Below are 144,179 nucleotides of genomic sequence, written 5' to 3'. Positions count from 1 at the left end.
TATCATTAGCTAAATGAATCACACTATCGTTACCTTATGTCCCAGGAAGATGGTTTGAAAAGTTTTCGTTATCATAAAATGATAATGTTGTTTCTAAAGTGAACCAGAGACATATATAAACCACAGATATGTGAATGGATTTTGTGCTCCCATTTAAATCTAGCCCCAATCTAAGAACTATGCGTTCTTAGGATGTGGCCCTCTTTAATGCTTAAAGAAGTCACTAAAGATATAGGTGCTATAGAAAAAACAAAACAAAAGAGAATGAAAAAACAACAAACAAAGCCCAAGTAATATACTCATAAAAATTATATCTGTTTGTAATTAATAGATAAAAATTTTACTAGTACATTGCTTAGAACACATGGTAGATAAATGGAATCACAGAATGGAATTTTCCCACTTTTTGCAGTCCATTGTATATTCAATATTTGTAAGTCTTAACATTTACAAAAAGTACAAAACAAGGTGATCTATATTAAACATAATGCCTGTGCTATAAATTGTCATCACAAGGTAATTATTTTACTATTGATTTGAACATTTTCTTCATTCAATACTTTTATTGAAGTTCAAAGTATACATTCTTAAGACAATAAATACCTGGCTGTTTTTTCTTAGTATCACAGAGGTACCATCATCAACTTCAAATTCTCCATAGTCTCTTAGACACCGTACCTGAAAAGAAAATCAGATATTTTATCCAAATTACCTTTTAAAATATGCAGTGATCATAACATGAAGTGGGATTATATAAATGCCCGAACAGTAAAAGTACTGTATTTTATGTGTCTGTTTCCTCCTCTGTGTACTTAGGACCCTTACTATTCCCAGATATTTACTGTGGTCCTAAACCTAAAGATCTCAATTTCCTACGTCACCGGGAAGGGAAAAATAAGCTTTGCAAATGTATACATGGATGGTATTACCAATAAGGAAACCAGGGATTTAGATAAAAGGAGACTACATAGTTGGACGTTTTCCTCTCAAACAATGCACTATATTAATCAGAAGGAATAAAAATGAGGGACATAACAGTGGCAAACAAGAAAGAAAAGAGCATTTTACCTCAACTAGATTGACCAGATCCTTCCCATAATCCATCAGGATAAAAGAACATACACCTAAAAACAAACTGTTTTTCTTTTTAAAAATTTATTGGGGCTCATACAATTCTTATCACAGTTCATACATATACATACATCAATTGTATAAAGCACATCTGTACAGTCTTTGCCCTAATCATATTTTTCTCTTTTCCTTTTTCACATTTTATTAGGGACTCATACAACTCTTATCACAATCCATACATATACATACATCAATTGTATAAAGCACATCCATACATTCCCTGCCCCAATCATTCTCAAGGCATTTGCTCTCCACTTAAGCCCCTTGCATCAGGTCCTCTTTTTTATTTTTTCACCCTCCCTCCCCTTTCGCCCTCCCTCGTGTGCACTTGGTAATTATACATCGTTATTTTGTCATATCTTGCCCTATCCGGAGTCTCCCTTACCCCCCTTCTCTGCTGTCCCTCTCCCAGGGAAGAGGTCACATGTGGATCCTTGTAATCAGTACCCCCTTTCCAACCCACTCACCCTCCACTCTCCCAGCATCGTCCCTCACACCCTTGGTCCTGAAGGTATCATCCACCTTGGATTCCCTGTACCTCCAGCCCTCATATGTACCAGTGTACAGTCTCTGCCCTATCCAGCCCTGCAAGGTAGAATTCGTATCATGGTAGTTGGGGGGAGGAAGCATCCAGGATCTGGAGGAAAGTTGTGTTCTTCATCGGTACTACCTCGCACCCTAATTAACCCATCTCCTCTCCTAAACCCCTCTATGAGGGGATCTCCATTGGCCGACACTTGGGCCTTGGGTCTCCACTCTGCACTTCCCCCTTCATTTAATGTGGTATATATATACATATATACATATACATATATACATATACACACATGTACACATACATACACACATATCTTTTTTTTTTTGCATGATGCCTTATACCTGGTCCCTTGGCACCACGCGATCGCACTGGCCGGTGTGCTTATTCCATGTGGGCTTTTTTGCTTCTGAGCTAGATGGCCGCTTTTTCACCTTCAAGCCTTTAAGACCCCAGACACTATCTCTTTTGATAGCCAGGCACCATCAGCTTTCTTCACCACATTTGCTTATGCACCCATTTGTCTTCAGCGATCCTATCATGGAGGTGTGCAGTCAATGATATGATTTTTTGTTCTTTGATGCCTGGTAACTGATCCCTTCGGGACCACTCGATCACACAGGCTGGTGTGTTCTTCCATGTGGACTTTGTTGCTTCTGAGCTAGATGGCCGCTTGTTTATCTTCAAGCCTTTAAGACCCCAGTCACTATCTCTTTTGATAACCGGGCACCATCAGCTTTCTTCACCACATTTACTTGTTCACCCACTTTGGCTCCATCCGTTGTGTCGGGAGAGTGAGCATCATAGAGTTCCAATTTAATAAAAGGAGATATTCATGCATTGAGGGAGTGAACAAACTGTTTTTCAAAGGAAATCAAGTCTTCCAATCTCTTGTTTCTCAGGAATACTTAAAAATACATTTAAAAGATTCAGTTTCATGCTCTTTCATTTTGCTTACACAGTAACTTAGCAATCAATTAATTTTCATTTAGTATTTTAAAAATAAAACAACATTTATGGAAGATGGAATGTTAGATTACATTAAGATGCTTGAAATTAAAGTGCCAACATCCAATCATTTTTGACCTATAAAAATGTAAGCTTAATATAGTTCAGCTCACACATCACTATTACCTTAAAACTGTGAATCAAAGTTTGTTGCAGAGAGGGCACTATAAGCATTTCCATACTCCTGTCCCTCTATAGCAGTGTTTCCCAAAGTGGGGATACTGCAATGATGCAGGAGGAGTACAAAGCAGATAGCTACACTTTATCCTGGAGTATAGGCTATTGTATAAAAGTTTTTAATTTTACACACACACACACACACACACATACACACACACACACACACACACCATAGTGAATGAAGGGGTAAGTGCAGCATGGAGACTCAAAGCCCATTTGTCGGCCACTGGAGATCCCCTCACAGAGGGGTTTAGGAGAGGAGATGGGTCAGTCAGGGTGCGATGCAGTACCGATGAAGAACACAGCTTTCTCCCAGATCCTGGATGCTTCCTCCCCCAACTACCATGATCCGAATTCTACCTTGCAGGACTGGATAGGGCAGAGGTTGTACACTGGTGCATATGGGAGCTGGAGGCACAGGGAATCCAGGGTGGATGATAACTTCAGGACCAATGGTATGAGGGGCAATGCTGGGAGAGTGGAGGGTGAGTGGGTTGGAAAGGGGGAACTGATTACAAGGATCCACATGTGACCTCCTCCCTGGGAGACAGACGGCAGAGAAGGGTGGGGGGGGGGGTAAGGGAGACTCCGGATAGGGCAAGATATGACAAAATAACAATTTATAAATTACCAAGGGCACATGAGGGAGGTGAGAAAAAAAAGAGGACCTGATGCAAAGGTAAAGTGAAGAGCAAATGCTTTGAGAGTGATTAGGGCAAAGAATGTAGGGATGTGCTTTATACAATTGATGTATGTATATGTGTTGATTGTGATAAGAGTTGTATGAGCCACTAATGAAATGTAAAAAAAGAAAGAAAAAAAAAAAGGACACAGCTTTCCCCCGGATGCTGGATGCTTCCTCCCCCCAACTACCATGATCCTAATTCTACACTGGTGCATATGGGAGCTGAAAGCACAGGGAATCCAGGGTGGATGATAACTTCAGGACCAATTGTATGAGGGGCAATGCTGGGAGAGTGGAGGGTGAGTGGGTTGGAAAGGGGGAACTGATTACAAGGATCCACATGTGACCTCCTCTCTGGGAGACGGACGGCAGAGAAGGGTGGGGGGGGCGCGGGGTAAGGGAGACTCCGGATAGCGAAAGATATGACAAAATAACAATCTATAAATTATCAAAGGCTCATGAGGGAGGGGGGGCAAAGGGAGGGAGGGGGGAAAAAAGAGGACCTAATGCAAAGGGCTTAAGTGGAGAGCAAATGCTTTCAAAATGACTAGGGCAAAGAATGTAGGAATGTGCTTTACACAATTGATGTATGTATATGTGTGGATTGTGATAATAATTGTATGAGCCCCTAATAAAATGTAAAAAAAATGATTAGGGCAAAGAATGTACAGATGTGCTTTATACAATTGATGTATGTATATATATGGATTGTGATAAGAGTTCTATGAGCCCCTAATAAAACAATTAGGAAAAAAACAGGCCCAAAGAACAAAAGAAAACTGGGTTAGCAATATATATATACTTAAATTAAAATATCTATAAAGAGATTCTATCACCGCCCTCTAGTTGATTCTAACTCACAATGACCCTATATTGTTTTTCCAAGGCTGTAAATCCTTACAGAAACTAAGAGTCTCATCTTTCTCCTGAGCAACAGTTGGTAAATTTGAACCTTAAGAACCTCAGAACCCTGGTGGTACAGCAGTTAATCACTGGGTTGCAATCTGCATGGTCGACAGTTCAAAACTACCAGTACCAGTAGGAGAAAGCCTGGGTTTTCTACTCAGAAACCCATAGGGGATCCCTAGGAATCAGCATTGACTCAATACCAGAGAGTTTGGTTCTGGAACCTTATGGTTAGCAGTCCAATCAATGCCTATCCTACAATGTCAGCAGGGATCCTAAGAAAGAGATGAAGAGATGTAGTCAATGAATAAGGCCCATCTAGCCATCATCTCTTATGCATTGTATTATCAATTCTAGCCTATATGGCTATGGTTAAAATCCCATTTTGGAGGGATGGTTATGTGGAAAAGCCATCTCAGAAGCAGGAACACAGAGAAATGCTGGACCATCAAGGTGTAAGAGGCCCTAGTGGGACATACTTGAGATCTTTGTCTGAAGTGGTAGAGACTGAGATGGAGGCATCAAAGGCTGCATCACAGAGACCATGGGACAGAACAGAGGGACTAGGCCAAGACCAGAGCTGAGGCAAGGCGTCCATGACATAAAACAGAGGAGCAATACTGAGACTATGATACTTTGAGGCAGAGCAGTGGGCTGCCTTTCTGGCCCAAAGAGGCAAAGGGACTATGTGACTGAGAGGCTAAGGACTAAAGACTGACATGACTGCTGGATGACAGGAGAGGTACACTTACTGTTTCCTGATGCTGACTTGTGGTAACTAGTTACCTTCCTTAATAAGCCCACTAAATTGTGAATATTGTCTGTGAGTTCTGTGAGGCCAACTGGGACCGATAATTGAACCCGACAGAAAGGCAGTGTGTGAGGGAGGAGTGGGTGGTGTCAGAATAGATATTGAAGGATGAAGGATGGAGGCATGTCTGAACTCTGCCTCATGGAAACAGTGAAGCCAGAGAAAGTCAAATACGGCCCTCTGATATGTCTTCCTACATTTAAAGCAGCCAATCCAATTACTAGCACTAACAAATAAGAGAAACAACGTTACTGGATAACTCAACAGGATATTTGAGTTGGCAGAAGAACAGAACAGCTTATTGAGTCTGAGGAACAAAAGTAAAGAAACATGATCCCAAGGAACACCATCAAGCAAATCAATGCAAATATTATGGAAGTCCCAGAAGAGGGCAAAGGGTAACTAAATAAAACTTAATAGACAACAGCAGAACATTACCAAAACTTGACAAAGGACAAGAATGTACATATCAATGACACTTAAGAATTTCCAAATCAGAAGAAAGCCTGAGAGATCCACACCAAAATATCTTATCATCAAACTCTTTAAAAAAAAGATAAAATCTTGACAATATCAAATAAAATGAAGTACCAATTTACATATATAGAAACCCTGGAAACCAGGAGGTAATAGAGTCACATATTTAAAATAATGAAAGAAATGAACAGCCATCCAAGATTCCTATAGCCAGCAAAACTTTCCTTTATAAATGAGGATAAAATTCAAGAAAACAAATAAAACTTGAGGGAATGTTGAGACATTCCTTTAGATTGAAATACAAGGAGAGTAGATTGCAAGATGAAGCAATATAGAGAAAAAGGTGTTAGGTTCCTGGATTCAGGTACCTGAAAGAATTCACACAGCAGAAGCAGGTTTGTAATCCAAGTGATTTTATGGGGAAAAGGGAAGTTTCAGGTATTACAGCCTCAAATAATACACATTGTTTTAAGAAAGCATACAAGGATCCGCAGAACTGCACATGGGTTCACTGCTGAATGGGGAAAAAACACATAGAAAGAACAGGAACACGTAACCCAGCACTTGGAACCAGGAAATCCCAGGGGCCAAAAGGGCTCCCACCCCCCTCTTGTGGAGAATGCTGGAATGGAAGGAAGTCAAGGCAGGGTCTTTATTCCCTCCTCTCCACAACGGCTGGGGGAAGCATGGTTGAAGGTATTGGTTGGTTCCACTGGCTTGAGTTTAGGCCCACCTGTGTGAGGTAATGTAACTGAGCCTAATCTGTGTGCCCTGGTGGACCTCCCCTCGGGGCGGAGGGAGCTCTTGTCTGAGCATGCTCAGTTTGATTGTTCTAAAATTTAACGGATGCCTGATTTCTTCCAATCCTTTTGCTTTAGCCTTATGCAGTTAGTGCGGAGACAACCCCCTTGTGGTGCTTATGTAATCTGATGTCAGTTTGGGACTTGGGAGGATTAAGAGTGAAGTGGTGGAGTCTAGTTGGTCAATCAGGATAGCCAGTGAGGCCTCTGTGTGGGCATTGCCTTCGCCTGAGAATTCTGGGAACTCCAGTATTTCCTCCTTAAACAGGAGACGCTTCTCTCTCTCAGCTCACTTCCTTGGAGATGCTCTACTGGCAAGACACATGGCACTACGTCCTGGTAGCTGGGAAAGCCACACGGACCTACCCTGATGCAACAGACCTCTGGAGCCAGAGAAGCTACATAGAGAAGAACCCTGCCAGCGCTGAGATGTTTACAATGCTACTGGATCCAAAAACTTTCTACTCGCTGGTTCAAGATCGTCCTGCAATCGGAGTCATTGCATGTTTCGTGAGTCTGACGAGGCCTTTACAGATTGGTATCAGACATATGGGCTAATATTGGGCTCACGGACTTGACCTGGACTGGGATGGGACGTTTTCGCAATATTCAGTTGTTCTTCTATATAAACCTCTTTCTTATAAACATGAGTTTCTATGAATTTGTTTCTCTTGTCTACCCAGACTAACACTCCCCCTTTATGGCCCCTATTCTGGCTACCTAACATATTTAGCCAACACCTAAGTTGAATGCAAACATTTTTCTTTGGTCTTCTTTATTCAATATTCAAAAGTATACAAAAGAGGATAATAAAGATGGTTCAAAATCCAAAAATTAACTAAGCGCCAAAGTACGTGGTACTACTGGAAGAAATGAGGAGCAAAGAGAGGATAACCCACTTAACAAGTAACAAAATGACAACTATATGACAGGGACTTCAAGTGTGTGCAAATATGGAATTTAAAAACTGAAAAAAGTCCCAGAAACATTTGAAGCTCCTTGGTAAGTACTTCCTTAGTGGTAGTAACTTTCAATATGAAAGTATTAAAATGTCCAGTGTAAAAGCAGAGACCTTGTGATATGCATATGATACAACTTTGCTTATGGAAAGCTAAGAGGATTCAACACATTAATGAAGAACTGAGACTAAAGCTTTCTGTAGGGATTATGGCTCGATGGAAAAAAAAAAGCCTCATGCTCGGGCCAATAAACACAATGATAAAAAGAGAAAAAAATAAATTGACACGGATTTCATTTATTTCAATGCATAATCAACATTCATGGAATTAGTGAAGAAATCAAGCCATGAGATAAATGCTGCAAAAGACTTCTTTAAAGTGTTAAAGAGCAGCAGAGTCAGCAAAATGACTGTCAGACAACAAACTCGGACAACTCTCAGCAATTATAGAGAAGGTCCACTAGGAGCGATATCCTAAACTTCATGGAAGAGAATCTCAATATGAAGTAGATCCAAGCTTCTTAAACTGAGAGAGCAGTAGCAACTACTAACAGATTCCCCTCTTTGTTATAGGCTGTCCACACGCTGGGGAAGCTTCCCTCCTGCCTGGCATAGCCAATTTTTTCTGGTCCCTGAGCTAACCCAGCTGACCAAGCCTCTTGGCTTGCTGTCCTCTGGTGAAGAACAGCTTTGCAGAGTCAGCTTGGTGCAGACAGTCACTAGCCAAGCTTAACTTTTGCTTTGTTCTACAGTTCCACCAGCCCTTGCTCAACATTCCTCACCTTGCCACCCCCAAGCAGGAAATGTGTTAGCAAAACAACACAATTAGGGGGCAAGGGGGAAAGAGAAGCCTAGCACTTCCCGCACCAATCTCAAAGTAGACTTGAGAGGTTTAATTTAACCCCCCCCCCATTGGGTGAGAAATCCACACACCTGGCCTCTAGACCTGGCAGGAACCCTATCTTATCCCTCAAGGGGTGGAGTCAAGGGACAGAGTTTTTGTGGGTTTTGAACTGCGGACCATGCTGATCGCAACCCAATGTGTAACCACTGTACCACCAGGGGTCCTTTTATCTCAGTAAAACTATGAAAACTAGTCCTCGGTTTATCTGACCCCAGCCATGCTATTTTTTAATCACCTAATATGTATATGAAAGGTGAACAATGAATAAGACAGAGGTGAATTGATAACTATGAATTATGATATCGCAGAAAAGCACTGACAAAACATCAACAGCCAGAAGAGCAAACAAAGCTATGCTGGAAGAGCTACAGCGGGAGTGCCCCTTAAAGAGGCCGACTCCGTGTATATGTCATCTGGATGGCAAGTCCCTGGATGGTCAAAAAGAGGAAGCCTCTCAGTGGTACACATTGACACCATGACTGCAATAATGGGCTCAAACAGCAATGTTTGAGAAGAGGGTGCGGGGCAAGGCAGTGTTTCATTCTGTTGTACATCTAGTTACTATGAATAGGACTTGGTGGCACCTAACAAAACTATATTCATATCTCCTTCTTACATAATAGGAGCATAATCCACACATTCAATAAAATCCATTCTCAAGAGGTAAAACTTACTTCAATATATAAGCTTTGGGGAGGCTTCATATCCTGTGTTATGTCCAAACCTTCATTTCCTCCCAATGACCTCATGTAAGTAGCAAGGGACTTCTTATAACAATTGAACCATTCTATCTGAAAACAGAAAAATGGTCTTTTTACCAAGTGACAAAGAAAACAAGCTTGCCAACATTGTGTAATCGTGACTTCAAACAGCACATACGCCCATGTAGATCATGAGTGTGGCATTCCTGTATTTATATAGGGAACATTAATGGTTGTCTTCTATGAGTCAGGAACTGTCTGTGCACTTAGGATGGAGCATTCAACCAAAACAGACAAAATTCTTGTTATCACATAGCTTACAAACCAGTAGACCTAAGCACAGATCTAAAAAAAACCATTCAACCAGAAACAACACTACGAAAAACACATGATTCAGTTATGGTCGCATTAAATACTGCACGGACTCTTTTTATAAGAATGGAACAACATGCTTGAGCAGACAATGCAAATGTCCCCAAAGAGAAGGAAGGACAAGCAAAATGAGGCTTACTTTGGAATTCAGTTCTAAGTTGTATCTGACAAGGGTAAACCTTTATCACATGTAAAGTGGCGCAAGAGGTCACATTATTTTACGACTGCATTTGTAGGAAAGTCAGTCATCGGAATTCTATAAATGTAAAAAAGTAGATTAAGAGTTGCCAAAGGGCTGGGGGAAGGAAATAATAATAAAAGGCATTTGTTATTTTTTAAAGTCTATTATGGTTAGGGTGAAAGTTTACAGAGAAAACTCATGTTTTATACAGTAATTTATATATATTTTGTTTTGTGACATTAGTTGCAATCTCCTCAGAATCTTATTTATGTATAATTACAGAAAGGTAGGCAAAACAAAGATGTACAGGTTAATGACATTATTAAGAAACAGCCTGGTCAAGGAGTAACACATCCTCAGCCCCAAAATGGAGACTTATCATTTTGTTCCATTCTGAAAATTTTACATTATCACCCAAGAATGCATCCCTAAAACACTAGTTTAGTGCTGTTCATTATTTGTACTTTAAATAGATCCACACAGTATTTATTATTTTGTTACAAATTTCTTTCACTAAACATATTTTGGATTTCTGAAATTCTACTTTAAAGTGATGAAGAGCAAGGATGTCACACTTTGAGGACTGAGCAATGCCATGGGATTTTCCATTGACCTTAGCCATGGGATTTTCCATTGCCTCATAAGCATATGAAAGTTGGACAACAATTAATAAAGACCAAAGAATAGATGCCTTTGAATTAGCATGTTGGCAAAGAACACCGAAAGTACCATGGACTGCTAACTGAACAAACAAATCTGTCTCGGAAGATCACAGCCAGACTGATCCTTAGAGATGAGTATGGCAAGACTTGTCTCACAAGTTTTGGGCATGTTTTCAGGAGACCAGTCCTTAGAAAACGACACAATACTTGGTACAGTGCAAAGTCAGTGGGAAAAACAAAAACAACTCAAGGAGATGAATTGATACGGTAACTCAACAATGGGTTCAAACATAACAATTGTGAGGATGCAGAGTCCAGTAGTACTTCATGCTGATCTAGACAGGGCCACTATGAGGCGGAACTGACGAGAAGGCACCCACCACTACTATGTTGGTTAGTATTGGGTTATGTGTTGGCTAAAGCCAAGGTCAACAGTTTGACTCAACCAGTTACACCTAGGGAGAAAGGGGATTTCTGCTCCTATAAAGAAATACAGCTTCAGAAACCTAAAGAGCCAGTTCTACTTTGCTCATCCTTAAGGATTGTTAAAAGTCAATGGCAGTGGGTGTTTTACACAATTAATGTATGTATGTATGGATTGTGATAATAGTTGTATGAGCCCCAATAAAATGATTTTTAAAAAAGAAATTATGACATAAGATTATCTCTCTCTAAAGTGTCTTGGAGTCTCTAACTTGTAAACTACTATTTGTCTACCTTCATGGAAAAAATAATACACTAATCTTTGTTAAAGATGGCATCACCTATCCCTTATCGGTGAGTTCAAAGTGAAATGTTCACATATAGAAACTGAATTTCGGTTTATGCTCTGAGAAGGAAAAGGCAGAGGCAGTGATTCTCTCCATAGACTAGACCTTGTAGAGACTCTATTAACACCGAATTTGGACCCCAGCTATAAGGGATTTCCATTGAACTCAAGGTCAAAATGAAGTCTAAAGTATGGAAATCTAATCTCAAGACTAACATTATAATTCTTAATTATAATTTTCTGGTTCGAAAATCAGCATCTTGAAGTCTTACTTGTGTGCCTTGTCATGACTACCTTGTACTAAACTAAAAAAGTTTATGCACGACAAGTTCATGTATTTATGTTTAAAATAAAATCCTCATCTATTGGTTACTTAAATTTTAAGATAAAATCCTACAAGAACTATTACTCTTAAACACTCTATGTTTTTAAAAAAATACTATAGCTATTGTTATTAGAGAAAGAACATGTTCTGTTCATTTCACCATAATAAAGAGGCACCCCTCAAGTCCACTTAATGTAAGATTCCGGCACAAAGACCATGGAAAAAGAACCTGAAAAATTAACTGGTAACGTAATTATTTAGTAGTTCCCTCAAGAAGCTGAGGTACTTTGTTTCTTTCTCCAGAACATGAACAGAATAAAAATAAAGCATGGAAATGTACTTAGCAATCCAAGATCAGAGGAGGCAATGGTATTAGAGATTAAAACCTGAGCAGACTGCGGATGACAGTGGAAGCCCAAAAACTCCATTTGCACAGTTCCCACACAGATTAAGCCTCCAGTGAATCTCCTTAGACCATGAACAAAGAATGGAAATAGTCTTGTTATACACTGAGTGCATTGGAAAGTAGGTTAACACAGATAATTTTTAACGTTATTGTTTTTCTCTCTTTTGGTCCCTTTTAAATTTGTTCTAGTTTTTATATTTTCTTTTGGATTGAGGGCTGTTTTTTTTTGCATATGATTTTCTTTCTTTTTTTTGGAGTTTTCAGTGGTTTATTGAGCATTCAATATTTTGCCATGATGACTTAGGATAGTTAGGTGTTTTTTTTTATTTTGTGTTTTACATTTTATTAGGGGCTCATACAACTCTTATCACAATCCATACGCATATGATTTTCTTTAAGTAAAATCTAGGATAGGACTTAGTTACTGTGAAGACTATAAATGGATTAAGTTTCTTTGGGTTAGGACAGGGCAGGCTGGGGCAAATGGTGAGTTTAAGACTGAAGAAAATGTTCTAAAATTGATGGAGATCATAACTGCACAGCTCTTTTTAATATATTTAAACCACTGGGTTGTGTGGTATATGAATTATGTCAATTAAACTCAAGTTAAATTTTTTAAATGCAGTTAGCAAGTAAATTGTTTATAAAACTCATGGCAAATTTACTGAATACATGCCGTGGCAATTACATTATATCCTGTCAGCCTGTCAATAAAATTGCAGCTTGATGACCTCATTTTGAGGCATGACAGAAATAAGTAGCTCAATGGAGATCAAACCCAGTCTCTCTGCCTTCCTTTTCTGCGCTGAGACAGTCAGAGAGCTGGAGGAGACCCGTGCCAACACTGAAATGCATACACTGCCACTGGATCCACAAGACCTTCTACCCACTGGCCTGCGATATTCCTGCATTTGGCATCATTACATATACTGTGAATCTAAAGAGGAATTTATCGACTAGTACCGAACATATAGGCTAATATCGGACTTAGGAACTTGATCTGAACTGGGCTGAGATGTTTTCTCAATATATAATTGCTCTTTTATATAAAGTTCTTATACACATGAGTGTATGACTGTTCCTCTAGTCAACCCAGACTAACACTTTCTTTCATAAGTGATATACTATACCAAACTCACACAATAACAGCATTGATCACATTCCGTTCTATGCTATGTTCCAAATGGGCAGCCTTAATCATCCTGTAACAACCCTGTTAATACAGCAGTTCTCAACCTGTGGGTTACGACCTCTTTTGGGGTCAAAGGACCCTTTCACAGGAGTCACTTAAGACCATTGGAAAACATGTATTTCCAATGGTCTTAGGAACCAAGTCACTGCTCCTCTATCCATCTCCAGGAGGGTCTGCCCACATACGAGTACGCAGCGTAATGACATAATCAGACAACCCCATCACATTCAACTTGTACAAATAAAGGTGGATGTGACAGGGTTGGCACCACAATGTGTTTATGTGGACAAGTCACACATGCGTAGAGAGCAGCTGCTGTGTTAAAAGCAGCTACTGTGTTAAAAGCAGCGACAGTGTTAAAAGCAGCAGTATTGGTGGTAAATGACACTTCATGAATTATTATTTCTGGGTAAAATCATAAACTACTGCAAAAAATCGATATCTGTACCATGGGAACTTTATCTGGATGCTGATTGGTCTTTTTATATTCAGCTGTGGTTGATGTGAATACTGCTCCTTGTGATAGTAACAGGTATGTAAAAACACAACATAGAGAATGTTAAATCACAGGAAATTTTAATAAACTGTATTGACTAAATTGTGCCATGTATCATCTTTAGTACTATTTTTTTTTTAAATAAGAAATTTAAACAAGACGCTTGACTTGAAGGGAAAACTATCTAGGCTTCATTGAGAGTAATTTATGCCTACTTAAAGACAGATTGCCCTACATGTAATAGCTACATACAAAAATGTTATAAAACTGTCCTTGGTTTTACAATGATAAATGAAAAACATAAAAATTCTTCAATCGAACAAGGCATGCAAGGATTTTTTTCATGTCATTTTTTTTGTTTTTGTTAAACAGTGAGAGCAAAATAACCTACTGAAATACAAAGAGAGAAGCTGAATGAGCAAGCCACTGATGGAGAAGGGGAGCTTTCACAGAACCAGTGTTTTCCCCATCCCATCTCCACCTGATGTTGATCAAAACATACCATTGGTGATTTAGTAAACGAATAAATAAACAAAGGGAAAAATTTAATATGCTTGTGTACATGCACCAGTTACTTTGTGTACAATAAAGGAATGAGGAAGGGGAAATGAAATAAAGAGAAAACTATACTGTAGTTGTCAGGAGGTGGTGGAATCAAACTGTGGTTTTCTAATCGAGAATGGATTCTTGGTCGGCTGGAAGAGAGTTCTGGAGGAAAGGAGCAGGCTCCCTTAGAAGATGCCTCCTGTCTGCTGCTGGAACACATCAATTGTATCTTCATCCTCCATTTCCAACTGTGCAGGTGTGTCTGTTTCATTGATTGGCTGTCTGTCGAATCAAATCAGATCTGACTCATTGACAAACCCTGTTCACAATAGGCTTCCATTAGCTTACTAAGTGGGTGTGCCTCTGAATCTTAAACTGCACCACAGAACCATCCTGCCCTACCACCTTCAAGTTAATCTGATCATTGTTCTCAGTCTTGACTCCTCCCTTGAGTTTTTTGTTGGCCAGGGTGAATGCTGAAGTCTTCTCAAAAGAGGTACCAGGTCCGCACCAAACGAGCACACAGGCAGCTGCAGGAACAGCAGGAGGAGGTGGCAGTGGTGGAGGAGGGAGAGCCATCTTTTGTATTATTAAAGCTATGGTTATATATTATTTTCATTAGCCAACCATCCCATGACAATGGATCATGTAGAAGAACGTTAAGAAAAGATAGTGAGGATTTTTTATGGTATGGTTTTACTTCAATGACAGCAGGAACTGAGAAACTACAATGTCTTACTTGTTGTGAAGTTCTATTAGTTGAATCTATGAAGCTGAACAAACTAATATGCCATTTTGATAGCAAATATCCGAGCTTTGCTGGCAAGGATACCAACTATTTTAAAAGCAAAGCTGATGATAAACTCAAGAAAGCCAGACTTGACACTGGTGGCAAGTACCACAAACAAAACGTAGTAGTCATTGAAGTTTCATATTTGGTGGCACTCAGAATCACCAGCGCTATGAAACCCTACACCATTGCTGAGGATTCACTGTTGCCAGGGGCCAGTAAATTGTTCGAGTTATGATCAGAGATGAATTTGTTACAAAATTGAGCGCAATTTTCTTATCAAATGACACTGCCTGCAGAAGAATAGCAGACAAGGCTGCTGATATTCTTGATCAGATAATCCAGGAAAGTAAATCTGCTCCACTTCCAATATTTAGCATCCAGCGTGATGAATCTACAGACGTTGCAAACTGTTCACAGTTACTGTTTACCTGAGGCATATTAATGATGGCGACTTTAAATATGAGTTTCTTTTTTTGCAAACCTCTTAAAATGGCAACTACTACACGTGATGTATTTGATAGTTGGTTCATTCTGAAAGAGCATAAGATCTCTTGGGAAAAGGTTTGTGGTGTTTGCAGATGATGCTCCACTATGCTAGGATGTCAATCTGAATTTCAACGTTTGGTACTGAGTCACCGAAAGTCACCGGAACTCACTGTATAACTCATCAGAAAATATTAGCAACAAATACACGGCCAAAAGAGTTACAAGAAGTAATGAGAAGCATCATAAATTCTGTCAATTTTGTAAAGGCGAGCACTTTAAACAGTCTACTGCTTTCGCAACTGAAGTGAGACGGTTGTCCAGAGGAAAAGTTTTAAAAGGTGTTTTTGAGCATGGTGATGAACTCAAAACGTTTTTTATCAGAAAACATGACCGCAGTTCAAAGCATTTTGCAGCGATAAAAGTGAGATACAGAAAATAGTTTGATTGCCATCTTTGCCATCTTGAATGAGTTACAATTTATTACTGCAAGGACAAAATGCAACATGCCTTGATTTATCTGAAAATATCTGATCATTCCAAAGGAAACATCAGCTTTGGGGGAAAAAATTGGATGAAAATAAAATTTACCAAAAAAATAATAAAAAGAAAATAAAATTTACATGCCTACCCTATCTGTTTTCTTTGAAGAACATGACACTGAACCAGACAAAAGGATTACAATTTCTGTGAAAGAACACTTGCATATGCTTGCAGATGAAATTTCATCGTACTTTCCAAATCTACCCGACACCTCATTTGCACTTGCCAGAAGCCCATTTGCAGTCAAAGTTGAAGATGTTCCTGAGATAGCACAAGAGACGTTTATTGAACTAACAGCGATGCAGCGAGAACTGATTTCTCTACAATGCCAGTTACAAAATTCTGGATCAAGTGTTTGCAGTCAGGTCCTGTTCTGTCGGAGACTGTGTTGCACCTTTTTCTTCCATTTCCAACAACTTATCTTTGTGAAACAGGGTTTTCCAGCTTGTTTGTTATCAAGTCTAAATAAAGAAGTAGATTTGTTGTGGAAGATGATCTTGTGCTCTTGCAAAGACTGTCTGGAGAATTTCTGATCTAGTGAGAAAGAAACTATCTCAACCTTCTGGCTTTTTACGCACACTGTCGCAAAATGTAGCAATGTAGTTCACTATTGTTATATTAAGACTGTTACTCATGCTACACCATGCTTCAAGACAAAATTTCATTTATTTATAATTAGAAATCAGTATTTCACAAGATATAATTACCTATTTTTGTGATTAATCACTATGCTTTAAATATGTTCAATTTGTAAACTAAAAATATATCCTACATATCAGATGTTTACATTATAATTCACAACAGTAGCAAAATTACAGTTATGAAGTAGCAACAAAAATGATTTTAAGATTGGGGATCACCACAACATGAGGAACTCTATTCAAGGGTCGTGGCATTAGGAAGGTTGAGAACCAAGGCTGTAGTAGGACACACTATGACCCCATTTTGTAAATAAAGGAGTGAACACAGAGCAATGAGGTTACTTGCCCAAGATTAGAAAGCAGTGTCAGGAGTTGAAACCAAGTGTTCTGACTCTAATGTTCTATCTTGAAATACTGGTCTAGCACCCTACCTTCAGTGACAAATACTCATCTTATTCTGAATATTTATTCATGCTGACTAGAAAACTATATATCTCCTAAGAATAATGTCGGCTTTTCAACTCCACTGATGAATCACTAATAAATAAAAGAAACTCCTTTTTTTATTGTTTGTCAGTTTTCCCTGTAGCACTAGAATTACTTACTACTACTCCCTTCCAGGAGGGTACCCCAGTGGCAGTTGCTACATTTGTCACTATTAATGGAAAGGTTGGCAATTTGAATCCACTTAGCTACTCTGTAAGAGAAAAATATGGCAGTTGGTTTCCATAAAGATTGATAGTGTATATGGATTATGTGCCAAATAAGACAGTTCAAAACAAAAATAATGTATAGCCTTATAAACCTCTGAGGCAGTTTTAGTCACAATCGACTTGAGAGTAATGAGTTTGGTTTTATACTTCCCATGCCTATCGCAGTAAGTACTAACTGCTTAAAAAACGCTGAAAACTTATTGCTGAAAAGGTGATCAAATCATGGATCAAATGATAGCAACTCAAAAGATTAGCTAGGAATCTTGGAGTAGTAAGCTTATGCTAGTGAGGAATAACTCAGAAAAGTATGGTAAGAATGGTTGCTTAATTCAAAAAGTATGTGTCAATAAATTATATATACAAACTGCTGAGTTAGTAGTTTATATTTACCTCTACACATTCTCACAAACAAAATATAGAAAATTTACAGAAAACAGAGAAATACCAGTAAACATCATTGTAGGAAAAAAAAGCCAGGATCTCAGTATTTTCCCAAAATCATTAACTTGAAAAAGTGCTAACTTACTTCTTCAGCAGACATGTGAAATCGTAAAGCATTAGGCAACACACTGCCATATTCCCACCTAAGTGCACGAATCCGCAGTAACCGGTCATACCTAGGACATTGAGAGTATTAGCATAGAAACAAGCAGGAAATCAGACACTGTTCTATCTGTAAGGACTCAAGGATCTTAACAACTAAACTGTCATTTGTGGATTTTTTTTTTTAAGATTCTGATGCAAATAGATCTACTCTAAGAAGACATCTTTGGGACTACCAGAAATCGGGAATAGGAACTGGGCTGATGCCCCTAGCACTGTTCATTGTCGTAACTGTGATGGTGACACAGCAGTAATGTGGAAAAAGATCAGAAAGGCCCTTATTTCTTAGAGATGTATCCTAAAGTATATAGTGGTAAAATGTTATCTGATGTTTAGTACTTAGTTTTAAGTAGCCTAACATACATATGTCATAAATTATGGAAAATGTATTGTTAAATTTATAAGACAACTCCAGGAGCTTCACTATATTATTCTCTCTGCTTTCAAGAATAGTGCAATCTTTTACAATACAAATTTTAAACTGGAAAAACGAAATTAAAATGCTTACATTAAATCAAACTTAAAAGAAATAACTCACTGCCACATGGAGTTGTTTGACTCATACTGACACTGTAAGGACAGGATAGAAGCGCACCAGTGAGTTTCCGAGATTGTAACTCTTTTTTAAGAGTAGAAAGCCTCATCTTTTCCCCGCAGAACAGCTGGTGGTTTTGAAATGCTGTTTCTGGTTAACAGTCCAGCGCATAAACACTGAAAACACTCTCACTTCCATCAAGCCAATGCTGACTCATAGCAAACCCCTGTGGGTTTCCAAGATTGTAATTATTTACAGGAATAGAAACACGGCCTTTTCCCCTCGGAACTACTAGTGGTTTTGAACTGTGGACCATGTAGATCACAGCCCAACAAGTAACCATGCTACCAGGGCTCCATGCATAACCACAGAGATAAATAAATCTGAGATCTGTTGCTATCAACCAGAAACTTAATTGAGAAACCCCATGGAAAACTCTTCTTTGTTTCCTGCTACTACAAGTAAAATCACAGCAGCTTACAAGTACGCAATAGTGCAGCGTCGATTTCTTAACAAAGAACAGTGCCGAAATTTGATGGTTGGTATCAAATTGCTTCTTCCGTCTGATTTTGCTTCATTACTAGGAAGAGAATTAAAGAGAAAATGGATAAATACACTGCAGAACAACAAAAATTTTTAAGTTTTATTGACATGTAACAATTCACATCAAACAATTCAATAGTTATTAAGAATTGTACAAAAAACTGTACAATTACCACTACAATCAATTTTAGAACATTTTCTTATTTCTTGTACTCATTGTTATTAGCTTCCTCTTTCCCACCAACCACCCCTACAATCCCCACAAGAAACCATTAAATCCAGTTCCTGGCACTACAGAACCAAAAAAATTAATTTTTCCATGATATTTTTCAAAGGACTGATACACGTACACATTTTTACCTATTTGTACGTAACAGTTTACCTAAGCAAATTGTGCTGCTTCTACTTCAGAACTTTTATTTACACATTACAAGATTAAAGTAAGAAAAAGCCAAGTTAACTAACTTGTCAATGCAATGATACTATAATAATTTAATCTCCTTTAACCAGTTGGTATTGTACAGTTTTGCACACTGATTGCTTTCTATTATTTCAAAAGACAAGTGTCCTATTTGTTCACTGAGGTAAGAGAAAACCTGACATCCTGGCCCGAAGAAGGTGGTCTTACATGATGTTTCTATTGTATGAGCACTCCGCTTCTAGGAGCACTTCTGAATCCTCACCACACTACTGTAGCTGGACATGGAGTCAGCAGTTTATTCATTCAACAAATATTTGCTATTTCCCCATCTATATTTTTTACTATACTTTAGGGTTTTTTCATATACAGAGGAAGTAGTTTCACCCTATAAAATGCACATCTTCTTAGACACTTGATATGGATCACATTTTAAAACCAGAAGAACAAAAGGAGTAAGTATCTACTTTAGCATTTTAAAGCAATTAGATGAATATAAAAAGGGTCCACCATGCTTTGTTCCACATAATGCACTAGGCCCTGAAAACAGGAAAAATGCACACCCTGTGCTGTTAGGTTTTTCTATCTGCTGTCACTCTATGGGTACCAGATTATGGTCTACATTGTACAAACTAAGCACAAATACACCTAATACCAAGTACTTAAAAACATACATCAAATGTCCTAAAAAAAATCACATTTATAGGTGGGTAAATAAAAAGATTTCTTTTGATATATAATTTAACCAGACATTGCTTACAGTGATTGTTTTCTCAGAAGGACATCAGGAAGATGGGGGACAAATTTTTAAAACAAGAATTTACAAGTGTTATGAATACAAGAAAGTAGTTCAAAGTGGAACACATCCTGGCCCACCAAGCCCTGAGGACGATATTTCCACTCAGAGAAGTCAAAGCACAGAGAGGACCATATGGCCAGTCCACTATGAGACACGATGTACCTCACTGACCCATAGTGCTACCAGGGGACAACACTGGAAACACAGTGTGGGAACTGTGCCCAATCTGACCCTATCACACTGAGGCAAAACACTAAGAGCCATGCAACAGAACAGCAAAGGAAGCAGAGCAAAGAAGTCTTGAGGGAGTAAAAAAATAGACTTTGGGGCCAGAGTGTGCCACCCCATCAGACTCAACTGGAAAACACTCCTAAAGGTCAACAAACAGACCTTGAACTATTTACAGGCTTTTCTTTTTTTTTGTCTTTTTTTGGTTTTCTTTTGTTGCTTCGTTTTGCTCTGTCTTGTTTTTTGTGCATATTATTATCTCTGCAATTCTATCTAGAAAAAATAGGCGGGATAAACAATCTGAAGGAGAAAACAACGGACTGCTGGTTCTGGGGAGATATGGGAGCAGGGGAGGCGGGGGTGGGGGGAAAGGAAGTGGGTGTTAACAAACCTAGGGACAAGGGAACAATAAGTGATTCAAAATCAATGGCCAGGAGGGTGCAGGAGGCCTGGTAGGGCTTGATCAAGAGCAGTATAACCTAGAGGAATTACTGAAATCCAAATGAAGACTGAGCATGATAGTGGGACAAGAAGAAAGCAAAAGGAAATAGAGGAAAGAATTAGGAGTCAAAGAGTATTTAAAGGTCTAAATACAGGTGTGTACATGCCAATATTTATATATGATGATGGAGAAGTAGATCTAATGTGCATGTATTTATAGGTTTAGTATTAAAGGACATTGGGACTCTACTCAAATACTCCCTCAATGCAAGAACACTTTGTTCTATTAAATTGGCATTCCATGATGCTCACCTTCCCTACATGATTGCTGAAGACAAAACAGGTGCATAAGCAAATGTGAAAAAGAAAGCTGATGGTACCAGCTATCAAAAGATATGGCCTCTGGGATCTTAAAGGCTTGAAGATAGAGACCCACATGGATGAAGCACACTAACCTGTGTGATCACGAGGTATCTATAGGAACAGGTACCAGTCATCAAAGAACAAAAAAAATCATCATTGTGAATGAGGGGGAGTGCGGAGTGGAAACTCAAAGTCCATCTGTAGGCAAGTAGACATCCCTTTACAGCAGGGTCACAGGGAGGAGACGAGCCAGTCAGTGTGCAGTATAACACTGATGAAACACGCAACTTTCCTCTAGTTCTTTAATGCTTCCTCCCCCAATTATCATGATCTCAATTCTACCTTACAAATCCGGGTAGACCAGAGGCTGTACACTGATACAGATAAGAGGCGGAAACACAGGGAATCCAGGGCAGATAAACCCTTCAGGATCAATGAGTGCAGCAATACCAGGAGGGTAAGGGGAAGGTGGGGGAGAAAAGAGGAACCAACGATCCACATATAACCCCCTCCCTGGGGGTGGAAAACAGAAAAGTGGGTGAAGGGAGATATTGGACAGTGTAAGACATGAAAAAAAATTTATAAATTATCAAAGTTTTGTGATGTAGGGAGGGAGGGAGAAGAAGGGTAAAAAATGAGCGGATACCAAAGACTCAAGAAGAAAGAAAATGTTTTGAGAATGATGATGGCAACAAATGTGCTTGACATAATGGATGGATTTATGGATTGTGCAAAGAGTTAGTTATACAAGCCCCCAATAAAAGGATTTAATAAAATAAATAAACCTAATCAAACTCACTACCAAAAAAAAAAAATTTCCTGTATCCATTGCTGGTAGGAATGTAAAATGGTATCGCTAATGTAGGTAGTAGTGTCGCAGCTCAACAAAAATCTGATCTACTACACCCAGATTTGAAAAGACATGCAAACAGACTTGTACACCAACATTCCTTGCTATACTATTTGCAATGGGTGAAGATAAGAACCACCTAATGCCCATGAATAGGAAAATGTGATATATATGTGTACACACTACTGCTGCTGCTGATGTTACTCAGCCAATCGGAGAAATGAAGAATTGGCACAATCTATAATATGGATGGGACTCGATGTCATTAAACTAGTGAAAGAAGTCAACCACAGCACGGGACTTGGTTTCAATCTCTTGCCACCAAGAACAGTGGCCCAGAACTACCAGTCTGTTGTAATGCTTCTTTGCTTTTTATGGCAGGTGTGGCTCTGCTGTTGTAAATATTATTGGAACGTTTGCCCTATCACCAACTCCTGTTGTTTCTGTAAATAGTGCTCAGTCACTTAAAGGTTTAATTTACACAAGTCAACAATTCATGTATTGCAGTTCATAGCTGGCCCATACTTGTATAATTTCCCTTTCTCGACAATGTTCTAAATTCTGTAACATTGGCTAAACTAATGACACCATCAAAGTGTACCGGCTACACATTAGACTCCTAAGTGAAACATCAGCAGTTTAAAGTCACCAGCCAAGTCTGTGGGGGAAGGATGAGGCTTTTTACTCCTGTGATGATGTGCAGGCTGGGAGACTCACAGGACAGTTCTACCCTGCCCTATAAAGTTGTCATGAGTCAGCAAGGGGATGATAATTGATAATGTTCTGTAACATAAAATGACAATGATGTCTCTTAGGTGAACCAGAGTCATTTATAAACCATGAGTGGATTTTAGGCTTGTACTTAATTCTAGTCCCAATCTAAGAACAGCTAGTTCTTATGACATGGTCCTGCTTAGTGGTTGCCCTCATGAAGAAATCACTGAAGATATGAGTCTACAGCAAAATGTGGTGAAGAACCTAGATGGTGCCCAGCTATTAGAAAAAATAGTGTTGGGGATTTTAAAGGTTTGTTTTCAAACAAGCAGCCATCTAAGTGGGGTGTCACATGGAAGGAGCACATCAGCCTGTGTGAACATAATCCAAATCTAAAGGCTGGAATGATATCAAAGCTTAAATTGTGAACAATTGGTTTGTAGAAGGCTATGGTTGTCAGTGGAAGCCCAAAATCCATTTAGAGGGTCCACAAAGAGATCAAGCCTCTTGTGAATTCCCTCTCGTTATAGCTGAGGGATGTGAAGAGCTCTATTATCAGACACTGTAAATCAATATGTCAGACATAGATCAAAATGCAGTATATCTCATTTGATTTTCCTTTGGACCCATTTTAAAGCTGTTTCAATTAAAAAAAAAAAGTGAAGGGAAAATACTCATGAAGCAAACCCTTGGAGCCTCACTGTGACCATGGACGAGGGGTGGAGGGCCTCGCTAGCATGCAGAGCGCAGTGGATTCCTGCGGATGCGGTTAGGTTCAAACTCAGCACCCCACCATTTCCTCTCCCTTATGAGCCATCTAAATGTGTTCTAGTTCTTAAGATACTTGTAGCTTTCTTTTGACTGAGGTTTTTGTTTACTTTCATAGTCTTGTTAGTGTTGTTTTTATTGTTTTCACTGTTTTTCTGTATATAAAATCCAAGATAGGTGAATCAGAGGCAGTAACTGGATTCATGGTTCCTTGGGGCAGGGCAGGGGAGGTGGGGAGGAAATGGGGAGCTAATAACAATGAGTCCAAGAATGAAGAAAATATCTAAACCTGATTATGGTGATGATTCTACAACGATATGTGAATTATATACCAATAAACTGTTAAAAAGTCCATCGCAAATTATATAATTAAATGGTTCAATCATATTAAGAAGAGTTGTACAATCATTACCACAATCGAATTTAGAACATTTTCTTCCTTCTTGTACTCACTGTTATTATTGTACTCACTTCCTTCAAACCGCCCCGGCCACAACTCAGGAACCATTAATCAAGATACTGTCTCAATAGATATACCTACCCTAGATTTCATATACACTAAAACATTTAAAAACAGCAAAAAACCTACTAAAAATAACAAAGTAAAACAAAAGTATCCCAACTGAAAAGATAGAAAATATTAAAAACTAAAATCAATTTAAAATGGGTCAAAAAGGAGATCAATGGCTATGGTGCTAAATTTTAAAGGAATTGCATCTGCAATAATCCACTTTCCAATGCACTCTGCATAACAGCAAGGCTAACCACAACACTTGTCTATGCTCAGAGAGGACTCAGAGCTTTATCCATACATATTTCCCCTGCACTTTGTTTTTACTGAAGTAAATAGGGTCAAAACAGAGGTCAAATGATATCATGCTTTATTGTAATCATCTCTATAACACTCTCTGTCTGATAGCAAGACTACTGACATCCTTCAACTGAGTCAGAGAGGATTCACTGGAATCTTAAACCACTTGTGTGGAACTTGCAAATGATTTTGGATTTCCACTGTCATCCATATCCTTCTGCAAATCAGGTGTTCACAATTTAAGCTCTAATACTATTCCCTCCTTCATATTTGAGTTTTAATTATTCACACTCCTCTGGTCACAAAGGCTGATGTGCTTCTTCCATGTGGACTTAGGTGACATTTCACTCAGAAGGCTGCTTGTTGAAAAATAAGACCCCCATGCGCCATTCTTTCTAAAAATCATACCATCTAAATTTCTTTACTACACTTTGCTATAGCATCCATATCTTCAGTGAGCATCAAAAAGGGCCAAGTCACAAGAACTAATTCTCATATTGGGCTAGAATTAAATGCAAGTCTAAATCCCATTCATGTTATCTATGGTTTACGTACATCTCTGGTTAATCTTAAGAGACATCATTGTAATTTTATATTAGAGAACATTATCAATCACCCCCAGGGGCACATGGCAATTCTATTGATAGTGTGAACTTTTTGATTAAAGAATCTATAAACGAATGCTGATCAAAAGGGAAAAATTCAAAATTGAATTTCAAATTACCAAGAACTCTAGACTTTCTAGAGCCACGTAAACTGGAAAAACCCAAGTCCTAAAATAATCCTTAAACCAAAAATATCCTCCAAAGTGGGTCACTCCACAAAGAGGTGGGATATGGGATAAGACCATCCACCTGAGGGTCTACACCAAGACAAGGCTGGGGCAAATCCCCACAGAAATGAAAGAACCTTGCCAGGAAATCAAGTTTAGGCCAGGGGAGAGGAACATCACTGATAGTTCTGTTGGCGAGCATGGTAGGTGATTGGGGAGAAATATCCTCACATTGGGAAGGGGTGCTAAACAATGATTGTAGGGAACCTATAGGGACAGATTTTATGTTCCTGGGTAAACACTACAAATATGTCTCTAGCCAAAGCTCAATAAAACATGCCATGGACTAAACACCAAGATGTCACTGGATGCTGACCTTGTGGTACGGTAAACCTTGTGGTCAGCATGGCATCACTCGGGCTACACAAGCGCTTAACACAGAGGCCCAGCAGAATGAACTGAGCCTGGCCTCAAAGGTGCCTGTACCCTTGGACTGAGGACTGGGGTGCTTAGATAGAAGAGGAAGCAGAGTGGCTGCCCTGGACCTGTGGAAGTGATGGTCATTGGACCTTGGGGGGAACCCCATTTGGTTGGAGTCCATCAAAAGGGACTCAGAATCACCATATATTTAGTACCTTGATGCTCCCCTCTCAGTGATATGACTGGCTTTGATCTGTTGGGCAGGGATTTAAACTTGGAAGAATTGATCCAGGATGTTTCCCCTGGCATCGATCCCCCCTGCTTAGGGTAAACAGAATTCAACTGAATATGAGATCTAACTGTGTGGAGCAACAACTCATGGGTTTCGGCTCAAGTTAGAACTGTACTTGCAGACTCCTCAAACCTACAGCAGAATGATGTGTCATCGGAAAACTTGATGGTGTTGCCAGTGCAATCATCTTATACTCCAGGGGGAATGATTGACAATGTGTTACTTTTCTGTTTCTATGGGTTTTTTCCCTGCCTTTCATTTGCTTGTTTTGTTTGTGTTTCTCTTTAGTTGTCTGCTAGTTGTTTTGCTGCTGTTGGTGGGGTAGTTGGTCTTACAGGGTATTAATTTGTCATAGTATGGCTGTCAAAGTAAACCCGAGCTATGCATATCCCAGGGACAAGCAGATGGATTCTGGCCCCAATTTAACTTTAGTCCCAATCCAAAGACAGTTAGTTTGGATAACATGGCCTTGCCCACCTCATGTAATGATCACTGAAGATAAGGGTGCTATAGCTAAGTGTGGTGAAGAAAACAAATGGTGCTCACTATCAATCGGAATAGTGTGTGGAGTCTTAAATTCAAACAAGTAGTCATCTAAACGAGGAGTGAACTATGTCCACAAAGAAGAAGCACACCAGCTTGCGTGACCCAAAGGCACGCAAAACAAAATTCAAAAATGACAAAGGGAAAAGTATCAGAACCCAAATTTCGAAGACCCAATTTATAGAATGCTATAGAAGATAGGGGGGCCCCAAACCCATCTGCAGAGTATCTAGTCAGATTAAGCCACCAGCAGATCCCCTCTAGTCACAGGAAAGTGTCTCGAACAGCTTTTCTATCAGATAGAGATCATTGTAAGTGTGATTATGCTGGAATGAACTGGATACATGGTCAGATGACCTCCCTTCTAACCTGAACTTGTTCTTGGTCAGTGGTTTTCAACCTTCCTAATATACATTTACTACAGTCCCTCATATTGTGGTGACCCCCCCAACCATAAAATTATTTTTGTTGCTACTTCATAACTGTAATTTTGCTACTGTTATGAATCGTCATGTAAAACCTGATAAGCAGGAAGTATTTTCATTGTTACAATTTGAACACAATTAAAGCAGAGTGATTAATCACAAAAACATTTTCTATTGAGAAAGACTAATTTCTAACTACAAATGAAATTAATTTTGTTGTAAAGCATAGTGTAGCATGGTTAACAGTTTTCACGCCAGTTACTCGTATGTGGGCATATCTGCATATGGGCAGCCCTGCCTAGAGACAGCTAGAGGAACAGTGTCTTGGTTCCTAAGACCATTGGAAATGTGTTTTCAGGTCTTAGGTGACTCCTGTGAAAGGGTTGTTTGACCGCCAACGGGTCGTAACCAACAGGTTGACAACTGCTGTTTAGGTGAGAGCATTTCTTGCTTGTTCTAAGACAAGGTGGTCTTTTCTTTCTTACTCATTATTTGTAATTTTATCTCTAAAGAATTGATTGTGTTAATGATTATGTAAGTCTTCTTGATATGACTGAACTATTGAATTGTGTGATATATGTGGATTAAGTACCAATAAAACTGTTTTAAAAAAGGCTCAGAAACCCACACAGGCAGTCTATCCTGTCCCATAGAGTCACTATGAGTCGGCATTGACTCAATGGCAGTGAGCTTGGTTTGTTTTTTGACCAAATCACAGGGCACTATTACTTTGTCTTACAGCTCAAATTCTTCACTGTGCCAAATCCCAGGCTGGACTTTTACTATCTGTAAATCTAGAAACCTTTTGAGCTTTCTGCAGCACTAGTTCTGTATAAACTCCACTCCAACTATGAATAATCTCTACTGCGCCGATACTCAAACCAAACTCTGCCAGTGAGTTGATTTCCACCCAAAGCAGTTCTGCCCATAGGACAGGGTAGAACTGCCCCTCTGGATTTTTAAGACTGTCACTTTATAGGAGTAGAAAGCTTCATCTTTCCTCCTCAGAGTAGCTGATGGTTCCAAACAGCTGATCTTGCAGTCAGCAGCCCAACATGTAGCTATCATGTTGTCTATTGTCTATACTGCCTACTATATATTGTCTATTCTCTTTACTCAATGCATTAAAACATCTATTAATTTTTTTAAAAAGTAAAATGTATGTATTCCACTTTGTTAGTGCTTTTATTCACTTGTATCTCAATTTGGGTCTATCCTAATTCCGTCATATCAATCAACCAACAAATATGCATTAAAGCACCCAAAATGCAGATATAACAATAAGCAATATTAAGTCCTTTAGAGCTGGGCTAAATTATATAGTTAGAATATAATCAGGTGCACAGAGATTAAAAAAAACCCAAATATGATGCAAAATCAACTAGCTAATATTATTTCTGATTAATTCTTAACTCTGATAACTTAAAAAAAATCTTATGAAAACTTACACATCGGATTGGTTTTGTTCATATAAAGCCTTCATCTCCTCCAGAATTTGTCTGAATCCATCCTCCTGGAATATATAAACTGCTTTTGATATATATCCATGGATTCCCCAATGCATTCAATTAATCCCCTAAGTCTATCTGTACTACATTTATCCTCAATTTATATATATAATTTATTTAAAATCCATAGCCATTGCATAAATTCTGGCTATTTATGTACCTATATCAAAAATAAAGGCTTAATCGAGCATGAAAGTACACATTTTCACTGCAAAAACAACAAATACAAGTTTTAAAATATTTCTCCCAATTTTTTCCCCCAAAGACACAGTTTTGGTTTGTACTGCAAGAAAAGAAAGGCCAAAGGAATTTTTCCTACCATCTACCTTAAGATAGAAATTTTTCACTTAGACAAATAAAATGTTTTAATTCTAAAATTCATAAATATTAATAAGATAGTTGACCATTTGAAAAGAAGTGACATCACATATTCTTTCAGCCAAAATACAGTCTTGGGTTCAACCAACCCTGTAGCCAATTATATGTTGAAAATATTTGATGATGATGAATAGCCTTGTTTACTCTTGATGTCATTTATTACCCATTTCATCTCCACAATTCTAAAAGTTACAAGTCCTGCTAGTCTTCAATCACTTAAAAAACTCATTTATCAATATCTGTAGAATTGAGTTTCAATCATCCACATTTCTCACCACTAGCTCATCTCTCTGCCTCCATTAGTTCTTCTCTTCTGATGCATTTTCCATATTGCCAATAACCAAAACCACTTCCATTAAGTACATTTTGATTAAATGACCCTATAGGACGGAGAAAATTGCTCCCTATGGTTTACACAGCTGTAAATCTTTACAGAAGCGGCTATCTTTCTCCCTTAGAATGGCTGGTGTGTTTGAATTGCTGACCATTAGGCTAGCAGCCCAATGCATAATTCCAGGCCTCATTTTACTGCCAATAAGTACTCCAAAATATAAAAACATCCCGCCACACCCCTACCTGAAAACCTCTACCTGATTCCAAATGCCTGTGGAATAATGCCGAAGTTTTTCTAATCCTAGAACCCACCATTGACATCTCCATACATAACCTTTCCAGTTGTGATCATGAGTCTTAAGCCATTGTTTATCACCTGCCTGTGTGAGGGCTAATACTTCATACAAGGCTCGAACACCCACTCCCAACCCCCCAGTAGCATTTCTCTTTATGCTCCCATCTACGCAACACCAGTTTCACTTACCACATTGCATTCTATTCACTTGTGTTTCTTGGTCCTCTCACTGACATCTATCTAGTTGCTGCCCTATGATTGTTTACTACGATGCTTAAACGTACAGGCTCTTGAGCCAGACTTCCAGGGTTCAAGCTCTAGCTCTGCTCTTTACTGGCTATATCACCACTGACAAATCTCCTAACTTCAATTCTCCACTCACATGTTTGAGGTGGGGGGAGACAGCTCAGATCTCACACAATGATGAGGAGAGACAATTGCAAGCTAAGTGCTGAACATCATTCCTACTTCCATGGTATTGTAGTGGACAAATAATCATAATAGTAACAATACGACTGTTAGCACTATTATTATTTCTTGTAGAAACAGCATACAGGGACTCAGCCCTGGGTGTGTCAGGTACAGTTCCTCACTACACCAAGAGCTCTGTACCATCATCATGCCCATTTTTGTTGGTGAGAACACTGGACGCACAGAAAGCCTGAGTCCACAGTGATGAACAGAGTATGAATCTCAGTCTGGCACCAGAGGCCTACTTCATCATCACATTTTGCTCACTGAGTGCGTGCGCGCACACTAACGCGCATAAAACGCTAGATCCAATAAAAACGACTGGTTCTGTGGGTTTCTGAGGCTGTCAATCTTTAAAAGAACAGAAAGCTTCCAGCTTTCTTCGGCAGAATGGAGGTGGATTCGTATTTACTTTAGTTCGTATTAGGCAACCTTTTACTTGGCTAAGCAAAGGAAAAGCAACAAAGCTAAAAATGAAGCAAAACGGAAGGAAGTAGACTTTGAGGAAGCGCAATTGCTGAGTTGTACAGTAACTTCCTTCTTTCTCCCACAGTAACCTTTTGTTATGCTGTTACTTTCCCTTCCGGAACTTGGCTCACACCCTCAGGGGAATCTGAAGCAAACCGCGAAAAGAGCAGCCCAGGGGAGATCCCGCTCACCCTCCAGCCCCTTTCAGCCAAGCTCCCCGGACCTCCATCCCGCCCTCTGCCGTCCAGCCCGTCATATTAAAGGCGGGCAGCTGCCCTTCTGGCGTGTGGTGCAGTTCGCGGACCACCTCCGTCGCCTTTTCACAGAACATGGCGGGTAGACCTGGTACCGGGACCTCCTTGTCGGCCGCCCACTTGACCGAAGAGTCTGCGGGCTCCCTGCAGCCTAGTTCGCGCCGCGCTTATTAGCGCAGGTCTAGGAAATCGCCTGCGCTTTGGCGGTAAAAATCCCCAACCAATGGGAAGGCAAGGACGCAGGTTGCGTGGCTACGGTGGTTGCAAAGGGACAATTCCATACGCGGTACAGAAATATGACCGGAAGTGGGGAGGCGGTGACCGGTGCCTTCTTCCGGTGGAACGCGGCCCTCCGGAAAGAGTCCTTGGGGTTCCATTTGACTTTATCCATGAGGTGAGACGAATTTTCCAATACTAATCTGAGCACATAGTTTAGGGAGCAGCATAGCTTGGAATAGATGTACCGCCCACACCCCCCGAAACTTCCTCTTTTCCCTTTTTAAAAAATAAAAATCATTCTATTGAGGGCTCATATAACTATCCATATGTACATACATTGTGTCACGCTCATTTGTACATTTTTGCCATCATTCTCAAAACATTTGCTTTCTCCTTACTCCCTTTATATCAGCTCCTCACTTTTTCCCCTGCTTCATGGAACCTTGATCATTTATCAATTATTTTGTCATGTCTTACAGTGCCCACATCTCCCTTCATCCACTTTTCTGTTGTGCAACTCCATGGAGGGGGTTATATGTAAATCCTTGTAATCAGTCCCCCCCTTTTTTTTAAATCATTTTATTGGGGGCTTGTACAACCCTTATCACAATCAATACATCATTCCATTGTGTTTAGGACATTTGTGCATTTGTTGACCTCATCATTCTCAACACATTTCCTTTCTAATTGAGCCCTTGGTATCAGCTCCTCGTTTTTCTATCTCCCTCCCTACCCCCTCCCTCCTAAAACCTTGTTAATATTGATAGGTTTAGAATTAAGGTAGCAGATGGACATTGGACCTCCACTTCTTTTCTCCCTCAATTGCAAGAACACTTTGTTCTATTGAACTGGCATGCCGTGATGCTCACCTTAAAAGCTTGAAAATAAACAATCCGCGATCTAGCTCAGAAACAGCAAAGCCCACATGGGAGAAGCACACCAGCATGTGTGATCACGAGGTGTTGAAGGGATCAGGCATTAAAGAACAAAAAAAATCACATCATTGTGAATGAGGAAGGGTATGGAGTAGGGACGAGGCCAAAACCCATCTGAAGGAAAGTGGACATCCCCTTACAGAACGGTTGTGGGAAGAGAAGAGGTGTTCAGGGTGCAGTGGAGCAACAATGAAACATACAGCTTTGCTCTAGTTATTTTCTATTTGTTTATGTATTTGTTTGTATCATTTTATCAGGAGCTTGCACATCTCTTATCACAACCCATACATACATTGTGTCGAGCACATTTCTACATTTGTTGCCATCATTATTCTCAAAACCTTTGCTTTCTACTTGAGCCCTTGGTATCAACTCCTCATTTTCTCCAACCCTCCCCGCTACCCCCTCCCTCATGAACCCTTGATAATTTATAAATTATTATTTTGTCATATCTTACACTGTCCGACATCTCCCTTCACCCACTTTTCTGTTGTCCTTCCCCCAGGGTGGAGGTTATGTAGGTCCTTGTAATCGGTCCCCCCTTAATACCCCACTTTCCCTCCACCCTCACGGTATAGCCATTCTTAGCACTGGTCCTAAAGAGAGCGTCTGACCTGGATTCCCTGTGTTTCAAGTTCCTATCTGTACCAGTGTACATCCTCTGGTCTAGCCAGATTTGTGCGGCAGAATTGGGATCATGATACAGGAGGGGGTTGGGAGAGGAAGCATTTAGGAATTAGAGGAAAGTTGTATGTTTCATCATTGCTACACTGCACCGACTGGATCATCTCCCGACAACCCTTCTGAAAGGGGATGACCACTTGCCTACACATGGTTCTTGGGTTCCCAATCTTCACTGCCCTCATTCACAATGATATAAATTTTTTGTTCTTTGATGCCTGATACCTGATCCCTTTGAAACATCATGATCACACAGGCTGGTGTGCTTCTTCCATGTTGCCTTTGTTGCTTCTGAGCTAGATGGCTGCTTGTTTACCTTCAAGTCTTTAAGAGCCCAGACGCTATCTCTTTTGACAGCCAGGATTTGTTTCACCACATTTGTTTATGCGCCCATTTGTCTTCAGCAATCATATCGGGAAGGTGAGCACACAATTATATGACTTTTTTTGTTCTTTGATGCCTGATAACTGATCCCTTTGGCACCTCATGATCACACAGGCTGGTGTGCTTCTTCCATGTGGGTTTTCTTGTTTCTGAGCTAGAGAGCTGCTTATTTACTTTGAAGTCTCTAAGACCCTATATCTTTTGATAGCCATTTGTCTTCAGTGATCAGATCATTACACAGCTCTTTTTAACAAGTTTAAACTATTGTATTATATGACATCTGAATTATATGTCAATAAAACTGAAAAAATTTTAAAGATTAAAGGAATATATGGAGTCGCTATACTAAAAAGAACTAGTCAATATTGCATCATGTTAAGAGGTATCATATAAGAACCAAAGGTACTGAAAGAAGAAGTCCAAGTTGCACTGAAAGCATTAGTCAAAAACAAGGCTCCAGGAATTGTTGGAAAACCCACTGTAGGCAGTTACATAATCTAATAACTTGAGAAAGGGTAAAGTCTAGCCTGTCAATAGGGTCACAGCGAATGAGGCCTCTGTGGGGCCTGGCTTTCTCCAGAGGATTTTGGGTATTCCTGTATTGCTATCTTGTGTTGGAACACACTGTCTCTTTTCTACACAATCCTGTTGACAAACCACATGGAGACACACTGAGAGAGCCAGAGCCCTGGAGCTGGAGGAGCCACATAGTGACCCCTGCCAGCACCAAGATCCTTCACCGCTACTGGATCTACATGACTTTCCACCCACTGGTCTGTGATATTCTTGCATTTGGCATTATTGCATGGCTACATGAGTCTAAAGAGGAATTTATTGACCAGTATTGGACATAGGGGATAATATTGGACTTACGGACTTGATCTGGGCTGGGTGGGATGTTTCTCAATATACAATTGCTCTTTTATACAAAGCTCTTTCTTATACACATGAGTGTCTGTGAATTTGTTTCTCTGGTCTACCTGGACTAACACATTATGCTACCTGGAGTGGTGTACTAGAGAAACAAATCACAAAGATGGAGAGTGGATGCTTGTTTGACGTCTGCTCATGGTAGTACTTTTTTGGCTAGCCAGAGGTTAGATCTGGCCATTCAGTTTGCTGGGTTGTTTTATGGAAAAAATACAGGAAGTTAAACTTTTTATGATTTCCTTTGATTGCTGTCTTTGGTGATTCCTGTACTAACTGGTAAAAATGAATGTGATTAATGTATATTTGGAGCTCAGGGGTAGAAATCCAGATTGGAGACTGGAAAGTCAACTCGGTGCTCCTCAAGGGGACAGGCACTCCCCTCTCTGGATCTCACTTTTAACATCGATACACAAAGGTCGATTCTGTGAGGGTCACAGACTGGGGACTCCCATGGCCAAATGAGGACCTGTGTGGACTCTGGTTGGCCTGCTTATTCACTGCCATCTAGAAGATTCCAACTCACAGTGACCCTGTAAGACCGAGCGGAACTGCCCCTGTGGGTTTCCGAGGCTGAAATTCTATATGGACTAGAAGGTCTCATCTCTGCACAGCCCCCCACCCTATCCCCCAACCCCCGCTCCCCCAGTGTGACTGGTGGTTTCAAACTACTGACCTTCTAGTTAGCTGCCCAACACATAACCCACTGTGCCATCAGGGCTCTTTGGCCTACTTGGCTTCTATCCAATGTTATTGAATCGCCTTTGAAAAAATCAGGAGGTTTTTAAGAAAACAGGAATTTTGACTTTCTCTAGAAAAATCGATCTGGCATCACTGGAACCTAAACTAGAGGATCCACAATTCCACGTGGCTCTGGGAATCTCAACATTTCTTCCTCCTGCTCAAAGTAAAATGGTTTAAGGGGACCTTTCACAGCTGGTGGGCTGGTCTCCTTTCTAGAAAGTTGCCTCTGTAAAGAAAATGCATCTTTCTTCCCTTTTACCTAGTTGGGGGTGGTGAGGGTAGCAGGAGCTATTGGGTTAAGAAAAAACAGTCCAGGTAGCTTCAGTCTGCCCTGCCAGGGCTTTAGAGGCCAAGCCTTTTTTGCTCCAGCTGACTGACCTGCTGTTTCCAGGGCAGCCCCACCATCTGTTCCCAGATGCAGGGAGGGAGCCGACTTTCCTCCATCACACCTGCCCCAAACTCAGGCCCAGAACTACTGTCTAAACACAGAACAACTTTTGTCTGTGGCCAAATGTGGGACCCCAAATTTCTTCCCTCTTTCCCGATACTCCTTCAGTGACTTGATGACCTGGGCCAGGCTGAGATGAATTAGCTTGCTCCTCACAGCTGGCTGCTGGGTTCCAGTCAACTCCCAGAGGCCACTGGCTGTGCCCATCAGTAGAAGTGGGAGTTGAGAACCCTCAGCTCTTGGCTGAGCAGCTCTGTCAGTCTGTAGCTGTTGACTGTAGCTGCTTCTGACAGCCAGTCTAGCTGGTGCTTTAAGTCATTTCAGTCGCTCCACCTCAGCTGTGATTAGTCTAGTCTCTGTAGCCTCAGAGGGAGGGGAAAACAAAACACCTCAATGACTTTGAATCAGAGTGGGTTATCCTCTTTTAAAAAGCAGAAAGTCTGAATTGGAGGATATTTTTGGGGGGTCTCTTTTATGCATTTCACATATATGAAATAAGAACTAACAGTATTTGTTCCAGTAAGTGGATCAGAACCACCTAAGGGCACACTCCTCCCACCAGGCCACGCCTCACTAAGAATAGAGGTCCATCACTTGTCTGGCATTTTGTGGTACTGTGGTGACTTTTGTTTTGTGAGATACTGGGAGCTATGTGATTGGCATTTCATATACCAGCAGGGTCACCCAAAGAGCTTCCAGACAAAGAACAGACAATGAAGAAGGAATTGGCTGCCTGCATGGGAAGAATGAGCCATTGAAAACCCTATGGATAGCAGCAACACTGTCAGTTACTAGACCCCCCATGAACAACAGAAGAACATTGTCAGAACGTGTGCCAGAAGATGAGCTCTTCAACTTGGAAAGTACTCAAAATACGGCTGAGGAAGAGGAAGAGCTGACTTTTCATAGGCAAGTCGACCATAATGATGCAAATCGAGTATAGCCATCAGGACCTTCATTTGCTGATGGGGCACAACTCAAAATGAGGAGAAACAGTTCAAATCGTCATTAATAATTGAAACTTGGGATGTATGAAATATGAATCTAGGGACATTGGAAGTCATTAAAAATGAAATGGAATACATAAAGATTGATATTGTAAGCATTAGTTAGCTGAAATGGACTGGTATTGACCATTTTGAAACAGAAAATCTTACGGTTTACTCTGCTGGAAATGACACAATCAAGAGAAACAACATTGCATTCATCATCAAAAGGACATTTTAAGATCTATTTTAATGTACAATGCTATCTTTGATAGGATGCTATCTATGCCCCTTCAAGGAGAACCAATCAATACAACTATTGTTCAAATTTATGCACCAACCACCCAAAGCTGGTGATGCAGAAATTGAATAATTCTACCACCATATTCAGTCCCAAATTTGTCAGACTTGCTATCAAAATGCTATTGGAATGCAAAAGTTGAAAACAAAGAGGAAGGATCAGTAGTTGAAAAATATGGTCTTGGTGATAGAAACCAAGCTGGAGATCGCATGACAGAGTTTGCAAGACCAATAAATTGCTGATAGCATATACTATATTTTCCAACTTCTGTTCTTTCCTCTTTGGTTCCAACATTTGCACTCCAATCACCAATAATTACCAATTTATCTTGATTGTATGTTAGAATTTTGCATGATTAATGATTTCTTCAAACATTTGATCAACAACAAAAAAGGTGACCATAAATGTGGACTTCTCCAGATGGAATACACGGAAATCAAATTGACTACACCTGTGGGAAGAGACAATAAAAGAAGCTCAATATCAGCAACTGAAACCAGTCCAGGGACTGATTGTGGAACAGATCAGCAATTGTTCATATGTGAGCTCAAGTTGAAGTTCAAGAAAATGCAAACAAGTACACGAGAGTCAATATACAACCTTGATAATAACCAACCAAATTTTGAGAACATCTCTGAATAAAGCACAGTGTCATTATAAAAAAAAGGAAATAAAGAAAAGATACAAGTGCATGTCCAAAGAGACTCTGAAACTTACTCTTAATCAGAGAGTAGCTAAAGCAAAAGGAAGAAATGATGAAGTAAAGAGCTAAATAGAAAATTTCAAAGGACAACTCGAGAATACAAAGTAAAATATTATCACAAAATGTGCGAAAGCCTAGAGTTAGAAAACCAAAACAGAACATATTCAGCATATCTTAAACTGAAAGAACTGAAGAAAAATGTCAAGTCTTGAGGTGCAATATTAAAAAATTCTATGGGCAAAATATTGAATGATGAAGGAAACATCTGAGGAAGATGGAAACAATATGGAGTCACTGTATCAAAAAGAATAGACCAACATTCAACCATTTCAGGAGGTAACATATGAGCAAGAACCAATGGTCAGGAAAGAAGAAATTCAAGATGCATAGAAAGCACTAGCCCAAAACAAGATGCCAGGAATTGCTGGAATATCTATTGAAATGTTTCCACAAGCTGATAAAGCACTGGCAGCACTCACTCATCTATGTCAGGAAATTTGGAATACAGCTACTTGGCTAACGGACTGGAAAAGATCCATATGTGTATACATACCAAAGAAGGGAGACCAACAGAATGGTCAAATTATGTAACACTATCATTGGCATCACATGTGAGTCAAATTGTACTGAAGCTAATACAACAACAGTTGCATTGATTCATTGACAGAAAGTTACCATATTCAGCATTCAAGAGCCATCGTGGCACAGTGGTTACAGGTTGGATTGCAAACCCCAAGGTCAGCAGTTCAAAACCACCAGTCACTCCGTGGGAGAAAGGCAAGGTTTTCTACTCCCATAATGAGTTACAGTCTCAGAAACTCACAGGGGCAGTTAGTTCTACCCTATACTATAGGGTCAGGATGAGTTGTCATCAACTACAAGGCAGTGAGTTTGGTTTCCCAGAGATTTAAGCCAGATTCAGAAGAGGATGTGGAACAAAGGATATCAGATATCAGATGGATCTTGCCTGAAAGCAGTGAATACCCTAAAGATGGTTACTTATGTTTTATTAACACCCAAGCTATCTGACTGTGTGGATCATAAGAAAACATGGATAGTTTTGAGAAGAGAATTCCAGAACACTTATAGAACAAGGGTAGATTGCATGGTTTAAGAACCAAGAAAGGTGTGCATCCTGGTTGCACCCACTTATTATACTTTTTCAATTGTATGGTGAGCAAATAATCAGAGAAGCCAAATTATATGAAGAAGAACACAGAATCAGATTTGGAGGAAATATTATTAACTACCTGCTATATGCAGACGACACAGTTTGGCTTGCTGACAAGGATGGGGGACTTGAAGCACTTGCTGGTGAAGATCAAGGATTGCAGCCTTCAATGTGGGATACAACTCAACACAAAGAAAACCAAAATCCTCACAACTGAACCAATAGGTAACATGATGATAAATCGAGAAAAACCTGAAGTTGTCAAGGATTTTGTCTTGTCTGGATCCACAAGCAATGCTCCTGGAAGCAGCAGTCAAGAGATGAAAAGATACATTGCACTGGGTAGATCTGCTGCATAAGAGCTCTTTAGAATGTTGAAAAGTTAGGATGTTACTTTAAGCAGGAAGTACACCTGATCCAAACCATAGTATTTTCATTTGCCTCATCTGCATGTGAAAAGCTTGCCATTGAGTGAAGAAGACCCAGGTAAACTGTATGAATTTGAACCATGGTACTGGCAAAGAATATTGACAGTACCATGGACTGCCAAAAGAACAAACAAAATCTGTCTTGGAAGTACGGCCAGAATTCCCATTAGAAGTAAGGATGGTGAGACTTTGGACATGTTGTCAGTGGAGACCAGTCCCTGGAGAGGCATCATGCTTAGAAAAATGGAAGGGCTGTGAAAAAAGGTTGAAGGCCCTTGAAGAGCTGGATTGACACAGTGACGACAACAAGAGGATTGAGCATAGGAACACTTGGGTGGATGGAGGAGGAGCTGTTATTGTTACATTCTGCTGTGAATAGGTTTGCCATGGACCAGAACCAACTGGATGGCAAACTAACAACAACAACAACAACAGGGAGAGACATTAAAAAGCCAAACTCACTGCCATTGAGTTGACCTTGATTCAGAGCAACCCTGGAGGACGTGAGTTTCCCGAGAGTGTAACTTTTCACAGGAGGGGAAAGCCCCTTTAACCTACTACTTAGCAGCCCAGCCCATCACCAGGGCTCCACAAGGATAGAGAGAAACACTGTTAGGGCTGGATAGGGCAGAGGCTGTACACTGGTACAAATGAGGGCTGGAGGTACAGGGAATCCTTGGTGGACGATACCTTCAGGACCAAGGGTGTGAGGGGCGATGCTGGGAGAGTGGAGGGTGAGTGGGTTGGAAAGGGGGAACTGATTACAGGATCCACATGTGACCTCTTCCCTGGGAGAGGGACAGCAGAGAACTGGGGAAGGGAGACTCCGGATAGGGCAAGATATGACAAAATAACGATGTATAAATTACCAAGGGCACATGAGGGAGGGGGGGAAGGGGAGGGAGGGGAAAAAAAGAGGACCTGATGCAAAGGGCTTAAGTGGAGAGCAAATGCTTTGAGAATGATTGGGGTAGGGAATGTATGGATGTGCTTTATACAATTGATGTATGAATATGTATGGATTGTGATAAGAGTTGTATGAGTCCCTAATAAAATGTAAAAAAGGAAAAGAGGAGAAAAAATTTATTAGGGCAAAGACTGTACAGATGTGCTTTACACAATTGATGTATGTATATGTATGAACTGTGATAAGAGTTGTATGAGCCCCTAATAAATTGTTAAAAAAAAATGATCCTCAATTCTATCTGAATCCTTGCCAGAGCTGCAAGTTGCCTTAATAAACACGTGCAAAAAAAGTACCTCTGGCAGCAGACCGCTCAGGTTCAAATCCAGGCTCTCTAACTTATTGACTATGTGACCTTGGGCAAACCTGGACCTCTCTGTGCTTCCAAAGACTCACTTTCCAAAAGGGAAGTCATAAGCCAACTTTTCTTATTCCTCACTGGGTTGCTTTGAAGATGAAATGAGACATCTGTCTAAAAATGCTTCTGACCATCCCTTGGTTCTCAGAGCTCCACAAATGCTATGGATTATTGTTATAAGATTATGAATGATTTTTTCCAAGGGTAGTGCAAAGATTAACATCAGTGCTACTTCTCTCTGACAAAATATCAATCCAAATTTCTAAATAGCAGGGTCTGAACGGATGCGCTGTTAACAGCATCTTGCTTTTCTCCCATCACTTCTCACAGTAAATCTGATAAGAAATGCTGCGCTAGGGCCTGCAGCCAAGCCCCTCACTGGCAGCGTGCAGGACCTCAGGTTGTTGCCAGGCCAAGGGACATCACAATGGCAAGAGGAGACTCCACAAAGGGCCCCTGCTTCCTCCCCCACGCCACCCTTCCCCACATTCAGGGTGAAACGTCAAAATACAATTTTTTTTGTCACCTGGTGAAATAATGAGCCCCCATTCCCGTTGCCTTGGTATCATCAGAGCGCAACAGCCACGTGGGGTAATCGCTGTCTCCATGTTAATGCTGCTCAGTTCAAACATTTTCACAGGCCCTGGCGAAATGAAACCCGTGCTTTCTACCTAGGTAGAGTTTGAGGCGATTCAGCCCATTTGCTTCTGCTGAAGAGGCTACCTCAGAAAAACAGGAAATAAAAACATAGAGGGTGCCAATTGACATTAGGTTTCTCGTTTTCTTCCTTTCTTCCCTACCTTCCTTTCTTCTTGCCCTTCTCTTTCTCTTTTCTTCCTTCCCTCCCTTTGCTCATGTCTTCCTGCCTGCCTTCACTTTCCATCTTCCCTCCCAAACTCCTCCATTTCTTCTTCGCTCCTCTCTCCCCACCGCCACCTTTCTCCTTTCCTTCCCTGCCTTTTCCCTTCAGCCTCCCAGTTTCCCTCCTTCACTCTCTCCTTTGCTCCTTCCTTTCCCCACCTTGTTTTGATCCAGTGATTTGTACTCCTTTCTTCCTCTCATCCCACCCCTCCCCATTGCTGGAGAAACATCAGTTCCTTGTGGTGCTGGTTTCTTGGCGCCAGACCCTGTTCTTTGGGTGTTCACAAGTCTGTGTCCTGTGTGCAAACATAAGACAGACATATGATCAGGATTGGACAGAAGATGGGATTTGACAGGTGTTCTGCATCCCAAATCTCCAGGAGGCAAAGGTAAAGTCAGGCTCCTGCCTTTAAGGTTATGTCTCCCATTGTAACTGCATCCCACAAAGGCTCCTGCCTCCTGGCCACCTGAGGCCTGCTGCCTGCCTTCCTCTAGCTCCTGGGGAATTGGGGCAGCAGTGGCAAGAACAACAAAAATCCCCAGGAGTTGACAAGAAGGGAAGCTGCCTTGCTCGAGAGACGGCCCCCTCACCCACCTGCATGATGTTGAGATACAGGTTCTCATCCCTGTGGCTGGGCAAGAAAGACCCCCTCCCCAAACGCAGTGGCTTCAAACAAGGACCATCATCGTGTGGTTGCTGGGAGGCCACTGGGTCGTGCTTCGAGTCTCCCATGAGTTGGCAGTCACATGGGAGCTGGGGCAGGGGCCTCTGGTGACTCCAGTGCCTACATGTGCACTCAGAGGGCTGGAAGCTGAAGCTGGGTGCTTAGCTGAGTTGTTGGTTGGAGTGCCTCCACGTGGCCTTTCCAGGCGGCTCAGGCTTCTTTCAGCATAGTGTCCGGGTGCTGAGAAGTGTCCTGAGAGGTAGCACGTGGAGGCTGGACATTCTAAGGGTGAGCACTCAAGAAGAAGTCTTTGAAGGGATTTTTCAGAAGCTGTGAAGCACTTTGTGGGAGGGAAGGGGGTTGCCCAAACTAGATGTCACAGTGTCATCTTCTCCATAATCTATTGGTCACAGAGGTCATGGAACATCCCAATTTAAGGGGAAAGGGCATAGACTCTACCTTCCTATAGGTAACCTGTCAAGGAATTTGGGGGTCACATACGAAGACTGGGAGACCCTGGGTGGCACAAATGGTTAAGGACTCAACGTATCAAGAGGTGGGCAGCTGCACCCCTCAGAAGAAATAACTAATGGCCTGCTTCTAGAAGCCCACAGGCTTGAGAATCCTGTGATGTGTAGTTTCTCCCTGGCACCCAGAGGGTCCTCGGGAACCAGAACCAACATAACAGCAATAGGTTGGGTTTTTGTTGGTTTTGTTTGGGCTAATATTAAAATGACTAGTATGAAATTATATATGTATTGTGTTTAACTCTCAGGACTCTGATTATGCTGAAGTTGAACAAAACCGTCTGCCTCTTCTATGAACGCCAGCCGATGGAGGCAAAGGGTGAGGGTCTAGAGGAAGAATGAATGTCCCATTCCCGTCCTTATGTTTCAGTTGTCCTTAAAGGGCACAGGGGACAAACCAGATGTCTTTGATATGATTTTAGCCTAATGATGTGCTAGTATGATGATGAGCAGCCTGAAAAGTGGTTTTAACTAATGTGATCCAATATTTGAAAAGTTGACGATTTCACATCGAATTTTATATTCTCAGCATCTCAGTTACAAACAGAAAATCAGGCCTTAAAATCCTTGCATTTCCCCAAGGCAACAACAGTCTGGAGCTAGAATTTGAATGTCCCCTGTGGATGAGCTGACACGTGCCTGTTAACCACAGTCCCCATCCATCCCTATTGCCCCCAAAACAGAGGTTGGCTACAAGTATCCTTTATCTATATGGCTAAATAGGTTAGTTAGTTTGGATTGGGTTGCTAGTTTTTCCTGTTTTGTTTTGCTTACTTTTGATTTTTTGGGGGGCTAGGAAATGGTGTGTATTTTGGTACCATGTCTTCCAAAGCGAGAAAACCAAACCCAGTAAGCCAAGAAGGTCAAACAGTCTAGATTAATGATGAAAGGAGGAGCCCTGTTGGTGTGGTAGATTATGAGTTGGACTTCTAACTGCAACATCAGAAGTTCGAAACTCCCCACACCCCCACTCCACAGGAGAAAGATGAGATTTTCTACTCCTGTAAAGATTTACAGCCTTGGAAACCCACAGGGGCAGTTCTATACTCTGTCCAAAGGGTTGCTATATGTCAGAATTGATTCCAGGGTAGTGAGGTTTTCTTGATTGATATAAATAATTTTTGGTGAGTATTGAAAAAACCAGTCAATATTATTTTTAATACACATCAAAGAAAGTCCACATTAATTGTTCACACAACCCTGCCACCTTCTTTCTTTATTCCCTTGCCTCCCACTCTCCTTTCTTCCTTCCTATGGTCTTTTATCTCATTCATTTTCTTTCAAGGGTTAGCCTAGGAGTGGGAAAGTCTGACTAATTCTTAACCAAAAGACTAAATTGGTTTTATTGTTGGTGTTATTACTTGGGTTAAATTTTTTTCTTTTCTCTTCTTCTATTGGTTTGTGTCATGTAACCCAGAAAATGGGGAAACATTTGGAACATCAAAACACTATCCTTTCTCAGTAGACTACAAGCATTAAAGGCAACAGAGATAAATACTCCAATAATAACAATAACATACAAGGATAGCTAGAGAGATAAATAGATAGATAGAAAAACCACAAAATCTGAGCAGTTGTGGGAAGGGGAATGGGAATAGCCCCATGAATAAATATAGGTTTGCCAGAGAATAGTTCTATATACATATTAGCATATACTACAAATATGACCATGAATATAATAGTGCATCCAGGAGGCATAGTTAGGAAATGTCTTAGCTAGAACAAAACCCCTTGAGGGAGCGTGTCCTAAATATCGGGGATCAGGAACATAGCTCTGAGAGACCTCAAGATCAATTGGTACAAACTAGCTCACAAAGACAATGTTCTGTATCCATCAGGGAAGTGACTGGGATCTTCAAAAGCTAGTGAGTAGCAAACTAAAAGTCGGTCCTTGGTCTCACCCTATGTGTTGGACAGGGTTCTCTAGAGAGACAAAACCATATTGCTAGTAATTATATATAAATATATTTATAAAGCTAGATATGCAATACAAGAAATGAACCACTAAATTATATACAGATAGATAACACAAGAAACTAACAGTTAAATTATAAAACAGTGAGACACTAGCAGTCCTTTAAGGCTTGAGAGCCGCCAGTTGCCAGTCCCTTTCTGTAGAGAGAGCTGGGCTATATATACCCAGGCAGCAAACAGCAAGGCAAGTCACCAACTGTCACCAACTGTCGGTCCCCAGCTCCAGAGACGAACATTCCAATCCTGTGGGATTAAATGGACCTCAACTTACAGCGACAGAGTCCACAAGCTAGGCATCCCACAGGTAGTGTACCCCTTTAAATTGAGGCATAGAACAAGCAAGGCGAGGCTCACGAAGCCATTTATCCCTCTGCCCTTCGATTAATCCTACTTGTGTTTATCGGCCAGGCTGGCACAATAAACTATTGCACCCTGTCTGGAGCGAATAACATTGAAGAAGCTCAAGATGCCTGGCAACAATTAGTCCAAATCAGTAATGGACTATGCGTACCTCAGCCTCTATGATGCTAAGGTCAGAAGAACTAAATGGTGCCTGCCTATGACAAACAGCTGCTCTGAAAGGGATCATGGTACATGGTCCTAGATAGAGTGGGGAGTAATGTGTAAGAAAACTGAAAGTCATACTACTACTACCAATAGTAATAATAATAATGGTAAAAGATGAGGTTTATTGGTTAGATAGACTAGTGAGATCCCCACTACTATGGTCCTTCATCACCCTTCAGGTCTGGAACTGAATTCAACCCCCTGAAAAATAGACAGGTTTATAAAGTGAACCTTATGAGAAAAGATTGCAGCCCTCAGTATGGTTTACAACTCAATGTCAAGAAGACACACATCCTCACAACTTGATCAATAGGTACCATGATAAATGGAGAAGTTTGTTGTTTTTTTTACTTGTTGTTATTTGTTGAAGTTGTCACGGATTTTTTGTCTTGATGAGGTCTATAATCAATGCTCTTGGAAGCTGCAATCATGAGATCAAATGACGCATTCCATATGGATACATTTGGTGCACAATACGTCTGTAGAGTGCTAAAAAGCAAGGATGTTACTTTGAGGACTAAGGTGCACCTTACCCAAGCCATAGTAATTTAAATTGCCTCATAAGTATGTGAAAGTCAGACATTGAATAAGGAAGGCTGAAGAAGAATTGATATGTCTGAATTGTGGTGCTGGTGAAGAATATTAAAAGTAACATGGACTGGCAAGGGAACAAACAGATCTGTCTTAGAAGAAGTATGGTCAGAGGGCTCCTTAAAGGCAAGGATGGTGAGACTTCCTCTCACATACTTTGGTCATGTTATTAAGAGAGACTAGTCCCTGGAGAAGGACATCATGCCAGGTGAAGTAGAGGGACAGTGAAAGAGAGGAAGCCCCTTAAGGAGATGGATTGACAGTGACTGAAACAAGGGGCTCAAGCTTGGGAACAATTAGGAGAATTATTCAGGGCTAGGTAGTGTTTCTGTCTGTTTGGCATAGGGTCAATGTGGGTTGCAACTGGCTCAATGGCACCTGATAAGAACAACTACACCAAAATGAATCATAGCACTGAGGAGCACACATTCCTCAGAACCATCAACCATTCAAAAGCAAATAGGCAGTATTTGCCCAAGGCCAAATTCAAAAGGCAGGCAAGGTTAGGGGAGAAGGATGAATGAAAACAGGAAGCAGAGTTTCAATGGCATGAGTGATATTACATTGCAGGAGATTGTCATCAATGTCACATAACAAAACGTGTATAAATTGTTACGTGCAAAGCTGATTTTCTCTGTAAACCTTAACCCACCTTACAATAAAAACTTTCTTTTTTTAAAACAAAGACACCATCGTTCATATTATAGACACAGCCAAAGAAAGATCTCCTGGACAATCCTAAAATGATCTCCCAAATGATTTGGGTAGTTAGCCCTCCCCAGGGAGTTCTACCCATTGAAAAGCTGGGCGGTTATGGCTGCAATTATATTTCAGGCCAGAAGAGGCAGCAGAGGCCTGGTTGTTCAAATGCTACAAAACTACCAGACAATGGGCAAACAGTTTCTTTCCACGGACGACTAGCGGCTCTGTCATATCCATGTCTGGTGTTCAACACTTGGCGACAGAATCCAGCCCGCTGGGTTTGGGTGGGGTCTGTTTCTCACCCATGCTTGGCTTGGGATTGTTCTATGGCATCCACAAAGTGGAGTCCTTTCCTTTCTGATGTCCCGAGAAAGTTGTTTTCTCCTTTTTCTCTCTCTGGCCCTCTTCCCAAGAACCCTGGGGTTCACTCTGCTTTCCTCTGGTTGATGTTTCTCAGGCAGTTACTTGACCTCGGTTCATCTACTGCAGGTGACCATTAGCAAGTAACTGTACCGTCCTTGGATGGTATTGTTCATGAGCTAGGCTGCGAACTACGGGTTAAAGGTTTGAGTTCACCCAGAGGTGCCTTCCAAGAAGGGCCTGGTGCTATGCCTCTGGAAAAAAACCCACTCCAGCCATGGAAAATTCTAGGGACCGGACTTCTCTAACACACTTGGGCTCTCCATGAGTCTGAGTTGACTCAATGGCAATTGGTTGCTGGTATTCCTGTAAGTAGAAGACAACAATCTTTAAGCAGTCCCTCTTGGATTCATGGGAGGAGGATGGCTTCCTCTGAGAGAACTTCTCAGGGCTCCAAGGGCTCAATGATCTTACAAAAAATGAGAGAAATGATGAGCCTGATGACAGATGATATTGCTATGCAGGCCTCGTTTCAGGATGCTCAAGTTTCCAGGTCTTTCCCTGACTCACAGTGTAGCCCTGTGAGGTTCCAAATAGAAGGGCACCCTTGCTCCCAGGACCTGGAGCCTTGTAGCTGAGCAGAGCAGTCATGATGAGAAAGAGGACCCAAGGGGGAAGTCAGGGGGCTGCTTCACTTGTCTCAGTGTCAAGCAAACAAATGTTTTGGCAGGAAATTTCTCTTCAAGAGTGTTCTGATTTCTTGAAGGAAATCTTTTTCTGAACCATTTCCTCAGGGGAAAACCACTCAACTACCTCGGGAAGGAAGATTTTTCTCCTTCCAAGCTTACCAGGCTGTGCTAACTCACAGAGGAGGTGTGACTAGCAGGCAATGAAACTGATTTCCAGACTCCTATGAAAATCAGCAAGTGCTCGGCTACTAAGTGAAAGGTCGGCAGTTGGAAAACCCCAGCTGCTCTGCAGGAGAAAGTGGTGGCTGACTGTGTCTGACAAGATGACAGCTTTGGAAACCCAATGGGGCAGTTCTCCTCTGTGTTCTACAGTTGCTTTGAGTTGGAGTGGACTTGACAGTGATAGATCTGATCTTTTTCCCCATGAAAATCAACTTTCACGAATACATGTGCATTCATGGATGTCTGTGTCTGCTTTGGCATGCATGTGCACATATGTGCCTATTTGCACGTGGATGAATACGTCTGTGAATGTGGGCATCTCTATTTACTTTGCCATGTGTGTGCACATGTCTGCCTTTTTCAGTATGCATGCGGGCTCAGGCAGCATAAAGAGATCACAGAGAAACTTGGAGAGAAAGAGAAAAGTAACCTATTTTCTCATGGGTCTCCCATACCTGACGGTCTACTGGCATCCACCGCCACGAAGACCAGAGGTCACTTCATGCCATGTGTCCAGCTGCACATTGCTGGTTGAGGTCAGTCACCAGGGAGGCAAGTGAGACTGGCCTCGCCAACCTACCACCCACCTGCAGGAGTGATTCCCACCATCTGTCCTGGAGCCCCTCCCACCTTACTCAGCCTCCCTAGACCTTGAGTGAAAGGCGTTTCCAACGTTTTTACATAAAGATTTCTGAGATTGACTGAAGAAATGATTTCATTTGACAAAACAAGAAGCTTTGAATTTAAAGATTTGAGGCAAGTGCCCTTCAGAGAGGGGCCACAGGACGGGGCCATGCTCCCTTCCGGTATGCACAGGGGTTGCTATGAGTTGGAACCAACTTGATGAGCACCTGCCAGCAACAACAACAACCAGAAGTTGTCCAAACTTCTGTGGCCTCAACTCGGAAATGAGAATATTATTATTGCCTCCTAGAAAGAACTCAAGGTATGTACAATTGGTTAATAGGCGTTTGGAAAGTGAGTACATTAAGTGGACTGATGACATTGATAAGGCAATAAGAAACTGAGAAGGCTTCACTAACAGGTGCTTTCACATCTGTAACCAGTAGATTCCTTCCTTCTTCATCTCTTGCCATCTTAATCAGCTCCCACACTTTCCAGGCAGCTTGAGGGATTAAATGTTCAGTCTGATCCTATTATAAGCCTCAGCCTCAGAATCAGAGGCTTTACCTGAGGTTTGAGGAGCTATACTGGGAATGAGGGAGAGTAACCTGTCTTTTCTATTGCTCTCCTATCGCTCCCTCTTCCCTAGCCCTTCCCTGTCTCTGGGCCTGCCTTTCCTCCCTAGAGCATTGGCTTCCGGGAGAAGGGGATGGAAACAATGAGCACAATGAGCACATTCCTGACCAGGCCTCTTACCATGCTATGTTCCAACCCTCTCTTGGAAGGGCCTCCACGAAGTCCTATTATGTCATCTCACAATAACTTGTTAGATACCATTGAGTGAGCTCCTGACTCATAGCAAAAGTACACACAAGAGATTGAAGCACCACCTGGTCCTGCACCGTCCTCACAATGGTCCTTGTGTGTGAGCCCATGGTTGCAGCAGTGTGGAGGAGATCCTGTCCAAGAAGGCTGCCAGTGGGTGGGAGGGGCTGCAGCTTTCAGAGACTTTGGAGGATGCCAAGGTGGATAGTTCACGGCGTATCATATGAGGTCAGCCAGCGGGCCTTGGGGGCCCTTCCCATTATCCATAGATATATGAAATAAATGGAGGCCCTCAGCAAGATGGGCTGCAGACACCTCCAGGACTCACTTGATCCTTGGCAAGCTCCCTTAGCCTTAGGACACCACCTGCTGGAACTGTGGCTTTGCTGCCTCTCCTGGCTCTCAACTTCCCTCCTAGAGGACTCCAGCCACCCTTCTCCTTCCAGATCCTTCCAGCAGGAGGCAGATATTGGTCTCTATGCTTTTGCATGTGGCCAGTTTTCTAGGGACAGATCAGCCTCTCCCAAGAATTTGGGTTCACCAGAGTGAGCGTGCCCACAAGTCTGCAGAGCGTACGGCCAGGCCTCTGAAGAGAGAACTGCTGGAAGATTTGCCCCTTTTCAAAAGCGCTAATACCACAGTTGAGAGCTCGTCTCCTGGGGACTCAGCTTGAGTCTCAAGGAGCACATCCCCTTTGACACTGCTGGCAACTCGAGGTGCTGTGGGTCATTTTCTTGCCTTTGAGGAGTGCAAGGGAAATGCTACAATATGTCCCTTCACATGAACCACCAATCCTTATCTGGAGAACTCTCTGAGATGACAGGGATGAGAGGGAGATGTTCCTGGGGCACGCTTTCACCTGCACATCTCTCAGGTGAGTCAAACATTTGACCCCCAAAAGTTGAGTATGATGGTGAGAGTTCAGGCTGGGAGATAGAGTGTCTGGGTTCAAATCAAGAGACTGCACATCTCAACTCCCATGGTTCTCCTGCATAAAACCCAAGCCAAGCAGTTTATCACTTCCCGGCTGAGTATCCTACTGAGGCCAGCTAAACTCATTCTTTGCTGATGACAACGTTGCTTGTACCAAATGGCTTTGCCATGTAGCCCTTAGCAATGGCCAGAAGGGCTGCTCATCAAACCGCAGAGCAGGGCTTCTGGCGCACACGTTAAGAAGGGGGCTATTCACAACAAGGTCAGTAGTTCAGAACCCACTAGCTGTTTCTCTGGAGAAAAACTGTGGCTGTGTGCTTCCATAAAGATGCCCAGCCATGGAACCCCCCTGGAGAGGGCCATGATGAGCTGGAGTGAGCTCTACAGGAGTGGGATTTTTTACTGTGGATGTAATCCCACCTGGGCAGAGATTTTCTTTGTGACTTAAAGAGGCTGTACCTTACACCAATGACTTGGCTGATACAAAAGGATTCAATTCAACACTGAAGCAAACCAACTCCAAGGGAAGAAGGCAGCTGCCATGCAGAGAGCTCCAAGGACCACCAACCATGGAGGTCATTGAAGCCAAAACAAGAATACCGCCCACCAGCCCTCAGCCCCCAGCGATGGACAAAGATAGCGTGCCCATCAAGCTGGTGCACTGGCATGATGCTGTCAGCCTCCGGTGCTGTGAGAACATTGACTTTGGTGTGTTAAAGGCACCCACTTGCGGTATGTTTGTGATGTCAGCGTGTGGAAACTATGGCAAGCCCCCCTCCCTGCCTCACAGCAGCAAAGCCTCGGCATTAAAACCCTGTGCCTTCTGTGGCGCTTGCCAGCTGTGAGAGGGCAGGAAATGCCCTTGGCTTTTCTGCTCCTTGTTGCGACCTCCCTCTGAGGCAGGGAGCAGAGGATTTGAGGTTGGAATCTGTTTTGTTTCATCACTACCCTTTGTCATCTCTCTGAACACTGTCATGTGCTCCTCACCAGTGCTTCGCCCTCTCTATCACCACGCCATGTGCTCCTTAAAACATGCACACACACACACACACACACACACACACACACACACACACACACCTAATGTTCACATTTTGAGGCACATTTGTCTTTAATTCACTAATAATAACAATAATTATTCAAAGCCACTTTACCATCTGAAAAGAAATCTCTATGCATACACTTAGATCATGGATGCCAACTGCCTTCTTAACAACATTTCCCAATGAAATATTCAGCAGCGATTATATTAAGCCTGAAGTTGTTCATCCAGTTTGTGTTAATCAAAACAAAAACAAGAGACGAAGGGATCCAAAAGGACATGTAAGATCATAGACTGAAAGTAGCCCCATCGAGCACCAAAGGCTTGTCCAGAAGGGCAGAGCCACAGGGTAAAGCTACATCTCTCTGGAGTTGCTGGCATTTAACTAGATGCAAAATGTCAGCGCAGGAAATGGCTTGCCCAATGCAAATACTAACAAGGGAGGCATGTGTTCCTGTGTAAATGGAGCTTTAGCCAATCCGGGCCTTCAGGATCCAGCTCCCATCGCAGCATCCACGGGAAGCACCAGGGGAATGTTCCATTTGCTTATTTTCCCTCTCTTTGCTAAGAAGAAAAAGAGCCTTTGTGGCCTAGTGGCTACAAGTTGGGCTGCTAATTGCTATATCAGCAGTTTGAAACTACCAGCTGCTTTGTGGGAGAAAGATAAGGCATTCTGCTCCCATAAAGAGTTCGAGTCTCAGACACTCACAGGGGCAGTTCTACGCTGCCCTATAAGTTGGCTGTGAGTCAGCATGGATTCGATGGCAGTGAGTTTTCTAAGAGTAAGAAGTATCTAGGGGTGTAAACAGTTAATGAGCTCTGCTATTAAGGGAAAAGTTGTCATTCCCAACCCACTTAGAGGAGCAGTGAAAGAGAAGCCTGGCAATCTTCTTCAGAATCCTCGGCCATTGAAAAGTTTATAGAATGTATTGACCTAGGTTGTTAAATAGATACAGGTATATGGTGGAGCATACAGGGACCAATGTCATAAAACGGGGTGGGGGTGGAAAAAATCTCTGAGACAGATGCAAAAACTGTGAGGGAATGAGTTTTTGAGGCTGGGGGATCAGGACCATCGTCTCTGGGATTTTCAAAGTTCCTGAGCAATCAGGAAAGGGGCAAGAGTTGGTCTCTCCCCATCCAGAGGACAGCAGAAGAGGAGAACTGATTGGGCACAATGAATCAATGACTAGTGACTCAAGCAATGATCACCCTCCAACACTGGAGACCAGAAGAACTAGATGGTGCCTAGCTCTCACTATCGACTGCTATGAAAGAGATCACATTAGAAGGGCTTGATTAGAGTAGAAGGGAAATGTGGGGCTAAACTCAAAATCATGATTGTCGCGCGCCAGGTCTCGCCAGCAAGAAAAGACGCACCACAACAGGATTCTTCCACAAGCATTTAATTTTTCATAATGCGGTAAAAGACCCCGAAACCCCAAACTACTGCTGCTTATATATGCTCTATGGGGACGTGCTGTGCCCTGATTGGTGCATTTGCCAAAACCTCATGCATTGATTGGTGAGTTCGCCAGAACCTTCGTTTGCATACTCCAGGGTGGAGTTATGACTACGTCATCTCAGCATCACGCATGCGCTAAGTGGTTGTTTATCACTTAGTTGGACCACCGCCCTGACTGCCCGGCGCCATCTAGTAATGGCAGCGAGAACTGCGGCTACCCACATCACGAGAGCTGTGGCTTCCCACATCTCGCGAGAGCTATGGCTTCCCACATCTCCTCCTTTCTTTTTTATTTTAAGCCTAATCTTTCGATCAATTCCAGAGCCTCCAGCAACTCCAAAAGATCAAGATGGATATAAAGTCCATCGATCCATCCCGGAGCCTCCAGCAGCCCCAGGAGATCAAGATTGATATAAAAACCCAAATCTGGTCACCCTAATGTGTGCAATGAGCAAAGCTCCACATGGTGCAAGGGCTGACCAAGATCCAATTTCTGTCACTCTTCCCAGTGCAATGGGACAATTCCCTTGGGGTGCAGGAGCTGACAACTTATGGGGGTTAATTTTCTCTTAACAAAGAAAGCCAAAGATCATGGGAACCACCGCGCTCAATCGCGAAGAGCGCCTGCGTGATGATGACTTTGTCACGTTTTTGCTGGGCTTTAAGCTTGCAGAGCAACCATAGCAACAACACTCCTCCACAGCACATTATTGCAGCAAATGTAAACACCCCCACCCACTCTTTAAAGTAGGAAAATGCAGTAGAAAGCCAAGAAGTAAAATCTCCAACAGTTATGGGTTTCATTCTTGTGCCATTAAGAGTCGTAATCTGCATCCAGAGTTGTTCTTGAAGTTCTTCCAGCTCAGCTGTCCATTGTCCTGTAAGATACTGGGATATATTCTTGCTGCTAAAAGAAGACTCATTCAAGAATTTTAAAGGTGTTATGCACAAATTAGGTGTTGAAGAAACACAACTTAATTGCACCATGCTCGTAAGAGTATCCACTTGGTGTTGTAATAAATCAACTCTCTGGTTCACTAACAGTAAACCAGACATTAATCGAGCATCCAACATATGGACTGTAGATAAAGCTTCTGATGTAGATTGCGTAATATTGCTAATGACATTTGCTGTCATTACTTGATTAGACATAGCCAATCCTGCTGTAACCGCTGCTGCAGCTGAGATAGTAATAGCTGTAATAATTGCTGCGGTAATGCCAAAATCTCTTTTATATCTATAAAGTGTAGCAATAGGAAAAGTATTGGGATCTGCTTCAACCGGTACAGGTATCATAGTGGGAATCTTTACTATCAAGGCAAATGCCTCAGAGCCAGTCCAACATTCAGCAAGCCAACACTGACTGCTAAATCTATTACATGAAGCTTCCCAAAATGTATCATTTGCATGACTAAAGTTGAATGTTAACAGAAAGAAAAATGGGGGCTGGACACAAACAGGTGATGGCTGAAATTGCACTCTTGATATATTAACCATAGTATTTACTTTCAGCCTCTTTGTAGTGGTATTGTATACACCAGTGACATTGTATAAAGTATCATTAATTCCAAACATTTTTGCAAAAGGAGTTACTATCGTAGATGCTCCACGTTGATTATATACCATCCATTCATACCATGGCCAGGTATTATCAGGACCAGTGGTATTAGTATTACTATTCCATTTTGCTTTACCTAAAGTCGGAGTCATATCAAAACCTGGTATAATAGGGTTGCTCCGATAATTTGGAGACTGACATTGAGTAAAAGTAGGCGGAAAACTTTTTTCAGGTGAGCAACTAGGTAATATGACACGTCTGGTCACATTAGGTGGCACTACTGATCCATTAATGGGCCCAGAGGGCCTGGATCCTTCACGAATCACCATAAGTGTTGTTGTATTTACACGTTTTCCTTTCTCAGAGGTGCCACTTCCACCTGTAGCACCTTGTACAACTTTCATAAGGGTGGATATAATATTATTAAATGTAGAGTCTCCAGAAGGATCCACCCAATTGACTAAAGATCCATTTCTTACAGATATACAAGGTGCACTAGTATTGATGGTGGTAAAACACAAACTATATGCCAATGTAAAATTGCTTGCATTATATACTTTAGGAGGCTCCCCTCTAGGCGTAATACATGGTATTCCCAAATCACATTGCGTTGATAAGAATAAGGGTAATATTGACGCATTCGAGTGTATGGGAATAGGTACAGGCCAAGTTTTAGCTATGGCCCATAAAAAAACTCCTTTAACTATTGGGGTCCATATTACCATCAGTATCAGCAACATTATTAGGTTGATCATCGTCTTCTTCATTCTTCCTGCTCGCACGATCTTCATCCTCCTTAATTAATCTCACCAGTCTCTCTGGCACCCAGATGGGGTTTTCTTCTTTCTGTGGAAAAACACAAATTGCTCCCCTGGACCTGATTAATATGGGGTCCGGGCCATACCATTTGTTGTCTAGGACATTTTTCCATCGGGCCATTTCCTTTGGTGGCTTTGGCCATTGTCCATGTCTGTCTGCAGCTGATTGGCCTTTCTCATCCAGATTTAAAAAAATTTCAGTTTCTCCCTATTGAGTAAGATGCTGGCAGTTGGTTTTTCATATATGTCCCTGATTTCATTGAGAATTTCCCTTCGATTCCTATTTTTTAGTATTTGTATCTAGAATGGCTGTTAGATATTATCAAATACCTTTTCTGAATCAATTGAAATGCTCATGTGGTTGTTTTTCTTTTTTATATGGTAGATCACATTCATTATTTTTCTCATTTCAAACCATCTTTGCATCCCTGGAACCAATCTCACCTGCTGTGGTTCTTTTGCTTAGCTTTTTGATAGATTGTTGGATTCTGTTGGCCAGGATTTTGAGATTTTGCCCCTATATTCATAAGGGATATTGGTTTACAGTTTTGTTTTGTTTGAAATATTTATTTCTGTTGACAAATAAATGAAATTTTGTCTTAAAGCATGGTGCAGCATGGGTAACAATGTTCACTCACGGTACTCACATGTGGGTGTATCTGCATGTGGGCGGACCCACCTAGAGACAGATAGAGGAGCGGTGTCTTGGTTCCTAAGAACATTGGTAACACAGAAAAATATGAGAAAAAAGACAAAAAGGATGGTAATAGAAATAAATTAATAAAAATATCTATTAAAGGCAACAAAAGAGAGACAATGGGAAGAAAACATAAAATTTAAATTTACAAGACATATTTTTGTTTTAAATTCTATACCATTGGCTAAATTAACTACACCATCAATAAAATTGCCTTATGCCCAAGGGGATGATTGATAATGTTCTCTAACAGAAAATAACAATTATATCTCTGAGGTGAACCAGAGCCAGATGAACCATAAATATGTGAATGGATTTTGCGCTTGCACTTAATTCTAGCCTCAATCTAAGTACAATTAGTTCTTATGAAATGGCCCTATTTGATGCTCGTCCTCATGAAGAAATCACTCAAGACATGAATGCTATAGGAAAGTGTAATGAAGAAACTAGATGGTGCCCACCTATCAGAAAAAAATAGCCTCTGGGGTCTTAAAAGCTGGTCTTAAACAGCCATCTAAGTGAGGGATCAACTAAGTCCATGTGGAAGAAGCACACCAGCCTGTAAGGTCCTAGGATTTTAACTCATGAAATTCAAATCTGAAGGAGGGAATGATATCAGCTTCAATTATGAACACCTGGTTTTAAGGTTGTGGATAACATTTGCAAGCTCTGGGGAATCCTCTCTGACCAGAGCCATGGGATGTGAACAGCCCTGTTATCAGACAGATAGCATTGTAAAATTGGTTATTGCAGATGTATTTAAGTTAAAATTTATACATCTCCCTTTTGACTCATTTTAAATATATTCCAGTTCTTTTAACCTCTGCTTTCTTTTCTAGAGCTTTTTTTAATCTGTTTTCTTTGTTATTGTTGTTAGGCTTTTAAAAATACATTTTTCTGTATATGAAATCCAGGATAACTAAATCTATATAGACAATGGTTTGGGGGCTATGGCAGGGGAGGTTGGGGGAAATAACATGAATACAATAAAGAAAAAATGTTCTAAAATTGATTGTGGTGATAATGATTATTACAATTTATCTTAATATAATTGAGCTATTGTATGGCATGTGAGTCATATGCCAATAAAAGTGTTTTTGTAAATGAATTAAAACAATTTTTCCAAGCTGTTCTCAGCCTGCTAATTGTTTCTGTCTTGGAAATTTCAACGACAATATGTTCCAGTGTTTTCTTTTGGGATCTGTGGTGTTTTGGGTTCTCTCTGCTTCCTGGAGAATTATTTTCTCCTCCTCTGTTCTGTTAAGGAAGTATTATTCCGGAATTTCTTATATGGATAGAATCCCACTTCATTCTTATGTTTTCTTCAGATTCTTTTGTTCTTTTAGCTGATTGTATCACTCATAAATTGGAGTTAAGAGATATGCCTTCAAACTCACCAATTCAGCTTTCCATTTCTTCAATTCTCTTACTCTGTTCTTCTAAATTGTTGCCTAATTCTCTTATCTTAATATTTTCTGCATTTCTTTTTAGAGGTTTTTGTTGAAGATATCTAGCTTTTCTATTCTGACCATTGTTCTCGCAAACTCTTTGTTGAAAGTACATGACAACATTTTTCTGAATTCAATTTATGATAGTTTCAGAGCCTGTTCTTTTTAAGAAAATTCCTTGAGATCTGAGTGTTGTTCATTTGTTAATCCTTCTTCTGATGAATCAGGAGTGACTGCTGCCACTGCAGCATCGTGGCCGGGTATTACGGTTGGGAGGGCTGCTAGATTTTGTGGGAGTCGATGACTTTGTTGAGTAGTGCCAGAAATGAATAATAGAAGAGGGACGGGGGAGGGAAAAAAGGCTTTGGGCAGTAAAAGGCTGTACTAAGAAAAGTTGGGAGGGGGAGGAACACTGTACTTGAGTGTATTCTTCCCTAAGGCCTAGAGCTTCTTAACATAGTCCGTCAAAGCACAGGCAATCTTCAGGAAAACCATCATGGTGCCAAGTTTGTCCTTGGGATAGCCTAGGCTGGTCCTTTGGGACCTATGCTCCGGGAACTGTGCAGGCCAGCTTGCTTGGAGAGCTGGAAGCCACATGGGACCTGCGTGCTTATTACACGTGAAGCTTTGGACCCTGCTCACAATGATAGTCTTTGAGGAGTGGAGCTGGGTTGCTGTAGCCAGCAGTGCAGAATGGAGCTACAGATGGGTAGCAGGAGACCACTGGGCGCCTCTTCAGTGGACCTGCTCTTTCCTTCCCTTCTCTGCTTGCTCCCACAGTCTCTGATATATGGAAGCCTCCTTTTACTTCACTTTCAAGCCATTGTCTGAGATCACAGGCCACCTGTCTTTTCTTAGGGCCTAGTCTATCCTGGTTGTTACATAAGGATCTACCTGTGTGTATGTGTTCAGTTGGACATGTTCTAGTCCCCTTTCTTTAATGTTTTTAAAAGTTTCTATAGAACTGGTGTCAGTACTTCTGAATTTTTTATGAAATATCCCAGTGAAGCCATCTTGCCATTGACTTTTCTTTTTATATATATTTTTGGTCTTTTTTGAAGGGGTGGAGCAGGGGGTTAATCACATTCTGAATTGCTTATTTCATAATTACTCTGCTTAAACCTATTTCTATTCATATTAGTTTAGGTATGTCGTATATTTTCAGGAATTTGTCCCATTCATCTGCACTTTCAAATCTGTTGCAGTTTTTTTCATAGTGTTATGATTCTTTATTCAATGAATATGTTGTGTTGTCTCCAGATTCATTTCTTTTGATTATTTGCCCTCCCCCCCCCCCAGTATATCCAGTAGTTTGTTTCAGTGATTCTTTTCAAAGAACCAACTTCTGGTTTGATTGATTTTTTTCTGTTGTTTAACTGTATTCTATTTCATTTCTTTCTCACTGGTATTTATTATTCATTTCAGCTAGTATCTTTGGCCTCTTGCTCTTCCTTTCCTTTTTGTTCAAGTTTTCATTTAAACAATTGATTTTCATCCATCTTTTTAAATATGGGCATGTATTGCTATGAATTTCCCTCTGAGAATGGTTTGCGCTGTGTCACAAAGGATTTGGTATGTTGTGCTTTCCTTTATATTTGATACCAAGTATATTTTTATTTCACTTTTAATTTCTTACATAGAGAAATTGTTTTCTAGTCGTACAATATTTAATTTTGGTATAATAATAATTATTCATTTTTATTCTTCCTGTGATTGATTTCTTACTTCATACCATTATGGTCAGAAAGTATGCTTTGTATGATTTTAATGTTTTAAAACTTGAGATTTGTGGCATAATCTGTAGTTGGTTCTGGAAAAATTATCCTGTGAAAATGTCTGCTGATGATGGATGGAGTGTTCTAAGTTAAATTGGCTTATGATTTTCTTTATGTTCTTAATGTCCTTATTGATTCACTTTTTAAATGTTCTGTCGAGAACTGAAATTGAAGGTTTCAAAACTACAAATATTAATAGCGGCACTGTAATTTTTTTCTTTGATATTAGTGTTTGTGTCATGTTTTTGGACAGGTTAGGTGAATATATGCTAATAATTGTTGTATCTTCTTGAAGTATTAGCCCTTTTATTATGTAATAGCCTTTATCAGTATGACCACACTCCTTTTTTTGGGTGCTGGTTGCACGGAACATTTTTTCCATCCTTTATTTTCAGTCAGTTTGTGTCCTAATGTGAATGTGTGTTTTGTGTAGGTAACAAAAGATGAATCATGTTTTTTATCCAGTCTATCACTCTGCCTTTTGTGTAAATATTTTGGCTATTTACATTTTCTTCATTCTTTTAGCTAATTGGGTTTTGAGTTTCTTTTATCTGGTTTCTCTTTTTATCAATTTTCCTGTTATTTTTTGTATTTAGCATCTTTTGTTATGAGCTTTAATTCCTCTTTACATATTCTCTTAGTGGTTACTACAAATATTATACTATACAACATGCAATTACAGTAACATTTAGCATGCAATCAACAATGAATGTGAAATATTAAGTATTCCTGGTTTACTGTTCCCTCTCCTTTTTCTGTTGGTGAACCTCCAGTGACAGTAATGTGCACCCTACATCCAGTAGTCGTAATATGTACTTATTTTCTGAGATCTCTGTCTGACTCCTTCCTCCCCCTTTGTGTACATTTGAGTGTTTGATTAATGTTCTTTCCTTTCCATTTAGAAAACTTCCTTAAGTACATGTAGGGCTGGTCTGGTATTGCCAAATTCCCAAGGCTTCTGGTTATTTGGGACTCTTCTTCCCTGTTTCAAAGAAATGCCTTGACTTAGTGCTTTTCTGTTGTTTCCTTTTTAATTAAAGTAGGGCGATGCCATCTATCGGTTGGCGTGTGTCACATATTGGTATAAGGAGCCCTGGTGGTGCAGATTGGTGTGATACTGCTAACCACAAGTCAGCAATTCACATCCATCTTTCTCTGTAGGGGAAAGATCAAGCTATTGCTCCCATAAACATGTACGCTCTCAGAACTCTAGGGTAAAAAAAGAAACCAAGAAACCATGGGGAGCAGTTTTACTCTTCCCATAGGGACACGAACAGTCAGAATCAACTTGAAGGCAGTGGGTTTTTACCTGTTGTTATGGAATTAAAGAATTTCCGATTTATTACCAAAGGTTTATAATTCATTACTGTGCTTAGATTTCTGGTGTTCAAATTGTGCCAGACAGGTCAACCTATCTGCTAAGTTTTTGCACTGCACCATCATTGTTTTGGTTGTTTTATTACGTGGTTCCTGAGATACTCCAGATTTACCTTGTACATTGCTGCCATTTACCCCAGAATCAGCCATTTCTCCAATGACTGCCGGTTCATTTGACAAGAGAATGATTCTTGAGGTCGATTAGGTTACCAGATGGGCTCATTGCTACAGGGATATCCTTGCTTGTTGGCTGAACTCAGTGTCTTACACTCATTCTACAGAAGGAGAAATAGCATGACCTTTCCCCCTGCGTAGCGCCCATTCTTTTCCAAATTTTAGCGTAAAGTTTCACTGTAATTTACAATGCATATTGCAAAGCACAACAACCATGCTTCTTCCCTTTGTCGCTGAATTTTCCTCCAATTTAGCTATCATTTTAACTTTCTTTCTCTTTCTCTCAGCTGGTAATCTTTGTTTTCTCGATGAGGCTGCCCTTGGCAAATATAAGATTTTAGTCAGATCGCTTTCAGTGGCAGTTTTTACTGCTATTGTGGACACTACAATGGATTTATCAAATGTTCTTTCTCTTTAAGCATCATTTCAGCTTTTTCTTTTTTTTCCCCAACTGTCCATCTTGATTTTCCTGGTGAGGCTGCCTTTGATAAAAGGAAATATAAGATGGTAACCCGCTATCTTTGGTTTGATACTTTTTTCTGCTGTGTATTTTGCTGGACACCATAATGGCTTTCTGTGGCCTCTGTAAGAAACCCAGAGTCCTTTGTTCTTAATGCTGTGATAGACCTGAGTGGACTTGCTACTTCACAAGACTTTCCCCAGATTCCTTATCACCTTCAACATCCACAGCCACCCACTTAAGCAAGTGATAACTTAAAAACAGTAGTCTGACTTCCATCCTTCCAGAGAGCCACCAAGCAGACGTGCTAAGGCCCTGCTGCTCCAGCTCAGGCTCCACACATCTCTACCAGTTGTAATGGACTATGCTCCTAGGTTTTGTGTTACTAAATCTCAAGACAGAGAGACTTCGACTCGTTGTATATCAGGCATCAGCTTTCTCACACTGCTGAGTGGTGTGGATGTGTCTAAAGGAGTCCTAGTGTTACTTAGTGGCTATGTTTGGGTGCTGTTAAAATCTAGGTCAGTCGTTCAAACCCATCAGCCAGTCTGTGGGAGCGAGATGAAGCCGTCTGTTCCTGTAAAGATTTTCCACCTCAAAAACCGAAAGAAGTAGTTCAATGCCCTATATGGTCGTTGTGAGTCAGAATCAACTTGTTATCAGCAGTGGACATTTTCAGAATACCTATTTGGAATATAAGAAGAACCACACAAGAAGCAGGCCACCAGATAAATATGACTGTGGATGTTGCTTCCAAGATCCGTGCTGCCCAGTGGAAAGGGAAATGAGCTGCAAGTGCACACAGTTGACGCATCCCACTGCCGACTGCGAGGCTGGCAGTTTGAGTCCACCCACATTGAAAGGGATATTGAAAGAAAGACCTGGTGATCTACTTCTGAAAAATCACCATCGAAAACCCTGTGAAGCACAGTTCTACCCTGACACCCATGGGATTGGCAGTACTACTCAACCGGGTGCCTAGCAAGACACCATTCTTTGTGGGATTTTTCCTATTTTAATTACCATCCATTGCTTTTTATTTTTTTAATCATTTTACTGAGGGCCCGTACAACATTTATCACAATCCATACGTACATCCATTGTGTCAAGCACATTTGTACATTTCTTGCCATCATCATTCTCAAAATATTTCTTTCTGCTTGAGCCCTTGGTATCAGCTCCTAATTTTTCCCCTCCCTCCTAACCCTTCTCCCTCATGAATCCTTGATAAATTTATAAATTATTATTATTTTGCCATGTCTTACACTGTCCAGCATCTTCCTTCACGCACATTTCTGTTGTCTGTCCCCCAGGGGGTGGTTATATGTAGATCCTTGTGATCAGTTCCTGCTTTCGACCCCTCCGTCCCTCCACCCTCCCTGTTTCGCCGCTCTCACCACTGGTCCTGAGAGGGTCATCTGTCCTGGATTGCCTCTGTTTCCAGTTCCTGTGTGTACCAGTATACATCCTTTGGTCTAGCTGGATTTGTAAGGTAGAATTGGGATGATGATAGTGGGGAGGAGGAAGCATTGAAACTAGAGTAAAGTTGTATGTTTCATCATTGCTACACAGCACCTTGACTTGCTCATCTCCTCCCTGCGACCCTTCTGTGAGGGGATCTCCACTTCCCTACAGATGGGCTTTGGATCCCCACTCTGCACTGCCCCTCATTCACAGTGATAATAATATTTTTGTTCTTTGATGCCTGATACCTGAACCCATCAACATCTCATGATCACACAGGGTAGTGTGCTTCTTCCATGTGGGATTTATTGCTTCTCAGCTAAATGGCCTCTTTATTTTTAAGCCATTAAGACACTAGGTGCTATATCTTTTGATAGCCAGGCACTACCAGCTTTCTTCACCACATTTGCTTACGCACCTGTGTTGTCTTCAGCGATCGTGTTGGGAAGGTGAGCCTTATGGAATGCCAGTTTAATTGAACAAGTGTTCTTGCATTGAGGGAGTACTTGAGTAGAGGCCCAATGTTCATCTGCTACGTTAATACTATAAATATATGCACATAGATCGATTATTTCCCCATTGTCATATATAAATATGTTTGCATATGTACATGCCTGTATTTAGACCTCTATAAATGTCCTTTGCCTTCTACTTCTTTCCTCTATTTCCTTTTACTTTTATCTTGTCCCACTATCATGCTCAGCCTTCATTTGGGTTTCAGTAATTCCTCTCAGTTACATTACCCTTGAACAAGCCCTACCAGGCCTTTTACACCCTCCTCATCACTGATTTTGGATCACTTGTTATTCCATTGTCCCTGGGATTTATTAACACCACTTCCTTTCCCCCACCTCTCCCTCTACCCATCCCCTGGAACCTTCGGTCCTGTTGTTTTCTCCTCCAGATTGTTTATCCAGACTCTTTTATCTAGACAGACCTGCAGAGATAATACTATGCACAAACCAAGACAGAGCAAAACAAAGCAACAAAAAAGAAAATAGCTCAAGGTCTATTGACATTTAGGAGTGTTTTCTGGTGGAGTCTGATGGAGTGCCACACCATGGCCCCAAAGTCTATTTTTGGTATTCCCTCGAGACGTCCTTGCTCTGCTCCCCTTGCTGTTCTGTTGCACGCCTTTAGTGTTTTGCCTCGGTGTGGTGGGGTCTGATCAGGCATAATTCCCTCACTGTGTATCCAGTGTTGTCCCCTATAGGGCTATGGGCCAGTGAGGGATGTCATGTCTCATAGTGGGGTTGACCATATGGCCCTCTCTAGCTATTGGCTGCTCTGAGCAGGGATATCATCTTCAAGTCTTGGTGGGCCAGGATGTGCTCCACTCTCTCTTCCTCCCCCCTCATTTGCTCCTGTGTGCTCTGATCAGACATGTCCCTCTCCCTGAGCTGTAGCTTCAGTGCTGCCCCTAAGGTAAATTCTTCAGGGGGCAGGGGTGGTTGTCCACATAGTTGGGATTGGGGCCTGTCTCTCAGACCCCTCTACTGGTTCCCTGCTTCATGCCAGTATGTTGCCTTCACATCTTAGAGCACCGCTTTGTAGTCTGGTCCCTCTTTCCCTGAGAAGATATGAATAATACACTCCCCTTGGGGGAGTTAGTGCCCTGTTCCCCAACTACTCATTTGTTTTTTCTCTCTTTCCCCTTCCTTTTTAGTTGTCTACCATATGTATTCCTGGATTTGGTCTGGTCCCTGCCATACTCCCTGAACCTGAACCCAGGAATGTTTATATACAATAGTTTTTTCCCTAAGCCCGTTTTGCACTTTTTTTTTTTAAGCTTTCCTCATCAGACTCATATAGTACTTCTCATTTTCTGCTTGGCTTACTTCGCTTAGTATAATTTCCTCCAATTCTTTCCAATGTGCTTCATGCATTCATCACTACTTTTTTTCTTATTTTTTAAATCATTTTATTGGGGGCTCATAGAATTCTTATCACAATATGTTCTTGATCCATTGTGTCAAGAACATATGTACATTTGTTGCCATCATCATCCTCAAAACATTTGCCTTCTATTTGAGCCCTTAATATCTGCTGCTTATTTTCCCCCTCCCTCCCCACTGTCCCCTACCTCATGAACCCTTCATCATTAATAAATTATGATTATTTTGTCATATACTACACTGTCCGATGTCTCCCACCGCCTTCTTCTCAACTGTCCCTCCCCCAGGGAGGAGACTATATGTAGATTCTTGTAATCAGTTCCCCCTATCCACCCCACATTCTCTCCACCCTCCAGGCATCGCCACTCTCACCACTGGTCCTGAATGAGTCATCTGTCCTGGATTCCCTGTGTTTCCAGTTGCTATCTGTACCAATGTACATCCTCTGGTCTAGCCAGATTTGTAAGGTAGAATTGGGATCATGATAGTGGAGGAGAGGAAGTATTTAAGAACTAGAGGAAAGTTATATGTTTCATCGCTGCTACCCTGCACTCTGACTGGTTCATCTCTTCCCCACAACCCTTCACTAAGGGGTGTCCGATTGGCTACCAATGGGCTTTGAGTCTCCACTCTGCACTCACACACATTTTCAATGATATGATCTTTTGTTCCTTGATGCTTGAAACCTGATCCCTTCGACAGCTCGTGGTCACACAGGCTGGTGTGTTTCTTCCATGTGGGCTTTATTGCTTTTGAGCTAGATGGCCACTTTTTATCTTAGAACCTTTAAGAACACAGACGCTATATCTTTTGATAGCTGGGCACCATCACTTTTCTTCACTACATTTGCTTACACACACGTTTGTCTTCATTGATCGTATCAGGGAGGTGGGCACCCATTGATATGATTTTTAGTTCTTTCATGTCTGATAACCAGTCCCTTCTGCACCTTGTGGTCAGACAGGCTGTGTGCTTCTTCCATGTTGGCTTTGATGCATCTCAGCTAGATGGCCGCTTGTTTATCTTCAACGCTTTAAGATCCCAGACGCTTTGATAGCCACGTACCATCAGCCTTCTTCACCACATTTGCTTATGCACACATTTTTCTTCAGCAATCATGTCGGGAATGTATGCATCCTGGAATGCCAATTTAATAGAACAAAGTGTTCTTGCATTGAGTAAGTGGAAGCCTAATTGTTTTATTAGGAGTTCACACAACTCTTATCACAATTCATACATACATCAGTTGTGTAGAGCACATTTGTACATTCATTGCCCTCATCATTCTCAAAACACTTCCTCTCCACTTAAGCCCTTGGCATCAGGTCCTCATTTTGTCCCCTCCATCCCTGCTTCCCCCTCCCTCATGAACCCTGGATAATTTATAAATTATTATTTTGTCATATCTTGCCTTGTCCGACATCTCCCTTCACCCACTTTTCTGTTGTCCACCCCCTAGTAACAAAGTCAAATGCAGATCCTTGAAATCGATTCCTCCTTTCCAACCTACTCTCCCTCTACGCTTCTAGTAGTGCCACTCTCACCACTGGACCTGAAGAGATCATCCACCCTGGATTCCCTATGTTTCTGGTTCCTATCTGCACCAGTGTACATCCTCTGGTCTAGCCAGACTTGCAAGGTAGAAATCAGATCATGATAGTGCAGGAGGATGAAGCATTTAGGAACTAGAGGAAAGTTGTATTTTTCATTGTTGCTACATCACACCTTGACTGGCTCGCCTCCTCCCCTACACCCCTCTGCAAGGGGATTCCGGTGACTGACAAATGGGCTTTGGATCTCCAATCTGCACCCCGCCCCCCTACCTCATTCACTATGGTAAGATTTTTTGTTCTGATGATGCCTGATACCTGATCCCTTCAACACCTTGTGATCTCACGGGATGGTGTGGTTCTTCCATGTGGGCTTTGTTGCTTCTGAGCTAAGTGGCTGCTTGTTTGCCTTTAAGACACCAGACGCTATACCTTTTGATATCCGGGCACCATCAGCTTTCTTTGCCACATTTGCTTATGCACCCATTTGTCTTCAGCGATCATATCATGGAGGCAAGCACAAAATGTTATGATTTTTTGTTCTTTGATGCCTGATAACTGATCCCTTTGGCACCTTGTGATCACACAAGCTGGTGTGCGTCTTCCATGTGGGCTTTGTTGCTTCAGAGCTAGATGACCACTTGTTTATCTTCAATCCTTTAAGACCCCAGACGTTATATCTTTTGATAGCCGGGCACCATCAGCTTTATTCACCACATTTGCTTATGCACCCGCTTTGTCTTCAGCAGTTGCGTTGAAAAGGTCAGCATCACAGAATGTCAATTTAATAGAAGAAAGTATTCTTGCATTAAGGGAGTACTTGAGTGGAGGCCCAATGTCCTTCTGCTACCTTAATACTAAACGTATAAATATATGCACATAGATCTATTTACCCATCCTCATATATAAATATATTTGCATATATACATGTCTTTATCTAAACCTCTATAAATGCCCTTTGTCTCCTAGCTCTTTCCTCTATTTCCCTTGACTTTCCTTCTGTCCCACTATCATGCTCAGTCCCGACCAGGGTTTCAGCAAATCCTCTTTGTTACATTACCCTTGATCATGCCCTACCAGGCCTCCCAGCCCCTCCTCACCACTGATTTAGATCACTTGTTCCCTTGTCCCTGGGTTTGTTAACACCACTACCTTTTCCCCCACCTCTCCTATGTCCCTCCTGAACTGTCGGTCCTGTTGTTTTATCCTCCAGATTGTTCATCCAGCCTATCTTATTTAGAAAGACCAGCGGAGATAATAACATGCACAAAAACAAGACATAAAAATACCAAGGAACAATATACAACCAACCAACAACAATAAATCAATGACAAAAAAAACACAAGAAAGAAAAGTTTGTAGTTAGTTCAAGGATTGTGTGTTGGCCTTTAGGAGTGTTTTCCAGTTCAATCAATTGGGGTACCACACCCTAGCCCCAAAGTCCACCTTCATCATTCCCTGAGGACCTCGCCGTTCCATTCCCTTGCTATTCTGTTGCACCCCCTTAGTGTTTTGCCTCGGTGTGGCGGGATCAGATCAGGCGTAGTTCCCACACTGTGTCTCCAGTGTTGTCCCCGGTAGAGCTATGGGTCAGTGAGGGGCGTCATGTCTCATAGTGGGGCTGGCCATGTGGTCCTCTCTGTGGACTGGCTGCTCTAATCGGGATAATCGTCCTCAAGACCTGGTGGGCCAGGATGTGCTCCACTTTCTCCTCCTCCCCCTTCATCATCACCCATGTGCTCCCATCAGATATGTCCCTCTCCTGGAGCTGCAGATTCAATGCCGTCTTTTGAAATAAGTTCTTCTGGTGGGAGGGCCAGGCGTCCTCTTAGTATTTGTCATCACTGCTTTTTAGTGATGTGTAGTACTCCATTGTATGTATATACCACTGTTTTTTAATCCAATCATTTGTTGGTGGAAATTTGGGTTGTTTCCAACTCCTTGCATTCGGATTTGTACCCTTGTGGAACTGCTGTTCAGGTCCTTTGCCCACCTCCTCGGTGGGCAATTAGTTTTTTTTTTCTCTTTGGAAACTAGCAGAGTATTGTAGATTTTAGTAATAAGGCCTTTGTCTGATGTGTCAGGCTAAAGATGTTTTCCCAGTCCGTGGGCTCTCTTATTACTCTCTTGGTGAATTATTTTGATGTACACAGATGTTTTATCTTCAGTGTATCCCACATGTCAATTTGTGACTCATGTGCATTTGTGTCCTTCCCTGTTTCTGCTATCCCATGTATTCCCAGTGCCAAAATTCTCAGATTGGTCCCAGTTCCCTTATTGATGGACCTAATAGTTTGGAGTTTTACCTCAAGGTCTGTGATTTACCTTGAGTTTATTCTTGTGCATGGAGTCAGATAAGGGTCATGCTTCATTTTTCTGCAGGTAGATATCCATTTTTTCCAACACCGCTTGTTAAAGAGGGTACCTGCTTTTGATATTTTGGGGGCTTTATCAAAAGTGAGTTGTCTGTATCCTGATGATTTTATTTCTGGGTTTTCAGTTCTTTTCCAGTAGTCTAAGTATCTGTCATTATACCAATACCTCCCAGTTTTGACCATGATGGCATTATAATATGTGCTAAAGTCAGGTAAAGCAAGCCCTCCCACTGTGTCCTTCTTAGGGAGTCTCTGCTAAATCTGGGCTTCTTCCCTCTCCATATGAATTTGGTAATCAGTTTTTCCATTTCTTTCAAGAAAGATGAGGGTAATTCTCTCAGGATTGCATTAAAGTTATATAGTGCCTAGGAGAGAACTGACATCTTTACTATATTGAGTCTTCTGATCGACAAAAATGGGATATTCTCCCATTTGTTGAATCACTCTTGGTTTCTTGTAATAGTGTTCCATAGTTTTCCTCATATAAATCTTTTGTTCTTTTAGTCTGCTATTTCCCTAGATATTTTAATTTGTGCTTGGCTATTGTGATGGGTACCACCTTTTTGACCTCCTCTTCTGTTATTTTAGCTGATATGTATAGCAGTCCAGTGGACTTCTGTTTGTTGATCTTGTATCCTGCCACTCTGCCCCTTTTGGATCTTTTGGGATTTTCCATTTATAAAATCATGTCATCTACATATAACGATAGTTTTACCTCTTCCTTCCCCAGACGAATACCTTTGATGTCTCTCCTTTGCCTTATGCTGCGAGCTAAAACCTCCAGTACGATGTTAAATAAGAGTGGGGACAAGGGGCATCCTTGTCTGGACCCTTTTTCTGTGGAATTGTGTTCCTCTTTTCTGCATTGACTACCATGTTGGCTGTTGGTTCTTCATATATAGCTTGTATTGTCTTGAGGAATTGTCCTTCCATTCCTATCTCCTGACGTGTCTTAAAAAGGAATTGGTGTTGGATGTTGTCGAATGCTTTTTCCACATCTATCAATATTATCATGTGGTTCTTAGAGTTTTTCATGTCAATGTGGCACATGATACTAATGGTCTTTCGTATGTTGAACTATCCCTGGTATGAATCTTGCTTGGTCATGGTGAATTACCATATATACTCGTGTATAAGCTGCATTTTTCAGCACAAAAAATGTGCTGAAAAACTGGGGTTTAACTTATACGAGGTGTAATATCTCACAGGTGATTGTCGTTCCTCCGCTGTTCATTCAAAGCCCCACTGATACTGCAGGGCTTTGAATGTTTGTTACTCACATCTAACCAATCAGAGCCATCCTATGACGTGGAAGGCTCCAATTTGCAGAAGCACCCATAGTGATTCACTTACGCTGGCAGCTGAACTGGTCAGGATGTGTCCGTGGCTGCGCTCCGTCTCTCCCCTCTGGTCTCTGTGTTAATTCACATCCTGCATTTCCCACCCTAGGCTTATACTCAAGTCATCAGTTTTTCTAGTTTCCCAGGTAATAACTAGGTACCTAGGCTTATACTCAGGTCGGCTTATATTCAAGTATATATGGTATTCGTTTTATATACATTTGTATTCTATTGGCAAGTATTTTGTTAACAATTTTTGCATCTGTGTTCATTAAGAATATTGGTCTGTAGTTCTCAATTCTTGTAGGATTCCTGCCCTGTTTGGGTATCATATTTATACTTGCTTCAAGAGGTTGCCGTCTTTTCTAGGTTCTGGAAGATTTTGTGTAGGATTGGTGTCATTTCTTCCCTAAATGCTTGGTAGAATTGTCCTGTGAAGCCATCTGGTCCAGGGAATTTGGGGTTGGTAATCCCTTGATATCCTTGTCTATTTCTTCTATTGCTATGGGTCTATTGACATTCTTGATGTTCCTCTGGGACATTCGAGGGAGGGATTGTTTTTCAAAATTTGACCATGTCTTCCAAGTTGTTGAATTCATTGGAGTACAGTCCTCCGTAATACTCTTTAATTATCATTTTGAATTCATTAGAGTCTGTTGTAATGTCCCCTCTTTCATCCCTCATTCTTGCTATTGAAATTTGTTCCCGTCTTTCTTTGGTTAGGTTTACCCACGATATGTTGATTCTGTTTATCTTTTCAAAGAACCAACTTTTAGCAGCATTAATTTTTTCCATAGTTTTCTTATTTTCCCTCTCCTAAATCTCAGCCCTGATTTTTATTATTTCTTTTCTTTTGCTATTAGCACGATGGTGCTGTTGACTCAGCCCTAGTTGCTGTAAATTTTGTGCCAGCATATCAATCATATGGCTTTCTTCCTTTCTCAGGTGTGCATGTATTGCTATGAAACTTCCTCTGATAACTGCCTTTGCTGTGTCCCATAAGTTTTGGTACGTCTTATTCTCATTCTCATTGGTTTCTAGAAATTTCCTAATTTCATCTATGATCTGAGCCAGTACACACTCCTTTTTCAGTAGAGAGTTATTCATCCTCCAATTGTTTGCCTTGTTTTATTCATCTTCATTTTGCTGATTTCCAGCCTTATGGCACAGTGGTCAGTGAGAGAAGTCTATATGATATCAATGTGCTTAAATTTATGCAGATTTGACTTATGCCCCAGCATGTGGTCTATCTTCGAATATGTGCTATGTGGGCTTGAAAAGAATGTGAAATATTTTGTATTTTCATGAAAAGCTCTGTAAATATATATCAGGTCAAATTGACTAATTGTAGTGTTTAGATCTCTGGCCTCCTTGTTGAGTTTCTTTCCCTGTGATATTTCTTTCTCAGAGAGTGGTGTATTGAAGTCACCTACTATAATTGTTGAGGCTGTGACTTCCTTTTTCATATTTTGAAGCATTTGTTTGATGTATTCAGCAGGTCTGTCATTTGGGGAATATGTTTACAATGCTTAGTGGTTCTTTGCCTACTGCTCCCTTGAGCATTATATAGTGTTCCTCATCTCTTTTTATGGTTTGCACTTTGAGGTCAGTTTTATCCAAGAGTACGATTGCAACCCTTGGTTTTTTTTTAATTGCTGTTTCTTTGGTATGTTTTTCTCCAGCATTTGATTCTCAGCCTAGTTTTGTTTGTAGTCTTGACATGTGTCTCCTGTTGGCAGCAGATTGATTAGTTGTATTTCTAAACTAGTCTAAACTAGTCTGCTAGCCTCAGTCTTTTAATGCCTGAGTTTAGTTCATAGATATTCAGGGGTATTATTTCCTTCCGTGGACTCTGTGATGTCATCTTACACCTTTTGTGTTGGGTGTTTTCCCACCTCCCTTTCTTTTTAATGTAGTGTGTGTGTGTGTGTGTGTGTTTCATTCTTGACTTCTTTTCACCCTTAATCCAATGCTATCTTGGGGGCTGTTTTCTCTTTGTTTCCCTCTGGGTGAGGTTGTTCTCTGTGGCAGTCTCTTACTTATGCTAGGTGAGTGCTGTTCTTCTGCCTATACTGGATCGACAAGGATCCAGGCTGGGTTTCTTCTAATGTATTCTTTGAGTTTTTCCTTCTCTAACAAGACAATTACTTCTTCATCTATCTTGATCAGTAATTTGGCTGTGTAGAGTATTCTTGGGTTTGCATTATTTTCCTTCAATTTTTGCAATGTTACTCAACAACTCTCTCCTCTTCTTCATAGTGTTCTCTGATACCCTGTTTCCCCGAAAATAAGACAGTGTCTTATATTAATTTTTGCTCCCAAAGATGCACTAGGTCTTATTTTCAGGGGATATCTTATTTTTCCATGGAGAAGAATGTGGTACACGTTTATTGTTTATTGTTTTATTAAAAGTGACCTCGTACTACCTGTCTGCTCTGACTGCGCTGCAGCCAATAGTGAGCTGCGTGGTGGTGCCCACCACTATGATCCAGAGTCCAGAGTTACGGTAGCTTCGGGGGTGCTGATTTTTGGGGAGGTCTTATTTTTGGGAGATGCCTTATATTTCAGCCCGATGCAAAACTGTAAGTAGGTCTTATTTTGGGGGCATGTCTGACTTTTGGGGAAACATGATAGGTCTGAGCATATTCTTATTTGGGAAACTATGTGATTGCTTGTTTTTCCCTAGCTCTTCTCATGATTTTCTCCTTTTCCTCAAAGTTGGATAGTAAGTATGATGTGCCTTGATTTCTTCTTGGGTTTCAATCTGACTGGTGTTCTTTCAGCTTCCTGAATGGTTGCCAGGTTTCCATTCATTAAGCTCGGGAAGTTTTCCTCCAAGAATTTCCTCTCTGTTGCAGTTGACTTCTTTGTGGTGTCTTCCTCTGGTAATCCAATAATTCTAATGTTGTTCCACTTCATAGCATCAGACCTAGCTTTTAGGTTCTCTTCATCTTCACTAATGATCTTATTAGATTTTTGTTCGCATTTAAAGTCTCCTTGGCTGTCCTCTAGGTCACTGGTGCAATTATCTGCCTCCTCCAGTCGATTCTCGTGGTCTGCGTGTCTGCTACTAGTTTTTGTTATCTCTTCCCTGATCTCTTGTATTTCCCTTTGGTGTATGGACTTAATCTCCTCTTTCATTTCATCTTTTTTCTGTATTGTTTTTCTCATATCCTGTATTACAGCAAGAAGTATTCTGAAAAATTCTTTATGTGGCAGATAAATATCTGCTTCTTCTATGCATGTCGTTCGGTTCAGGACATCTCTGCCATTGAAGTTTGTTTCTCATGTTTTTTTGTTGAGGTCATTGGGCCTGATTGCTGTTTGTTTTAGAGGAGCCAGGTGCCATTTTTCAGGGAGTCAAAGAGCACTGGCTCTCTCTGGGAGACTCGTAGGAAAGCTTCTTCGAACTGCTACAGCTAATTTCACTATGGAATTAGCCAACCACTTTATCCTCCTGTGGCTTCACTCTTTCCCTAGTCAACAAGTTGGATGGGCCTCTCCGGAGATGCTGGTTGGGTTGTTGTGGATCCACGAGGATGGTACTTTACTGGGTGATCTCACAAGAATCCATGATGGTGTGGCCCATGACGGCTTGGGTTGCCACAGGTGGCATGCAAAGGTGCCCGCTGCAACAGGAGTGTCACAGAAATCTGGTTGGTTGCCTGCTTTGGTATAGAGCACCGTGAATGTTGGGCGGAATTTCCCTGATCAGGTAGATCACTGCATAGGTTAGGCAGAGGTTCCCACTGCTCCGTGGAAAGCTGGTGAGTGTTTGATAAGCTTTCTTAGTCTGTGAGGCACTACAGCAGGCGGGAGGAAGCTCCCTCAGTAACGTGGGACCACAGAGGATGGATAGGAGCTCCTCAAGGCACACAGGCATGATTTCCCCCAAAGAAGGGGTGCCGAATTTCTCCAGCCATGTCTTAAGCACTACAGAGGACCGGCAGGTGGGCTTTTCCAGGGAAGAAGTTGGGCAGGATATGCCCTGTTGGAGTGTGGGTGGGCTTTCCCAGCTTCCGGTTATGCTGCAGAGGGAGGAGCTCGCCCAGCAGGGTTGAGTGCAGGCATTAATGCCCTAGGCTAAGGGTAGTGGTCAGGATGTTGGCAGTGCTGTGTGAGAGAAAGGGGAAGAGAAAAAGAGATGGAAAAAAACAGCCCACTGAGACAGGGGGATAGGGGGGAATAGAGAGAAGAGAGGGAAACTGAAGCATCAATATAAATGAACCTGATCCTTGACCATGGGGCTGCAGGGGTTTAATCCCTGCCCTGAGATGGTGTCAAACTGTGGCTGTGTTGAGATAAAGCCCCTGTGTTGGCTACAAATGATCCTGGCTCCAGCCAAGACAGTGGCCGGGCCAAGGTAAGGTGACCAGATTTTAACATTGGTATAGCGGGACACCATTGATAAAACTCATATCCTGGTGAAATTGCCACATGGCAGCCGAAAACCGTACATACCCTCACTTGTTGTCCATTCTTTCCAAAAATTGGGACTTTTTAAAAACACCATAGACACGAGAAAAAATGTTTAAAAAGCGGTCCGTCTGGTCACCTTAGGCTAAGGTCAAACCCTAGCTGGCCTCCATTGTGGTAAGCCAAAAGACCCAGCTCCTTAAAACCTATTGGATCTCTGCCTACTTATCTTTCTGATGCTCCTTCTGCGACCTGGCGGTGTGGAATTTCCCTCTTAGTGACTCTCCTGCACAGATTTCTGTGGAGTTCCTCTGCTATATGTTACTCAGTCGCCATCTTCCTGGAAGTCTCTACCATCCATTTCTTAACAGATTTTTGTGAGAACTTTTTTTTCTCTCCCACTTAAAATTAATATACTTTTCCCCTCAAGAGACTGTAATTTACCTTTGTAAATTACAGGAAAAGGGCTTCAAAAATTCATGGAAAATTCCTTTACCTTTTAATCCTATTTCCATGAGTTATTTGTGGCTCACTCATACATGTTATTCCAGTTACTATGGCTCCATAAGAAATTATCGCCAACACTTAATGGCCTAAAATAGCAATTAAATATGCTCATAGATTTTATATTTTGTGGGAAGGAACTCAGACATAGCATAACAAACATGTTTCTTCTCTGCCCTATGATGCCGGGGCCTCAGCTACACACCTTACTGGCTAGACCAGAAATGTCTGAAAGCTCGCTTACCATGTGGCTGCCTGATGGGCCAGTTTGGGCTTCTTCACAGTTCAATATCTAGTGTCCCTCCAGAGTACGTTTCCTAAAGGAGAAACCAGGTAGAATCATACTCCTATAGTCCCTGGGAGCACTGCTGCCGTATTCATTAGGTCTGAAGAGTCCCAAGTCCCCCATCCCCAGGTGCACAAAAGGGAAAGTGACCACACACCTCACATTCCTTCACGAAGGGATCTAGGGTCCCTGAGTAAACCGCATGGAGTGCATAGCTGACCTCTGGCTACATCAAGGAGAAGAATCCTACGTAGCTCCATCAATCAAGGCCGATTGCCACAAAATAGAGATCAGGCATGCCTCCACCCTCCATCATTCTTTACCCTTTTCTGATAGTAACTGTTTCTTCCACAGCATTCTACTTTTGTGCTGTGTTCTATAATCCATTGCACTGGTCGCACAGAGCTCACAGGCAATACTCACAATTAAGGGAGCTTTTTAGAGAACTTAATGGGTTACTACAAGCCAAGATCAGAAAACACTAAGGATACAGTCATTGGTCCACAGTATCATCTCGCCTCAATCAAGTCTTTCTCTAGTCCTTAGTCTCTGTGTTGCTCTTCAATTCTGTCTCGTGTCTCCTTGCCTCAGCCTCTGACTTTGTCTTGTTCTTTCAGTCTGTCCAGTAATTTCTGTTTCACAGCCTCTGGTTCCTCTTGTCTTTAGACAGAGATCTCATTTGTTCTCCACTGGTAGTTCTTTATCCCTTAAGTTCATGGGATTCCTCTCTGTTCCTGTTCTAAGATAACACATCCCTATGGCCAGGGAAGTGGCAACGAAAATGAACCAGTCCACTCTGTTTTGTGTTAGACATGCCCTATTTGCAAAGTCCCACCTAATCATCAATGGGAATCACAAAGACCTAGACAGAAGAGCCATGCCAAGAGACTTCACACCACGATAGTCCCACAGACAGGCGCTTCTTGCCTTCTTACCCTTAAATCTACAAGTGAGAGCTGTGTCTTGGGAGATTCGCCTCTAAACCCTGGCAACCAAGTGTGCTTTTTACAGTGCATTTCCTCAACTCCTGTGCAGACAGACCACTGCAGCCAGGTGCAGATTCAGGGCAGCCTCCCAGCATTGCCTGTCTGTCCTGCAGCCCCCTCTCTATGTGCCTCATTGGGCCTCAGCCATCCATGTGGCCCTTCTGCTCTGCTGGGTGGCATTTTGTTTTAAGATGATGGCAACGCCTTGACAGTCAAAGCTGCAGAACCCTCTGGAGAAAGGACACCAGTGAGTTGCTTTTCTTGCCCACACCCCATCACTGTGGTGGACTTGCACACATTCCTGTTGAGTCAGATGTTGGTGATCTGCATTTCTCCTCCACATTCACTTCACTTTAAAAAAAAATTTAGCCCCTGCTATGATTCTAGTGATAGAAGGCGATGTAGGATTTAAGAAAGCTGAATTATCCCTGTCATGTTTAACTCACTGCATAGTTGGAAACTTATAATTTGAATGTTACATGTTTGCTGTCAGGAATTGAATTTCCTTTCCACTGGGCATCCTGCAGACCCTGCGGTGCTGCATTGCTCCTTGGGCCTTGCTGTGTAGCATGGGGATTGCAGGGCCATCTCTACTCTGCTTATAGGACCTGCAGGACCGCAATGATGAGTTGCAGGCTGCGCTGGAAGGCCTACAGACATGGATGCACAAGACACAGAGTAGCCCATCTAGTTTCCGGCCAGATGGATGCCTGCCCCCAGCAGATTGCTCCGAAGGTAGAGGATCTTCTTGGGGAAAGGGTGGAGTCCTTGTTCCAGCAAACTGGGCTATCTCTCAGACCTACCCGTAGTTTGTGTCATGGGCCACTTCCAAGCATCATAGGGTATATTGAGGCACAAACACCTGCCCCAGACACACTGGCACCACCCGGCTGAGTTCCTTGTAGCTGGGAATTTATGGAAGGGGATGGGGGCTTTATCAACTGTAATGAAATGGCAGCAGTTATGTGATCTCACAATGACCTCATGAGAGGCATGTCCATCACTCGTAGATGTTCCAAAGCCACCTCCAGAGTTGTGATTAAGATGAAGGGACTTGGTGGTGAGGTTTCAGCATAGGCTAGAGACAGAGAGAGTGAGGGTATGTGACAGTAAATAAAGGAGCTATATTTCCTTTGCCCAGGTCACAGACCAGTCTCTATACAGATTGTCCTCTGAGCTGTAAGCTGGTTGATGTGAAAACTCTTTTAATAAAAGAGATAAATTATATCTAAAACATATTAATGACTCCCTGATGTTCAGAGAGAGCTTGAGATTTTTCCCCTTGAGTGTCAGAATTCGTCAGAATAGACCTGTGCCAGCGGCGCCTGCGCAGGACACAGGTCAAGCACTGGAAGCAGTTGGGACCTGTGTGCATAGGCGTGCATATCTGCTTAAAAGTAGATATCTCTGGCTTCAGGATCCTCTTAGTGCTGAGGTTTATGACAAATTCCACCTACAGTGTAGACTGTGTTTGATTAATCTCAGCTCCTTCAAAAGACAAGAACAAGGAGGTAACACAGCTGCCCTAGAGTTTTGTCATAGTCCTGTATAGCCAGGGGTTGGTTCTTGGATCAGTGCCCCCACTGTGCATCAGCAGACACCGTGGCAAGTCTCTCAGCCCTGCTGCCAAAGCTCTGATACACAGTGGTTTTGTGTGCTAAGTTTTGGCCACTCCCTCACCCCAGGGAGATCTGTGGACACTGACAGGCCACTCCCTCACCCCAGGGAGATCTGTGGACACTGACAGGCCACTCCCTCATCCCAGGGAGATCTGTGGACACTGACCTGTGGATCTTTGGCAGTCGAGCATTTTGCATCCTCCTCCCTCCCAGTTTTGTAGTGCTCTAAAGCTATTTATTTAATAAAATGTAAATGAATTATAGCTAAAAGAGCCAACCTGGGAACCTTAAGTTTTCTCTGAATGTGGGTACAGCGTCTTTGGACCCCAACATAACCTGCTCACCTGCAAATGGCAGATTGGTGTCTTGAAATCCTGTGAGTCAACAGCCAAAGGCCATTAGACTCATTTGGGAAATGTGGGATGGAGCCTGACACAGCCAGCTGCACCACATCCAGAGATGCCAAGGGTGCTGTGACATCCATTTAAGGCATCCTACGTATTCTTCCACACAACAGACAGGTCAGCCATCCCCAGGGAAATGGACACTGTGTCCCCTCAACTACACAGAATTTATGGCCCTCAGCACGAACCACTGACCCAAAACCTGGGAGACAAGGCCCTGAAGTCTTGGGTCTGCTCGAGACTGGGGACTGCGGCACCAGATCACAGACCTAGGCTTCATGCCATTGCTAATGAAACCTAGCAGTTTCACAATGTGGCCTTTTTATGTACTGTCCTCCCATCCCTCTGATGGAAACCATTTTAGAAGCAGCACCAAGGCTCAGTTGACCCTTCCGATGTTTGTCTGCTGCTGAGAGAATAATAAGAAGCTGGGTTGCAGTAAGCCTAGTGATGTGGACTGTCCAGCCTCACGGACCTCCTGTCAGCCCAGGTGACTGCGGAAGTTGACAGTTCTCAGTTTCCAAGGCAAAGTAATTCTTTCCAGAGGTTCTCATTCAGGTTTTTGTCTTGTCCCTTATGTCAAAGTTTGTCACCATTTTCAGGGTGACAATGAGAGTAGAGGATGACTTTGCCACGTCCCATACTTGACACTGCAAAATGAAGACTGAGTCATGGCATAAATGCAATTCTGAGTCTCAGACCAGCTCTCTTCCAAGCCCTAGCAACACACGTAGTTCAAAGATGTGCCTTGTGTGCCTGGTGTGCGGAGTGGTGATTCAGGTCGGAAAGCGAGTCCTTGCAGTGCTCTCAAGCACCATTCCTCATTCCACACGTATGGAATGTGCCTGACTGCTTTATTTATTATTATTATTATTATTATTATTATTGTATTTTAAAATCATTTTGTTGGGAGATCTTACAAGTATAACATTCCATAGTTAAATCACATCAAACAGTGTTGTACAGTTGCTGCCACAATCCGTTTCAAAACATTTTCTTTTTCTTGAACTCCTTGATATCTGCTCCCCATTTATTCCCTCCTTTGCCTACCATACCCCGCCCCAGGAAACCTTACTTTATTTTTTTCCATATCTTGCACATCCAATATATCCATTCACATACAATTCTGTTGTTTGATCCCATTGAGTGGGGTTATTCAGTCATCAGTGCTCTCAGCTCCCTGTTATCTCCTCCCCCCTTCCTGTACCCTCAGGGAACCGTTACTCCATTTATTGTTTCTGAAGGGTTATCTATCTTAGCTTTCATGTATCAAATGATATTAAATATACGATGAACCTGCATCAAATCTGATATGATTAAAGAGGCAAAACAAATAAAAACCATAATCATAAGGGGAGGGAATATTAAGGAACTAGAGGATAATTATGTAGTTCATCAGTGCTATACCACACCCTGGATTTATCATCCCTTCCTGTGTCCCTTCTGAGCGTGACTGTCCAATTACCAGAGGGGCTGTGATTTCTGGGTCTCTACTACATCCATGCCCCTTCACATCAATTTGGTTGCTTATCTTTTGAACTTCTGATACCATTTCTCCTCAACACCTCATGATCACACAGGCTGGTGTGCTTCCTTGTGGGCTGTTTCTTACCTGCTAGTTGGGCACTTATTTAACTGCAAAGCATCTAAGACCCCATATGCTATTAATAACCAGGCACCATCAGCTTTTTTCAACCACATTTGCTTATGCACCCATTTTGGCTTCAGCAATCATCTGACCAGTTTATCGAGCAACACACAGACTTACTGCCATCAAGTTGATGCCAACTCATAATGACCCTATAGGACATGGGAGACCTGCCCCTGTGGGTTTCTGAGACTGTAACTCTTGATGGTGGTTTCAAACTGCTGACATTTCAGATCACAGTCCAATGCATAAACACCATGCCACCAGAGCTCCTACATATCCTGAAACCCAGCATTATTTGTGTGATATAATAATGTGGAGGAGGAGGAGGCCAATTTGAAGTCTTTAGCTAATAAACAGGCCATGAGGTGTGTCTGGCCACCTTCACACACAGTGAGGCTCATTCCCAGGCATCACACTGCCCAGAGGCATGTGTCACCAGGTCACCCCACTTCTTCCATCTCCCCACCTCCTCTATGATCCTGGCATCACCAGGGAATAAACTTGAAGTGAAGTAAAAGGGGGCCTTACATTCATGGACAATTCCATTATCTTTTTCTTCCGTGTTCTGGAGGTTTTTTGAAGTCCCTTCACACGATATCACTGCCACTTTGTAGGAACTTGAAGGGTGTGATGGGCTGCAGGAGCCTCCTGAGCAATCTGTTCTGGTGAAAGTGTGAAATGGTTCTAAATGAGTGTTTCCTAACGTGGGCAATGCTGCCCCCTGGGGGGCACTGGAATAATCCGTGGGAGCTGCCAAAGCAAATAACCTACACCCTATCCTGGATTAGGGATGGGCTATTGTATAAAAGTTAATTGCCAGAGGGTTGCTGGGTAACTATTTTTCTGAAAATTGGACAGCTGACCAAATAAGTTTGAGATCCTTTATTCTACATGGATACAACATAGCAGATCACCAGTGATGCGTGCTGTTGTACGCCAGTGCGGCAGGACTCCACCATCACTGCCTTTCCCTTGAAAAAGCACATGTAGAATCTGTGCTTTGTTGTCCCTTGGGAATAGGAAAGCTGTAAGAAACCTGTAATGTCCTCACTGAGCTAAGCTGAGATTTCCTCTTCTTCGCAGGCTTTTTCACATGCGTTACAGCTCCTACTCCAGTGAGCCTCGAAACGGAACTCATGATGGAGCAGGTGAAAGAACGTTACCAAGACGTCAAGAGCCAGCTGGAGACGAAGGTAGGTGTGAGGGGTGCCCGAGGGGGAGCCTGGGGCTTCCTTTTGTGCACAGAGAGCCGTGCTTAGTGCTGACCCTTCTCCAGGCAGCTGCCTTGGATTTCTCTGGTTGGTGAGCGGGCACTAAGAAGACAGTTTGAGGGAAATACAAGCAGAAATGACTGTCAGTGCCTGGCCCAAAGTCGCTGGGGGCTGGCATGCTGAGTGCAGCCCTGCCAACTGCTGTGCGGGAATTCACACCACCTACCTCATTCTTAGCATAACTTATCCTTGGCTTTGCCTCTCTTGGGATGCTGCATAGTTTCTCAGCCAGGATTACCCTGGCTCACAAGGTCTTCTCAGATGAAGTTAGCTCCTGCCTCTCCTTAGATGGTGACTAAGAGAATGTCCGCACACAGTTGCCATGTGCCGCGTTCATTCTACTTTCAGGACTCAGAGAGCCAGCCACCCTGTTTCCACCGGGACCTCTGAGCTCCTGGGTGCAAGTTACTTACCTAAACGGAGCTTGCCAGCCAACGGCCAGACAATATCTTCTCCCACGGGAGGCTATCCAACTGGTCCAGACAAGGCTGTGCCTACATCTTGAGCACTGAGTCTTGGGGATGTCACCGCTGCCTTTTCATCCCTGACTTCTGCAGGCCTCAGCTCCTTGGCATGCCCGACAACCTTGCTGTTTCCATGTCATATTGTCAGGGGCTAATGTTTCTCTTTCCAGGTAAACTACAAGCAGGAAATTGAACTAATGAAGAAAAACTTTGAGAAGGAGAAAAGGGAAATGGAGCTTATGTTCAAAAGTGAAGTCAGCATGCTAGAGAGCCAGAGAGCAGACCTGGAGGCGCTCCATGCACAGTCTCAGGATGCCCTTTGCAGCCTGCATGGCAGCTGTGGGAGATAAGGAGTGGGGGCCCACATTGCCCCAAGGAGTTGGCCACCTTAGCTCAGTGGCCAGACGAGAAGCTACGCCTGCGACACCAGCACGGACTACCACAAATCAGGTCTGCTGCCCTGTTTTCTTCTGGGTCCTCCTTCAGTCTGAAGTTCTTCCCCAAAACCCACATTAGATATTTAATTCAGGAAATGACTCAACTGCAGTGCATGCTAAGTGGGTAGTTTTTCTCTGGCCACAGAGAGGAAGGTAGGAAAAAATAGGGCTTTGTATGAGTTGTTTTAACTTAAATTAGAAATATATATATTAAAACTTAAGTTATGAAGTAATTTAGTTTGTAGACTACTTTTAACACATTCATATTTATTTTCTGCCTCAGACTTCTCTGTAGTAAAGGAACAAAGTAGCAAAGCATCTTCCTTATTTAATGTCATGTTCTAATTTTCCAGTGCACGCGGTAGCATGTGGGCAAATGGAGAAAAAGGCTAAAAGCTCCTTTGCAATAGGGAGGCCAGTTATCTGCGAAGGTAGCTTTTCAAAGCTGTCCTAAGCGAAAGGAGCCCTGCTGGGGCTTTGGGTTAGCATCAGGCTGCTAACTACAAGATTGGTGATTCCAACCTCCCAACTGCTTTGTGAGAGAAAAACAGACTTGCTCCTCCAAGAAGAGGGACCATCTGAGAGCCTCGGCAGCAGTTTGCTCCATCCTGCAGAGCATAGGAGTTAGAATCGGTTTCATGGCAGCGAGTTGCTGTGTCATCACAAAGAAAAGCAATGAAAGATTTCTTTGGAAAACTGAGCGTATCAAGTAGGTTTCACTTAGTGGAATGATAACTGGTTGCTGCCAGCCCATGCCTATTTATCATGACCTCACTCTCCCACAGAGAATCTTGGCCCTCGCCAACTTGGACACCAAGCGGGCTAGAGCCCTGCTGACCAGACCTGCAAAGCCTCCTTGGGAAGCATTCTTAGCTGGGAACATGGCTCGGGTTAGAAGTGGCACTACGATGACCACAGTGGACCAAGCCATCTCCCGTGTCCTGTGACCTGGGGAGGTTGATGATCCCAGAGCCAGTCTGCCTTTCTGTCATGGTGCAAGGAAATTGAGGCAGCTTGAGTATGGGCGGTAAAGAAAATCCTGGACTACTGAATTGTACCCTCTCCTGTACCCTGCCTTTCTGTTCCCCAAAAGATGACCACACAGTGGCCTCAGACCTGGGCGTTGCAATAACACATACTGCCCGCTAGGATGATCCAGAGCTTCCTCCTGAGAATTTTGCTTCATAGTATCTGAACCTGTGAACTGTCTGGTAAAGGGCGGGCTACTGTCCAGAACACCTTATAGACCATTGCCACTATTCCCAAGCCCTCTCAGGCTCTAAGAAGCAGCAAAGGGACATGTCTGGTCCCAGGAGTTTCCTTAACTGGCTGGAAGGCTGCTCCCACCCCCATTCCCACCCCATGTCATGATTGTGAGTCGAGCCATATTGCATGACTCTGATGAGCTGAGTTACTCTTGTTCTCCCAGGCTGACTGCTCTCAGCTGGGCCTCACTCCACCGCAGTGTTATTTTCCTGGGGCTTCTAAAGGCCTCTTTCCTAGATGTTTAAAATACTTTTTAGAGTAATTTCGACTAAAGGTACTTTTTTTTTTCCACTAAACTTTAGGCCAGTACTGCCCAATACAGCTTTCTGTAGTGATAGACATATCTTGTGTTTGCCTGCCCATTACAGGAGCCACTGGCCACATGGGGTCACTGAAAGTGACTGATGTGACCAAGAATCTGAGCTTTGATTTTATTCCATTTTAATCCGTCTAAATGTAAATTTAGTCCCATTTGACAAGTCGTGTCTGCTGCATTATCAACTAGATCCTGTGCATGCACTCTCTGAGCGCAGCTGGCACGAGTAGCGAGGAGTTGTGCACTTAGAACGTGCGCTTGGGCAGGCCTTTCTAACCCTGTGATACATGTGACATTCGTGTTTCTGAGCCAGGTCCATGTGAAAGTTTCTGTAGAAAGGGGGCAAAGGCTGAACTGAGCCAGAAACTCCTGTGGATGGAAGCAGCGCACTTGTTACAGCAATGGGACTGTAAAAAGAAAAAGATGCTTCAGAGGCAACTGCAGCTAGTGACAGACATGGGAGCCCAGCTGGACTTGGACAAGGGATAGAGAAGAGAGGCAGAAGGAGATGCTAGCCCAGTGCAAGAAGCAGCAACGCAAGTTGGGTGGGGGGTGGAGGGTGGAGGGTGGCAGGGAGGGCTGATGAGTAAAGAGCAAGCTAAAATTTGCAAAGTGTTTGCACTTGACAAGTTAGAAACCACATATAGGAAGCAATTAAAAGGGCTTTCCCTGGAGGCAGAGGGGCTGAAAGCCTTCTTGAAGGAGGGAAAGGCAACTGCCTCCAGGCCTGCTGAGGTCCACAGAAGTCAGAAAGGAGACGGGACCAGCAGGGTCAGAACGTGGAGAGGCTGAGTTCCTGTGTATGCCAGGGAGGCATCTCACTGCAGATCCTGTCCAGAGCCCGGTCCCGAGAGCAGCCCCACAGCCCAGAGGACCCTCTGCATAGCTCACTATCAGGGCCATCCCATCTTGGTGAATGATATAGAGGTGGCTCCTGCTCCTTTAGAGACATGGGTGATCTATGCTATCCCCTAGAGGGGCAAGGCCCATGTTCCTGGAGAAACCCGTACCTTTGGCTAGCAGCCTTGCTGGTCAGAAGCAAAGATCATCTGAGCAGCAGGAGTCCAAAGCCACAGAGCAGCCCTTACTGGACATGGCTGGACACAAGCTGCCCCTCTAGGAGCCTCTGTGTCTTGGAAGGTGAGCATGGGGTAGGGACCACTAGGACAGGACAGCAGAAATTAGAAGCTGCTGTACCGATAACAGAAGGTAGAAACTGTGCTGGAGAGAGAAAAGAATGACATGAAAACCAGGCTCCTACAGCTGGAAGATAAGCTTCTGGCTAGGGAGAAAGAAGCAGACTCGAGAGAGAATAACAGGTTTGCCCTCTATCCATTCTTAAACAAGTGGAACTGAGTCATCTCAGTCCCTGATGACTTGATTGCATAACCCCCTTTCCTCCTAGCAGGCTGGTAGACTCGGCACCGGGAGAATACCACGTAGCCCATGTGTGCCCAAGCTTACAAGCCCAGTCTGGCCTGTACTCGGGCCGTGGTGTTGCTAGGTGCTGTGTGAGTGCGAAAAGAGAAATTTTCCATACAGAAACCCCCAGAACTTCACCAAGAGGACTGCTGTGGCTTAGACTCAGGTTTTCACTATCTCTGTCGGCAGGAAATCTGTGCTTGTCTCACGGGGCCCACGAAAGACTGCCCTGAACCCCATTTCATTCCTTTGGGGTCTCTGAAGGTCTCTGCCTGCCAGCTCCAAGCACCTTCCTTTAGTCCCACTGTGTGTATTTATTGAAAGTGTCCTTGGCGCAGATCTACTGCTTCGTGAATTCTGTGAGAGCCCCAAGAACTGACTGGGACACTCGGATGTTGGCCGCAGAAGCCAATGCCTTCTAGAGAAAGCTGAGCTGAGAGGGAGTTCTTAATTCCACCAGCTGGGCAGGCTGCTTGAAAGGCCACAGGTGGAACTGGCCTTCTCGCTTGAGGACTTTGGCTGGCAAATGCTCTATCTCAAAAGCCTGGGATATAGGAAGGCCTTTCCCAATATTTTCCATAGATGGGCCCATGTCCCTGAGTGGCTTAAAACAACACAGATTTAATATCTTACAGTTCTAGACGCTACAGGTCAGAAATAGGTTAAAATTTAGCTAATTTCTTGACAGCTTAGTTGCATGTTAGCTAGAACTGAGAGCTAAATTGTACTCTAATCGAGGTGTCATCACGGTTGTGCCCCTTCCAAGGGGTTCTAAGGAGAACCCATGTACTTACTTTTTCCACCTTCTAGAGGCCACTCACATTTCTTGACTCGTGGCCTCTTCCACTTTTCAAAGCGTCCAATGGCTGGCTGAATCTAAGGCTGTGCCTCTTCTGCCTCTTTCATTTAAAAGGACCCTAGTCTGTACAATAGGCCCACTAGAATAGTCCAGAATAATCTCATTATCTCACAGTCAGCTGATCAGCAGACTTAATTTCATCTTCAACTGTAATTCCCCTTAGCCATGTAACATAATATTCACAATCGGGAATTAGAACATGAATAATGTTTTACCAACTGCCATCGAGTTAATTCTGACTCATATCCACCCCAAAGGGCAGAGTAAAACTGATCCCTAGGGTTTGTGAGGCTATAAATCTTGATAGAAGCAGAAAGCCCCATCGTTCTCCTTTAGAGCAGTGAGTGGGTGGGTCTTTTAGCTGCTGGCTTTCCAGTTAGCAACCTAGAGTGAAATGCAGATGAATACAATACCAACTGCACCACCATGGCTTCCCAGAACAGTCTTTAGGAGGTCATTAATCTGCCAACCACAGCAGTGATCTGGATGTTTTTTATCTCTGATACATTCATGATCACATATCTTTGGTGTATTTAGGTGTGTATTTTTTAAAATATTCTAATGTTATATGCAATAAAAAAGTGTACTGCTATGATTTTATAAGAAATTGATCAGATCGTTTTACCAGCACCCAAAACAAGAAATAGAACCCTCCTGGATTCCCCACACATAGCCAGTATCCTGACTTCTAACTCCTTAATTTTGCCTGTTTTTGCATTTTATATAAAAGAAGCATACCATCCGTCCTTTCTTACCATATGTTGTTTGTGAGATTCTTCCATATTGTTGCTTAGAGCTATAGTTATTTCATTTGCACTTTATTTTTCATTCTCTTGCCTGCATTTTTCTACTGCTATGAAAGTTCTGGGTCAATGCAATATGTTTGTATGGAATGGAATTTTTTAGATTTTAAGATATAATAATGTTTACCTTTTTATTGACATAAGAAACAATGTGTCTTGTGCAAAACTCAACTACAACTCTTTTTTTAATGAAGTTTTTATTGTGAATTAAGGTTTACAGAGCAGATCATACTTTAACACTCTGCAATTCATACATATTTTGATGCCATTCATTCATTCCAGTCCCCTTAATATGCCCTCCCTTAGTCCACGACTTCCCTGTTTTCTATGTCCTTTTCTCCTCCTTTCCTAGCCTTCTGTCTTTGGGTGAATGCTCCCCATCTCATTTTAACGGTTGACTTTTCTAACACAGTAGTGAGTTGAAGTCCAGACCCAAGGGAGCACGGTCTTAGGGGCCCTACCAGACGCTGTCTGACCAGTAAGCCTGGTTTCTTTTAGGATTTTGATTGACAGGTTCTTCTTCTCTTTCCAGGACTCTCTAGTGTGATTTTATGCAGAGCTGGTGGTGGTGGCGCCAGGTATCACCCCGTTCTTCTGGGCCCAGGATTGTGGAGACCGGTGTTCTCACTGTCCCTTCGACTAAGTGTTTTCCCTGTGTCTGTTTAACTGCCACCCCGCTGCTCTGCTCTGGACAGGGAGAGATCAGTCCTTGCACCCTAGACGGCTGCTCAGAGACCTTTAAGACCGCTGCTACTTACCAGATTAGAATGTAGAGCACTGTCTTTGTGAACTATGATATGCTAATGGATCATTTTGTCCCCTGCAACTATTGTGATACCACTCCCCCAAAGCCCAGTACCTTATTCCTTCAGAGTATCTGCTTATATTTAAGAAGTTGTCATAATTTTGTCCTCTGTTCGCCCCACCACATTCATGGATATATTTGCAGTAAAAGTAAATATACAAATACTCTCTTTTAAACACACACACACACACACATATATATGTGTATATATATATATATGTATGTATATATATATATATATATATATATATATATATATATATATTTGTAAAAGTCTCCTATCTGTTCAGCCTGTGTGTATGTCCAAGTACTCACTTGTAGATTCCCCAATCCCCCACTGTTGTAGGACTTTGAATCTAACAGTGTTTGCGTCTGTAGTTTCTCACTCTTGCAAACTACCGGTGTACTCGCCTGCCTGCCTCCATCGTTTCTCCTGTGTGTTGCATTCCCCTCCGCCCAGGCTATCACTTGCCTGTGTTCTAGCCGCACCTCCCCCCCCCTCCTTTCCATCCTCTGCAACCATCAAAGAATGTTTTTATTTCCATAAGAAAACTTACTGTTGATTTTTATAGTGGTGGTCTCATACGATATCTGTCCTTTTTGTTTTTGACTAATTCCACTCGGCGTACTGTCCTCCGTGTCCATCCCTCTGTGAGGGCTTTGCAGGTGCATCGTTATTCTTCGACGTTGCATAGCATTTCATTGTGTGTTTATTGCACCCAAGTTTGTTCATCCATTCTTCCACTGCAGGGCATTTAGATTGTTCCTGTTTTTTGCTATTGTGAATAATGCTATGATGAACATGGGTCTGTATCTATTTATTTGTGTCATAGTTTTTATTTCTCGAAGACACATACCAAGTAGAGGGATTGATGTGTCATGGTATTTCTCTTCCCAACTTTCTCAGGGTGCACCATACTGCCTGCCACAGTGGCTGCACCATTTCCCAGTTCCTCCGGCAGTGTATGAAAGTGCCAGTCTTTCCACACCCTCACCATCATTTGTTGTTATCTGTTGTTGTTTTTTTAACCTTCCAGTTAATTTGGGGGATGAGGTCGTATCTCATTTTGATGTGTATTTCTCTAATGGCTAATGATTAAGAGCATTTCTTCATATATTTTTGCCCCCCTGAATGTCTTCTTTGGTGAAGGATCTGTTCACATCCTTTGACCATTTTTTAAATTAGATTGCCTATCTCTTTCTGTTGAGATACTCAATTTTCTGTAAATTTTAGAGATGAGTCTCTTGTCCAGTATGTCATTGTCCAATATGAAATTCCACAGCCTTTGGCTGCTCTTTTGACTCTTGGTGGAATCTCTTGACACACACAATTGTCTACGTTTTCGGAGCCCCTAGTCACCCATTGTCTTCTGCTCTGAGTGTGTTCTCCATTACTTCTGTGAGGGCAGTTACATACTTGGTTTCACATAGTCTCTTAATTGTTCAGCAGATAGGATGAGCAATCTTCAGTGTATCTGCGCTCCAAGCAGCCAAAAGTAGAATTCCACCTCCACCTAACACAGTGTACACACCTAGAATCAGTCTGTTTCCCATACTAGAGCCAGAGTGACCATTTCAAATTTCATGTCCCATTTATTTGACAGCCCTACTCTAAACCCTTTGCTGCTTTTAAAGTTCCCATGACTTCTTTTTCTCTATTTTTCCCTTAGTGCCCCATGAGATCAAATGAAGTCAGATGAGACATACTTGTGCTTGATACTAGAACATAATGCATAAGATAAGCATGGCAAGGTTATATAGTACCTGGATTACTTAGATTGGGAAAATTAGAATCTAACAAGATGCCAGACAAAGACGTAGTTGGGGGGATAAATATCGACATGTGTTCAGGACAGAAAGTATGGGTTCAAAGCTCATTAGGGATTTTTTTGTTGGTAAAAATACTTGCCTGTCATAAATCACTTGTGTTGTCTTGGCAGAGATTCTTTAAGAATTGTTTGTCAGGAAATAATGTGGCCCAGGGTAGCCTTGGTCATGGAGTAGATAGTGACACCTGCCTTTCTCTGCTGAGGTATTCACTGTGCATCAGGCCGCTCCATAAATCAATATGTGTTTCTTCCTCAGTTTTTCCTTCCAGTGATGACCTTGGAGTATAGCAGGTGACAGTCTCACTAAAGAGGAAAATGTGTGCATATATTTTAAGCTCTGGTCATTCTTGTTTCTTAGATCCCTGCCGGGATTCACTAGCAGGGAATAGCTTTTGGAATGCCCCAAGGTCTCACATTCAGTATTACGCATTGATACCAACCATGGGCACATGGTTCCCAACTTACTTCTGATTGTCAATTGTGCTTGCAGAGCCGAGCTACAGAGGCTTTCTGAAGAAAACACATCGTTGACAAATGAATTGGGAAGGATTCAGCAAGAACTTAAAGTTGCAGAAAGAACAAATGATGTACAGAGGTAAAGGCTTGTCCAGGTTCAACTTAGGACCTTTGAGCTTGTGACCCAGTTTTCACATAGCAGAATGAGTGGTTTCCTCTCAGTAAAGTGAGTGTAGAAGTTACTGAGATAGAAAGTGGGGCGTATTCTCAAATCAACCTCACTTTCCAGAAAGCCAAGAGTGGATGAACCTAATTGGTCTCTGACCATGACATGACACATATGTAAAGGGCCCTGGCCTACCTCCACATGCAGGCAGCCCCTCTCATACCTGAATGCCTGGTCTCAGACGTAAAAGGTAGAACACGTATGTATGTGGCAGCATTGCCCACCCCACAGTGAGCAGCTGCTACACCCATCCTTCTTACCTCTGCCATCGTGGCATACCACCTTATTCCCTGTATGAAAGTACTCCGCATCACACCTGATGGTGAGGACAGGTGGACATAGTTTAGTACAGTGAAATGATCCTAGGGCCTTCCTAGACAAATACAATATCTATGTTCATGACTCAGTAATAATTTCAGGTGGACTTTTCACCACGGTTTATATTTGTATGTAGATATCGGCATTAGGGGTAGGTCTGGGCCCTAGGACACTGAGGTAGGAACAAGGGACAGGGAGTGGAGTGCTAACACTGGTCAGTGAGTTTTCACTGCTGTAGCCATATCCAAGGGCAGTCTGCCTTTTGATTTTTCTTCCAAATAAGAAGTTCAAGATAAAGTCAACTCTGACCTGCTGCGAGCATGGAGCATAGTTGATGGAGTAGCCATGACGGTCAGAATATGGATGGCAGGGGAAGGGACCAGCGGGGATTTGCATCATTACAGTTCTGAAATCCAGGAGGTCTTCCCTTGAAACCATTTTCTCCTAAGTTTACTACCAGACTCCATTCCCAGCAGATCGCAGTGAGGGTAAGATGGTTTGTGTTTGTGTTGCTGGGTGGCTAGTTCCATACTTTGCTAAATCCATAGTAATTTGCTTGACTAAGGATTGCCAAGGAGAATGCTCCTTTTGTACAATCTGGCAAAATCTTGCAAGCGAAAACTAAACCCACTCTCATTGAGTCTGTAGAGGGTTTCTAAGACTGAATCGTTAAGGGGTGTGGGAGGCTATACCATTGACCTTGGCAGTTACCAGCACAAACCAAGGTGACACCTGGCTTTGGTTTCACCCTCCCTGCTGAAAATTTTCATTTCCGCCTCAAAAAGAGTCACCTGACGAATCCCATCTGACCCTAGACCAAGGATGGGACCAGCCTTGTTCTCATGTAAAATGCATTGGAAAGGGGATTATTGGAGATGCAGTTAGTTTAAAATTTGGCACCTTGTCTTTTGATCTCTCTTAAGTTCCATTTTTAATTTGTTCCAGTTTTTAATACTTTCTGCTTTCTTTTCTAAAGGTTCTTGTCTGTTTTACTTTGTTATTGTTAGTTGTTTCTGTTTTTTTTAAAGTATGTTTTCCTATAGATGAAGTCCAGAATAGGTGCATCTATACAGACCCTAACTGGATTAATGGTTCTTTGGGAGTTTCACACAGTTGGTTAGAAGGAAATGGGAAGCTAATAACGACGAGTACAAGAATGAAGAAAATGTTCCAAAACTGATTGTGGTGATGATTATACAATCTTGATATGATTGAACTATTGAATTGTATATATGTGAATTATGTATCAATAGAACTTTTTTAAAAATTAAAGAATCGCCTGAGAACTTTGCTAAAATATTGATTGTGATTCAGTATATTTAGGTCAAAAATTCAAATTATCAACAGGGGTTGGAACTGGAATGAATCGGTTTGAAGTCCTAAGGGTAAACTTTCCTAAATTCTTCTGGCTTTAGGAGCTTGGGATCAAGATTGAACCATCACCACTATTATCAATCATAGCAGTAGCAGTAGTGTAGAGGGATCTGGGCCGTAGAATATGAGGGGAGGTAGGGGTGGGCCTTTTTGTCCAAGCCATGGTGGACTGTTACTAGAAGAAGAAAACTCATTAATTGGCAATGATATTGTTAATTTTTCTTTTTCAACAGGAAAGAAATTGATATTTTAAAGAAAGAGAAATATCAGGCCTGCCTTGAAATGGAAATGATCAACAGTCAGGTTTAGTATTACCACCTGATGTGAAGCTAATGAACTTTTCTTTCTCTCTTTCTTTCTTTCTTTAAAAACTATTTTCGAATATTATAGAGGACTTTGTTCCTCAACGATTTCAGAATGCAGTAACTACCTCCCTTGTCAAAAATCAGAAAGTTCGTGTGGATACATTACTGCCGTCAGGGACACCCCATTTTGGTGCTGCCAGCCATCCTGATAATTCTTAGAATCACATGTGGCATTTATATCATGTCTTCTTGTCTCTTTCTCTCGGTCTATTCTTTATTTTGGAGACCATGGCACTTTTGAATATTACATGCAATTGTTTTGTTCCGTGTCTTGAAGTTTGGGTTTGTCTAGTCATTGATAATAATTAGATTGAGATGAGGCTTCTTTGGCAGAAGTACAAGAGTAAGAGTTGTGCAGTCATCAGCACCATCAATGTCAGAACTCTTCCTTCTTCCACTCATTGTTAGCTTCCCACTTCCCGCATCCTCCCTGCCATGCCCCTAGCCAACTATCACTCCAGTTACTGTCTCTAGAGATTTACATAGCCTGGATTTCATACACAGAAAATCACACAAAGCACAAACAATGACAAAGCAAAACAGAGAAAAACCTCAGCCAAAAGAAAATATAAAATGTTAGAAACTGCCACCAGTTAGAACCTCCTTGGGAATTCAGCCAGTCTCAGCCAGAATCTTAACAGTGAGACACACTTTCACATAAACTAACAAGTACTAGCAGACCCCTTAAAATCCCCTTTTTTAATTTATCAGAAAACCACTATAACCAGAACACCACTTATGATTATTTCTGTCACCTAAATCCTACTCATGTATTCCTATCTCCTATTCCTTCTACCCAGTCAGCTCTATCATTTCTTCCTCATCTCAACAGAATACAATTTCCAGCCCCTATCTGAACTTTCTCCACTAACCCAAAGAGCAAGTCCTGTCCCTCCCTCCTCCACCTACTCACACACAATCCAGAACCTTACATACCATCTACAGTTGGATCACTATGCCATGCAAACAACAGTCAGCAGTAGTAACCACAAAAAAATCAAGATAAACAAAAGTCAACAACTGAAGATTACGCAACTTCATTGGAATACACAGAAAGTGAAGACCTTAAATTACCAGAAAGAGAATACAGGTGAATGATGTTTGTGACCATACAAGAGATTTGGGGATCAATTCTGAAAAAAGGAAGAAAGTGTGATACTAAAAACCTCACACCCCAAAGAAACCGAGAAACAAAACAATGAGATAACAGAATTAAAAAACATTGTATGAGAACTGAGCAATACCGGTGTTCATCGCAGCACAGTTTACAATTGCAAGGAGTTGGAAACAACCCAAATTTCCATCAACAGATGAATGGATTAAAAACCTATGGTACAGATGTGCTTTACATAATTGATGTATGTATGGATTGTGCTAAGAGTTGTATGAGCCTCTAATAAAATGATTTAAATAAAAACTATGGTACATACATACACTGGAGTACTACACATCACTAAAAAGCAGTGATGAATGCATGAAGCACCTTGCCACATGGGAAAAACTGGAGAAAATGATGCTAAACAAAGTAAGCCAAGCACAAAACACAAATACAACATGAGTCCGCTGAGGTAAACTTAAAAAAAATGCAAAAGAGACATAAGGAAAAAGCTACTGTATACAAACATTCCTGGGGTGAGGTCCAGGTAGTATGGCAGGGGCCATACCAAATCCAGGGATACATATGGTAGACAATTAAAAAGGTTGGGGGGTGGGGGAAGAAAATGAAATAAATGGGTAGCTGGGGAACAGGGAACTAACCCATCCAAGGGGAGGGTCTTGTTCATATCGTCGCCGGGAAAGAAGGACCAGACTTCTACCCCATGCTCCAAGATGTGAATGCAACATACTGGCATGAAGCAAGGAACCAGTAGAAAGGTCTGAGGGGTTGGCCCCAATCCCAACTACATGGACAGCAGCCCTTGCCCCCAGAAGAAAGTACTTCAGAGGATAGCATTGAAGCTACAGCTCCGAGAGAGGGACATGTCTGATCAGAGCAAATCGAAGCAAATGAAGGGGGAGGAAGAGAGACTGGAGCACATCCTGGCCCACCAAGCCTTAAGGACAATATCCCCACTAAGAACAGCCAATGCACAGAGAGGACCATATGGCTGGTCCCACCATGAGACAGGACATCCCCCACTGACCCATAGCCCTATAGGGGACAACACTGGAGACACAGTGTGGGAATTAGACCGATCTGACCCCACCACACTGAGGCAGAACATGAAGGGCATGCAACAGAACAGCAAGGGGAGCAGAGCAAGGAAGTCCCGAGGCATTATCAAAAATAGACTTTGGGTTCAGAGCATGGCACCCCATCAGGCTCAATCAGCAAACACTCGCAAATGTCAACAAACAGACCTTGAACTATTGACAGGCTTTTCTTTTTTGTTTCATTTGTTTTTTGGTGGTGTTGTTTTGTTTTCTTTTGTTGCTTTGTTTTGTTCTGTCTTGTTTTTGTGTATATTATTATCTCTGCAGGTCTATCTAGATAAAATAGGTGGGATAAACAATCTGGAGGAGAAAACAATGGGACTGACAGTTCCGGGGGGACATGAGAGAGGGGAAGGTTGGGGGAAAAGAAGTGGTTAACAAACCAAGGGACAAGAGAACAACAAGTGATCCAAAATCAGTGGTGAGGAGCGTGTAAGAGGCCTGGTAGGGCTTGATCATGGGTAATGTAACCGAGAGGAATTACTGAAACCCTAATGAAGGCTGAACATGAAGAAGAGCAAAGTAAAAGGAAATAGAGGAAAGAACTGCAAGGCACATAGCATTTATGGAGCTCTAAATATAGGCATGTACATATGTAAATATATTTATATATGATGATGGAGGAATAGAACTATGCATATATTTATAGGTTTAGTATTAAAGTAGCAGATGGACATTTGGCCCCTACTCAAGTACTCTCTCAATGTAAGAACACTTGTTCTATTAAACTGGCATTCCATGATGCTCACCTTCCAGACACAATCACTGAAGGCAAATGTGGTGAAGAAAGTCAATGGTGTCGGCTATCAAAAGATATAGCATCTAGAGTCTTAAAGGTTTGAAGGTAAACAAGTGGCCTTCTAGGCCAACCAAAGCCCACATGGAAGAAGCACACCAGCCTGTGTGATCATGAAGTGTCAAAGGGATCAGGTATCAGGCATCAAAGAACAAAAAATAATATCATTGTGAATGAGGGGAGTGCAGATTGGGGACCCAAAGCCCATCTGTAGGCAACTGGACACCCCCTTACAGAAGGGTCACGGGGAGGAGATGGGCCAGTCAGGGTGCAGTGTAGCAATGATGAACATACAACTTTCCTCTATTTCTTAAATGTTTCCTCCCCACCACTATCATGATCCCAATTCTATCTTACAAATCTGGCTAGACCGGAGGATGTACACTGGTACAGATAGGAACTGAAAACACAGGGAATCCAGGATAGATGAACCCTTCAGGACCAGTGGTGGGAGTGGCAATACTGGGAGGGTGGAGGGAAGGTGGGGGTAGAAAGAGAGAACCAATTACAATGATCTACATATAACCCCCTCCCTGGGGGATGTACAACTGAAAAGTGGGTGAAGAGAGACGTTGAACAGTGTAAGACATGACTAATAATAATTTATAAATTATTAAGTGTTCATGAGAAAGGGGGGCAGGGAGGGAGGGTAAAAAATGAGCTCATACCAAGGACTCAAGTAGAAAGCAATGTTTTGAGAATGATGAGGGCAACAAATGTACAAATGTGCTGACACAATGGATGTATGAATGGATTGTGATAAAAGTAGTATGAGCCCCCAATAAAATAATTACCCCCAAAAAAGAACTGAACAATAGAATGGAAGAAAATGAAAATTGAATCTATGAACTTGAAGACAACCATGCAGACTTCAGCAAATGAGAGAAACAAACAAAAAAGTAAAATAATCTGAAGTAAACCTGAGGATGATGTGAGAAACCATGAACAGAAGTAATGAATGTCTTGTTTGGAATACTGGAACGGGAAGAAACAAACAAATCTACATATAAATTAGTAAGAGAATTTGTGGAGGAAATTTTCCCCAGTACTATAAAGGAGGAGATAATATCCATTCAGGAGACAGAGAGAACTCCAAGGAGGTTAGACCCGGGGGGTGGGGGTAGGGGACATGTATAGGAGGGCATCAGGACATATGATAGTCAAAATATTCAACTTCAAGGAAAAGGAGAGAATCTTGAGAGCAGCTAGAGAGGGAAAAAGTCACCTTCAGAGGTAATCAGATTGGAATAAGCTCAGAGCTCTCAGCAGAAAATATGCAGGAAATAAGAAAATGGAGCAACATAGATCAAACTTTCAAAGTAAAAACCTGCCAACCAAAATCCTGTATCCAGCAAAGCGATATATCACATATAAAGAAGAAATAAAGGTATTCCCAAACAAGGAAATAGTTAGAGAATTCATAAAAACAAAACCAGCATTGCCGAAAACACTAACCATATCTCTATGGTCAGAAAATCAACAGCACAAAAACATTATGAGATCGCCACAGTCCGTGCTACTATCCAGAAGTCAACACACTAAAACAACACCCAAAACAGTAGATCTAGACGGGAAACAAGGACATGAATAGATTCCTCCCTCCCAAACACAGATAATACAATATGATAGTAACTCACCTGCATTTGGAATTAATACCAATGAAAATCAATGGGCTAACTACCCCAGTCAAAAGACAGAGTAGCAGACTGGATTAGGAAACAAGATCCATCAATCTGCTGCCTTCAAGAAACACACCTCAAACTCACAGACAAAAACAGACTGAGAGTCAAAAGATGGAGAAAAATTTACTAAACCAATGACAATGAAAGGAAGACCTCACACAAATAGAAAACTACAAGCCAATATCTCTCATGAACATAGATTCTCAACAAAATCCTGGCCAGTAGAATTCAACAACATATCAAAATAATAATAATACTTCATGCCCAAATGGGATTCATACCACCATATAAACAAAATATAGAAGAACCAGATGATCATATTGATGGATGTAGAAAAAGCATTTGACAATATCCAACACCCATTCCTAATAAAAACAATAATTAAATATAAGGAAATTCTTCAATATACTAAAGTCCATATCTTAATATCCAACAGCCAGTATCATACTGGATGGAGAAAAGCAGAAATCATTGCAATTGAAAATGGGAACCAGACAAAGATGCCCATTATCCCCACTTTTATTCAGCATTGTGCTAGATCCTAGCCAGAATCAAAAGGCAACAAGAGATTAAGGGAGTGCAATTGGGCAAAGAGAAATTAAGCTCTAGTTATTTGCAGATGGTATGATTTTATAGAGAGAGAAAAACCCAAGGTCTCCACAAAACCCTGTTGGAAATAATTGGAGCTTGTTTCAAATAAGCACCCATCTAAGTGAGATGTCAGTAAACTCACCTGGAAGAAGCACACGATCATCGATGATCCAAGGATTATCAGTTATATAAACCAGATCTGAAGAAGGGAGTGCTGTCAGAGCTGAAATTTGTGACATTCTGGTGTTCACAAAGCTATGGCTGACAGTGGGAGCCCAAAATACATGTTCAGGTTCTCCACAGGGAATAAGCCTCCAGTGGCCCCCCTCTGACTATCACTGAGAGATAGGAATAACCTGGTTATCAGGCAGCTGGTATTGGAAAGACGATTATAGTAAATTAAAATGATAAATAGGGCTTGAATGGTTAAAATCTTGTTATTTGAGCTCCCTTTAGATACACTTTGACTTTTATCTAGTTTTTAATATTTTCTGGGTTTTGCTGTTGTTTTCTAGATTAGGTCTTATCTCTGCTGTATTTTGTTATTTTGGTACCTTTCTTGATTCTCTGTTATGTATCTTTCTGTGTTTGGGGGTTTATCAAACCCAGATTGGGTGAATCTGTAGAGGTAATAACTGGAGTAAGAGTTCTTGGGGTGTATTGATGGGGAGGAAAGAGGTAATGGGGAGCTGACATCACGTAGTATGAAAAGGAAGAAATTGATTATATGCAGTAATTGCACAACGCTGCTTGATCTGATAGAGCTATTGGTATGATGTCTGGATTATGCCCTAATAAAATGATCTGGGAAAAACATAAATTTTAAAAAATCAATTTTCATTTACATCAGGGCTATCACATTTTTAACAAAACTCAAGTGAATATTCCCAAATTAATTAAGTTTTCCCACAAGTTTACAGGAATGCTGCTGCTCCACATAACACAATACTTTTTAGCGTTTTAATGAAGGTCGGGAAGACCTCAAAGATGAATTCAAGGCAAGTCACCTCAGAAGGCTTTGGAGACTCTCTTTCTGGGTTTCAAAGGAATCCTCTTTATATTTTCTCAAGGATGATCACAGAGACTTCTCAGGAAGACATCTGAAGAGAATGGAAAGCTGCGCTGGGGAGGAGGAAGAAGGACAGGAAAATGTACCACGGCGTGTGTTCTGTTACGGCACCATACCTGCTCCTCCTGGAGGGTAGCAAGGACTGTCTGACGAGCTCCTCATTGGGAACGACCCATCCACCTGACGCAGCCTTATCTGCCTTCCACACTGCTCTGTGTTCCCAAGCTCAGAGGACATTTAAAACGAACATGATTTGCATCCCTTGAACATGACAAAACTCCCATTTGACATGACATAAATTGAAGAGTGAGAATTCTTTGGGAAATGAATAGAAAGATGAAAACACTTCAGAAGCATATAGGCATAGATAAAGATATGACATGAAACAGTAGCTTCATATTTTGATAGTTTTGTTTAATTAAGGTTTCTTTTTTTAATCCTTTTATTGGGGGCTCATACAACTTATCACATTCCATACATACATTCATTGTGTCAAGCACATTCATACATATGTTTCCATAATCATTTTTAACAAGTTTCTATTATACAATGCTTTTATACTTACCCTTGTGTGTGCGTATTAAACCTACAAGATAAAAATGATATGATTCTGCTCATTGCTGAACCATAGGTATTCACACCAACGTGGGAATACCTTGGAACTGTGGTTGATCTCTCCCCTGAAAACTAATTGTTGTGAGAAAAAAAGAAAGGCAATCCAACAAAAATGTAATTTGATTCTTTTAAATTGTAATTTATTGAAAGATGCTCCTGACCAGTGGTTGACAGTAACTGAAATCTCTATGGTGAAAAACTGAGAAATTTTCTAGCAACTGTTGGAACACACAGCCATTTGTGTATACACCAAGAGGACATCTGTCAGACACTCTAATTTCCTGGCCCAGTGGTACTGAGAATATCAACAACTTACTGCCAGATAGATTTGGATATCAGGGACAGGTCAGAGGTCCTTTTGAAGAGATTCATATGCTTTAAGTTTCTTCCTCCCCCCCCCTTTAACACGATGTTTTAAATAACTTAGATAAAAGTGGGAGGCCTTCAGAACAGTGGTTTGAATGTTCTTAATGGTCTAGATGTATTCTCACTTCTTCTCAGGAATAAAGCAGAGTTCTCAACTTCAGCATCATTGCTGTGTGAGACTGGATAAGTCTGTATAGGGGCTGTCCTATACACTGTAGGATATTTAGTAGCATTTCTACATGTCAGTAGCCACCCCTACCTACCCCAATTATGACAATGAAAAATGCCTCCAGATGTTGCCACGTCCCACAGTGAGACAAAATTACCCCTCATTAACCACTGAAAGGATCTGCTGGGGCTTCGTTTTTGTTTTCAATCATTGTTTTACCCTTTTTTGCTCTAGAGTCAGAAATACAAGGATCAGTTATCTCAGCTCAACCATAGGATCCTTCACCTGGGTGAGGAGGCCTTTGTCCACAAGGCTCAAAATGAGAAAAACCAAGTACCCGTTCAGTTGCTGACACTGAAGATGGATCGGGCTGGTCACCAGGTGAAAGAGCAGGTGAGTGGGCAGTGCAGAGTGGGAATATGAGAGCAACAACTTAAAGATATGGAGACATACACTGCCCCACACATAGCCAGGAAGCCTGGGGGAAAAGAACATGGAATATCATAGTTTTTTATAAATCTGCTTTATTTAGAAGAGTAGCATAAAGGAATTAAATCTTAAAAAGAGAGTAAATTCCTACAACCTTTCTGAAAAGACAAGTTGAAAATATAGATAGCAAGAGCCTCAAGAATCTCATTATAAGAAGTGAAACTTCACTGTTTGCAAATAATATGATTTTATATATTGAGAATCCTAAAGGGTCCACAAGAGACTAGCTGGAAGTCATAGAGGAGTTTAGTAGAGTAGCAGTATACAAGAGTAACAATTGACTTCTTCTATACCAGGGATGGGGGTACAGAAAAAGATACCAAGGAATCAGTATCCTTTGCAAAAGCTGAAATACCTGGGAATAAACTTAACCAAAAACCAAGACTTGTACGAAGAAAACTATAGAACATTACTATAAGAAGCCAACCGGGATCTACACAAATGGAAGCATATTCCGTGTTTGTGGATCAGAAGACTCAGTATTGTGAGAATGTTGATACTATCTAAAACAATCTACAAATAAAATGCATTGCCGATCCAAATTCTAACATCATTCTTCAAAGAAATGGAAACACTGATTATTAACTCCATATAAAAAGGGAAGAAACCCAGGATAAGCAAAGAACTCCCCAAGAAAAAGAACAAAGCAGGTGATCTCACATTACTTGACCCCAAAACCTACTTATACAGCCACAGTTGTCAAAACAGTCTGATACTGGTATACTGATACATGCTCCCTGTCACTAGCCACCCAGGAAATGCGAGTCAAAATGACCATAAGATCCCACCTAATGCCCATAACTAGCCCAATTAAAAAAAACCAGAATGTGAAAGGGAGGATAGGGCGGAGGTAGGGGGAGGAATGAGGAGCTGATGCCAAGGGCTCAAGTAGAAAGAAAATATTTTGAAAATGATGATGGCAACAAATGAACAAATGTGCTTGACACAATGGAAGGATTACAATAAGTTGTACAAGTCCCCAATAAAATGATTTTTCAAAAGAAACAGAACAACAAATGTTGGAGAGTGTGTGGTGAGATAGGAACTCTTATCCCCTGCTGGTGGACTGGTAAATATGTACAGGCACTCTGGAAGGCAGTATGGCGATACCTAAAACAGATGGCAGCTGAACTACCATATGATCCAGCAATACCATTGCTGGTATGTACCCCAAAGAAATAAGAAGCAGATCACGGACAGATGTTTCCCTCCCCTATGGTCATCACAGCAGAGTTCATAGTAGCAAAAAGCTGGTGGGTGGGCAGGAAGAAGCTGGAAACAGCCTACATTACCATCAGTACAAGAGTGGATAAAAACTCTGGTACATACATACAATGGAATACATCCCTAAAAACAGCAATGAAACACCTCAAGTTGTAGAGGCATCTGGAAGATATTATGCGGAGTGAAGCTAGTCAAGCACAGAAGGATAAACACTGTGTGAGTCCACGATAATAGGAACATGCAGCAGAACGGGCACAAGTTCAAGTGTGCAGGCCATCCAGTCGTCTGGCTGGGGACCAGGCAGGCCGCTAAAGAGCCACACATCATCTGCTCAAAGTAAGTATCATGTAGGTCACTTGGCCAAAGGTCACCTCATGAGAGCTGGAATCAGATGGATGGGGTGGGGTTGATGCTGGTCCCTGAGAGGTAGCCATGTGGATTTGGGGTGAGGTCTCCCAGAGAGGGAATCAGCCCTGTCAGAGGAATGGGGCTTACTGATGCGAGGGGCAGCACAGGAAAGAAGAAAGGCAATGGTCAAATTTGGGGGAACATAGGTGCATGCCTGTTGAGGGGAGAAGAGGGAGGGCTGACATTGTGGGGGGAGGGGTGTCCAGTGAGGTTGCTCTTGGGAGGACCTGATGCAGAGGGGTTAAGTGGAGAGCAAATGCTTTGAGAGTGATTAGGGCAAAGAATGTATGGATGTGCTTTATACAATTGATGTATGTATATGTATGGATTGTGATAAGAGTTGTATGAGCCCCTAATAAATTGTTTAAAAAATAATAATAAATTTTTTTAAGTTGTATGAGCCCCTAATAAAATAATTTTTTAAAATACTGTAAAAAAAGAAACCAAACTTGACCAACAGTTACCATGGGTGAAGGGGAAAGATCTGTTGCTTTGGGAGCATTGAGTTTCTGTCACTGTGGTCGATAGTTTGAAAAAGGATAACAATGATAGTTGTACAACATGAAGAATATTATTGAGCCTCTTCTCTCTCTGAATTATACAACTAGAAGTTGTGCAATTGGAAAATATTTCTGTATATTTGTGCCACAGTTAGAAAAAAATAAGTACATGAATTACAATGAGTACAAGGAAGAAGAAAAAGGTTTTGAATTAAATATTGTAACAATTGGACAACTTTTCTTGATCTGATTGAATTGTATGACGTGGGTGAAGTGCTAATACAACTGTTTTAAAAGATGTGATGCAAAACAATAATATGGATTATTCGGGAGAACATGATGCTGAGTGAAATTAGTCAATCACAAGAGACAGATATTGTATGAGACCACTACTGCAAACGGTTTTCATATTGAAAAATAAATAACGAGATAGAAAGAAACTCCATGTGGTTACAGATCAGATCAGGTTTTCTGGGATGTTAGAATTACAGAGTCAGATCATGACCAAGAAAGCCCCATGGAGCACTTCGAATCTGACAAATACATGTGTTGCCGTGAGTTAGAACTAACTCCACAGCATCAGTTTTCATTATTAACTGCTGTCTCTTGTTCCCATTCTGGATGACGCTTAGGGTTGCCCGTAGGCATGCCCTGTACCCAAGATTAAAGTTTCATGCAGAATAATTTCACTGCCCTTAAAATTCTCTGCTCCACCTGTTTGTTCCTCTATTGTTCCTTGAACTCCTGCTAGTCGCTGACCTTGTTTCTGTCTCTTTAATTTTGCTTTATAATTGGAATCATGCATTATGTAGCTTTTTCAGACTGGTTTCTTGTACTTAATAAGTACTTAAGTTTCCTCCATATTTTTTTCATGGCTTGATGGCTCATTTATTTTTTTTTGCTAGATAATATTTCCATGATACAGATATGCTCGTTTGTTTAGCCATTGACCTGTTGAAGGACCTCTTGATTACTTCCAGTTTGGGGCAATAATGAATAAAATTACGATAAATATTTGTATGCAAGCTTTTATGTGGATACAGATTTTCAACTCATTTGAGTAAATACCTAGGAACACAACTGCTAAAACATATGACAGGCCTTTGGAATAGTGGTTACATTACCAGATAAGTATTGGACTGCTGACAGCGAGATTGACAGTTCAAATCCACCAGATGATCCGAGGGAAAAAGATAAGCCTATCTATTCCCATAAAGAAATCCTGTCAGAAACTCTATAGAGGGACGCTGTGAGTCAAATTGGCTTGATGGCATTGTTTTTGTTTTTTTGTAAGCCTATGTAAGAAACTGCCACTGTCAGATTCCTATGCAAAACACTACGCCCTGCGCCACACCTATACTCCTGACAGAGCTTGTTAGCATCCCATGTTCAGACAGAGGCTCGTAGCTAGTAACTTGTAGATGTGTACATTTTGCCCAAATACCATATTAAATGTCTTGAAGTTAGTTCTTTTAAAACATAATTTTTTGATTGGTAACCTCCTTTTGTCAGGAAATACATGAAAAACAACTTAATACCACAGAAAAGCAAGTGGATAAAGTGGAAATGATCTTAAAGAATATGGAAATGCTTCTACAAGAAAAAGTAGATGAGCAGAAGGACCAGGTGAGTGATAAGTTCTTGTCATTTCCTCACAAACATCTTATATCTGCACACTTCTACCTCCTGGGTATTCACACAGCTGGTGTAGTAAGAGACTGTCTGGTCACAGACTCCGAGAGGCCATGTTCATTAGTTACCCCTCAGACTGAGCCTCTGTCAACACCTTATTCTTGAACATAAAGTAATTTGCCACAGGGTTCATAATTGATAGCAGTCAATAAAAGATTCTATTATATATATATATAACTAGCTTGTTTATTGACTTATTTTCTTTTGGGTATCATTTTAAGGTTTCTTTTTTGAGATGGCCACATAACCTCAGGAAGGTTATGGATTTATTCATGCATCCTTCATTCAGCACATTGCCTACTGAGCACCTACTGTGTAGGAAAGCATTTTTCTAGGTAGACCTGAGATAAATAAGCCCTCATGGAACTTAAATTCTAGAGCTGATGAGAGCTATTAATAAGATTGTAGTTGGCCAAGGGCTTTGAAGAAAACACATTTTCCTGGACTGTAGAGTCAGGGTGTTAGGGGAGACTATACTGCACAGATAAGGTATCTGAGCAGCCCCTTAATCATGACCTAACATATATGAGTGAGTAAAAAAGAAAAACAGGAAAACTCCACACTGTGGAGCTTTCATAGGATGCATTGTTCCTACTAGCTGAGCATCGAGCAACTTGTTCTGAGTTAGTGCACCCAGCGGCGTCGCCTGGGAAGGTTCTCTGGTCACAGTGAATTTTTTCATAAAAGCAGTTTTGCTCACACCTTGTTTTTTTTGTGATGGCTCATTTAAGAGAACTGCGTGTGGCTGTGAAAGTTTGCTTTCTGCTCCAGAAAAATGTCACAGAAACTGTTGTGATGTTGAATACAACTTACAAGGATAGCACTCTGAAAAAAACTCAAGTGTACCAGTAGTTTTCTTATTTCCAAAAAGGTAAAATGTCGATCGATAACAAACCTTATTCTGGATGTCCATCAACTTTCCAAACAGACAAAAATGTCCAAAAAATTCATCCACTTTTGCTTGAAGACCAATGATGGACCATTAAAAAGATGGGGAAGTTATCTGGACTATCTTGGAGCTTAGTTCAGTGAAGTTTAACAGAAGATTTGTGACAGGCCACCAAGAAGGAGTGTCAACTGGAAACAAGTCATTCTTGGAAAGAACAACTCTGAAGTGATCCAGACTTTTCTCAAGGTCATTACTGGTGACAAGCAAACTTCAGTCAAGCCAGGGGAAGACACCATCATCACCTTGCCCAAGAAAAACTCGTCAAGTGAAATTAAAGATCAAGATTATGCTCATTTGATTTTTTTGATGTCCATAATATAGTGCATTTAGAGTTCCTTCCACTAGGTCAGACTATTAATCAAACTTTCTATTTAGAGGTTTTGAAAATATTGTGTAACAATGTGCAACAAAAAAGACCTGATTTGTGGCAGATGGGGGACTGGTTTTACCATCATGACAATGCAACTGCTCACATGCCATCTCAGTGTGCCAATTTTTGACAAGAAACAGCATGCCTCTCTTGTCCCATGCACCTTACCTGACTTCACTCCATGCAACTTCTTTGTGTTTCCACCAATGCAGAGGAACATGAAAGGACAGCTAGTTGATGATATAGAAGAGATGAAGCAAAAAAATGAGAGAGGTGCTGTCAGCCGTCCAAACAGCTGAATTTGAAAAAAAAACAATGTTTCCAAGAATGGAAGCGCAGAATTGACAAATGTATTAGGTGTAATGGAGAGTACTTTGAAGGTGATAAGGTTGTTTTGTAAAAAAAATTTAAATACAAAGCTTTGAAACAAAATTCCAGGTTTTGGGGGTACCCCATCGTATACCTCAAGTAGAAAACAGATTAGCATTGGGGGAAGCATGTTGCTCACTGGTGGAATATCACATGTGTTGTACTTGAGAATCCTTCCTGACAGGTGCTAAATACCGGTAACATTTCCTGATCACCAGACAGCCATAAATAGGCACCCACACACTTACACTTCCCTGTTCGTGGTTGTGGGAAAATAGTCTCGGCCCTGTAAAAGGTTTTGCTCTACCGAGTGCCAGGCACCATGCCTGTCACTGTTCTACTGTTCCTTTACTTCCTCCTGCCCCTCCCCTACTCCTCTTAAGTCCCCTTTCTCCTCTTCTTTCCATCCTGCCTTGCTCTTTTTTATTCCCCCACTCACTGGGAGCCCTCCTTGCCATAAGTATGTAAGCCCATTGTAAAGAAGCCTGGCCCTCTGGCCTAGCCCTCAGCCCTCCTCTCTGCTCTTTAAATGCCCTTCAAAGACTCTGTGCTCACAACCCTGCTTCTCTCCCTTCCATGCTCCTCTCATGGCTCAGCCACTGTTCGTCCCCCCTGCCTGGGTCTACACCTAATTCGCAGCTCAGCTTTCAGAATGGATATAGACTCCAAGCACTCGTACCCCACTGATCTCACTCTGGTCCACACCCCCTCACTTTATGCCCTCTCTCTGGCCTTCCTGGTTCTGCCTTGCATACCGGCCTTGATTTCTTCTTAGCATAGGCGCTGCAATACCTCTGAGATCTCAGCTCGCCGCGCCTCACACCTTCCCATCTTCTTCAAAGTAAAAGTCAACCTTGTCACGGTGTCCTTTAAGGCTCTCTTAGATTTAGTGTCCACTCCTGCCCTGACTTCCTGTCTATGTTTCCTCAGGAGCACACACCTTCAGCTATGGTGGCTGCCTGCTGCTACCTAGTCACCCGAGGCCCTGACCAGCTGCAAGGTCTTTGTAATCTCTCTTCTTGCTACCTGGTGTTCACATAGCCCCTAGATTCCTAAACTTACTTGGCCTACCACCCCTTTTTACAGGAAAAAAAAATCACTCATTGTCCACCTGACCATTAAAATCTTTTGTACTATTGCCCTTAATTCAGGATACGGTTTGGGTGTCTGCTTGTGTAGCGCCCCTGGATGCTTTGAGGCCCAGACAACGTCACTGGACTGTTTCACTGCTACCCAACGGGCAGTACCGCCCCCTTTGGGAAATACTGGGATAGTCTCTGGACTCTCATTTTACTCAGAACTCCGTTCACATGTCATCTTACAGGAACAGCCTCGGGGTTTCTGTAGACAAGCAAAACCAGTAAAACATGTATGTAAATATATTGAGAAAATTGTACTTCGTGACTCACACACATGGGGGGGGTTAGCACGTCCCATATCCGTGGGTCCAGTGGCAACTTGGAGACCTCTGCTGGTTCATGGGGTAGCAGAGGAACAGATGTCTGCAGGTTTATGAACTAGAACTGCAGGCCAGGCGTTAAGCAAAAACATAACAAAGAATCGAGACGGCTAACCACGATGACAAAATACAACAGAAATAAACCCCCATAGTTTTAACTGTTCGAGATTTTAGCTATTCAAGTCAGAGTTATCATTTTAATTTCCTATAGTCATCTTCAGTACTCTCATCTGGTAACCAGGTTCTTCCCATTCCTCAGTTTCATCGGAAAATCACTGGAGACTTATTCGCTGAGTAGCTCCTGCAAATGTATTTTGGCCTTCCGCTCTCATCCATTCCCTTCTGAAAACCAGAATCTCGCCTGCTAAGCTTTGATACTATTCCCTTCTTCCGATTTGGATTATATAATTTACAATCCATGGATAACAGATGTTGGTGTGCTTCTTCCATGTGGATTAGTTGACATCTCACTTAGATGGCTGCTTGTTTGGAAACAAGCCTTTAAGATCCCAGATGCTGTTCTGTCTGATTAGTGGGGCACCATCTAATTTCTTCACCAATGCTACCCTTAAGGGACCTGATCTCATTCAAGAACTTTTTGAAGCCCCCTTGTATTCTTGACCTTGATAGCTAAAGGTACACTGCTTCTGACAGGTATCAAGAAAAAGACATTGATTAAAGCAATAGCTATGTGCTGTCTTCCAGGAAATGTACTAATGTGCTCAAGCAGTGAAACCACATCTGGATTAGCAGTTACAATCAGAGCCACCACTGGTTAAGTTTATATCAATTCACTGTCACTCTCTTAAGATCCTTTTTTTTTTTTTTTTTTGCACAAGACAGATAGGTAAGTTGAATGAGATTGTGGTGGAAATCATCCCCCTCCATTCTTCAAGTCTTTATGGTGACATTAATCTCTGCAGGTTCTCCAGCAATGTAATACTGCTTTTGGTCTAATATTTCTTTGAGGAAAGTTCTAATGGCTTCCACTTGGCCTTTCTTACTGTAATAACCCTTTCTCCATGTGTCAGGGATCCAAAATTCTGCCAATTGCATATTCTGGACCTGGAGAGATTATTACAGGATTATTTCAGAGACCACTGTACCCACTGTTGGATAGGCATGAGCTGACATTTGGGCCTCCTAGAATGAGTGTCAGTTTAGTGCCATAGGGATCCTTTGAGAAATATTAACTATCTATATTCTGACAGTGTAGTGGATTTCTACCTCAGAGGATTCATAGGAGTTGTGGGCCTATACACTTGCTCATCTTGGAATTGATAGAGCCCTCTAAGCATCCCCTGCATGTGTGGGTATGTCCATCTTGATAAATCTACTCTAACATTCCAATTTACTTCAGCTTTTAGATCCCTTTTCCAGTATATAAAAGCAATTCAACTTCATTCAGTATAGGCCACTTCATAGTCCTCATTGTCGTCCCGCAACAATGTAACTACTAGGTACTTTTCTGACGCCGTGAGCTGAAACATCGAATGAAGACTTGCCACTTGGCAGGCTCATAGCACTACACTCAGACTGACACAGTTCCCACACCTAATCCCGAGGCCTTTGTTTCTCCTTGTGTTCAGTAGGAAAAGCAAGCAGTCTCTGTCTGGAGTATGCCATACCTCCTCCTGGGCCACACTTTATGCCTCAAAGAAGTCGTGTCACGGGACAGTGGACTTCACACTAGTTATTGTTCTAAAAGCAAAAAGTGCATCTTGCAAAGCATTTGCCTCATACAAAGATTCCTGGGACACAGCTGTGGGACTATGGTCAGATGAGGATAAGAGGGCTGATTTTACTCTCGAAGGTGATTCAGGCAAAGAAGGTGGGTTAATCCCTTCAGATGGGGGCAGGAGGCTGGTCCTTCTGAAAATAAAAAAAGGTAATTCAACAATAAGGGCTCCATGTCCCTAGCTTGATCCTTTTATTGTCCACATTTTCCCATCTCAATTTTCAGGATCTCACATCTTCCCCGTCAAACCTTTCAACATAAGGGATTCAGTTGATGGTGTAATTAGCTATTCTTCAGCTAGGACTCAGGAATGATGGTGGTGTGTGGGTTACAAACTGGACTGTTAGCTAAAGGTCAGCGATTTTAAAAGCACCAGCCACGCCCCAGGTAAAAGATGAAGTTTGTGCTCCGATAAATATTTATAGCCCCCAGAGCCCTCGAGGACATTCGATTTTGGCTTATGCAGTCACTGTGCATTGCAGCCAACTCAGTGGTAGTGAGGATAAGACTCTGGATGGGTTTTCAGCAATCTCAACACTGCTACAAGAAATAAGACTTTATTTCAAGACCCAAATAGCAACTTTCAGGTCCTTTATGTACTGCTTGAGCCAGGACTTTGAAGCTCTGGACTCATCATTTTCTCTTTCCGCGTTGTGTATCTGAAAGCTGAACCAGCCAGCTTCACTATGCTTGTGGGTGTAACAAAAATGTTGAAAGATAATAATGAAATAGTAGTCACTCACAGCATTGTCTCTCACAGATGTTTGATCTAATGGTGGGGATATTATGCTTGTCTTTATTGCCACCTCATGCCATGGATTACTATGCCTCTTTACTATTGGAAGTCGAGCAATTAGTACTTTTAAATCCAGCCAGACTTGAGAATAAGTTCAGAAAGCATGCTGTAGTGGAGTTAACAAACCCAGGGACAAGAGAACAACAAGTGCTCCAAAATCAGTGACGAGGATGGTGTAAGAGGCCTAGTAGGGCTTGATCAAGGACAATGTAACTGAGAGGAATTACTGAAACTCAAATGAAGGCTGAGCATGATAGTGGGACAAGAGAAAAGTAAATGGAAATAGAGGAAAGAACTACAAGGCAAAGGGCATTTATAGAGGTCTAAGTACAGGTGTGTACATATGTAAATATATTTATATATGATGATGGGGAAATAGATCTATGTGCATATAGTTATAGATTTAGTATTAAGGTAGCAGATGGACATTGGGCCTCCACTCAAGTACTCCCTCAATGTCAGAACACTTTGTTCTATTAAGCTGGTATTCCATGAAGCTCACCTTCCTGACATGATCGCTGAAGACAAATGGGTACATAAGCAAATGTGGTGAAGAAAGCTGATGGTGCCCAGCTATCAAAAGATATAGCATCTGGGGTCTTAAAGGCTTGAAGGTAAACAATTGGCCATCTAGCTCAGAAGCAACAAAACCCACATAGAGAAAGCACAACAACCTGTGTGATCATGAGGTGTCGAAGGGATCAGATATCAGGCATCAAAGAACAAAAAATCCTATCATGGTGAATGAGGGGAAGTGCAGAGTAGGGACACAAAGCCCATCTTTAGGCAACTGGAGATCCCCTCACAGAAGGATCATGGGGAGGAGACAAGCCAGTCAGGGTGCAGTGTAGCAATGATGAAACATACAACTTTCCTCTAGTTCTTAAATGCTTCCTCTCCCTCCCCCGCCATCATGATCCCAATGCTACCTTACAAATCTGGCCAGAGGATGTAGACTGATACAGATAGGAAATGGAAACACAGGGAATCCAGGATGGATGAACTCCTCAGGACCAGTGGTGATACCGGGAGTGTCAAGGGAATGTAGAATAGAAAGGGGGAACCAGTCACAAGGATTTACATAAAACCCCCTCCCTGGGGGACAGACAACAGAAAAGTGGGTGAAGGAAGATGTCGGACAGTGTAAGACATGACAAAATAACAATTTATAAATTATCAAAGGTTCATAAGAGAGGGGGTCTGGGGAGAGGGGGGAAACAAGGAACTGATGCCAAGGGCTCAAGTAGAAAGCAAATGTTTGAGAATGATGATGGCAACAGATGTACAAATGTGCTTGACACAATGGATGATTGTGTGGATTGTGATAAGAGATGTAAGAGTTCCCAAGGAAAGTATATAACTAAAAAAGAAAGAAAGCATTCTGTGTTGGGCCGGGTTGACTAGAGAAACAAATCCAGAGATACTCATATATGTATAAGAAAAAGTTTTATCTCAAGAAGTAATTATGGATCAATAAAACATTCCATCCCAGTCCAGCTCTTCAGTCTATAAGTCGCTCTTCAGACTCATTAAGTCACATGCAATGATGCAGAATGCAGGACAATCACAGGCCAGTGGGTGTAGTTATGTGGATCCAACTGACCGTATCGTAGTGCTTGCAGCAGCCAGGAAAGTGAAGGCACAGAGAGTGGGGGAGGTGCCCAGGACCCTGCTTATGAGAAAGTCTCGCCCACAGAGAGTCACCATCAGGGTGTGACCTGATTGACAGACTAAACTCTACCCTTACACTTTCATATATCTTCAAGTTGACATGAAATGATGTAACTACCACTTATTCTTTGAGTTTTGTTCTTCTAGAATCACTCTTGGTGCCAAATAGCTAAGTCTGAGTTCTCGAGAGGGGTGCATCAGTGAGATGCACACATACATACATATAAAGAGATTTGCTGCACGGTAGGGGTTTATGCAGTTGTAGAGGTTGGCAAGTCCCAAACCTACCGTATGTGTCCAGTGGAAGCTAAGGATTTCTGATGACTTGTGGGGTTGTAGGACTGGTGAATCCACGACCTGCTGGTTAGGATGGAGACTTCTTCAGGTTTATAACACAGGAACTGCAGATCAGGCAACTAGAGTGCAGGTCAAGAAAGAGAGCAAACTTTGCCACAACTTCCACTTCGATAAAGGAAGCTGGCCACACTCCCGAGGCAATTTCCCTTTCAACTGATTGGCTGTTCATATCAGATCACAAAAATGAAAGTTGATTCCATTATGAAAAAGCACCTGTCAGACTGATGAGAATCACAGTCTAGTCAAATTGAGGTTTACATTAGTCGTTACAGTTCCCTCAACCAACTAGCTGCCCCCCTCTTGCTCCTTGCTTGGTTTTCTCAGCACTTCCCCCATATGGCATACTAAGTTTGGTTCTCATTAGCATATGTGGTGCACAGCCCAGAGACTACGTTCACCACTGCTTCGCTAGTGCTAGAGCAAGACCTGGCATGTGGGCGCTTACTGACTATGTTCTACAAGTGAAATTTGGTGTTGACTGAACCCCATGCTGGGATTCTTGTGCCCTTGTATTTTGAATGAGGTCATTGCTAGTGTTTCCTGTCATTCACATCTGTGAAACCGTATGGGTTTGGCAGAAAGCTCAGACCCAGGAAACAGCAGTGGGGGTCAGGGCCACAGTGATTCCTAGGGCAAGGGGCAGTAAAGAACCAAAAATTGTTGTCATTCTTTGCAATTCATTATTGTATCGTACAATAGCCTTTCTGAGAACTGTTGATTTGTGACTCTTGGGTCTTCCGGTTAAACTGATTCCCACAATTTCCCTTAAATTTTCTCCAGTACATAATTCATCACACCCTCAGTTGGAGGTCTCACTTCAGGGTAACAAGAAGTGTCATACACGCAATATTTTTGTTATATCCTTAAGAACCTAAAGTTATCATTTCAACGACCGTGGAATGAACAGGGTCGGGAGCATGTACCCCTTCCCTGCACTCACAGTAATGGGTGGCTCTCTTCCCTCTCTAGTTTGAAAACAGCGTGAAGTCCAATTTGCTGCTCAAGGAGCTTTATGTGGAGAATGCACACCTGCTAAAAGCCCTCCAGGTTACTGAAGAGAAACAAAGAGGAGCTGAGAAAAACAGCCTCATCTTGGAAGAAAAACTCAGAGCTCTCAACAAATTAATCAGTAAGATTTCTCCGGCATCCCTCTGTGTGTAAAGACTGCTTGCTTTCTTGGAATTCATTCTGAAAAGAAAATCTTAAAACCTGAGCCACTGTGATGCCTTAATCACTTGCAGCTTATTGGCCATGGTCCTCAGAAACAGGGCGACTGTGGTGTCTGGCTCGTTCCAGCAGCATCTGCTCTGTGCCAGATCCTGGGAACATACACGTGTTGGACAAGAGCACATTTTTATAAAACTCCCAATTTTACCACTGGGAAAACATGATGGAAACACTTGGTCAGGCCTGACAGAGAAAGTGGGTTAAGATAATGCAGTTCCAATACTGCATTTTCGACTTAAGCTCTCATTGCCATCGAGTCAATTACAATTCGTAGTGACTTTGGCTTCAAAGATTAAAATGTAAAGTAGGGCTCTAGACAGCTTTATCATATTTTTCCTTTTAAATTTCATTTATGTTTTCTTAAGCAGACACACAACAAAACATACATCACTTCAGCAGTTTTTAATGTATACAGTTTGCTGATACGGATTATATTCCTCCGGTCTGTAGCCATTTTCAGCTTTTTTGAGTTGTTGCTCATCTGTTAGCATAAATTCACTCCCCTTAGAGTTCCAGGGGAGTCCAGGTGGCATGGTGATGACAGCGCTGGGCTTCTAGCCACAAAAGCAGCACTTTAAATCCAACAGACTTGGGAGAAAGACATGGCTGTCTGCTCCCATGAAGAGTTGCGGTCTCAGAAACGCACAGGGGCAGGTCTACTCGGTCCTGTAAGGTCATTGTGAATCAGAATTGATTTCATGGCAGTGTGGTTGGCTTTGTTTTTTGTTTAAAGTCCCAGGCAAATACTTCAAGTTGTTTTCCATTTTATTCCACATACATAGTTGTTAAAAGATCATCAAGCTCAAAGCAGACTTTTTTTTTACTAGTTAAGCCAAACTATTACTTGGTTTCAAGAAGACATTATGGTACATTTCTGGTTTAAGGCAATAGTTTTAGGAGTTCAGCCACCCTCCATGGCTCCAGAAAGTTGGGAATTATGAGAATTTTCTATTCTTGTCTGTATTTTTGCCCCATTTTGTTCAGGATCCTTCTCTGAACTCTTTGATCAAAATGCTCAGCAGTGGTAGCCAGGCACCATGCAGTTCATTTGGACTCGTGACAAAGGAGGGCATTGTTTATGGAGGCAGCTAATTAGCCATGCATTCCAGAATCCTACTCTATTCGATTCTGTTGTTCCACATGAATCGACACCAACTGTGCCTGACAACTGAAGGAGGAGGTAGAACAGAAGCACCAAACATGTTAATAAGCCAAATAATGGTATGTCCCATGAAACCATTACCCTGAACCTAAGAGCTTTACTGTCTGGTTATTCAGCTCTGTCCTCTGTTACACTTCCCAATGGCTGCTGAGTGCAGACTTTCCAGAAGGGCTTCCCTCTGTAAGCAGAGTGTCCTCTAGACAATAAAGGGGAGGACTCTTGTTCGTTTGGAACCACTTTACCACATGTAAATATTGGTACTGTGGTTACATCTGTAGGCTTGTATTTATTGTACATTAATCTTTTTTTCATTGGAGTGTTTTTGCACTGGGAATTGAACTATATGTTAAAAAAGATAAAAATATAGTTTTATACCAAAATTGATGGTCATTTGTTTATCTGAATGTACTACTGTAATGTGAAATGAGTCACTGTATTTGCAGTTTTTCAATTAAAAAATTTCAATTTTGTCCTTTGTTCTTCAATTATAAAATATCTCAAATAATTAGAAAATACAGTTTTAGGAGAAAACCCATATACCCATCAACTAGATACATTTAATATAATATTTTGAAATTTTTCTTTTTAAAAGGTATAAAATATTTTAGATAGAGGTGAAGGTCGTATTCTATTGATTGCAACCTTTTACTCGTCCTAAAGGCACGCACTATCCCAAAGATGGTAAGTAAGTCTCCTGGTCTCTTTGTACATTTATTATATATGCATTATATAGTCTTGATTAGTGTCCACTCTTTTACTTTTGCATGTATCCATTGCAACGGCTACACAGAAACTCACAGACAAAATGCGTGATGAAAGAATTTAATAACTCAATAAGTTATAGTGCCAAGAGAAATGCTCAGGGTAGGTGTTTAACAGGACACATTACAGAGTTTCAGGTATGCTAATAAACACCCGAAGTGGCATACAACTCTGCTATGAGCCTCAACCCAAAGACATTCAGCTCAGGCTCTGGTCAAACCCAGGTCAGCAAACCCAGGTCTCCGAATTAAGTGCCCAGACTGAAGGACCAGGAAAACGTCAGTCTTCACAACCTAGAAATTGAAAACATTGTTCGGCACCCAGCTACCATGACCAAGTGTTATGAAAAGGATCACAACAGAAGGTTCTGTCTAGAGTGTGGGAGAAGTTAAGAACATAACCCTAAAGGATGCCAGGTTTACTGATCGAACAGAGATAGGCAGGACCTCCAAGATTTGCACTCTTCCCCTGCAGATCGGGAACTGAACTCAAATGGTACATTGACGGTATTGCTGCAATTAATGGGTTGAATCAGAATGCATATGAATTGTGGTAAATGATGTAAAAATATCACCTGATCTTTTGAGGGCAGGCCAGGTATGAGTGATAGGCTTTTTCACTGGGGTCAAGGAGGGGAGCCAAGCCCTTCTTTCAAAAGATATTTTTAATTAAAAGTTTCTTTTTTCATATAACACTGTTTAGGAATGAATAAAATGTAGCACAAAACCTGTCTCTTTCAGCCCTGCCATGTTCCCAAACATGCTCCGCAGTGTTCCCCTTGCTCATATGATAAATATGATTATATCTATCCATACTTGTTTTATGAAAAATGCTCACACTGTACAAGTTGTAAAGCGGTCCTTCAAAAATTAAGGACTGTAAAAATTGTCCTTCAAAAAAAAGTTAAGTATTCCAAGATAAAAGCTGAGCGTTCATAGCTATTAGACTCCCATACAAGAAAACTTAAAGCCAGTCCTCCAACGTGAGAAATGTGAAGGAATGATACAAGAAAGTCACTCAAAGTTGAACACAAAAGGGAAAATGATGAGAACAAATGTACAAATGTGCTTGAAAATTGATATATTTATGGATTGTGATAAGAGTTATACAAGCCCCCAATAAAACTATTTTTTAAGTTGTACGAGCCCCCCAAAAACTGATTTAATAAAAAAGAAAGAGCTAGATCTGGAAATGGTGGAATGTCACCTGGCTTATATTCTTTTCTTATTTTTTGTACAATGACTAAATTCCTTTCTCTCTTTTTTAATCATTTTACCACAATCCATATCTACACCCATTGTGTCAAGCACATGTGTACATTTATTTCCATCATCATTCTCAAAATACTTTCTTTCTACTTGAGGCCTTGGTATCAGCTCCTCATTTTTCCCCTCCCTCCCCACCCCCTTCCCTCATGAACCCTTGACAATTTATAAATTACTATTATTTTGTTATGTCTTACACTGTCCAACATCTCCTTTCACCCACTTTTCTGTTGCCTGTTCCTCAGGGAGGGGCTTATATTGTAGATCCTTGTAATCGGTTCCTCCATTCTATCCCACCTTTCCTCCACCCTTGAATTATCGCCACTCTCACCACTAGTCCTGAGGGGTTCATCTGTCCTGGATCCCCTGTGTTTCTTTCTGTACCCGTGTACATCCTCTGGTCTAGCCAGATTTTAAGATAGAATTGGGATCATGATAGTGGTGGGGAGGAAATATTTAAGAACTAGAGGAAAGTTGACTCATCCTTCCCTGTGGTCCCTCTGTGGGGAGATTGTTCCACTATCTACAGATGAGCTTTGGATCTCTGCTCCAGCCCTCTCGTTTTTATTTGTTATGTGTCTGCTGATGCCCAGTTCCTATGACTCCTCATGATCGCACCAGCGATGTGCTTCTTCCATGTGGACTTGTTGCTTCACTGCTGAATGGCAGCTTGTGTGACATCAAGCCTTTTAGACCCCAGACACTATATCTTTTAATAACCGGGCACCATTTGCCCTCTTCACCACATTTGTTTATGCACCTATTTTGTCTTCAGCGATTGTGTCAGGAGGGTAAACATCTCATGCTGCTGACTGGTTAGAACAAAACTTTCTCTTTTTTAAAAAATTTATGTATTGGGGCTCATGCAATTCTTATCACAATCCACACATACATCAATTGTGTAAAGCACACTTATACATTCATTGCCCTCATCATTCTCAAACTTCGCATTCCGCTTTGGTTCCTGGAATAAGCTCCTCATTTTCCTTTTTTCTCTCCCTCTCCCTCCCCGCTCCCCTCTCCCTCATGAACCCTTGATAATTTATAAATTATTATTTTATCTTATCTTACACTGCCAGGCGTCTCCCTTCACCCACTTTCCTGTTGCCCATTCCCCAGAGAGGAGGTTATATATAGATCCCCGTGATTGGTTTCCCCTTTCTACCCCTCCTTCCCTCCCGGTATCACCACTCTCACTGTTGGTCCTGAGGGGGTTCATCTGTCCTAGATTCCCTGTTTCCAAATCCCAACTGTACCGCTGTGCATCCTCTGGTCTAACCAGGTTTGCAAGGTAGAAGTGGGATCATGATAGTTGGGGGGAGGAAGTGTTTAAGAACTAGAGGAAAGTTGTGAGTTTCGTTATTGCTACACTGAAGCCTGAGTGACTCATCTCCCCACTACCGCTCTGCAATGGATGTCCAGTTGTCTACAGATGGGCATTGGGTCCCCATAGAACAAAGTGTTCTTGAATGGAAGGAGGATATGAGTGGATGCCCAAAGTCCATCCCCTACCTCAGGGTATTGCCATATAAATATATGTACATGGGCCAATACCTCTATTTTTGTAGATTAATGTATTTACATATGCACACCACTATGTTTATACCTCTATCCATTGCTTTGCTTCCTTGGTCCTTCCTCTGTTGCCTTTTACCTTCCTCATGTCCCACTGCCACTTTCCCCTTATTTCTGCCTCTTGGTAACCCCCTTAGCTAGTCTGCTGTTGCTCCAACATTACCACCACCCCCACCTTGGATCCCTATATCCTCATTACTGGCTCTGACACCCCAGTTGTTCCCCTGTCCATGGCGCAGCCTGCTCAGCACCCCCTTCCTCCACCACTCTGACCTCCCAGGTCTCCCTGGAACCGTTGGTCCCAATGCTCTCACCTCAAGCATGCCTCCCATACCTATCCTATATAGGTAGGTACACCGACTATGACATAGCCCAAAATGATTTTTTAAAATAAAAATAGTAAATCAATAAGAAAAATTTTTTAAAAAGAGAAAAGAACTATACAAAAATCCTGGGTCTCTTCGCTGGCCTTCAAGACTGTCCAGGAGCTGCCTCTCCCAGCCTGGAGTGCATGTAGACCCTACTATGAAGCACCAAACCATGAGGACAGCATGGTCACATGGAAGGATGCATGAAGAGAGAGAGCTACAGGCTAGGGAGAGGAGCCAGCATGCCACACCCACACAGAGGCAGGCCAGGAGAGAGGAAGAGAAAGAGAGCGGGACTAGACCCCACGCTGGCACGCCAGGCTCGGAGGATGACGTCCCTGGGGGAAGCTAATGGGACACAGAGGGAACTGGACAACTGACAACAGCTGGTGGCATGCTGTCCCCTTGCTGGAGCAGACTGCGACAAAGTATATTTCTTGATCACAATTGAATGTAAACAGAATTTGGTAACACAATGAAACTGAAATACACAATTATATGGAAATTAAACCATTATACAAACAACCAGTGAATATTTAGAGTCAAATGAAAATGAAGATACAACACACGAAAACATTTGAGACTCTGAAACTGTTAGGGTGGGGGAAGGGAAGTATACTTATTACCAATTAAGTGAAGGTTTACAGAGAAGTTGATCAGTTTTACATCGAAAAATTCATACACATTGATTTTGCACATCCACTCCAATACCTTCCATGTGCCATCCTACTTCCCCACTGGGCTTTCTCTTACCATCACTCCTTCTTTAGTAACCCTCTGGACTTTGTCATTGGGTAAATGCTGCCCTTTGGGTTTTAAGCTGTTGATGGTTTTAAAAAAGGTCATTTCAGTTCCACGCCTAGAGGACATTGGCTATATTCTTGGGGTATGCTACTAGACTCCATTCAACCAGTAAACCCAGTCTGTTTTATGATCATGAGTTCTGTTCCACATTTTACCCCCATTCCATTGAGGACCTTCTAATGTGATTGTGTTCAGAGTAATAGGTAGCAGTAGTCAGGCACCATTTAGGTTTTCCAAGCTCAAGATTATAGAGACTAATGTTTGGGTTGTTCATCATTCTATTGTAATAATTGTATTCAACATGTCTTTTGACTTCACTCTTGTTTCCTCCGAGTGCAGAGAGACCAATAGTTACTACTGGCTGCTCATGCACAGTTTTTCTTATTTAAGTCACTTTTTTAAAAAACAAAAATTTCAAAAGAGGACCTGATGCAAGGGGCTTAAGTGGAGAGCAAATGCCTTGAGAATGATTGGGGCAGGGAATGTATGGATGTGCTTTATACAATTGATGTATGTATATGTATGGATTGTGGTAAGAGTTGTTTGAGTCCCTAATAAAATGTAAAAGAAGAAAAGAGAAAAAAATGATTAGGGCAAAGACTGTACAGATGTGCTTTATACAATTGATGTATGTATATGTATGAACTGTGAAAAGAATTGTATCAGCCCCAATAAATTGTTAAAAAAATAAATTTAAAAAAATTCCTTTTATTTTTTTTGTACTGTCCGACGTCTCCCTTCACCAACTTTTCTGTTCTGTTTTAATGTAATTTTTATCATTAAACTGTGAGTCTAATGGTAACAAAATAGAACGTGTGTGTGTCTGTGTTAAAACAGTCATTAAAGAATAGAATTCAGAGACAGAGAATTTTTTTAAGTTTTTAAAAATATTTTCTATTGTTACTTAGGTGAAGGTTTAAAGAGCAGACATCAGTTTTACATTAAATAAGTCGTTAAATCTACCATTGTCTTTTCATTTCCAATATTTTTTGCCTATCTCTTGTTTTATATTGTCTTCCCTTCACAAAAATAACACCTGTCTACCCTCTAGCTTCCACAGACAGAGAACTTATTGTTGACAAAGGCCTAAAAAACATTAAATGGGAAGCAGACACCTCTTCAATAAATGCTATTGGAAATACTGGCTATCCACTTGCAGAAGAACAAAAAAAAGACGACTGCCTCACCCATGCACAGAAACAAACTCAAGATGGATCAAATTCCTAAATGTAAAACCCAAAGCTCTCAGGATCAGAAAACTGGGACAAAACTAGGAACCCTAGTGCAGTAGATGGGCTATCAGAAATAACAAAGCTGACACAATCCATAGAAAACAAAATAGTGGGACATATTAAAAAATAAAAAACTTGCATACATTAAAAGACTTCATTGAAAGAGTAAAAAGACCCATAGACTGGGAAAAGATATTTAGTAATGACATAACAAAGGACTAATTACTAAAATCTACAGAATTTACAAGGTGGCAAGAAAAACAAACTAGTAGCCCTATGAAAAAGTGGGCAAAGGACCGGAGCAGATGATTCACAAAGGATGATACGTGAATAACTAATAAACATATGAGTAAGTTCTCTCAGTCATTAGCTATCCAGGAAATGCAAGTCAAAGCAACCATGAGATACCACCTAACACCCATAACTGTAGCCCAGTTAAAGTAAAAAAGCTGAGAACAGCAAATGTTGGAGAGTGTGTGGTGAGATAGGAACTCTTATCCTCTGCTGGTGGACTTGTAAATATGTACAGACACTCAGGAAGGCAGTATGGCGATACCTAGAACAGATGGCAACTGAACTACCATATGATCCAGCAATACCATTACTGAAAATATACCCCAAAGAAATAAAAAACATCATAAGCAGACATTTGCTCCCCCATGTTCATCACAGCACAGCTCACAATTGCTAGAAGCGGCCTCCATTCCCAACAATGGATAAAAAACCTCTGGTACATAAACATGATGAGTACTGCGCATGCCTGAAGAACAGCAATGAGACCCCTCACGTCGTGGAGGGCTCTGGAAGACATGCTGAGGGAAGCGAGTGAAGCACGAAAGGACAAGCACTGTGTGAGTCCAGAGCAGCAGGAACAAGCAGCAGAAGGGGCGCAAGCTCAAGCGTGCAGGCCATGCAGTCGTCTGGCTGGGGTCAGACAGGCCGCTAACGAGCTGGACCAGTGCCAATGACCTACACATCATCTGCTCTTGGTGAGTATAGTGTAGGTCACTTGGCCGGAGGTCACCTCATGACAGCTGGGATCAAATGGAGGGTGCGAGGGGGTAGTGGCTGTTCGCTGAATAGTAGCCATTTAGATCTGTGGTGAGGTCTCCCAGAGAGGGAGGTAGCCCCGTCGGAGGAATGGGGTTTACTGATGAGAGGTGCCGCACAGGAGATGAAAGGGAATGGTCAAATTTGGGGGTACATAGGTGCATGCCTGTTGAAGGGAGGGGAGGGAGAGCTAACCTCCAGGTGGGGGACAAAAGACTGAGGATGCTCTTGGCAACAATAAATGGGAGGTGTCTTCAGTGGCATGCAATGGGTGGGCAGAACTGGTGTAGGGCATCTGGGGGGGGTATCCCAGGAAAGCAGACCAGGTGCCATAAAATGCTGGGACACCAAATCCTGGATCTTTGGGGTGCATGCATGCTCCAGAGGCTACATCAGTGAGCCCCATATGGGAATCCCACTGGGTGAACTAGACTCTACCTCAGACACACTTGTAACATGAGGACTTAAGCGGGAAATACATGGTGCCTGAGGAAGCAGAAAACAGCTGTACCAAGAGTGGTGTACTGATGGTTGGTGGACAAATAAGGTCATGTTACATCAACCCCCTTTATGCTGGGTTAAGATATCTAGTATTCTGGAAATCTTGTGACAGCCCCTCTACTGTGTGTTGCATGTGCTTGGGTATATTAAGGTGTGTCTCAGGGGTGCAGCACCATGGGGGTCACTTTCTTGAAGCTGTTATTTGTTTCTGCTTTTTAGTAAATGAGACCCAGAGACTTTGAGAAAGAAAATATAACAATAGTTTGGGGGGGCGAGGATAAAGAGGGTCGGGGGAAGTAAGAGGGAGATGATGTCAAGTAGTCTAGGAGGGAAATGTATGTGTGGAGACTGATTGTGGCAGCAATTTTACAATTCTGTTTGATGTGATTGAACTATGGAATAATATGACATTTGTATTAACTCCTAAGTTAGCAAATTTTTTAAAAAGCATAGATTCAGGAATGGTTTGGGGGCTCACACTTAAAAAGAATTATCATGGCCCTGCTCAGTACTCACCTTCATGAAATGGTCACTGAAGATAAAGGTACTACAGCGAAGTGTCGCAAAAAAGTAGATAGTAGCACTCCCTCAATGTATGAATACTTTCTTTTATTAAATTGGCACTCTGTGATGCTCACCCTCCCGACACAACTGCTGAAGCCAAAGCGGGTGAACAAGTAAATGTGAAGAAAGCTGATGGTGCCCGGCTATCAAAAGAGATAGTGTCTGGGGTCTTAAAGGCTTGAAGATATACAAGCGGCCATCTAGCTCAGAAGCAACAAAGCCCACATGGAAGAACACACCAGCCTGTGTGATTGCATGGTCCCGAAGGGAACAGATATCAAAGAACAAAAACTCAAATCATTGGCTGCACACCTCCATGATACAATCACCGAAGACAAACAGGTGCATAAGCAAATGTGGCGAAGAAAGCTGATGGTGCCCGACTATCGAAAGAGATAGTGTCTGGGGTCTTAAAGGCTTGAAGGTGAACAAGCGGCCATCTAGCTCAGAAGCAATAAAGGCCACATGGAAGAAGCACACAAGCCTGTGCAATCACGAGGTGCCAAAGGAACCAGGTATAAGGCATCATGCAATATATATATATATATATATATATATATACACACACACACACACACACACACACACACACACACCATAGTGAATGAAGGGGGAAGTGCAGAGTGGAGACCCAAAGCCCATTTGTCGGCCACTGGAGATCCCCTCATAGAGGGGTTTAGGAGAGGAGATGGGTCAGTCAGGGTGCGATGTAGTACCGATGAAGAACACAGCTTTCCCCCAGATCCTGGATGCTTCCTCCCGCCACCTACCATGATCCGAATTCTACCTTGCAGGACTGGATAGGGCAGAGGTTGTACACTGGTGCATATGAGGGCTGGAGGCACAGGGAATCCAGGGTGGATGATACCTTCAGGACCAGGGGTGTGAGGGCCGATGCTGGGAGAGTGGAGGGTGAGTGGGTTGGAAAGGGGGAACTGATTACAGGGATCCACATGTGACCTCCTCCCTGGGAGATGGACGGCAGAGAAGGGGGGGGGGGCGGTAGACTCTGGATAGGGCAAGATATGACAAAATAACAATCTATAAATTATCAAGGGCTCATGAGGGAGGGAGGAGCGGGGATGGAGGGGGGAAAAAAAGAGGACCTGATGCAGAGGGTTTAAGTGGAGAGCAAATGCTTTGAAAATGATTAGGGCAAATAATGTATAGATGTGCTTTTACAATTGATGTATGTATATGTATGGGTTGTGATAAGAGTTGTATGAACCCCTAATAAAATGTTTTTTTAAAAAGTACTAAATCTAAAAAAAAAAAAAGAGTGGCTGAATTACAACACTAACTGAACCCTCTACTTAGAATGATTTCTGATGTTAATAGGAGAGCATGGATTGGGACTAAATGGGAACCTGAAAGTTACGGTGGAGAGGACTGTGCTACGCTGAGTTTTCTAGAGAAATAAATCAAACTACACTCAAATAACTTTATAGCAAAAATAAATTTACATCAGGAAGCCCAGCCCAGTTCAACTCAAGTCCATGGGTCAGATGCTAGATGAAGTCCCCTTTAGACTCACCCAGCTTCCAGCCAATGAAGCAAAGGCAAAGCAGGAATCGGGAAAATCACAGGCCAGTAGGGGCAAGAGCATCTGGATGTAAGGTCAGCAGGAAGAGGGCAGGGCACTGCAGCTCCTATGATCAGCAGGCCGGCTCGGCCATGAATCCTAGAGATGCAGAATCAAGGTAAGCAGGATGGAGGGAGAGGGAAGGAAAGTTGTCCATGGCATCTCTCTAAATTGGGCACCTCCTCCAAGGAGAGGGCCTTATTGAGATTGAACTCTACCCATACTTTCACACAGATGCATCAAACTGATATAAAATCGAACCATCATAGGGACACACGGAAAGATTATTCTCAGAAATATCAGAACATGGATCCTTGACATGCCATTGAGTTACTTCAGCCAACAACACTACCACTCACATCTGAAGAGTTTAATCCATCATTAGTAAAGCCATTGTCCCCTCCACCTGCACTTGAGCTTAGCCCAACTTTCCCTGCTGATAGGGAACCTCGAGTTGTATCTGGAGCATTCCCTGCAGCAGATGCCTTGCAAGATAATGCTGACACTTGCTGGGAAACACCTTCGACACTCATGCCTGCTTCGACACTGCCTCTAAACTTGTCTCAGTAATCCCAAAGGTGACCTCCAAATATTGATCCAGAAAGAGCTGTGCTATCCTCTTAAAGGACTGCTAGCATTTTCTAGTATGTACAGGCAGAGACCCGAGGAATGTGTGCGGGAGTGAGATGATGATGCAAGGAGCGAACGGTTGCATCAGTCTGAATGTGTTGACGTGGACCAACTAAGCACTGATCCTTCAGTCAGTGTTTCAGCACCAGACGTTAGGACAGAATCTAATAGTTTATCTGTTTGGTTTACTGAAGCAAAGCTTCTGCAGTGGCTTAGAGCAAGTTAAGTTGAAGTACCAGACCTAGCTTGGTATACTTTAGAGGATTAAGGGAATGGGCGTGTTTCAGGGCAGACCCATAGACTCACAAATGGAATGCACTGAGGACACACCTTTTCTCTCAGTGGGAAACAAATTTCTGAAGGGATCATAAGTATCTCTAAAGACTGCTGTGATTGATATTTTATTTTGAGCCAGTTTTGACAGTGGAAAATACCCTAATTAAGACGTTTGCACATAACATGGCTGATTGGGTCCCATGGTAGTAGGCGGTAAGCAGTAGCATTTAACAGAGACAAGGTGGGTGTGGTTGCCAAATGATTAGCAGAGTCAAAGTAGTAACAGAATAGCCTGATTTGTATGGCATTGGATACCTAAGCAGAGTGTCCCTAGGAGTGAAATAAATGAGAAACCTACCAAATCTATCATTGATCTGTACAAGTTGAAAAATTCTAGGCCAGTTGAATAGCAGTCTAATTCAAATAGCCAGATATAGAGTCGCAAATGCTCGATCAATTCCCAAAAATTGAGCCAGTTCACAAACCCTTCATTTACGGGGAAGCCAGGTCCCTTTGAGGAAGGCACCCACTACACTAATAAAAAAAATGCATAGTTAGCCTTTCTCCCAGGCCTGCCCAGTGGAAACTGCGCCTTTTATAAGTGACAATTCATTGGAGAAAGGAAATAATCAGACGTTGGGGATGGTTACTGGACATTGGCTCCAAACTGACATTAATCTAAGTGACCCTAAATTTTAAGGTCCCACAATCAGACTAGGAGCATATAAAGGTCAAGTTATAATGGAGTCTTAGCTCAGGTTGATCTCACAGGGGATCCAGTATGAGCCCAAACCTATCCTATAGTAATTTCCCTGTTCTAGAACACATAAATGGAATAGACAGACTCACTGACTGCCAGTACCCCATATGGCTACCTGACTCTAGAACATGGACTACTATGGCAGGGGCAGGAGTGGAAGCTAGTAAAGCTACCTCTACTTAGGAAAATGGTAAAGCCAACGCAATTATGTTTTCCTGGAGGGATTGCAAAGATCAGGGTGCAAAGATTGCACCATCAAGGAATTGAAGAATATAGGGCTGGAGACCATTACTTCCGAACTGAGCTGTTGTCTATGGGGGGACTAGCAAACTCTAGACCTATGTGGTTTGTAAGGGTCCAGGTATAAGCTGTGCTTACACACACACAAGCACCAGCAGCGGTTAAGCCAGTTTTTAGTGTGGGGTTTTTTAATCACTTTATTAGGGGCTCTTACATCTCTTTTATAACAATCCATACATCAGTGGAGTCAAGCATATTTGTACATATGTTGCCATCATCATTTTCAAAACATTTTCTTTCTACTTGAGCCCTTGATATCAGCTCCTTTTTTCCCTCCCTCACCCACCCTCCCACCCTCAAGACCCTTGATAAATTATTATCGTTTTCCTATCTTACACCATCTTCTATCTCCCTTCACCCACATTGCTGTTGTTTGTCCCCCTCAGGGTGTGGGGGTTATGTCTACATCATCATTGTAATCAATTCTCTGTTTCTCCCCCTTCTCCCCTACATTCCCCCTAAGTGGCCTACGCTGATAGTATTGCTACTCCCATTACTGTTCCTGATGTGTTTATCTGTCCTGGATCCCGTGTGACAAGAGCTCTTATCTGTACCATCTGGTCTAGCTAGATTTGTAAGCTAGAACTGGGATTTGTAAAGTAGAAGTGGGGTCATGATAGGTGGGTGGGGTGGGGTGCGGGAAGCACTAAAGAACTAAAGAAATGTGTGTCTCGTTGGTGCTGTACTGCACTCTGGCTGACTTGTCCCTCCTGTGAGGGATGTCCAATTGTCTACAGATGGGCTTTGAGTCTCCATCCGACTCCCTTCATTCACATCATATGATGGTTTGGGGTCTCCTGATGTCTGATACTGTTAGATTCCTCAGGTGGAAATACCTGGGTCATTGGCTTCCCATGAGAATGAATTCACACCGAAGCCTGGTTTGTGATCCAAGTGAATTTTTATAAAGGATAGAAGTGTAAAGGTGAAACTGAGGTACAGGGAGGAAGACAGACATAACTGACAGGACAAGGAAAGCAGAAACAGAAATAGCTTTATTAGGTGGGGCAGTAGGGTGGCTCCTGCGGCTCCCTGCCGAGGTTTCGTGACCTAGGCGGACAGGTCAGGGAAGTCCCATTCAGCAGCTGGGGGCGAGGGTTTTTACAGGGGTAGTGAGGAATGTATGGCAATTAGCATATGGGGTCTGGAGACCTGGAGAATTGCTTGTCATCTCCTTGCAATTCTGACTTTTCAGGGCCCTCCACTGGGAGGCGTGGTTGACAGTACTGGTTGACTCCATTGACTCAATTAAGCTTACCTGGCCTAGATTGAGGTCCTCCCAAGAGTACTGGCTTCGTCTCAACTGCCTGAATTTATTCATGCCATCCAGCCTGGAGCAGCTTCCCACAGTCTGTAAGGGTGGAGGGAGGCCTTGGCAGGTAGAGGTAGAGGTTTCTGCCTCTAGCTCCCTAACACTTTCTGATCCCATCTACACCTTGTGATCACACAGGCTGGGCAACAATTTTATTAGAGCATAGATAGAATCATTTCCAAAGAAAGTATGTGAGTCCTTCTGGCATGGTGAAAAGGATTCCTTAAGCATAGATAAAATATGCTTTGCTCCCGGAATGTAGTGGGGGCCCCTTTCACAAATTAAGAAGGGTCATTCATTGTCTAGGGGAAGACTCCTAGTTTCTAAAAGACAGTTTTAAAGGGGAGGAGTTTGCCACTCCACAGATGTACAATTAGCTTTCTAATTAGTTATTTAGACCACCCTTGAGGCTCTTTAAATTGCAATCTCAGCTTTTGTCTCTGGATCAGTGTGCTGTCAGATTTATCTCCAGCAGCACTGCTGTGTGAGGACATTCATTAGGGCCTAGCTTCAAGGTTGACCTGCTTACTAACCTGTTCTCACAAGGTCTTCTGTTAATTCCCATATTGCAGGCAGAAAATGCCTCTTCTGTCCCTGTCAATTTGGTCAGTGCAAAAAACAGATGGATCTTTGAGAATGGCAGGGGGTGCCTGGAAACTTATCCAGGTGGTGACTCCAATTGCAGCTGCTGTCCCAGAAATGGTTTTATTGCTTGAGTAGATTAATATCTCTTCTAGTATCTGATAGCAGCTACTAATTGGGCAAATGTGTTTTTCTCAATTCCAGTTTTAAAGGAGCAGCACAAGCAGTTTGCCTTTAGCTGTTGTGGCAGTTAGATGTTATGTCAACGTGACCCTGTGGGAAACTGTAGCACTAGTCCCACCTATCAAACAGGTTACAGCCTGATGACTCCTCCTAGGGGATATGAACTTTCAAATAAGAAAGACAATGAGAGCAGCAAGAGGAGATAAGCAGCACCTGAGAGGGGATTGAGGGGCAGCTGGGAGGAGGAGGATGACCAAGCAGCACACACTGCAGAGAACAGCGCTAAAGAGTTACTGAAAGGGATAGCACTTCCAGACCATAGGATTGTCACCATAAAGATAGGTAGACACAAATAGACTACAACGAGAGAGCAGAAACACCAGCCAATTAGAACCGCTTAGGGCATCTCCCCTCGGCCGCCTGAGGGGAGATTCCCGGGTCTTTGAATTGGGAAGCTAGCTGAGGGGGTGGGGGGTACGTGCCAGTGGGGTGTGATAGAGCAAAAGGATCATAATTCGAAGTGACCAGACTGGGACCAGGGAAAATAAAAATATAAATTTCTTTGGCTTCCTGCCAAGACCAGAAGACTGCCAGTGGAGATCCCCCATCTAGGACTCACTCCTAGTAGTGGGTACTTCACAGCTTACTGAGCCTCACAGGGCTGAGAACAGGGCAGCTGAAAGCAGGTGTTAAGTGATTAACACCAAGAGCTCCAGCCCCCTCCTGAGGTACCACTCAGCACAACCCCTGATCAGAAGACACCCAAAGGCCAGGTACCTTAAATAATTGGGCCACTCTGAGGATTTATTTTCATATTACTTGTTACACATACCTGGATTGCATACACCTGACTCATTGACTAAGTATTTGCATCACAAAACAAGAAGCTGGAGCAGGTTTGGCAGGCAGAACAGGTTTTACAAGCCCAGGCAGGGAATTTATATAAGGGAGTTTATATATATCATTTGTATATATTTGTATGATATATTACTTTACGTTTTTTCCTTCCGATCTCATTGGTTTATTTCCTAGACCCCTAACACCCCATCTACCTACTAGTTCGCACCCACAACAGAGACTAAGCTCTGTGTGAAGCTTAGTGTCCCGGACAAACATACATTAACAGCTCTCCTGCATCTTATGCTAGTATGATTTTTCCTATTACTATTATTAAAACTGTCATCTCTTACCCCTTTTCTTTCATTTTCCTTTCTTTAGTCTAAATATCCAAAGTTTTACTTCATAACATCATTAACCTGTCTTTTAGTTTCACTGTACTGATCATCAAAATTTTTCTTACATTTTCAGACTCATAAAACCAAAGACTAATACTACTATCACAATATTTAAAATTGTTTTTGCTCTCAAATACTAGTACCCATTGATCCATCGTTGCAAATGAGGCATTTCAGGGCCAAATACCCCTTCCTTTAACCTACTATATAACACTACCTGATCCTCCACCCTCCTTTTTAACCTACTGCTTCCTTCACTCTCCCAACACTCATAACATTTCCTCCCCAAATTTCATATGACTCCCTTAACACATAAATTAGCAACCTCCCTCAGACACTTAATACAAACTATCCATTAGCCCTCTACTGCACCACCTAATAGAGTTAACCAGTTCCAAATAACATCGCCTACCTAACACTCCCAATAGACTCCAAGATGACAAGGAAACAACAGAAGATATTAGTCACACACACACACACACACACACACACACACACACACACACACAAAACAAGAGAAACATAAACAAATAACCAAATAGCAATCAGACTTAAATGTAATACCTGAAACTGTACAAGTTATGGATTTCCCAGAAAAAGAATGTAAAGAATGATGTTTGTGCTCATGCAACAGCTGAAAGAAATCTGAAAGGAAAAATAAAACAATAGAAAAGCTATAACCTCATTAGAGAAACAAACAGAAACACAAAAATCAAACACTACAATAAATAGCAGAATTACAAAGCAGGGGTGTCAACCTCAATTAAAAAGCGGGCCATTTGGTGCAACAGGCAAGATTCACATGGGCCACATCACATTTACAAATTTTGTTCAATTTCTATTTTGAAGTGAGGATTCAGGAATATGGATAGGATAATTAAAATACTATAATAGCTTTTATTTAAATATTTATTTTATTTAATGTATTTATAAAACTAAAATTATTGTTTTACCCTTAACTTGACAGTGCTTTCCTTCTACTAGTTTTCACTACGTCTTATGTTGTGACCGGAAAATATAACAAGGTAACTAATAAAAAACACCAAGATTTGGGCAGCTGACAAACGTGATGCACAATTGTAATGGCTTCCCTCTAAAAATGTTCACTAGCACTACTGCTAGGTATGATCATAACAGCACAACCCAGAGTGCTATTTTTCACCTTTTCACTATTGGGATCTCTTTACATTATGTGACACTGAGAGTGGCAGACAGATCGCTTCCAATCATCACTGGAACTAGGTCAGTGCATTTATACACATCCACAGGCCCCCCAGAAAGCACTGGGCCACATGTATACTCATCTTCAGATAAAGGGTTAACGAGGGAATTGTGTGTACGGTATTGCCTCGATCTCCCCTAAGTGCTATTTTCTTCATAACAATTTTTTCTATTTTCATTTTATTTCAGAGCATCGCAGGCCACAAAAAAGCTCCTCAGGGGCTACATGCGGCCGACAGGGCCAGTTTGACACCCCTGCTATAAAGGAAAAGCGGGAGGCTGTAAAAGAAATAGAGATACAGAATTGAAGAGATAGAAACCCAAATTAGTGAACTGAAAGACAAATCTATAGATTCCAATCTAAAGGAAGGACAAATAACCAAAAAATGCAAAAGAGACTGAGAAAAGCTTGATAATAATGTGGGACACCATTAAGAGGAACAACCTGCATCTTGTAGGAATTCCCAAAGAGGAAGAAACAAACAAAGTTACATCCACACAGAGAATAGTCCAAGAGCGCCAGCCAAAGAACTTTGCTCAATGTCTAAAAGAGAAAAAGACGATTGTTTAGGAAGCCAAAAGAACCCCAGCCAGGAGAGATTCTAAAAGGCAAACTCCACGGCATATTGTAGTCAAGATGTCGAACATCAGAACGGAAACAACAAACAATCTAAAAGCACCTAGAGAAAAAGATCAATTACACACAAAGGTTCAGCAACTAAATATGGTGGTATAATACAATTATTTCAAGACAAGAAAAGCCAAAAGCAAGACCACCATTACAAAAAATACTCAATGAAGTACTGTGGCCAAAAAAACCAACAGCAACAACACACAAACCTGAAACCAACATTCAAGACAATTCCTCACAAAAACCAGCACACACAGAACAACACCCAGAGCAAGGGAACGACACAGGAAGAACAAAGAAACTGAACACAATACACATCCAAACACACAACACACGCATATATAAACCAAAATGGTGGAAACAAATACACATACATGTCAATAATTTCACTGAATGTTAATGTACTAAATACACCAGTACAGAGACAGAGAGAAGCTGAATGGATAAGAAAGCAAGCCCCATCAATATGCTGCCTACAAGAAAAACACCTCACAAACAGAGACTTGAAGACATTAAAAATCAGAGGTGGAACAAAAGCATACCCAGCAAACAGCAACAAAACTCAGCAGGGGTAACAATATTAATCTCCAAGAAGATAAACTTCAAGGTAAACAACATAACGAGAAAAGATTGAATACTACATAATGATAAAGGGAAAAATAGCTCAGAAAACCATAACTATAATAGTCATCTATGCACTCAATGAAATACCTTTGAAATACATCAGATCCTCATAGAATTGAAAAAGGACCAAGACACATCGACAGTAAGAACAGAAGACTTCAATACACCACTCTCAAAGAAAAAAAAATGTCAAGAAAAAAGGCAATGAAGACCAAAAAAAGTTTAATAACACAATCAATAAAAACTATCTTGGATGTATGAGCCCCTAATAAAATGTTTTTTAAAAAAACTATCTTGGAGGGAAGATGGTGACTGAGTAACACATACCAGAGGGACTCCACAGAAATCAACCCAGGAGAGCTACTAAGAGGGAAATTCAACACTGCTGGGTCGCAGGAGGCGCATCATAAAGATAAGTAGGCACAGATCCACAAGGTTTGAAGGGACTGGTGGGCCCTCAAAGTTTAGTATTAAGGTAGTAGATAGACATTGGGCCTCCATTCAAGTACTGCCTCAATGCAACACTGTGTTCTATTAAACTGGCATTCCATGATGCTCACCTTCCCAACACAATCGATGAAGACAAATGAGTGCATAAGCAAATGTGGTGAAGAAAACTGATGGTGGCAAAAGATATAGTGTCTAAGGTCTTAAAGACTCAAGGTAAACAAGCGACCATCTAGCTGAGGAGCAACAAAGCCCACATGGAAGAAGCACACCAGCCTGTGGGATTATGAGGTGTCAAAGGGATGAGGTAGGAGCCATCAAAGAACAAAAAATATTATCATTGTGAACGAGGGGGGTGCAGATTAGGGAACCAAGAGAGACTCATCTGTAGACAACTGGACATCCCCTTACAGAAGGGTTGGGGGTTGGGGCGAGACAGCCAATCAGGATGCATTGTAGCAACAATGAAACTTACAACTTTCTTCTAGTTCTTTAATGCTTCCTTCCCCACCACTATCATGATCCCAATTCTAATTTACAAATCTGGCTAGATGAGAGGATGTACACTGGTACAGATAGGAACTGGAAAAACAGGGAATCCAGGACAGATGATCCCTTCAGGACCAGTGGTGAGAGTGGGGATACCAGGAGGGTGGAAGTAGGGGGGGTGGAGGGGAAACCGATTACAAGGATGTACATATAACCTCCTCCCTGGGGAATGGACAACAGAAAAGTTGGTGGAGGGCGATGTTGGACAGTGCAAGATATTACAAAATAATACATTGCCAAGGGTTAATGAGAGAGAGGGCAGCGACGGGTGGGGGGGGGGGAATGAGGAGCTGATGCCAAGGGCTTAAGTGGAGAGCAAATGTTTTGAGAATGATGTGGGCAACGAATGTACAAATGTGCTTGACACAATTGATGTGCTATGGATTGTGATAAGAGTTGTATGAGCCCCCAATAAAATGATTTAAAAAAATAAAGATTTATTTGAACATAAAAAATAGATATAACTGATGGCATATATTCAATCTTGTTTTGTTAGGTGCCACCCAGTCAGTGCAGATTCGGTGACCCTATCGACAACATAAGGAAACAGTGCTTGTTTCTTGTGTCATCCTTACACACGTTTTCTCTTTCTGCCTATGATTTCAGTCATGTCAATCCATCTTTTTTGCTGTGCCTTTTCTGTAACAAGCATTCTTTCAGGGACGGGTCTCTCCTGAAAACCTGTCCAATGTCCAACATCTTGCCATCCTTGTATCTAAGGAGCATTCCGGCTGTACTTCTTCCAAGACAGATTTGTTGTTGTTTTTTGGCAGTCCAATTACTTCCAATATTTTTCACAAGCACCATAATTCAAATACATCGATTCTACATTGATCTTCCTTAATCAATGTCCAATTTTTACATGGGAATGAGATGATTAAAAATGCCATGGCCCCCAAAAGACTGGACTGGAAAACGCTCCTAAGGGCCAGCAAACGATCCCTGAACTAACTACAAGCTTTTCTCTTGTGAACTGTTTTGTTCTGTTCTTTGTCAGTGGTTTGTTTTTGTTGTTTTGTTGCCTGGTTGTATATTGTTGCTTTGTTTTCCTCTGTCTTGTTTTCGTGCATGTTAGTGTCTCCACAGGTCTGTCTGAATAGGACAGGCTGGATGAACTATCTGGAGGAAAAACAACGGGACCGACAGTTCCGGGGGGACTTGGGGTGGGGGGGTAGAGGGGTATAAGGAAGTGGTGTTAACAAACCCAGGGACAAGGGAAAAACATGGGACCCAAAATGGTAGAGAAGGGGGAGTGGCAGGCCTGGTGGGAAATGATCAAGGGTAAGGTTGATTAGAGAAGAGGTATACTCTAGCCCAGGTGGCGATGAAGCATGGTAGTAGGGCAGGAGGAAGGTCAAGGGAGATGGAGGAAAGAGCTAGGAGTCAAAGGGAATTCATGGAGGTCTAGACAAAGACAGGTACATGCAAATATATATAGGAGGATGGGGAAATAGATCTATGTGTCTATATTTATAGGTCAAGTATTAAGGTGGCGGAAGGACCTTGGGCCTCTACTCAAACACTTCCTCAATGTATGAATACCTTCTTTTATTAAATTGGAACTCTATGATGCTCACTCTCCCAACACAACGGCTGGAGCCAAAGTGGGTGAACAAGTAAATGTGGTGAAGAAAGCTGATGGTGCCCGGCTATCAAAAGAGATAGTGACTGGGGTCTTAAAGGCTTGAAGATAAACAAGCAGCCATCTAGCTCAGAAGAAACAAAGTCCTCATGGAAGAACACACCAGCCTGTGTGATCGAGTGGTCCCAAAGGGATCAGTTACCAGGCATCAAAGAACAAAAAATCATATCATTGACTGCACACCTCCATGATAGGACCGCTGAAGACAAATGGGTGCATAAGCAAATGTGGTGAAGAAAGCTGATGGTGCCCGGCTATCAAAAGAGATAGTGTCTGGGATCTAAAGGCTTGAAGGTGAACAAGCGGCCATCTAGCTCAGAAGCAAATAAGCCCACATGGAAGAAGCACATCGGCCAGTGCGATCCCGAGGTGCCCAAGGGATCAGGTATAAGGCATCATGCAAAAAAAAAAAAAAAGATATAAGTGAGTGTATGTATGTGTATATATGTGTATATGTATATATGTATGTATATATGTATATATATATATATCATAATAAATGAAGGGGGAAGTGCAGAGTGGAGACCCAAGGCCCAAGTGTCGACCAATGGAGATCCCCTCATAGAGGGGTTTAGGAGAGGAGATGGGTTAATTAGGGTGTGAGGTAGTATCGATGAAGAACACAGCTTTCCCCCAGATCCTGGATGCTTCCTCCCCCAAACTACCATGATGCGAATTCTTCCTTGCACGGCTGGATAGGACAGAGGCTGTACACGTGTACATATGAGGGTTGGAGGTACAGGGAATCCAGGGTGGATGATACCTTCAGGACCAAGGGTGTGAGGGACGATGCTGGGAGAGTGGAGGGTGAGTGGGTTGGAAAGGGGGAACTGATTACAAGGATCCACATGTGACCTCTTCCCTGGGAGAGGGACAGCAGAGAAGGGGGGAAAGGAGACTCTGGATAGGGCAAGATATGACAAAATAACGAGGTATAAATTACCAAGGGCATACGAGGGAGGGGGGTATGGGGAGGGAGGGGGGTGGAAAAAAGAGGACCTGATGCAAGGGGCTTAAGTGGAGAGCAAATGCCTTGAGAATGATTAGGGCAGGGAATGTATGGATGTGCTTTATACAATTGATGTATGTATATGTATGGATTGTGGTAAGAGTTGCTTGAGTCCCTAATAAAATGTAAAAGAAGAAAAGAGAAAAAAATGATTAGGGCAAAGACTGTACCGATGTGCTTTATACAATTGATGTATGTATATGTATGAACTGTGAAAAGAATTGTATCAGCCCCAATAAATTGTTAAAATAAAAAAATTAAAAAAAAGATGTAAGTGTGTGTATGTATGTGTATATATGTGTATATGTATGTGTATATATGTATATATATATGCCATATTAAATGAAGGGGTAAGTGCAGAGTGGAGACCCAAGGCCCAAGTGTCGGCCAATGGAGATCCCCTCATAGAGGCGTTTAGGCGAGGAGATGGGTTAATTAGGGTGTGAGGTAGTACCGATGAAGAACACAGCTTTCCCCCAGATCCTGGATGCTTCCTCACCCCAACTACCATGATCCGAATTCTACCTTGCAGGCCTGGATAGGACAGAGGCTGTACACTGGTACATATGAGGGCTGGAGGCACAGGGAATCCAGGGTGGATGATACCTTCAGGACCAAGGGTGTGAGGGACGATGCTGGGAGAGTGGAGGGTGAGTGGGTTGGAAAGGGGGAACTGATTACAAGGATCCACATGTGACCTCTTCCCTGGGAGAGGGACAGCAGAGAAGGGGGGAAGGGAGACTCCTGATAGGGTAAGATATGACAAAATAACGATGTATAAATTACCAAGGGCACATGAGGGAGGGGAGAAAGGGGAGGGAGTGGGGAAAAAAAAAGAGGACCTGATGCAAGGGGCTTAAGTGGAGAGCAAATGCCTTGAGAATGATTGGGGCAGGGAATGTATGGATGTGCTTTATACAATTGATGTATGTATATGTATGGATGGTGATAAGAGTTGTATGAGTCCCTAATAAAATGTAAAAAAAGAAAAAAAAATGCCACGGCATGGTCAGGTGCAACTTGGTACTCAAAATATTCAGTTACCCAAATACATGTCTTCTGATCTCTTTGACTGCTGCATCCATGAGCATTGATTGTGGATCCAATCAAGACAAAATCCTTGACAACTTCAACCTTTTCTCCATTTATCATGCTGTTACCTACTGGTCCAGTTGTATTTTGGTTTAACTTATAGAGTAGTAACCCATACTGAAGGCTGCAATCCTTGACCTTCATCAGCAAGTGCTTCCATTTCTCTTCATTTTCAGCAAGCAAGGTTTTGACATCCGCATATTGCAGTTTGTTAATATGCCTTCCTCCAATTCTGGTGTCACATTCTTCATATAATCGAGCTAATCATACAGATTGAGTAAGTATGGTAAGACAGTATAAACCTGACTAACACCTTTCATGATTTTAAACTATGCAGTATTCCCATGTTTGATAAATTACAGAATGGAGACATAGGTACATAGGTAGAAATTTTCAATTTCTGTATCACTAGCTTGAATGGTTGGTATGTAAATTTGAATAATCACAATTGTTTGGATTTCCTTATATGAGGATAGATTTTGCATCACAGACAGCATTATACTCTAGATCTTGAAATGTCCTTTTTGACAATGCATGAAACACTATTCCTCTTGAATCTATCATTCTCAGCAAGCTACATTTAGATTCAGAATGGCCAATGCTAGTCCATTTTGGTTCACTAACATCACGAATATCTATTTCTGTCTTCCATTTCATTTTTTACAACTCTCAATTTTCCTAAATCCCTACATTCTAAGTTCCATTACTGTATATACTCAAGTATATGACCTGAATATCTGCCGAAGCACCTAATTTTACCACAAAAATTACATTAAAATGTGCTGAAAAACGTGGCTTACCCACATGGAAGAAGCACACCGGCCAGTGCGATCACGAGGTGCCAAGGGACCAGGTATAAGGCATCATGCAAAAAAAAACAAACAACGATATAAGTGTGTGTATGTATGTGTATATGTATATGTATATATATACCATATTAAATGAAGGGGGAAGTGCAGAGTGGAGACCCAAGGCCCAAGTGTCGGCCAATGGAGATCCCCTCATAGAGGCGTTTAGGAGAGGAGATGGGTTAATTAGGGTGCGAGGTAGTACCGATGAAGAACACAGCTTTCCCCCAGATCCTGGATGCTTCCCCCTCCCCCCAACTACCATGATCCAAATTCTAACTTGCAGGCCTGGATAGGACAGAGGCTGTACACTGGTACATATGAGGGCTGGAGGTACAGGGAATCCAGGGTGGATGATACCTTCAGGACCAAGGGTGTGAGGGACGATGCTGGGAGAGTGGAGGGTGAGTGGGTTGGAAAGGGGGAACTGATTACAAGGATCCACATGTGACCTCTTCCCTGGGAGAGGGACAGCAGAGAAGGGGGGAAGGGAGACTCCGGATAGGGCAAGGTATGACAAAATAACGATGTATAAATTAGCAAGGGCACATGAGGGAGGGGAGAAAGGGGAGGGAGGGGGAAAAAAAAGAAGACCTGATGCAAGGGGCTTAAGTGGAGAGCAAATGCCTTGAGAATGATTGGGGCAGGGAATGTATGGATGTGCTTTATACAATTGATGTATGTATATGTATGGATGGTGATAAGAGTTGTATGAGTCCCTAATAAAATGTAAAAAAAGAAAAGAGGAGAAAAAATGATTAGGGCAAAGACTGTACAGATGTGCTTTATACAATTGATTTATGTATATGTATGAACTGTGATAAGAATTGTATGAGCCCCTAATAAATTGTTAAAATTAAAAAACAAAAAACAAAAAACGTGGCTTACACTCAAGCATATATGGTAATTGGTGTTTTCAGCTATCTCTTCTCCTTTTGAGTCATTTCCCATGAGTAAATGAAGGTCCTGAAGGCTTTACTCATGTAGGGTGTATTCCACCCACATCACAATAGACTCTACTTTGTGAAGGCAGTTCTCCTGGAGTCATACTGAGTGTCTTCTGGACTGAAGGCTCATCTTCTGGCACCATCTCTGACAATGTTGTTTCTACTCTTAAGGTTTTCTGTATCTGATTCACTCTGTTTGTCTCCCTGTGAGACATTCCTGTTGACAAGCCACTGGGAGCTACACTGATGGAGCCAGGGCCCTGGAGATGGAGGAGTCATATGGAGACCCATGACATCGCTCAGATGCTTCCACCACCACTGGATCCGGATTTTTCACCCACTGGCCTGTGATTTTCCTCATTCAACCTCATTGCATGTGTTGCTTGAGTCTGAAGAGGAATTTATAGACTGGTATTGGACATATGGACTAATATCAGACTTATGGACTTGATCTGGACTGGGCAGGGATGTTTTCTCAATATACAGTTGCTCTTTTATATAAAGTTCTTTTTTATACACGAGTGTCTCCCTGGATCTCTCTACCTGGACTAACACACACAACCACCACAGTAAACCTGAGTCATGAATATCCCCGGGAGAAGCAGCTAGATTATGGGCCCCAAATGAACTCTAGCTCCAGCCCAAGAATAGTCAGTTCTGAAAACATGGCCCTGCTCAATACTCACTCACATGAAAAGATCACTGAAGAGTGTCCTACGCATTGTGGTGAGAAAGCAGATGGTGCCTGGCTCTCAAGTGGAATCGTGTTTGTGGTTTTAAGGTGTGTATTCAAATAAAAAGCCATCTAAGTAAGGAGTCCACTAAGCCAACATGGAAGAAAACCAGCTCGTATGAGTCAAAGATGACAATAAACTCAAATATGATGAAAGAAGTAATATCAGACCTAAAATTATGAACACCCAATTTGTGGAAGTCTATGGAGGACAGTGGGAGCCCAAAATCCATCTGCAGAATATCAAGACAAATTAAGCCACTGGCAGATCTCTAGTTACAGGCAAAGGTCTGAAATACTTACTACCAAACAAAAATCATTGTCATCCTGATTATGCTGGATCAAACTTGGGATTTGATCAGTTGACCTTCTAGATCCATCCTGAATTTGTTCTAGGTGTAAGGATCTCTTGCTTACTCCATGATAAAAACTTCTTCCCTGGCCTTTAAAATATTGATGGTGGTGGGTTAGGAAAAAAAAAAAAATGATGGTGGTGCTTTTTATTTGTCTTTATATATTATTGTCTTATCCATATCATTTTATTTTTTGTTATTATTTCTGTTGGATTTACCAGTTGAAGCACAGGAGTGGATAAATATAGTTAACTGATGAAAGGGTTTCTAGGAGATATAGGGGTGGGTGAGCAGGGATTGGGGAGGGTGAGGCTATTTCGGAAGTAAACAATGAAGGTGGGGGGGGGAGTGAGTACTAGGACTCAAGGTGATTACACAACTCAATTTAAAGATGATTTAACCATGGGAGTGGGGGGGTATAGAGAAAATATTCTGAAATTGTGGTAATGATTGTACAATTCTTCTTGATATGACTGAACTATTGAATTGTATGAATGTGGATTAAAGAGAATTTCAAAACTTAAAGTACAATGCTTTCTGTAATATGAAAATATCTATATACCTACAAGGAAGCCCAATTAGTATGACTATTATTCTAATTTAAGAATAAAGAAACTGAATTCTACAAACTTCAGTCTGAACTGATCACAAATATAATCAAGATGCATTATTGATAATTGGAATGAGAGCTGGAACAAAGAGGGACAATAGTTTGAAACTATGGCTTCAGAGAAACAAAAGTTGCTGATTGCATGATAGAATTTTCTGAGATGGACTTAAATGCAATACCTTTTTCAACAACATAATGTGTACTTGGATAGACAGCATACAGAATGTATAGATAGGTCTCATACTGACTACCTCCATGGGAAGAGATGACAGAAAAGCTCAGTAATAGCAGCCAAAAGGCTGACTGTGAAACAGAACATCAATTGCTCACATAAAAGTTCAGGTTGATGTTGAAAATTAAAACATGCCCACAAAAGCCCCAATATGACCTTGCATATATCCCACCTCAATTTTATAGACACATCAAGAACAGCATTAAATATTAACAACACTGATGACAACTGATATGCTGTGGGATGAAATAAATGACAAGGTTATATAATAAGAAAGCAATATGCCAATAAAAAGAAAACAAAGCAGATATCAGAAGAGACCCTAAAACTTGCAGTTGATCATAGATCAACTGTAATAAATTTAAGAAATGAAGTTCACAGAAAATCACAAAGGGCAGATTAATGAGACAAAGTATCAAATATGCAGACTTGAAGTTAGAAAACCAAAAAGGAAGAACACACTCAACATATCTCATGCTGAAGGACTGAAAAAAAAAAATCCAAGCATTGAGTTAAACATTAAGGATTCCTATGGGCAAAATATTGAACAAAGCAGGAAGTACCCAAAGATGATGGGAAGAACACTCACTGTACTGAAAAGTACATTCAGCTATTTTAAGAGGTAACTTCTGATCACAAACCAATGGTATTGAAGGAAGAAGTCCAAGCCCTATCAAAGGCATTCGCAAAAAATAAAGTTCCTGCAATTGGTCAATGGAAATGTTTCTTCAGCGAAGTAATATACAGGCTCATCTATGCCTAAGAAATTTGGCACAAGGTTACAAGGCCAACTGAAAATCTGTGCCTACGTCAAAGAAAGGTGACACAACAGACTGCAGAAGTTATCAAACTTCTTATATTAATATCTGTTAAATCAACTTTTGCTGAAAAAAATTCATCAATGGTTACAATCAACAGAGTGCTGCCAGAAATTCAAGTCAGATTCAGGAGAGGATGTGGAACAAAGGATTTATCATTGATTATATGAGATGGATCTTGGATGAACAAAGATAACAACTGTTGCTACTTGCGTTGTAAAGGTAACAGGGTACATAGATCATAACTATTGATCACATTTGGAAAAATGGGAATTCCTCAACCCTTGATCATCCCTGTACAAACCAAGTGGTATTTGAGGCATTCATTGGAATAGAACAATATGGGGCTGTTTAAAAGCAGCTAATATTCATGTCAGAGCTGCTTTCTTTCGCCATATTTAATCAAAATATATGGTGAAGTAATAATCTAAGAACATATGAAGACAGGCCCAGGATTGGAGAGAGTGTTTATTAACAACTTACAATATACAGATGACACCTCAACTGCTACAGGTGAGGACCTGAAACACTTGCTGATGAAGATCAAGGGTTGCAATCTTCAGTATGGAATACAACTCAATGCAAAGGAAACCAAAACCCTTATAATCAGTAGTCAACATTATGGTAAAGACTAATATTATCTAAAATGTCATTCTGCTTGGATTGACAAGCAATGCCCATGGAAGGAGCAGTCAAGAAAACAAACAGTATTGCACTGGACAAATCTGCTGCACAAGACATTTTAGTGTTGAAGAGCAAGGGAGTCACTTTGAGACTGAGACCTGTCTGACCCAAGAGAGTGTGGCATTTGGGCATTAAGACCAGAGAAGAATGGATACATTTGAATCATGGTATTGATGAAGAACAGTGAGAAGACCAGGGACAGGCAGAACAAGTATTCTAGAACAAATACAGCTAGAATGATCCTTAATGGTAAAGATGACAAGATTTCATTTCACATACTTTGAGCATATTGTCTCAAGATGTTGGACATCAGACTTGTTAAAATAGGGTAGTAAAAAAGATTCTCACAATGGACTGATAAAATGGTTACAAGTTCAAACCTAATTGTGAAGAGGCACAGGACGGTAGTATTTTGCTCTTTTGTACACTGGGTTGCTATGAGGAACCAACTAAATAGCACCTAAAAATGATCAGCTTAATGAGCTTTGTCTTCTCTTGATGAATGTTTCTTCTTGATTACATTTCATTGACTTACCTTCAATGCTACCTACTTCTGTAATCTTTTGGATTTTAATTTGCTGTGTTGGTATAATTTCTAATGTTTCATTTATTTTGTTATTGTAGTCGTCCCTGAATTTTCCCAAAGTTTTGTTTGCCTTGCAATATTCTCTATGTAAAATGCCCAATTATTAACTATTAGGAAGTTCCCATGACATTTCTTCCTTAGAAAGGGTTTCTAGATCTTTATTTTGGTGAATTGTTTCTTTGGGTGAAATGAAATTGAATTCTTCAGTGTACTGTAATGGTACTATTTGTACTTAATTGGTGATTATATGTTGTTAGGTGCTAAGCACCTGTCTCCTTATGGGTGTGACACAGAACGGGAATGATTATAATTCTCTGTTCACTGCGGAGTGCAGTTGAGAACAGATTTAGAAGATGTTGGCCACTATCATTAGTCAAAAAGTGGCCCCCACCTGTAGGTAGAACTCCTATGGTAAATGGGTGGGGGGAGGGGGAGGGCTGGGCACCTGGGCTGCCAGCTATTGATATGGGGCAGTTGTCAGCTCATTGTTCTGATCAAACCCTGTTCACAAAACTTCATAATGTTCAACAGCAATGGGTACAAGAAGAAAATCTTCCAATGTTGATTATAGTGATGATTTCACATTAAACACAAATTTCATAATGGATGTGTTGTAATGTCAGTTGAGAATTTACTAGTCTCGTGTCTTCATATTTAGATTTTATTCAGCTTCTTGTAGTCAGCATTCAAATAATCTCTCTATCCTCTCCTCTAAAACTGAGGGTCCCTGGATTTTCATTCGTGTTTTATTTGGTCTTTCACATATTTCTTGTACAGGATCTTGGTAGTGTGTCTGTTTGGGCCAGGTCCGGACCAGGCAGCCCCTTGCACCAGCCTCTCAAGAAGACAAATGACCTGCTGAACTTCAAAGCAGCTGCCTCCAGCATGTCACAAAGCTTACCCCCGGGCAGAACACAGACTCCCCCCCAGCGTGCCAGGAAGCAAGTTTGCTGAGAACAAGATGATTTATGGGCAGGTCATCTCCTGCTCCGAAACTTGCAGCCGCAGTACAAAGAACCTCCCTTCCCCTTACCGGCCCATATGCCTTTAAGCTCATATAATATGTATATATCCTGCCACCCTAGCACCATGCGCGACTTCCTTAACCTATTCTTGTTGGGTTGCGGAATCCATCTGGGAGTTCATTTCCCTCAATAAAATCTTTCTCTTTCACTCATTTTTGTCTGAACCCTGCCTCTGTTCTGTGACTCTGTCTCAATCTCTCGGTGTCTATTTAATCTTGGCAGAAGTCCTTCTTGATTATCTTTTAGTTCTATTTCCACATGACTTTTTGGAAAAGCTTTACTCACTTACTTAACATTTCATCATTTCATAATTTAAAATATAGTAGAGATGACCAAAACTACAGCCCCAACAAACACTTATGGGGTTGCTGAGTTGAAAATCTTAAACAGCACCCAACATGCACAGCAACAACAATCTAATACTAAGTTTTTATTTAATTAAAGAACACTTCATCATTGTACCTGTTTACAGAATTAGTTTCGCATTCAACAATTCTTAATTTGTTTCTTTTGTGACATTAGTTGTAATCCCTTAAACATCCTTTTTGGGTTCCCATTTCACCCTCTTCCTGCCTTCTGAACTTGGCTTTTAGCAACATTTCTTCTCATATGATTGTCAGTATACTTTGTTCTCATGAGTCCTCACAAGTGTTACTATTTTACAGGTCTGTCCAGTATGGCATAAAAATGATCTCTGGGAATAGGTTCATTTTCAGGTTTGACGGATGTTTAAGGGTTATAGTCTTAGGGGGAGAGGGGATTCGCTACCTGTCTTTATCAGACCAGTGAAGCTGGTCTTTTCTCTCCTACTCTGTTCAGGATCTTCGATTTTTACTAGAGTGGTAGCCAGGAACCTTCCAGTTCTCCTCGTCTTAAGGTTAGAGAGGTTGTGGGATACAGAAAGGTTTTCCCCAGGTTGTCACAACCTTATTATGACACATGGTAAATGACTGTACACTTGGAGGTCAGCTGCTTAGAGGGTATCTTGTCACAGGTGTATCCCCAGTGTTTCCCCCTTCCTATTGTGTGTGTATTCCTAGCTCGTCCCCTTCCTGTCACGCATAAACCTATTGTACAGCCCCTTCCTGTTACGCATATGGTTACCTGTCACTAGGGGGCTTGAATGTCCTCAAAATGTATATACAGCATGATTAGAAATATGATACATTTTCTCTCTGTGTGTGGACCTGGCTGTTGAGATCATGGCCGTCCTGAAGGTGAGCAATTGTATACTTTATTTTGTCTGTTGTCTCTTTAATTTTACCCCTCAATTACACAACTGGACCCGTTTGATTGTGGGAGTTGGTACCCCTCAGGAGGTAGGAGTTCATGTGGTCCAATAGTTCTTTAACCTAATTGTTTGGGTCTTTGATTTCAACTCTTTTCCAAATGGAAAGAGACTAACAGTTGGAACTTAACTGGTCACCACGCAAGCTTATAAGACTCCCTGTAACTGCTACTCATCCAAATAAAATGCAAAACATTCGGTTTAAAGACTGTTACACCAATTGCCCTAGACAGTCTCCAAACTATGGTCTTTACCCTTCCAGTCCATTGCCTCAGAACTTGAAGGTGTTTTTGGATATGAATAAGTTTTCATAACTTTGTACCCTGTATGCTCTATCACATACGTGGACATATTGACATATTTACAGTACAAATAAGTATATCAAAATAGTCCCTGCCACACAGGTATACTCCCACAGACCACCGGTTCAACTCATATCTACCTATATATATACATACACTTATAAATTATTATTTGCTTTCACTGTTATTTCAAAATGGTGATTGGTATCTTTAAAAGGCATTTGAATCCAAAAACACAAGTAAATAGATAATGAATGATTGACTACAAGCTAAGCAACTCTAAGAATTGCTGGCAGTTCCCAAAAGCTGAGAAAAACGATATACGGACCTCCCTTATTTCAGAGAGAGAACAAGGTGCTGTCAACACTTGCCTTCAGATTTCTGGCCTCCAGAACCGAGAATAAACTTCCCTTTGTTTTAAGCTACCTTGCTTATGGCATTTAGTTGTTGCTGATGCACAAGTTTATTGATAGTCATGTGCCAGGCTAGCCATTACTGTCTGCCTTCGCAAATCAGATGATAAACAATTGTGGTTACACATTAAATATAGCAAGAGGTCTTACACATCATCGTAACTTGCTTGTGTGAAACATTAATAAATATTCAAGAATCTTGGGCTTCTTGGCTTCACCAGGAATGCTACAGCATCCCTGCCGAATGTAAGACCCATGAGGGTCTGCCTTCTTCTTGTACAGCCAAATGCAACTGTGTTTGGGGGGAAAAGAGGAAAAAGACTCAAAGGTAATTAACAAACCACTAATATAAAATGTTATATATATGGATAGAGATTACTGCAAGGATGAGAATTCTTAGGATTCTAATAAATTCTTAGAAATGAGCACTAAAACTATGTAGTCAAGTAATTCTGGTTTTACATAAAGAATGCCTGT

Source organism: Tenrec ecaudatus, chromosome 2, assembly GCF_050624435.1.
Source record: "Tenrec ecaudatus isolate mTenEca1 chromosome 2, mTenEca1.hap1, whole genome shotgun sequence".
NCBI lineage: Eukaryota > Metazoa > Chordata > Mammalia > Afrosoricida > Tenrecidae > Tenrec > Tenrec ecaudatus.
This window is presented reverse-complemented; position numbering follows the sequence as displayed.